Below are 110,191 nucleotides of genomic sequence, written 5' to 3'. Positions count from 1 at the left end.
TAAGTTCAATGGTTAATAATCTGAATTTTCAGACATGTTTTTCCAATTCTAACATAGCTATCATATTATCTGTAAATTCAATCAATGGTATTTTTTAATAAACATGCTAATCTCGGATACAACCACTTCCTATTACATATTACAGAAATCAATCTTATGTTAGACTTGATGACATTTCTTATTCAGAACGTTTTTCAAATTGTAAAAAACGTAGCCTTATCGTATTCTATGATAGTCAGGATAATGAAAGTCGTCTATCATTTTCCATCATACTCGGTCACAATCATGCCTATCATATTCCAAACAAGAAGAATAAGTTTACGTAAGTTCAAATAACTAAGATCTATATAAATTTATATCGAGGACCGTCGCAGTTATCCCGATCCAATTTGGTCATTTTCAATATCAAGAAATCAAAATTGTTTAACAAATTGACTTCAACGTATTTAATACCACCTTTGAAAAAACCTGCGATGATATTCAATCATCTACAACATATTAAAATGAATATTTCTTCGCTTGTTCCGTACGTGTTTCTGTACCTAAGTACATGCGATTGCCATGTAATTTTGGTGAGTTGTTGTGCACACGCCCCCGAAGGTTTCTGAATTAGTACAACCATTTTACAATACATAAAAATGAATATTTATTTATTTGTCCTGTATGCGTTCCTATAAAATTCATCCGGTTGCGATGAAACTTTGGAGTGTTGTTGTGCGTACGCCCGCGAAGGTTCTGAATTAGTACGGCTATTTTACAATTGTCATTTCAAGAAATGAGTGTATTATTTCATATATTTCAGCGGCAATTCATATGTTTTCGGTGCATAAGTGCGCCTTGAATTGAAGCCCACGCGAACGATGTCGCAGGCAACAGATAATATATTGGATAAAAAAAAGAAGGCTATTGAAGTATATGTGTAATGAATGTTTATGTAACGGAGTTCTATGTAACCTTATACAGAGGATCGACCGATGAGTCTCTCAGTAATGTCTATCGACTACCGTAGTAATTTCTAACCGATTTTATCATTTTCAATACGACTGGCTCAATCGCTATGTATAAAAAATCACTGGTTTCTCTTTCTAATTGTTGGTGGAGGGGGGGGGGGGGGGGGGGGGGGGGGCATTGGTAGTCTGAATCCAAAATTTCGACCAGGTTCTACAGTAGCTTTGGCTGCCATCTTGAACTTGTGATTAATGTCGAAAAATGTCAGATGTAGACAAAAAATTATTATAACCAAAGTTGTAGAGATTTGAATTTCCCACAAGTTTGGTTACGACCATCTTCAGTCTAAAGTCAGAAATTAGCGAGTTATTTGACAAAAACCAAGTCTCCCATGAATTGAATATCGCGGCCAAGGCTACTACAGAATCTGCTTAAAATTTCGGATTTTTATTGTCAATTCCCCCATGCCACGTAACGATTAGAAATAAAAAATTGTAGTATCCAAAAATTGCACTTCCAAATGTATGTTTCAACTGGCCTACAAAAATATCAAGTGTCTTCAGCAAATTGACTTAATCATATTCTTATGGCTTTCAAAAAATTTGTGATAATATCTTACCATATTCAATGAAAATATTTGGAGTAAATGAATTAACTATATAAAAAGTATTGTAATTGAAAATCTGAACTCCCTTACACAACTAGAAAATTTTGTTAAATTCGTTTACTAAATTCACAATATCTCAATAAGAACACGATCGTCGATGAAACGTAGAAAAATTCACCCAACCAAACGTTTGAAACAGATCAAACCGAAACCGTTGTATAAATCGAAAAATGTCCGCCTGGTAGACGATATTTCATACGTTCGCCCAACATGTTTTGAATACTTGACGAATAGGCGTAAAATTTTTTAGTTACTTTATCTAAAGCGTTTGAAGTTCGCGGCACTTTCAGTGATACTAGATCGTTTACCTGAAAGGTTATTTTAGAAATAGATTTTTGGCACTTGACTCGTTTTTTGCTGTTTGCTTTTCAATTTTCTAGAGCATTATAGAGCTTAATCTTATCACTTATTGGACCTGCGTTTGAAAAATCTATTAGCTCTTTTATCTGAGAATTTCAATTTTTATTAAAATGAATTTCATAAGGTGTATATCCGGTACTATGATGTGTTGTTAAATTAAAAATTTCTTCTATTTGTTTTACGTATTTTGCCCACTTTGTGTGCCGTTCCGAACAATACGTTCTGAAAAATCTGCCCAATTCTCGCATATATCTTTCTGTCAGATTGGATTGTGGATGTCTTATGGATGAATAAATAATTTTTACACCTTCTTTTTCCAATGTTTCTTTCCAGGCTTTTGCTGTGAATTGTGAACCATTATCCGATAAAATTGCCACTGGTTTACCAAACCTAGGAAAGTAATCTTTGATTAATTTTATTAAACGTATCCTAGTCGTTGCTTTCTTAATTGGATAAAGAGAGATATGTTTCGAAAATATGTTGTTAGCCTCCAGTTGATGTTGAAAGTGGTCCATAAAAATCTAAGGTCATGAATTCTAATGGTTTGCTGGGGATGATTGGCTGATATTCACCTTCCATACAAACATTATTATATTTTACACGTTAACATGTGTCACAGTTGCAAATTACTTTTTTTATGTCCTTGCACATCTCTTTCCAAAAATAGAGCTGGTCAAAATATTTGCTTGTTTTATATATTCCAATATGCGCTAATTGATCATGAACTGTCTTTATTAATTCCTTGCCCAGGTTGATTGGAATAACTAGGCGCCAAAAATGATGATTTTCCATTTTTTGAAAGAAAATGTCATTGAACAGTTTATAATTTGCATAACTTTCTCCTTTTCCTAAATTTACACGAATTTTTTCTATTTCTGAATCTGCTTTTTGTAATATCTTTTTATTTTCTTCAGTTGTGATTTCACAGGTTGTTCAGCAAAAATGTTAAAAACTTTGTTAAATTTTATTCTTTCGGCGTTGGCCTCCTTTAGTATAGTACTAGTAATTGCTAAAATAAGCAGTTCGTTCGAATTTGTATTTTGACTTGAGTTAGCAAAATTGCGACTAAAAAAATTGGCAACTACATTATTTTTTCCTGGACAATGTTTGGTAGTAAATGAATATTGTTGTTATAACAAGTTCCATCTTAATAAACGTCAGTTATAATATGAGCTTGACATAAGAAAAGTTAAAGGCTCATGGTCAGTGTATACGAAAAAATGAGTCCCATAAATGTAGGTCCTGAATTTGATTATAGCATATACTAGCGCTAATAATTCAATTTCCGTTGTTGTATAGTTACTTTCGCATTTACTTAACCCTCGGCTAGCTATGAATATTATCCGTTGGTCATTATCCTTACCATACTGGTACAATATACCGCTGATCCCCAAATTACTGGCATCAGTTTGAATATAAAAAGGTTGGTCTGTCCTATAATGATTTAAAAATACAGATTTTATGAAATTTCGTTTAACATCATCTAGAGCTTTTTGGTGAATAGATGTCCAATTCCAAGAGTTTTTTTTACTGAGTAATTCCCTAAACGGATTTATTAATTGAGCATGATTCCAACTAAATTTTCTGTGATAATTACAAATTCCTAAAAACTTCTGTAAATTTTTCCGATCTGTTGGTTTTTTGAAATTCAATATTGCATTCACCTTTTCAGGATCTGGACGGAGTCCCTCTTTATTAATTATGAGTCCCAGAAATGTTACCTGTTCACGGCAAAACATAGATTTTTCAAACTTTAAGCGAAAATTATAATAAATTAACCTTTTGAACATCAACGACAAATGGTTTAAATGATCATCAAGTGTTTGTGATGTTATCATCAAATCATCCACGTATGAAGTTAAAAAAGAATTCATGTAATCACTTAACGCCATGTTCATAGCACGAATGAAACCGCTACCTGCTGTTTTTAATCCAAAAGGTATGCGACAAAAGTGATAAAGCGATGTTCCGTGTAAAAAAGCAGTATATGGTCTAGATTCTTTGTCCAAAGTTATTTGCCAGTAACCATTTGTCAGGTCAGTAGTGCTTATGTACTTCACCCCATCATACTTTTGCAAAATTTCGTCAATTCGTGGAGGTGATTTGTTATCGAATTTGTTAGAATATATGAAACATATATATGTGTACGCCTTATAATCCACTATTATATATATGTGTATACATAGGCTTGTGTGATGAGCGTTGGTGTGCGTGTGCCTCTGTATATGTATATCGCGATCTCTCCCTTGTCTAGTAGCCTAGAGAGAGAGTTCTCGCTGGAAGTACACTCTGTTTCTCACACAAATATACTGTCTTTACAATAATTAAACATAATTATATACTTACGTATATGGTGTTTTTGTCTCCCAAAAACCAATAGGTTATGGGCCCAGGTTAAAGTTATTTGTTAGTGCGTGTACTGTTTTATAAAAACTCGTATGAGTGTTAAACAAGAAGATTCCGAGTCTGTAAAGAGTTCTGAGTCGGAAGAGAACTCTGAATCCAAAGAACAATTCGTTGACACATTGGAGGAAGTCGTAGAAGATTCAAACATGGCTGAACAAATAAAACTATATCAGTTATATCGATTTAATGGAGAGAATTTTCATCTCTAGTGCCGACAAACGGAAATATTCATGACCGAAAATCGATTGAAGCCATATATTCTTGGATCAATAGTACGACCAGCGAACAATCCTGATGATTGGTAAATGAAAGATGTACAAGCTCAGGCTTTTCTCATGCGTGGTCTCGAGCTCGACCAATTAAAGTATCTCACTGACTGTGCTACTGCAGCTCAAATGTGGTCACGTTTAAAAACGCTGCATTCTGAAAAAAGCGATCAATCGGTCAAATACTCTTGGAAAAGTTTATCAACTGCAAAATGGAAAATCAAGAAAAGGTGGCAGATTATATCGCAAGAGTTGTCTCCCTCACTCAACGGTTAAAAGATATGGATATGGAACAAAAGGTTCAAGTTGTTATTGCCAAAATTCTCGGAAGCCTGCTAGCTAAGTTTGACAACGTGAGAACTGCGTGGTATGCTGTACCAACCATTTCGCAAACAATCGAGAAGCTAACGGATCACCTCGTCAACGAAGAAACGCTGATGAATTCAAGAATGTCAACAAACGAAGAGAAGGAAGCTGAAGCAGTTTTTGTCGCATGTAAATAAGGATCAACGAATAATAGGTATCAAAATAAGTCTGCTACTGAGAGTAATACTGCTGTTAAAACGAATTATTCAAAGCGAAATATTAAATGTAATTATTGTGCTAAATTCGGCCATTACGCTAGAGAATGCCGCAAAAAGAAATATGATCGTCAAAATTCTTCTAAGAATCAATCTTATATGGCGCAATCGTCGAGTAATGATCCTGATAAGCGTGCAAGTAATTACGTAGATGAAGCACAATTGTTTATCATTGATTATCCTGTAAAAGACAAAAATACTGTGTACGATTATTGGTTTCTTGATTCTGGGGCTACTGAGCACATGACGTTTAGACGTGATTGGCTAACAAATTACACCCTTTTTGAAGAAAATTCTTTCTGGGTTGAAGTTGGGAACGATGAACTTATTCCCGCAATAGGCAAAGGTCATGTTCACGTGCAAGTAGATTCACCAGCAGGATCGTGCATTACTCATACAATCAAAGATGTATTACACGTGCCGTTAATTGAAAAGAATCTCATCTCTGTTTCAAAATGTTCTAAAAAAGGTTTTAAAATAATTTTTGAAGAAGGAAATAAATGTGTTCGGGTGTCAAAAAACGAAAAATATGTATAAATTAAATTTCAGAACGATTAAAAATGATGAAAGAGGCATGCGCGCGTCAAATTTAGCAACCGCAGGTTCATTAATGGATGGGCATGAACGGCTTGGTCATCCTAATTTTAAAAACCTTGAAAACCATGCAAAAACTTTCAGCGGTAGAAGATATGCATATTGACAACTCTTCTGAACAAAACTCCTTTTGTTAACCTTGCATTATGGCTAAACAGCACCGAAAAAGTTTTCCTAAAAATACTGCGAAACGGTCGAAGAAACCGGGCGAGATTTTTCATGTAGATCTGTGAGGTAAAATATCTGTCTCTTCTTTCGGCAGAGCTAACTATTTCATGTTATTCAAAGACGATTGTTCAAGATATTGCTTTGTTTATTTATTAAAGGATAAAACTAAAGTACTGTTAAGCCTGAAACAGTTTTATGCAGTGTAACCAATATTATCAATTTGTGAGCGAGGGTTAAAGAATAAGTGAGATGATTGGTTACCCTACGGCGCAGTTACTAACCTGAATAATTAGATATTGAGAGATAATAAAAGAGAAAGATATGATTGTTGGGCGCCAGACGCACATGCGTCAGAAAATGGATAATTAGAGAAAAAGATATAGATGAAGACAAGATCAGGTTCTACGACGGTTTTGCACAGCTTGCTCAGTATAGACAAGATAATGGTAGAGGGGAGGGGTTGAATCCGAAAGATAAAATAAGAAAGAAGTGAAGCAGAAACAGTATCGAATATATTGACCAAGAAGCGATAAGTTTTAATAACAAGCGAATAACTGAAGAGATTTAGGTACAATTAAGATATGTGAGACAATTAGTTTGCAGCGAGAGAAAAGTTAAGCGAGAGATTTAACAAATAACAGAACGTTTTCAGAATAAACCAGAGATATGCGTAGGCTCGCGATACTATGATTCGAGGTAATAATTAATACGGTTTTACAATGAATAAGCAGAACAGAAAAAGATATACGGTACTTAAATTAGGTATTGATCAAGCAAACCATGAAATATGAGAAGCGATTATAAGAAACATGCGAAATAAAAAAATTGTAATAGTTATCACATTACCAGAATTATCAGAGATATGACAGAGGCAGGGAATTATTAATTACGAGGTAAATTCAAGGAAACAGGTCAAGTAGAGAATTATTGTAAAATATAGAAACTAACAGATAATACGTAGTCTCTAGTTTGGGATACGTGCGAGAAGAAAGACAGATAATAGTCGGTACGGTAAAAGATAATTTCGGGATTAAGACAAATAATACTCAAGAGAATTAATACGCAACATACAACAAGCCAAAGAGACTACGGACAACTACAATCAGCGGTATTAGCGAAGAAAATAATGAAAAAGATGTTATTCGATACGGCACAATACTCCAAAGTCAAAAGAACGACGAGCGGGACCGCGCGGCGATGTAAGATCGCTCACGCGGCACACTCACTAAGATAAATTGATCAAAGATAATAGGTAAAGAAACAGTTATGAATTAATCAGAAAAACTACAACGAAATAGTAATGCTCAATAGCTAAGATAAGAATTGATCATTTAACAGAACACGCTGCTATACAGCGATATTATATATTTAGGTATTCTAGAAGAGAAAGATAGTAAAATAAAGTAATAGTCACTAACAATGCGTAAGTAAGAGTCAACCAGTTGCGACGTCACTTGCAATAAGAAATAGAAAGGGACAAGATAAGAAATAGTAGAGAATGAGGTACGAGCCCAGGTGGCTCACGCAGACCAACTGCGAGAGAGAGAGAGAGAAAGAGATAAAGATACGATATATTGCAAGTAATTTCGTGGCTTCACAAAATAGAAAAGGAACCTCACTAACGTGAAAAGAAGATAAACAGGTACTAGAGAATGCGATACGATAGCGATAGAAACTTTTGATAGTGATAGCGAAGACACGTCTGGCTTAGGTGAAAACTGAATGTAGAGTGTCGAGACGAGCGATTATCCTGATTTTCGTCGTGCTGCTGTCACGTGATTCTTCCTCAATTTTGCGTTATTCTAATTGGGCCAGCAGGTCGCGTAGGTCTGGTCTACAGGTAGGCGGCGATAATCCCTCGCCGCTTGTTTTTCTTCTTCCTCGACGACAGGTCAGGGGGAGTTCACTCTTTACCCCCACTCCAAGCAATTTTGGCAGGCTGCAGGAGTAAGGCGCGACAAGTTACAAAAACAAAATTCTACTAGAAGTGAATATTTTAGAGTGGTAGAACTGCTAATAATAATAATGTGCACATGTGCAGCCGGAAAATAATATTCCGCCATTCTTGTATCCTATGTTACTGCGATTACATGTGTAAACATTGGTTATCTTGAATTTTTTTGTGATTTCGAGCATTATTTGTCATTTGTGACTTATTGATCAGCAATTTCTTTATTTTTTTCACTATAAGAATCTTTTTATTCTATTAAATATCCGTGTTTAACTGCATTTTTTTAATTTACTCTTTTTTAGAAATTTTATAACCTCAAACTGTTGTTATTTTCTGCTCTTAACTAAATTTTATTCATTTACTTTTTTTTCTACTAACTTTATATTGGTAATTTTTTCTTTCTTTTTTCATTCTCACTCTTTTCTTCTACGAAAATTAATATATTTTTTTTAAACAGGTTATATTTATCATAAGTTTTTTTTTTTTTTTTAAATAATTACAAAATGATAAATTGTTGTGTAAAGGGCTGTAGGCACAAAAAGCCTCAGCACCAGTGTAAATTGCATCGATTTCCAAAGGATGCGCAAACGTGAGTATCAATTAATTTAATTTAAAAATTCAATACTAGTTCATTAGTTGTAGTTGTTTAAAAATTTGATTAGCATAAATATTTTATATTATTATTATTGTCTTTCAGCTGCAAAGAGTGGGTTCGCCGCGCAGAAGTGGAAGATTACGTGTTCAAAGGATTGAAAGATTTACATAATATATATTTATGTAGCTGTCATTTCACTGACCAAAATTATCGTTCAAACAAATGTTTGAATCTTGGAGCAGTTCCAACACGTTTTAGCGATGATATTATTCCTCTTAGTGACGATAAAATGGAACAGTTTCTGAGTTCTGTTCGTATTGTAACGAATGGTAAGATCCATTTAATATTGAATATTTAATTTTTTCATTGGAATATTATATACATTTTAATACACAAACTCTTTTTTTATAGCCGTCATTAAACCTGTTGCGGATGATTCAAGTTATCAAGCTATAACTTCTCGGCAGCCTAAGACGACGATTGTCGATAGCGTTGCTGAGATTGAGATGAGAACCATTGAAGATGAGAATATAACAACAAAGCAACCGATAATTCACAAAAGAAAGATCTCTGATTCGGTAAGTTAGAAAAAATATTCCATATTTTTGTGGAATGAATAGTATTGTGATGAATAACAACTTTCTCTTGAAGATAAAATTTTGAAAAATTAAAATGTTTCTATTTGTTGCAGGAATCTAGTGAAACTAGTGGGAAATCGACAGATATTGTATTGCCCAAAAAACGTTGCCGTCCATCAGGTAATTTTCATTTTTTTTTACTCAACCTTTTTTGCTTTTTTGGTTTATGCATTTCCTACCAATTGTTTTTTTTTAAGCTGTTCAGAAGTTGTTTAAATACGTATATTTTCATGAGCAGAAATTACTGTAAGCACGTGTTCTTAAACAGTATCTATGAAAATTATGATTTCTTTTTTTTTGCTTCTAAAACATTTTTCTCCAATTGAAGGCTGCACAGTGCTAATCTTACTTTCGCACATATAAGTTTACGAATTAGTCTAAGCGCCGTACAAAGTAACTCGATCGACTTGGCGGTAATAAATGCAATAATTTTGATCACTTTTTTTGTTTATTTAATATAACCTATTACGGGATATTATAATTTTAATGTAATCTTTAAATTTTCTTCTTTCCGACCACGAACATTCGATTTAGCCTTAAATAATTCATTAATTTGTAATTAATCACCCAACATAGTGAAAACCGGGTAATTTTCGTCTCTAAATTGCCGAAAATATTTTTAAAAAATATCCGATCCCCAAAAAATTAATTTCTTAACAATTGTTTGAGCTAATAATGGTTATAGACAATTGATGGTCCGGGATTTTGCAAAAATAACTGCGATATGAGGTTTTAGCGGGTCAAAATACATAAAAATAATCACACTTTGTACACCGACCTCAAAATTTTACGGAATGATAATACGGCGCTCAGGCAAAATTTTTTTTTGGAGAAAACTTAAATGAAAATCAGCTGTCTTCGCTGCTATTCAATCTTTAGGCTTGTCGCTTTGTTTTTGAGTACACAAAAAACAACCTGCAGTAAACGCTACTTAACGGGCAGCTCAATTTACTGCACGTGTAGAAAATCTTCATAAGAGTCCCCGAGTCTTAAATAGGAGATTTTCAACGTGTGGTAAGGTGAAATGTATGTGGGGCATTCCACGCCAAATCGGGTGGTTTGAACAATTTTAATTTTTGATTTCCTCCATTTTTTTATATTCTTGACTTTCCATCAAAAAACACGTTCTCGTAAATTTTGAGATTTTTTTTATCACTGGTTCAAAAGTTATATTTTTTTGGTTTTTTGCTCATAACTTCTACGAAAATTTTCCAATTTCCAACTTTTTTTTTGGAAATTTTTGTTTTTTTGTGTACTCTTGAAAAAAAATTACAAATAGTCTTTTTGAAAAATTTTTCAACGTCATTTTCAAGTTTTAAAGAAAAGAAAAATTTTTTTTTTAATTTGATAAATCGAAAAAAAATAGTAGCCATAGAGGATCCACGACCGGAACCACCTGAAAAGTTGAGGAATAAATAGTAGTATGCAGTATTTTCAGAAAACGACTTTGAAAATTTTAAAACTTGAAAATGACGTTGAAAAAATTTTTCAAAAAAAGTATTTGTATTTTTTTTTCAAGAGTACACAAGAAAACAAGACTTTCAGAAAAAATAAAGATGCAAATTGGACCATTTTCGTAGAATTATGAACAAAAAACCAAAAATTAAAATTATTCAAACCGTCCGATTTGGCGTGGAATGACCCATGTGCAGTAATGTTTTCCGCAGGTAATTTTGCGTGTAGTTAAATGCATTAAATATTTTATGTTTCAGAAATTTATAAGCAAAAGTCAAAGAAATTTGACACATATTTGAATGATGAACCCGATAAAGGGTCTGATTTATCATATGTTAAAGTTGAAAGAATTTTGGATTCCAAATCACAAAATTCTCAACAGATAGTACAAAATGACAAATTTACAGAGGTAATAAATATAAATGTACGCCTGACTCCATTAAATCGGATATGTAAGTTATTAAAACCGATTCAATTAAATGAATTATTATCTAAAATAGATTTATTAGTAAATTATTATAATAAGCTAGAAAATTTTGTTTAAGGAGATTGAAGCAGTTGAAATTGTACATAATAATTGAATTTCTTTTTTTTTTTTTCATCATTTTGTAAATATAAAATTGTACAAATATTTACATACAATTTAACTTCAAGTTGAACGAATATAATAATTACTAGCAGACCCGGCCACGCGTCAGTGTATTATATATCTTTTGTAATTGAAAAATATTGAGGCTATTAAGCGAGATAAAAACTTTGGAATCTTTCAATAACTTAAGTTAGACCAAATTATACATAAATGCCGAATTTCATAAAGATTTGGATGTTCAAATCATTAATTACGCTATAATTAAGTAAGATTTTGACTATGTACTTAACTATTGATTAGTTACGTTGTAGTTTTAGCATGTAAGTAACTTTGTGTTCATAATAAAAAATGGGAATTATTAAAGAAGAAAGTTCTTCATTAGTTTATAAAAAATTCTCGCATTTCAATGAAACGGATAAAAAAAAATCATTCCCAACAAACCTTTTTTTTTAACACACTATATAAGTTATAAATGAGTCCTTCAGGTCGGAATCAGAATTTCTGAACATAAGTGGAGATATGTACTTCAAACAGTGTACAACTCTTCTTAATGTCGAAAATTTTTCTTTTCCTCGAGATTCATACCAGGGCGATTACCCCGTAATGACCCTCAAATGAAGGGGTTGAAATCGCGCATATCAGGATGCGCCTTATTTTTCAACTCCTTCCTTTACCACTAGAACAAAATTTTTTTTTTCGCACCGAGTCGAAAATTCGCGTTTCGTTTCCGGCGCGAAACGGAGCTTTGCATACAGTTGGCAAAAAAGTCGTTTACGCACCTCGTAAAAAAAGTAGGACACCCGCAAAAAAGTGTTGTGAACAATCAACAGTTATTTGTTTTTATTTGTTAAATGTTTTGTACGTTTACATAAATAAAAATCGTAAATAATTTAAAGTTGTTTACTAATTTAGACAAATTATGTTTTAGTTGCGACAAAGTATGCAACAGTAAAGAAAACTATGGAAACGGCAGGGTTAGAGAAAGTACCTGTGACGTCAGAAATTGAAAAATTATGAAGAGCGCTTATTGAAGAGACAACTTACCGGAAAAAACTGCAATTACAGCTGCAACAAAAAATCGACGAGTGTGAAATGTTACGTCAAGAACTTAAAAACGTCGCAAATTCGCGCAATGTTAAGAATAGCCCCGGACTACAATTATTAACTGACGTAAATGGACGAAACCTGAATCGAAAGAAAGGAGGTTGTGACGTTGCACCTAGAGTGCAAGTCACAACAAACCCCAAACCCGCGGGGAAGAGCCGAACGGGTGAGCCCTGTCCCGTCGGGAAAGACCCGAACATCACCGAAGCCCCCCCGACGCTCGGCAGAGCCGAGCGCCAGATTCAGTACGATCACGGCCGTGACAGAATCGAGACCAAAAACAGCCTAGGCTACGAGCGAAAGAGAGAGAGAAAGAAAGAACGAGAGAAACCACCACACTCACACCGACACACCCCGCTACACACACGCCGACGACTCCAGGAACCAACGAGACCCAACCACACTCCACCACACCTCGAGACACCCACACACACACGCCGACGACACCAGGTTAGCCTGCATCCTACAGCCGATCTGCTCCTCCCCTCGCAATACCGACCCTCTCTACCTCACACTCCACGTCACGCTACACCACCCCATCCCCTCGCAATACCAACCCTCCCGACTTCACATTCCCCGGCACCTCACCCACTCTTCCCCCCCCCCCCCCCCCCCCCCCCCCCCCCCCCCCCGCGCGTACCTGTAAGTTAGTATTAAGAAACGCTAAGGGCTGAGGCGTGATCAGCCCCCGTTCGAGTCTACAACCCTTTGTATTTTTCTTAGTTTAAGTCGACCCCTTTTGCTCAAATATACACACCAAGTTTTACCTTTTACATCCGCCCAGTCTCTAATTGTCTCTCTCACCCCCCACATTATTCGTGCGGGCTCAAAACCCGTCACAAGGTGAACGTTACACCCATGAAGAAATGTTGTTTGCCACTGGCATTTATAAACGTTCGCCAAAATGTTATCGCTACTTACTTGACTTTATGGAACTTCCAAGTGAAAGTACGCCGAAGCGAGCATTTTCGAAGATTGCATTAAAACCTGGTATAAATCATATTGTATTAGAATCACTGACAAAAGCTGCGGACCGTTTAGATGAAGAGGACTTGTACTGCACTATTGTCTTGAACGAGACTGCGATCAAGCGTAGAATTACATTTTCAGAAGGAAATGATTCTCTACTTGGATACCATGATGAAGGCAACGGCGTTGTAAAACCTGAGTTGGCTGATCATGCGACCGTTTTCTTGCTGCAGTCTATTAATTTCAAAGGCAGACAACCTCTATCATTTCAGTTCACGAAGGGCCCAATGAGCACTCCAGTATTGTATGCCTCAATTAAAAAAATTATTGCGTTAGTGAATAAAACTGGTTTTAAAGTGACTGCAGCAATCTGTGACCAAGGATCCACCAATAAAGCAGCCTTTAAATTACTATTGCAAGAGGCAGGAGAATGTTGGGATGGCACTTTCTTCAAACTTCCTGAACACCCGTTGAGAATCTTCATATTTTTCGATATTTCTCATTTGGTGAAGACTTCCAGGAATAATTTCAGCGGCACAATTGATGAATGGTCCAAAAAAAATCCATCTAAACATCGGAGTCAATATCCAGGCAATATCATTCAATTTAATGGTACTAGGGGATACTGGAAAGATATTGTTCAAATGTATCACACAGATTCTGACTGTCATTTAAAAGAAGAGCACATTTATTTAACGAATACATCGAAAATGAATGTTGATTTAGCAGGTCAAGTGTTAAGTTCAAGGACAGCTCAAAACCTGAAGGCAATAGGTTCATCGAATCCTGGTAAATACCCGACCGCTTTTAACACGGGTGTAATAATTGAAGAACTCGACCAACTTTTTGATTCACTTAACGGAAGCAAGATCACTGGAATTGATAGGAAGATCCAGACGTCACGAGCTCCAGTTACATTATCTTCTTATCATTGGGATTATTGGAATAAAATTTCGGAGCCATTGGAGAGTTTCCAATATTTCCGACTTAAAGGCGGCGTGGAAAAAAAAATTGATACTCCAACACCAGCTGCTTTGAGAAATAACGTCAAGGCAGCTAGAGGCTTATGTAGCTTTCTCTTAAACAAAGCAGGCTTGAAAAAAGTCAATATGCGATTAATTACGCAAGATGCTTTAGAAAATTTGTTCGGATTAATCAAAAATTTACAGGGGTGCAATCACAGATTAACTGCAGCGCACTTTACCAGTGCATTTAAAACAACATTATTAACAACCTTCGCTAAATTCCGACCCCAAGGAGCCAATTGTGAAAATGAAAACCTTCCAGCAATTATTGAACTTCAGGATCTTTTGTCATCAAAATGTGCTGATGATATCATCAAAAACAGCACAAACGAAGACCTGGAGAACCCAGAAGAGGATGTAGAATATTTTGATGCTCCACGGATTCAACTCGAAGACAATGATGAAAATTTGAAATTATATTTAAATTTGATGGGTCCACAAATCGATGACGACACAAACGACGCTGCAAATAATTTAAAAATATCAGACAAAGTACTCGATGGCATGACCAAATTCTTGAAGAACAATCGTTGTCTTGTCTGCAAATCTTTTATTTTCGAAGAGGACTCATCAGGAATGCATAAAATTAGTCAATCATTGTTAAATAATATTTGCACTGCTATAAGAGTGTTCAACGAATCTTGTACGGTTAGATTACATGAACCAAATATCGTTGGAATCATCAATACGATTTTGGTAAATTTCTTTTCGACTACTTGGAACTAGTGTAGTTTACATCCCGTGGAAATTGTGAATAATAACATTGTAAGAAAGCTTGTGACATTATTAATACGCCGAGAGTGTGATAAGATAAATAGGAAAATTGAACTGGAAGAGATGGAGGCAGCCAACGCAGCAAAAACCACAGAGTTAAGTGGAAGAGCTGAGTGGTACGTAAAAGACAAAAAAACTTTACATTCTGTAATTTCGAGTTATAAAAGACTGACAAAATTATTTATAATTTCAGAACAATATCAAAATGTAAATGACTCGGAAAATGCAAGCAGACAAGGCAGCGACGAGAGCAGAATGTAGTGAAATAACTGATTGGTATGTAAAAATGTAAAAAAAAAAAAAAAAAGTTTGATTCAGAAATTTCAATTTAAAAGAAATCGACTAGTGTAATTTTTTTTTAATTTCAGAATTATGTTCGAGGAATTTTTCATTCATCAGGCGTTCTACATCTTCACGTTATTCCATGACACCCGGCTAACACCGGAATGGAAGCGACTGGAAAAAAAGATAAGTTGAAGATTTACATATCTATAAATGTATATATTTTCAACGATGAAATATTATTCATTTCTTTTTTTTTCATTTTCAGAAAATTAAAAAGCATCTTTATAAGTCAGGAGACCTACTTCAATCACGGAACATTCTCACCGATGGATCAAATTTTTTAGACTATTAGAAAGATATGAAATAAAGTAATTTAAGACTTATTTGTATCGATTCTGGTTAATGACTTTTTTAAAAGTCTTCGACCATAGTGTCATGTTCATATCAATTCATTTTTTTTAGGTATTTTATTAGTTACTGTCTTTTTTGTGAAAGAAAAATTATAATTTTGTATTATTATTTATTTCTTTGCAAGGTATATTATTAGCAATAAATATTATATATGTACGTAAGAAATGTATTGATGATTTTTCAATTGACAATTATTTCTATTTCTAATTTATTTATATTTTGCTTATTTATGATTCAGTTATAAAAATCAATGCCCGCTAGATTACAGTCATAAAAACAAACGATCACGTTGATCCTTTAAGAGCCTAATTATATTTTTTTTATTTTTAAACTTCATTTTCGGTTTTTTTTTAATCTCCAAAAATTAATTTCATTGTACTATTGATTTTATTATGAATAAAAAAAAAAATTGCTCTTCGCCGGTAGCGAACCTAGACCTTGTCGACCGTTAATCTTGAGAGAGACCTTACAGCCATGCGACGACATGTCCATCAATGTCAATGAGGTAAATCTTAAGCCGCGCACATGAGTCGGTTAGTTAGCTACTATTTATTATTTGTCATTTACTATTTATTATTGATTTGTTATTTTTATTTAAAATTATTTATTTTTGGAGCTGACTTTTATTGCTATTTAACTATTTACAACTGCAATTTTTAAAATCATATTCTCTTTCATTTAAACTTCTGCGCTGAAATTTTCTCCAATCACATTACTCGGTAGAGTGCGCTCTTAACATCCTAAGTAATGCTGATATGATACTATACTCTAGCAAGAAATAACTATAGAAATATAGTAACTGCGAATTTTTCAATATTGTGTTGGTACAGTGTACTCCTGCAGCCTGCCAAAATTCGGTCCCATCTAAAAGCATTGAGTGAACTCCCCCTGGCCTATAGTAAAGGAGCCCGAACGCTGTCTGAGGACGTGGGCTATGAAAGCAGTGAAAATTTTTACTGCAATACCCGCTGGCGCTGCTGTACCCAAGGGAGGATGACAGAGACGGAATGAGAAAAGAGAGAGAAGAGAATATCCATATTCGTAGCGCAGTTATACGTAAACGGATGAGAAAAATAGTAAATTGTTTGTTTGTCGATTAATTCTGTCATCATGCATTTGTTAACTAGATAATATTCTTGGGCATAATTTAAAGTCGAGTTGACCTAGACCCTAGAAATATTTGTTAATAAAAATTATTTTTATACAATACGCGTCAAATCCAAACAAATTAAAAAAGAAAAACAAAAAGTGCGAATATTTATTATTTAGTGCACAATAGGAATGTGCTTTTTCATACAGATAGAAAACAAAAATTTTTAAATAACAAAACATTACTATTTTATTAAAACATTATTATTTACTGCACAATAGGAATGTTTTTTTTTCGTACAGATAGAAAACATAAACATTTTCAAACAATAAAACAAACATTTTTTAACAATAAATGATGTTAATAATGGGATAAACTGCGGAATTGTGGAAATAAATTGATTTTTACCTAAATCGAAGTTCATCCGTGAGCATTTTCGTCGCAGACCCTCGACAATTACCGCATTATCATGAATTTTCCAGCTCCGGATGGCCAGACGAACTCAATTGTTCTACTAGCCGACGCGATGAAACTAATGTTTCCTCGGTGAATAATTTATATGAAGCATTCCCTGTATGCCATCCTTACGGTATCCGATAAGGCGGGCGGCTGATTTCTCCTTGAGGAGTGGTGCCCTCGGCTATCGGGAGGACTTTTACCTCCCGGTTCACTGGCAGTCGAGGCGATACGAGAGGTTCGGGTGAATGCTACCCCAGGTGTTCAGAAGTGCACCAAGGTAGCCAGTGTGGTCTTACTGGACCGTCGATAGTCGAAGTCGTCGAAAGTTGGAAACGGTAGATATCGGTAGCTGTTAATCCCTCGGTGGCCGGGATCGTTGTCGTCCAAGTACCTTATCAGCGTGCGCCAGACCGCGAAATACAGAATTTACAAAAAAAGAATTAGAGATGATGAAATTAGTCGAAAAGCCGGTCAGGAGAAGACGTTTAATGATTTATAAAACGTGAGTAAAATAATCGACATTCGAACATAGATCAATATCACACGTGATCAACATAGATTTACGGATCGATTCCCGCTAACCTTCACTTCCGTCCGAAATGCTGAACTATTAGCAACACCTAAGCACGTACTGGTCGTCAATTTTTTTGAGTAATCTGTTTCAAATTTAACTTATCTCCTTCTCATATCTAACTCCACATTCTTATTAAGCACTCTTTCCACCATAATTCATTCTTATTAACGTATTTTTACTCTCTTTAACCTTCCGTCGAAACTCGACGCTTAACCTAAAACTGTCACTCAGACATGTGCGTGTAATTTCTTAATTTTTCACCTATTTTTACAACAACATGTATTAGTATGAACGTATCTCCATGCTTTCAATCCGATTTTGTTTTTGAAGCATTCTTTTTGTTAATCATTATAGAAATTTATCCTGAGGATGGTCGGCAGGGCCCGGCCGAAACGTCGATTATTTTACTCACGTTTTATAAATCATTAAACGTCTTCTCCTGACCGGCTTTTCGACTAATTTCATCATCTTCAATCTACCTCCTGGTCACGAACTTCCTTCATAACAAAAAAAAAAAAGAATTAGTTAAGAATAGGTATTGCGTATTTTGTATCGAGTTCGGTTGGAGTACCCCGCTGAGGACACGTTTCCTAGAGATTTCCTTTGGTTGTGTTCCCTTGTGACGGAATTTTCGAATTAACATTCTTTCAACAATATTCTTCTCGTAAACAATGATATGCACATCCGCATATCATTTATTAGACGGTTTTGCTTGTCTTACGTGGCTTCTCATCAAAATTAAGAATTCAGATGTAAACATTTTCAACTACATAAGTAGTATGGCTATGAGAGTTCTACACGCAGATTCCGGTTACCGACACTTACCGACCGAGCCGCTCCCCAGAGCCCACCAAGCCGCTCCGCGCAGCTCAGACTCAAACCCTTCTCCGCTCCGCGCACCCCAGACGCAAACCCTTTTCCGCGATGACGTCACAGTCTGCCGTACCGAAGGTCAAAACCGTGCAACCTTACCGACAGTTGTATCGATCGAGGGTCAAAATCGTGCTGTTTTACCAACAATCTTACCGATCGAAGGTCTGTAGTGCTCGCCTGCCGACGGTAGAGGGCGCAGCGGGGGGCAAGAACTTTTTTACCGTCCCGCATTCTTCTCCCACGATAGAACTGCTGATGTGTAACATGAACCACTTCGAATTCCTTTTCCACGGTAAGACTGCTGATGTGTAACATCAACCACCTCACATTCCTTTCCCACGTTATCAGCCACGCGACATTCCAAAATTAATAGTTCGAAGAATTGTTTTTTATCCACTCGGATATCGCTGATGTGTAACATCAGCCACCTCACATTCCTTTCCCACTTTATCAACCACGTGACATTCCAAAATTAATGGTTCCGAGAATTGTTTTTCACTTACTCGGATGTCGGTTTAATATCCAAGGTCGACCGATAGTCGCGGTACATTCAGAGCCATGGATCTGCGGTGTTGGGTTACCATCACTGTTGGAATGCTAAAAGGTGCGCGCGCATACACAAACATACGTATTTGATATCAGCCCCGTGACATTCGTTACCCTCCACCAAATTTCAAATTATGTGGTGGGGGAACGTTATATAAACGAAAAGTGAAAACTTCATCGCCAGTCTGAAGCTGTTCTTCTTGCAAATGAGAAGTGCTCTGGAACAACGTGAATTGAAGAAACGACTGGAACTGCTCCTCAAGAATATTGGAGAAGTAAAACATCTGCTGAAAATCAGATCTGACCTCAATCAACTCACAAGAGATTTCGAGCACATACAACTGGACAGTAAGGATCATGGACTTTTCAAAATTGAACGAAGTCGCTCGCCTGAAGACATTTCTGCCCTTGAAAAAGCTTTCGGACCTCGGAGTATACTTCGAATACCGAGTCAGTGGCGTTCGTCGGGTTAAAACGAAATTTGGAGACAAAATCGTTCTGGACTTGGATGACTCTTTCACAATTTTTCTGCCCAACCGACTGACCAAGGCCCTCCACGAAAATGAAGATTTGTTCCAGAAGGTGACGACAGCCAGTAAGGAGATACGGTTGCATCTACGCTATCTTGGCGGACCGTACGGTCAACTTGAATTCGTATACGTATAATCTGAGTATCGCATTCAGTTATCCAATGTTCTGTGTGAGTCTTACGTTCAATAAACAAGAAAAAAGATTGAAATTATGAATATTTTTTCATTTATCCGTCTTGTATACCTTTAATCCTACGTACGTTTTGTACCTTGCAATTGTATCTAGAATTAAGTCTTAAAATCTAACAAAATGCTACTCCGAACACCACTAAGCAACGATGGAGGTTTTCGAGCTGCGTCATGTAATGTGAACTCTACGACGAATTTTGGACGGGTTCAGACAAGACCGGAGTGCAAGGTCGGCCGATAGCTGCGGTACATTCAGAGCCAAGGATCTGCGGTGTTGGGTTACTATCGCTCTAGGAATGCGAAACATAACTCTGTTTGAGTACAGCTCGGTCAAGGATGGAGAGCAAGGTCGAATCTTACATAAGCTTCGTATTGAAAAAAATTCTCTCATAAGAGTTAAGGTGAAGGTATAAAATTATTTCATGAATATTCTTTAAAAAAACAGTTTCATTGAGTACAATTTTTAGAGTACGGTTGACAATTACTTCACAAAAATGGTACAATAATTCTATTTAACAGTATCATGACCACGGTGATATATTCGCCAGGAATGCGGGACCGTTCTTGTAGACGCTTCTGCGCAGTAACACAAATCGTACACCCTCGCCATCCGGACAGTACGATGATTTTGTAGCCAATCTTGAAGTATGCAAACGTTTTGTGCTGCACAGATTGCGTTGGGTATTGTGTGAAGGTCACATCTGAGAGACACAGCTGAAGTTTCTTGCAGTGTTTCAAGCGACGGGCAGTAAAAGTCCAGCATATCGATGATTTGAACTTTCGGAACGATTTTGAGCAACCAATCTCGTTTTTCTTCTCCTTTTACGTACACGGTTTGAGCTTTGCACAGCCTGTCTTGAATGGTCCACTCAACTTCCTCAAAAGGTATGGTTCCACAGCTCCAAGGTAAGCCGTGAAAATCGCGTTCTAACCAAGAATTTCGGCTTTTGTATTTGACGTCTAGTAAATTCCATTTGTAAGGTGGCTTGAAGAGAAACACTGATGGAGATGCTTCCGAGTAGATTGAAATTATAGCCAATTCTTTTAATGTGAAGGTATTGTTGAAAGGTCTACAAAAGCCTTGTATGTCAACGATAAGCTCCATCTCTGAACTGTGCGAGATGGTGGGAACGGGTCAGCTTTTATACCAACTTTTTCATCCCACCACTGAGCGGGTTGTATTCGACAATACGATCGTAAACAATCAAGCACTACGCCGATGTTTCAGCGGGAAAGTTGGCTTTAGCTTCAAATTGAAGACGGATGTCGACAGGTCCGTACTTCAAAGATTCGTTTTGTTTTGAAAAGTCGATAACGAATAAGGGGACGTCTCGAAGGAATTCACTCTTTGTCAGCAACGGCTCGGGGTTCTTGTCGTAGTAGGTAGCTTGGAAGTTTGCGTACATCTCGTACAGGAGCGCGTACGGATTACGACTCATGTTGAGGTTCAGGTTACCGTACGGATAAGATTGAGAGTTTAAAAATAGCTTGACGTCCGTGATATTGCAATGATCGAAATGACTTGCGTTCTTGCCGATCTTGTTCTTTCTACTTGTTTGGAAACTCAAAATGACGTACCGAGGTTTTTCAAGCTGAGTGGAAGTTTTCACAGTCCAAACATGTTTCGATGTTGTGGGAAGTAAGGGATATTCTTACAATTCCCAACTGCGGAAGCTCATCGAAATAGGCGGATCTCTCTGAATGAAATTTAGTAGGTCAACTTTTTTCTGATCCGCGAGTTTCAAATACCGTATTAGCCATTCCACTGCATTGATCGTGATTTTGAATTCCTCCTCTTGAGTCTGCATGATTGCGTTGACGTCAGTTTTTTATCTCGTCAGAATTAACTCATGTTTAGCGTTGACAACGATCTTGCGGTAGTCTTCGGCGAAACCCAATATCATGCTGAGCGGTATCAGTACGTCAAAGTTACCATCGGCATCGGTTCATTTTTTCTTCTCTTCTACACCAAGCCATCCAGCGTTCTCCATCAGCCAAGTCTGACCAGGGTGCAGGAAAGCGTTACCCTTTATGAGACTTGTCAAGCCAACGTTCTTGCTTCTATCAACCTCAACTGCGTTAATTTCGTAGCGAATTTCTTTAAACAGATGACAGATGGCGTTGTTCACGAGCTGTGTGTTCACAGTAGCTGTACCATCAGGTTTGAGGAGTCGTCCGTGAATGTGTACCGAACTTTTGCTGGGTAATATGCATAAATCCTGATGCTAAACGGTGATTCGAATTTCATCGCTGTTGTTGAAAGTTGACGAGGCGTAAGGTTTGTGAGCGTAAATCTCGTAATGCGCAACGGGTTCGTAAAAGACGACTGGTGTTTGAATGCTCAAGATTTCCTCCTCTATGGTACGTAGCAGATGATAAAAAAGCAAAGTCGGATTTTTATTTGTCAGAAATTCCTCTTCCAAAAGGTGTCAGTTTCACACCCAGAGCTATCAGGAACTCTACGATTCGAGGTGTTAGCGGTTCGGGAATCGATCGACGACTGACTTGATCGGGGCATGTCGACTTACTGATATACCTACTCTTTGACAGTCTGTTATATACAATTCCCATCGTTTATTGCGATTTGATGTGTAGTCTTACAGTAATAACTTCTCCACGAAAATTCACCAGGTCTCCGTCTTGATCCCCTAACCGGAGCTGAACGTGATCTATGGTCTTGACGGTGATCGGAAGGTAAATGACGTGCGACGGTACTTCCACGATCTTGTATCCTATTGGGACGGTCGCGAAAAACTTGTGAATAGTGTGTACTTTGAGTCCATTGACGTAGGCGCCCGTTGTAATGCTACACTCGACTCGCAACGCGTTGACCTTGAGTATAGTTACAGGCACGTCCGATTCGTGAGTTTTATCAACCTCCAATACACGTGGTGTAAATCCCAAAAGTTGAGCAATGGAATCATTCGGCTCAAAGTTAATCGTGTGATTGCATGTGATTTCGCTGCGTAATGTATTATTGTTGGGTTTGATGGCGAGCTTGATATCTGTATTTCTTAGCACGTTTTGAAGATACTTCTCTATGTCCTCGATCTCGTAGCTGCCGGTAGGTAGGGTGATCACTTTGTCAGCTACGTAAATTTTATTGTGACCGACATCAACGTTGGGAATTGAATTAAAGGTTAACAATTCTACCAAGCCAAGAGCATAACTTTTATCACGAGCAAGTTCGATCGGTGGGAAATATTGTGCCTCGAGTATCGAAGAGGTTCCCGAAATCGTTAACGTTAACGAATCATCCATGACTGCGAGTGGTAGACTGACTTTGACGAATCACGCACCATGTTTATATAGCTCACCACTTAGAAATTTCAGACACAAGTGTCCGCATTCAAACGTATCATAATCCTGGTACCTCTCATGATTGTATTTGACGCTACCAACGCCGAGGTATTTTATAAGGTCTGAGGGTGGTTGAAGGTTGCCAAAACTGTCAAAGTAATCAATATTATTGTCGCGTTTCTTGTACGCAACCCAGTGTGTTCCCGGACCGTCTTTGTCGTCAAGGTTGATTATGGCTGACTCGTTTTGTCGTTTTCGGGCATTTCGTTTCGCATGAAAACACCGCGGAAATGCGAAACCTTAAAGATTTTTGCATATTTCAACAAGTCCCAATCAGTCAACGCTCGACGTGGTAGCATCGCATCTAGTTTTTTGAAAGATGGAGACCAAGACCTGTTTTGTACGGTTTCATATGAAGCCCTTTGCCCAACGCGATAGCTTCCATAGTTTTGTTGTGTCGTTTGCTTTCTTCCAATTCTCGTTTAGCCGCGCTCGCATCGTTCACAGCTTTTGCTATACCTGCCGCACCACCGGCTAACGCACCCGTAGCGCTGAGACCGGCAAAAATAGGAATCAGAAACGGTAGAAAACCACCGACTTTTGAAGGTACCGGTAGGACGCGAGGTGTTCGCACTTTACATTTACCACCCGCTTTTTTAACGGCGTTCTCAGCTCCCTTTAGCGCAGAATCGATAGCTACTTTTGCATCGTTGCTTGGAACCATAGAACGTTTTGCAGCATTTACAATTTTTCTCAAGGTCACATTTTTTGACTTTCGAATTCTCATTCCGAGTTTTGATTTCACTTTGATTGTATTAGCTATTGCCCAAGCGTCTGCCTTCTCACCCAAATTTGCGTCCTTTGCGAGAACCCGTTGCCAAGCTTTCTCAGCCAACACCCTAACAGCCTTGTTTCTAACCTCAAGGTTCTCACGATTTTTCGAATACGCTATATCGTGTTCCTTACACGCTGCATCGAGAGGATTGATACCGGAATCGCCTCTCGCGAGTCTTTTCGTCAACTTCGTACCAGGACCGCAGTACTGGGAACCGGGAACATGCGACTCGATCGGAAGTTTGTTGATGATTTTATTCATCAGACACTTGCCACGATGTTGCCGCCTGCTGCTGCTTCGTTTATCTCTGTACGCGATCATGTTCGTGCGTTGACTGAAGGAAAATGCTTTAAAACGATGTATTTATAGCAAATCCGATCAGTCATGTCCGAGATGCGGTTTGAGAAACAACCTACCAAGCTTCCCGTGATGAATTTTGACAAACTTTCGAAGCAAAATGTCAAAAGGCACGAACGACACGGTGAATTACTCCCGAATAGCGTACGTGCGATATTCTGTGGACCGTCGAATTGTGGTAAAACTAATGCGTTGCTCACACTTATAACCCATCCCAACGGACTCAGATTTAAAAATGTCTACATCTACTCGAAATCTCTCAACCAACCTAAATACCAATTGTTGAAGCAATTGCTGGACCATGTTGAGAATACGGAGTATTTTGCGTTTACCGAGCGTGAGCAAGTGATTTCACCGGAAGAAGCACGGCCCAACTCAATGATCATATTTGACGATGTAGCGTGCGAGAAGCAGGACAATATTAGAGCCTACTTTTGCATGGGTAGACATCACGACGTTGACTGTTTCTATCTCTGTCAGACGTACGCGCGTATTCCCAAACATCTCGTGCGCGACAACGTAAACTTACTCGTGTTATTCAAACAAGACGATATGAACCTGAGACACGTATACAACGACCATGTGAACACCGATATGTCTCACACAGAGTTTAAAAGTGTGTGCTCTGCATGCTGGAACGGTGAGAAGTACGGGTTTCTGGTGATCGACAAAGACAATGAGCTCAACGAAGGACGATACAGGAGGGGATTCGATTCTTTTGTTAGCCTGGAAAAGGAATAAAATCTGGCGTTTTCGAGCGAGAGACGCAGTAGCGTTGCAGACTCAGTTGCGTCAACATGCAGAGCTCTGAAATTTCGAAGCAAAAAGATGTCCTACATCAGATCGCTGAAGCAAGTGCTGCGATCCGTCTAAAACACAGATTGCCCAAGTCGGGCAGGGAATCTACGACTCAGAGATTGAGTGACGTTTTCAAACCAGTAGTGACTCCTTTGCAAGAACTGGTGAATGTTACAAAAGATACCAAACCTGTCAAACAAAAGGTGGAAGAAATTAAAGAAGAAATAAAGCAGATGAAAAATGAAACGAAAAATGAAACTGTCTTGGAAATGGACGATTCCTTTGCTTCGGCGGGGGATGAAACAATCGTAGAAACACCGGTCGAGAAAATCGAGGACGAGTATTTTGCACTGATGAGAGATGCGAAGACAAAAGGCGAATCGGACAACGTGTACGGTGTACGCAACCTCTCAAACGGACTAATGATTGGTGATTCGTTGATATCTTTTCAGAGTGACTACGTTCGTATTGGCGACACGCGTAACCCGAAAACGAAGGGTTTGCTGAAACTTTTGTTCAAAAAGAAGCCTGACGGTTCTTCTGTGAGCGCCGGAGATCGGGAAAATTTTAAAAACATAATCCTCGCAACGAACGCGCATAAGAAGTATTACTCATCCGATGGGGCTGTTCGAAACGATAACAGTTACAAATTTAGAAATGTCATTGCCGAATTAATGGATTATTTCCCATCACCTCGCCGAAAGGGTAAAGGTCTACTTCCACAAGCTATGATCACTCGACAAGGTGTTGAAACGGAATACGTCTTCTGGGATGATCCAAACGAGTTGGTGGAGCGTCTCCGTTTACTCCTGGCATCTCAGGCAGCGGGAAATCCGAGTCACAATAACGAAATAATCTCCATTATCGAAGAGCTACGCGAAGCAGGAATCATTTATTAAGCAGCTCCCGTCATTTTTGCATTCATTACCGAGATGAGCGTCGACGTGTTTGGACGTCAGCTGAATAAAAACATGACCGCGAGCACTCGCGGTCCTCCGGGTGTCGGGTTTCAAATAACAGCGGACGGGCATTACGATATACGAAAAAAGAGACTGTGCAACGTCGCAGATCCCGCAGAGCCGAACAATGCTGTAACTTTAAAAACCTTGAGACGAAAATTCAACGTGCTGCAAAAACAAATCGACAACCTCGATCAAATGATCAAAGCTTTGGAGATCACCACGAAGAAAGCCTTGGATACCTTCTACGCAGACTTTAAAACAGACAGAGACCTGTCGATTCGAAACGCGGAAATCATTTCCAAATTGGACACCAGACTAATAGCGTTGGAATATGAACGAGAAAAAGCAAGCACTGGTGACGGAACTGCATAAGCCTGCACGCCGGAATTACCCGCGTCGACGTGTAGACGTGCGCGGCATCGACGAGACCTGGCAGGCGGATCTTGTTGATATGACGTCGTACGCTGGACAAAACAAAGGTTACAAGTACATGCTCACAGTCATTGATATCTTCTCAAAGTATGCGTGGGCTATACCGATAAAGAACAAGTCTGGAGATGATGTTATGAAGGCAATGGAATCTGTGCTTGTCCAAGGACGGGTACCGAAAAATTTACACGTTGACAGAGGAACGGAATTTTACAACTCGAAATTTGAATCGCTTATGACACGCTACGGAATCAAACTTTACTCCACGTACAGTAATTTGAAGGCTTCGATCTGTGAACGTTTCAATCGCACGCTGAAAGGTAAAATGTAGACACGGTTCAGCATGCAAGGAAGCTTCAAGTGGCTCGATATCTTATCCGATTTGGTTTTGGCTTACAACAACACCAAACACCGAACCATAAGAATGAAACCGTCGGATGTCACCGTTGCAAACGAGAGGCTGTTATTACGTCAGGCGTACGGATGGCTTCGAGCGATACCTACCGTATCGGCAAAATTCAAATCCGGCGACAAAGTTCGAATCAGCAAATTCAAAAATGTCTTTGAGAAAGGTTACACTCCCAATTGGACGACTGAAATATTCACGATAAGTTGAGTGGAAAATACTCATCCTGTGACGTACAAGCTGAACGACTACCGAGATCAACCCATCGCTGGTGGTTTCTACGAACAAGAGCTCCTCAAGGTTAAACATCCGGATATCCATCTGGTGGAGAAGGTGTTCAAGAAGCGCGGAAAAAAAATATACGTTGAATGGTTAGGTTTTGACAATACACACAACAGTTGGATAAACGAATCGGATATGTAACACTTGAATAAATGAATTTTTTTGTCCAATCCCTCTTTATTTTATATCCGACACACAACAAGTATGCGTCTTTATTTTTTAGACAATCGACAGACATATGCATCGTTGTACAATTTCTTGTATTTTGGAGCGTTCTTATTCACTATCCTACATAATAATATTTTATACATCATGGTACAGTTATAAATTACAAAGCTAAGGTGTAGGCTTGTAGCCCCACGTAAGCGTGTCGGTTGTATTTTGAAACACGATCCGCTTGTCTCCATTCCAGCTCAGTGCTACTTTCTGCTGTTCTACGGTGTATACCTCGTGCTTTCTACTCAATATCAAATGCTGATTTGAGGATAGATTTTCACGGTTCAAAACACATTCCAAATAATCGTTGAAAGTTATTTTTTTCAACGCTCATCCTTTGACACCTTTGGCACGTTTATTGTCTTTCTCATCTCCCAAGACTCGGAATGCGTACAGTTAAGCTCTTAATCCTACAAATTCCAGCATTATTTTTCCACTATTCTCATCTTTCATCAAGCCGAGAACTTTTTTGTTTGCTCGAGGTATTCCGTAAACGTTTGTGACGTTGCACCTAGAGTGCAAGTCATAACAAACCCCAAACCCGCGGGGAAGAGCCGAACGGGTGAGTCCCGTCCCGTCGGGAAAGACGCGAACGTAACCGAAGCCCACCGACGCTCGGCAGAGCCGAGCGCCAGCAGCATTACGACCACGACCTGCGAGGCAGTAACCCCTAACCGAAGAAAAGTCCACGAGAAGCGCAGAGGGAGAGAAAGAGAGAGAGAGAGAGAGAGAGAGAGAGAGAGAGAGAGAGCCAAAGAGAGTGACCCCGACACACACACCATTCTACACACACGCTGACGACGCCAGGTTAGCCTGCATTCTACAGCCGATCTGCTCCTCCCCTCGCAATACCAACCCTTTCTACCTCACACTCCCCGTCACACTACACCACCCTCCCCTCGCAATACCAACCCTTCCGACCTCACCTTCCCCGTCACCTTCCACACTCCTCCCCCCCCCCGCGCGCGTACCTGTAAGTCAGTATTAAGAAACGCTAAGGGCTGAGGCGTGATCAGCCCCCGTTCAAGTCTACAACCCTTTTGTATCTTTCTTAGTTTAAGTCGACCCATTTTTCACAAATACACACACCAAGTTTTACCTATTACATCCGCCCCGTCTCTAATTGTCTCTTCCCCCCCCCCCCCCCCCCCACATTATTCGTGCGGACTCAAAACCTGTCACACGTTGTCAAGCGGATAATCAGACGTATCGAATTTGTGCAAGTCCTCCTTCATGTGTTCGTATATGTCGGGGACGGTAAAATTGTAAATCAAACTGTCGTTATCCGTGTACATTAATTTTGCTCGGTTGCCGAATTTCTGCTTAATGTAATTGCAATGAAAATCGTAGATATAGGTTTTAGCCAGATCCATGATGGAAAAACCTGCATACAATGGTTTATTCAACTTGACTTTCGTCTTACTCGTTTCAACGATAATTATATCTTTGTCGAAAACGGTGCAGCTGTGAAAATTGGGTTTGGCTATGGTAGCTCTAGCACCGTATCTTCCATCCCATTTCGTGATCAGTCTGACATCTCTATACTTCCTAACATTTTCCATTGTTTTGCCAAAGACTGCGTTGTTCATCAGTTTGTAAAAATTTTTCTCGAATTCGTTCTGAGATTTTTTGCGCAAATCGGTATTCAAATCTATGTATTTTTTGAACCACGGGGTTTGTCTGAATTTCAGAACTCTGTGTATTTTGAGTAATTTTGAGCCTATTTGTAAGCATTGTTTCAAAACGCGGTAGTGAACAACGTAGTTTTTCTTGGAAAGTAGCGTGGGCGTCAATTTCGGTTGCTTACTCTTCGAGATCGGAGGTACGTAGTGCTCCGGACACAGTGGTAAATCCTTATGAATTTCATGCAGTTCCTCAGGATATTCCAAATCCACCTCCAGTATGTAACCAAACTCCGCATCGTCCGAGATGGTAAGAACGTCGCATTGTCCGAAGTCTGATAACCATTCGAAGGAACTGTATGGCAGAGCAAAGCTCATAGCAGCACCGTACAAATTATTAACGTCAACGTACATGAGATAAGATTCTTCGACCTCAGGATCGAATTCCTCTCCCATATATCTATTGTTGGCCTTTGCGTATCTATTCGAACACTGTGACACACCACCACGAATACCCTTTTCGATAAACCTAACCATGTCTATGTCGGTGAGAAGCTCGAGTTCGATGCCTGTACATTTTAACATTGCATCAAACGACAGACCGGGCGCTGTGTAGTAATGTAACGGGTCCAGTTTGTACGTCGTCCAACAGCTCTGTCGAAAGTTTTGAAAAACGTCGGCCAGTAAAAACACGTCCGTCTGTAAATACAAGTCCGAATACTCTCTCAAAGTTTGAAGGTTAAAAGTTTGCCAAACTTTACATGCATGTGCATAGTCGTCGTCTGATATATCCCGATCATTTAATTTTGAGTAAAATTGTTGTTTGGATGGCAGCCGTGTGTCCTCGAGCTTCTCCTAACTGTCTATGTATTCGTACGGGAACACTCCTTTTCTGGTCAATAACTGAAATTTATCTGAGCTATGATAAAATTTTTGTGTGATTGATTTCTGATCATCACGGAGATACGTTGCTAATTTCTCAAGACTACTGGGCATGAAACGGTACGAATCTACGAATCTAAACTTTATATCCGTCCCCTTGACATATTTTGTAAAAGAAATGTACTTTTCTTTGTTTACGGGTAGAAGCTCAATTCTGCCCTCGAACGATGTAGCCAGTGCTTTGATCAGAAAATGTGAATCGTAACCCGACAGATTGTGGAATATCACTGGGATAGTGTGCGAATTTTGGTAATTTAGATTGCAACCTCGGTGAGCAGCACCACGGTACTTTCCCGTGAAATGGCAGTGATCACGATGTTTCACGTCTGCGAGTGTAAACGGTTTTTCACAAATGTGACACACTGTCGTTGAATGAAATTCGTTGATTTGATTGAAATTGAGCGGTTCCATCGGTACAACAGTCTTGTAGTATCCCTCTAACGAATGTGCCAATTCCGCTAACTCGTTCACAAACCATTGAACGCAAGTCTCTCCGCGATTAATTTTGAATTTTGAAAGCGAATCGTCAAACGCGCAATGCAGATAGTAAGCTATACTATACGGGAGATGCTTCTGATAAATTATTCTATTTTCCCCAAAACTTTCATGTGTGGGTTGCAGTAAACATTCTAGATCTGCGTAAATGCAGAACGGAACGGTTTCTTTGTGCTTGAAATTTTTAAATTTTAGAATTTTTTCCTCCTCCGTAGGTAGAATAACTTTGGTTTTGTTTAAATTCATGCAATCTACATTGTGCTTTGTTAAACACTCTTCAGAATGAAAGTAAGTCAAACATCTATCGCACAACCAAGTACGACCATTGCGTTTAGAAATTTGAGAACTTGTTAATCGAGACAGATTTCGAATACAAGTAAAATGGAAGATTCAATTTTTTTCATAATTTTCCATATCTACATCATCATCATCGTCATCGTCAGTGATTTCAGTTTCTATCGCCAAAAGATGAATCACAGGTTTATCAGACTCATTCTGACTCAGGTGAATCGGTACTATTTCACTTTCTTTCCGATCACCTTGGTCTATACCGTAAACGTTAATTGAAAGGCCGTTAAGCTTCTCAAATTTTGAAGTGGTGTTTTTGTCTAGAGACATAGGAAACTTTATACCATCATACCGTAGCACTGAGCTGAAATGCGGGTACGAGCTGGTCGCGTTAGGATGGTTGTTGTCGGCTGGGAACAGAGCTGCGGTGACCGACCAAAGAAAGCAGTAAGAGTCGTTGTTTCTGATGTTTACTACAGCCTTCTTATTACTGATATGCTTAGGTAACGGAGTGTATGTGAAGACACCACCTCGTAGTGGCACGTACTTGTTGATATTCACAGTCAAATTGATTATTTCAGTCAGCGACCAGCCCGAATCCTTTTCCTGGAAATCTTCCACCGTTTTCAACAAACGCTCCGTCGCGTTTTCGATGAACCATTCGTTGATATCCGTTGTCTGGAGGATGATTTCATTTCTCGTATTAAAAAATTTGATCTCTTTCACCATGCGATCATCTTTTCTAACTTCAAATTTACAAGCCAGGATAACGTTGGCTTTCAAGCTCCTGTCTTTCTTCAGAGCGTTTTTTAGTCTCGTCACAGCTAGTACCTTTGCGTCTTCTAGAAATCTCTCCACATCTTTATGCTTCAAATTGACGATGGATCCAGTTCGAATTTTCCTCTCGAAAGCTGATTCCAAATCTTTCTACCGTACTCGATCGCTTCTTCGTCGGCTTCGTAATCCGTCACCCACTTTTATAAATTATTCAAATTTGACTGTCAACGATTTCAGAATTCCGATTTTAGTCAAAATTCTTGTCTTCTCCCCGATCGTTGAGGCGTTGTTGCGTAAGATTTCATTCAAAAGCCTGATATTTTGGCTTCCGAATCGAATCCATTTTGCAATTTCTGCCGGCGACGATTTTTCAGATAAAATCTTGAACGCCATTTCCATAACATCGATCAATCTCAAACACTTCGCGGATTCCATCTTGAGCTCTTTCCTCACGTATACTTGACAGGTTGTAACTTAATGATCGTTTGCAGTGATGAGCGTCCTTTTTATAGGGCAGCTGTACGGATGCGCGCGCACCTTTTAGCATTCCCTGAGCGATAGTAACCCAACACCGCAGATCCTTGGCTTTGAATGTACCGCAGCTATCGGCCGACCTTGCACTCCGGTCTTGTCTGAACCCGTCCAAAATTCATCGTTGAGTTCACACGGCAGTTACAAGCCAAAAAATGTCACGTGGTCGATATCAAACCGACATCCGAATAAGTGAAATACGATTCTCGGAACTATTAATTTTGGAATGTCACGTGGTTGATAACGTGGGAAGAAATGTGAAGTGGTTGACGTCACACATCAGCAATCCTACCCCGGGAAAGGAATTCGGAGTGGTTCATGTTACATATCAGCAGTCCTATCGTGGGAGAAGAATGCGGAACGGTAGAAAAGTTCTCGCCCCCCGCTGCGCCCTCTACCGTCGGCAGGCGAGCACTACAGACTTTGACCTTTGGTACTGCAGACTGTGACGTCATCGCGGAAAAGGGTTTGCGTCTGGGGTGCGCGGAGCGGAAAAGGGTTTGAGTCTGAGCTGCGCGGAGCGGCTTGGCGGGCTGCGGGGAGCGGCTCGGTCGGTAAGTGTCGGTAACCGGAATCTGCGTGTAGAACTCTCATAGCCATACTACGTACATACTATATTCTTTAACTGTGCCTGAAGAGATGAAATTCCTAATACGTATTCGAATAAGCTTCATTTCTGTTGTTTCAAGGGTAAAAATATTGAAATAAATCAGTTTTTCATTATTTTAAATATAGCGTACCTTTTCGAATAATTTGTGGAGTTTAGAAGTTATTCTATATCGGAAAAGGTATTTAAAAAAACTAGTTTAAAAATTGGACGAAAACGTCATCATAGAGAAAAAAAAATTATTTCGAGAAAAATCGCCCGTTTCAAATAGTTATTATGCAGATTATGAGTTGTTATTTTTCCCAATTATAGCCTTTATATAGCTCTATAATGTGACAATTTCATTCAAATCGGTCAAGCCGTTTTGGAGAAAATTTGTTGTTCGATATTCAGTTTTTTTCGATTTATTCAAAAACCTCAGTAGATGAAGATTTGAAACTTGCAAGATGAACGTATCTTATTAATACCAACATATCCTCAAATGATCCAGATATCCTTCTGGGGCCGATTCACTATGCTTATCGTCCTCTGGCCTTTAAAAAATAAAACGTAAAATGTCGATTCCACCATATTGCCCATCGTGTTTTGAAAATCGATTTTTTTGTCTGAAAATTCAGGAAATTCACGATTAAATTCTTAGCTGGAAGTAGCTCAGCTTTCGACTTTTTCTCCATAGTTTTAAATCTTGTAAGTTATATCAAAGGAACATCCGTGCATTTGAAAATATTTTTTGACCAACTGTTTCCTCTTTTCAAATATAACAAAATTCGATCAGAATGCATCCTTCGATTCATTTCAAAGAAAACACAAATACTCTACAACAAAGTATGTATTTATCATTCGTTTCATTTCATAGGTACTGGAGGATCGCTAGGTTCGAAACAGCAGAATCAATGTTTGGTCTTTTATTAGTTACATGCGATATGCAGGAAACGTGAACTGTAAATTTTGAACTCATCAGTGATAATACACCTTGGTCTAGTTTTTTTAAATGATCTTTTTTCTCGTCCCGCCCAATTATACTCCATAGCCAAAGTATTCGTCATCAAAAGTACCGTCGAAAGCCTTCGGACATAAAGAAAGAAAATGATTCAAAATTTCAATTATATTTTTTTTTACGTATACTTCTTTAACAAATTTTACATCTCTTTTCGTGAATACACGGACAGATCTTTTTTTGAATAAGATCTACAACAATTGTGCCGGGTATAAGTGTATGGGTTACAGCTCGTGTCATTGGATTTTCAAGTTCTTATACAATAATTGCCGTCGATCTAACTCCACAGGAAGGCTGTCCACTTATTTGCTGCTATTTTCCTCCGAATATACTAATTGTTATTAATACTACCGTCAGCGGGATCAATAGCATTACGCTGGTTGGCACTGATTGAATTATCTTATCCCACGTCCGTTAAACTTGTTTCCGATAGTGAGATATTTGGAGTTAGGTTTTCCTGTTCCGAGACGATCCTTGAGAGCTACTTCCAGTGCAGCTGCTACTGGGTTTGCTATTCGATGTATTACTGGATGAACTGATATGTCTTCGGCGCTTACTTTTTGTATAATAATTTATTCGATAAAGCATAAACTGGACAATCAGTGTTGCCAACTTGGTGACTTTGTCACTAAATCTGGTATTTTCAGTTCACCTTTGGTGATATTCATAGTGATGTAGATTGCGTTGGCAATGTCTACTTGGTCAGCGGTTCGTGATTGGCAATTGGTTAACCTTTTTTTTAACCATTCGCCACGATTGGCTGACGCGCTACGGAGTGCTAAATGAGGTGGACTGCGATCGCAACCTAGCCTTGTTAGTGACTTTTATGTCTGTGCTACGTCAGCCACCTCTGCGTTCGTGACTATTAATGCTGGGGAATACCACAAGAATATAAGGCAGCTAATAGTGAATATCGATTTTAAGGTTAAGTGTATTGGTTCCATGTGTGATGAGGAAAGCCCAAAAAGAAACAAAAATTCAGGAAAGACTGGTTGAGCTTTCTGGACCTCAGAAAGTGGTTGCAACTTGTGGCAAATAATGCGAAAAAAGCTTTTGTAAATATTGTAAAAGCGAATTCAATCCTCGTTCAGCTGATATCAAGAAGCATTCTGTCAGGAATAAGCATAAAACAGCGATTAGTTCATTTTCGAGTGCATAATGAAAAAAAATCGACTTCAAAAAATCATCACGAGGTTCTGATAAGAAAAAAGTTGCTGAAGAAAGTTAGGCTCTCTTCTGCGCAGTTCATGGTAATATAAACAGTAATGATCACCTAGCAGAGTTGTGCACATCTCTTTTTCCTGAAAGTAGTGCCGCACATGTACGAATACATAGAACAAAATGTACTCAAGTAGTAACAAATGTATTTGGATCACACTTTTAGCAAATATTACAGAACGATATTGGGAAAAAAAGAGTCGTCCTTATATTGGATGAACCGACAGATATTGCTGTGACCAAACTATTAGGCGTCGTTATTAGATATCAAAGTGATGAGACCGGAAAGTTTGTATCAATATTTATAGAACTCGTTGAACTTATTTCAGGTACAGCAGACGGCAATGTAGGAGAAATAGAAAAAGTTTTGAATGTCTAAAATCTGGGTTTGGAAAATTTAGTTGGCATTGGAACTGACAATGCCTCGGTCATGAGAGGAGTCAATAACGGCGTTTTTGCGTTCCTGAAAAGAAAATACGAATTGCCAAGATTAGTTCTGTTCAGATGTGTTTGCCGTTCATTACAACCAGCAGTATCTCATGCGACGGAAGTAGTATGGATATGACAGTTCTGGGCCACAAAATAGCGGCATACTGGCAGAGTAGCCCCGATTCCTACCTTACGGACAGTTGATATGTTACCACAGCGATGATAAACCTTACCCCGAATATTGTTACCGGCTGAAGCGTTAACATAGATGGCGTCACCAGTATTTTTGACCGACTTTACCGACAGACAGTTTGACAATGAAATTTTTTGCTTAGTCGGATGAGCAGCCATTTTGATTTTTGCTTAGTCAGATGAGCGGCCATTTTGATTTTTCGCCGTCAGATGAGCAGACATTTCAAATTTTTTATTGTTAAACGGCAGAAATTTTAACCCTGGAATTGTTATCTCTGATCTTACCGACAGTTGGTGTTACCGGGTGTTGCCGCAGGTTTTTCGTGTGTGGCGCCGCCCACCGCATTATCGATCAATCGATATTTCATCGATCTACTCTACGTAATGTTTCCAATGCTCGCCGCAAGATGGCTACTTTTTCACTACTCACTTTGTCAAACACCTATTTCCGCACGAGGGATTTTTCAAATGCGAAAGAAGTTTCAAACTGCTATTCGAATTTGTATAGAAAGAGACACGTCCACTCTCCACCGTGCAAAAACCAACCAGCCAATCGTTTGTGGGATGTACACCATGTGATGTGCGGGCAAAATATAACGCGGCAATAGTATGAGCTGGGAAAATTTTCTCAAGAGCTCGCTACCTGCTTTTTTGTTGACCGATTTTCTTCTCGTCGCATGTCCCACGCTAATGGGGGTTGGAAGTCTACAGGCTCAGACCTGTTCGCCATAAAAAGTCATAAGCCCCAAAAACGGTATGTACACGAACCACCTGGTGAAGAGTAGGCAAGACCAGATTTTTCTTCCGTCAAACGCCGCTCACTACCTGCTATTCGTTGACCGATTTTTCCCATCATAAGCCCCACGCTGATAAGGGTTGGGGTGTGAAGGCTTAGACTAGTTTTTTGTCATAAAATATTTTTATTCTTCAATGATAGGAGGTGGTACAAAGCTTGGACCCCCCACCATCACACCCGAATTCTTACAATTTATCGGCATATATTGGTTCAACGCATCCGATGCAACTCGTCAGCTTCTTACACAATACGTGCAAGTTAAAAGTTTTACAAAGTTCTGCTTATATCAACATTAAAGTCACGATCGCTGAAACATACTCGAATCTCGTCAAAATGATGGGGAATGCACACAGTTTGTTGGGCGAGCTGCATCTCGAGCGGGAGAATGACGATATCTTCGAACATTGGATTGATGTTGGAACGGAAAATCTCCAATTGCTGCGTGATGTTTCCAAGCGTCCGAGAACAAGCATAGGTGCAAAACTGCAAATTCAATATGCAATCACACTCGTACAATCCTGGGTGGCAAAGATTCAGCTACAGTTGCGGCAGCGATAGCAGCAGCGGCAGCAGCAGCACAGTGTGGTGATGGGCGCTAATATCGGTAGTCCTGCAGGCGTACAGTGGGACGATGTCGATAGTGCTTTTGCGAGCCGGATCCGAACGGGGGTTATCGCAAATCTCCGGCATGAGAATTAGGAGGCCTTGCTGGACGACGCGCAGCGGATTATCGTTGAGCGATTGAGGCTGGTACTGCGCGAGGAGGGAAATGTAAAGGTTGACCTCACATTATCGTGCAAATTTGAAAACACAAAGCACGATGGGATTGTGAAAGAAGTTAAAATCTTCAACACCTCCAACAGAGCGATCCTTCCATCGAGCGATATAGACGATTGGTTCACGCACGCAAGGAACGATCTGCTTGTGAAGGTTGAAGATTTTGAACAACGCGATTCTGGGTGGAGCATGATCGAGGTCCTCAATACTACTGTAAATATCAATAGGTACCAGCCTCTCGCTGCAGGGCTTTCGACATTCGTTGAGCTACCCAAGGATATTCAGTGGAAGCGAGCTGTGGAGAATGTGAAAAACAAAAACGAAGATACCTTCTCTGGTCCATCACTGCAGCCCTCCACCCTGTCAACAACAACTCTGAAAGGACTCACCGTTATCGTCGGTATATTTCCGAATTGGACTGTACAGATATTAAATTCCCTGCTACTCTACATGATGTGAAGAAGCTTGAGAGATTGAATAATTTGCGAATCAATGTATACGGAATATAATCTCAAACTTTTTTACGTCATGGAAAATCGGAAAAAAGCGTCATCGTGCCAATTTATTTGAGTAAAAATTTGCATAGCGTAAACATTGATACGATTCATCTTCTAATACTTGAAAGTAATGACTGCCACAAAAATGATATGGCTCGCGAGTTCACATCAAGATTTCATTTCGCTTGGATTCAAGATCTTTTACGATTGGTGAGCAAACAATTGACTGATCATCATGGTCGGCTATTTTTATATGACAGATGCTTGTATCACTTTAGCGTGGAACACGCCTATGACAACCATCGACTAGATTGCATTAGGTTAAAGTTCGTATGGAATTTCCCAAGTCTATATATATAACATTTTCAAATTTTCAAAACAAAGGTACCGTCCCGTTTGTTGTATACGCCGATCTCGAATGTATATTAGAGTCTGTACCGGTTGATGAATTCCAGAATCACGTCTCAAACCGTAAAACACATGAATTTCAAAAGCATATCCCGCACAGTGTAGCATACTATGTACATTGCGCGTACGACGAGACTTTATCGGAGTTCAACAGTAAACGCGGTGCCGATTGCATAGATTGGTTAATGCGGCAGCTGGAAGATTGTTCGATTCAAGTAGAGTCGCGCATCAAAAACATAATTCCGATGGAGTCTCTTACCCAAGTGCAACGCAATCGTCACATACGCGCAAAGAATTGTTATATTTGCGAACAGCCGTTTATCCCTGAGGAGAAAAAGTGTCACGATCATTGTCACTTCTCGGGTAAATATCGTGGTCCTGCTCATAATTGGTGTAATTTGAATTCCAGAGAGACGCATAAAATTCCGATAGATTTTCACAATTTGTCCGGTTAGATTCGCACTTTTTAATAAAACCCCTAGCGTCAACTTTTCCCGGTCAAATTACACTGCTGCCCATAAATAAGGAGAAATATATATCCTTCAGGAAAAAGGGATGGTGGGATCAGGAATGTAGGCGAAAAAAAGCGGAAGTTAGGCAGTGACTAAGGAACTGGAGAAAAGGGCGGGGGAAGGGGACGCGTATAGAAAGGAAAGAAGAAAATATAATAGGCTATGCGAGGAGAGGAAAAAGAAAGAAAATGAGGGATTCATAAAAGAAGCAGCGGAAGCAAGGACAGAAAGCAAGGTATGGGAGATAGTTAATAGGGAAAGAAAGAAGTGGAAGAGGGTGAATGAAGAAATAGGAGATCAGGAGTGGAGGGAGTATTTCATGGGATTATTAGGCGGGGTAGAAAGCAAGGTAACAGAAGGCGGGGAGTCGGTAAATAGGAAGGGGGACGTGGAAGGGGAGCTACAGAGGGAAGAGATTAAAAAGGTGATAGGAAAGCTGAGGGATGGAAAGGCACCAGGGGGGGATGGAATAGTTACCGAGGTATACAGGTATGGGGGGGAAGAAATGGAGCAGTGGATATGGAAAACATGTAACAGAGTTTGGGTGGGGGAGGGCTGGCCGGAGGATTGGAGGGAGTGATTGATAGCGCCGATAGTTAAGAAGGGGGAGGGGAAAAGGGTAGAAGAGTATAGGGGGGGTGACTTTGATGCCAACTCTATATAAGGTGTATGCGATGGCATTAGCGGATAGGTTAGGAAGAGAGGTAGAGGAAAAGGGCTTCATACCGCAAAACCAAACGGTTTTTAGAAAAGGCATGGGTACAATTGACAATATATATGTACTTAATTATTTAATCAATAGGCAGGTGGGAAAGGACAAGGGAAAGATGGTGGCGTTCTTTGTAGACCTGAAAGCGGCTTTCGATTCAGTGAACAGGAAGGTGCTGTGGGAGACTATGGAAAGGAGAGGGGTGAGGGAAGGGCTAAGGGTAAGGATAGAGGAAATTTACAAGGAAACAAAGAGTCGAGTAAGGAGCGGGGGAAAGGTAGGAGAGGCGTTCTGGACAGCGAGGGGGGTAAGGCAGGGATGTCCGCTCAGTCCGCATGTGTTCAACCTGCTGCTGGCGGACTTAGAAGAGGAAATGGGGAGAGGGAGAAGAATTGGGGGGGTGGAGTGAGCCGGCGGTAGGGTATGCACGTTAGCTTATGCGGATGATATAGTGTTACTAGCAGAAAGTGAAGAGAAAATGGAGGTAATGATTAGGAAGTTAGAAAGGTATATGGATAGGAAAAAGCTGACGGTAAATGTAGGGAAATCAAAGATTATGAGATTTAGGAAAGGAGGCGGTAGAAGGAAAAACATAGATTGGAGATGGAAAGGGAAAAGGATAGAGGAGGTGAAAGAGTTCAGCTATCTAGGGTATAGAGTAAAGTGCAATGGGGGACAGGAAGCACAGGTGAAAGAGAGAGTACGGAAGGCAGGGGTAGTAATGAGGCAGGTATGGGGGATAGGAAAAAGAAGGTTTGGGAGGGATTGGGAAAAAAAGGATTTGGTTATTTGACAGGCTAGTATGGACGGTAATAGAGTATGCATCGGAGATATGGGGGTGGAGGGAGTGGAGGGCGGTCGAGGCGGTACAGAATAGATTTTTGAGATGGACATTAGGAGTGGATGGGAGAACACCGGGATATCTAGTAAGGGAGGAACTACAGAGGGAGAAGCTAAGGATTAGGGCAGGGAGAAGGGCATGGAATTTTGAAAGGAAGCTGGAGAGAGGGGAGGGTAGCGAGTTAGCTAGGAGATGCTGGGAAGAGATAAGGGACAAGGCAGAAGCTGGGAGGCAGGGATCGAGGTGGGAAAGAGAAAGGGAAAGTTTCTTTGCGGAAAGGGGAGCAGAGAGTAGAGAGGTAGTCGCGAGAAGGGAGAGGGGCGAGATGGAGTTTAGGGAAATAGAGGAAAGAGAGAGGGAAGAACAGTGAAAAGAGAGGTGGGAGAAAATAAGGGAATCGAGGTACAACAGATGGTACAGGCTAGTGAAAGGAGAAGGGATACCAGTATATCTGGGAAAGGGATAGGGAGAAAGCAGATGGATAAGGGTGGCAAGATTTAGATTAGGAAGCGAGATGAAGGAGGCAAGGTACTGGGAAGAAGAGGAAAAGAGAAGGTGTAGGGTGTGCGGGGGGGGGGGAGGAGGAAACATGGGAGCACGTATGGGAAAGGTGCGTAGGCTGGGATAGAAGGGAGGAAAGCTGGCAGGAGGTGGTGAGGGAGATGTTAGGTGAGGAGGGGGTGGGAGAAGTCTGGATGAGAGAATTGGAAAGGATCAGGGATGTACAAGAGAATGAAAGAGTGAGAGATGAATGGGAAATGGAAGTCGATTAGGGTAAGGACGATTTAGGGAATAGAATAAGGTAAAATAGGATAAGGTTAAGTAAAGATAAGGATAAAAAAAAAAAAAATAAGAAAAGGATAAGAGGGAAAGTAAGGAAATGGCAAGGCAATGGCACAGGGCACAGGCAATTAGAAATTAAGTAAGGATAAGGTAGGAAGTAAGAATAGGGTAAGAATAGGTTAAGAAAACATGTAAAAAATATTGTAAAGGAAGAGGAAAAGGGAAGTCCTTGTAACCCCAAGGGGAACAATAAATATTACATACATACATACATATATCCTTCACGAAACGTGTTGATGGGACAATGATGCACTTGAGATTCATTGATTCGTTTCGATTTATAGCGAGCAGCATTGATAAACTTTCGTCATATTTGGATGATGCCGTCAAACACATAACGCGTCAATTTTATAATAATCCCGCATCGTTTAGTTTGATGACCCGTAAAGGCGTTTTTCCTTATGAATACATGGATTGTTGGAGAAAACTCGATGAAACGCGATTACCTGCAAAGAAGCATTTCTGCTCGCACCTCTGTGATGCAAATATTTCAGACGCCGATCACGAGCCCGCTAAAAATGTTTGGTGGGAATTCCATGAAGAGTCATTGGGCGACTATTTAGATTTATATTTAAAGACTGATGTTCCTTTGCTGGCTGATATTTTTCAAAATTTCCGAGCCAGTTGCTTCAAAACATACGATTTAGATCCGTCGCAATACTACACAGCGCTGGGACTTGCTTTTGACGCGATGCTCAAACATACTAGAATAAATTTACAAGTTTTAGACGACCCTGAAATGGTCTTATTTATTAAAAGGAGCATTCGAGACAGTGTAGCACAATATTCTAATCGACACGCTCGGGCCAATAACAGGTTTATGGGGAAAGATTTTGATCCTAGTAACGTGGAATCGTATCTCATGTATTTTGACGTTGACAATCTATACGATGCGGCTATGGGTACACATATACCAATCGATTCTTTCGAGTGGGAGCATAATCACATCAATATATCAACTCACCCGGACGATTCACGGATCGGTTACATCCTGGAGGTGGATTTAGAATATCCTATAGAGCTTCATAAGGATCATAAAGACTTACCTCTTTGTCCCGAGCATTTCACTCCTCCAGGTGGTAAAAACGCTAAACTCGTTACCACCCTTCACCTCAAAACAAAGTATATATTGCACTATAGAAATTTGAAGCAGTTTGAGTTTAGGATTGAAATTAACAAAAGTGCATAGAGTTTTGAAGTTTGCACAATCTCCATGGCTCGAGCCTTACATCACTCTCAACACCGACATGCGCAAGCAGTCTAGGAACAAATTTGAGAAAAACTTTTATAAGCTCATGAATAACGCGGTGTTTGGCAAGACTATGGAGAATGTGCGAAATCACAAAGATGTTAAATTGGTTACAAAATGGGAGGGAAAACGTGGTGCGAGAACGCTCATTGCCCGAGCAAACTTTACCAGCTGCACCCTATTTCACGCTGATATGATTATCATTGAAATGAATCGTGTCAAAGTTCACTTCGCTAAGTCTATATAGTATATTGGCGCCGCAATTCTAGATTCATCCAAAATTATTCTCTACGATTTTCACTATAATTATATTGAAACCAAGTTTTCGAACAAACAGGTCAAATTGATGTACACCGACACCGACAGCCTTATTTACCAATTCAATGTGCCCAATATCTATGATATTGTAACGTTCTTGGACGTTACGGAAATAAATATGGATTTGTGAGTTTAATTATCAAGCCAAAATCAAAGGCGTTAATAAAATGTTGGAAAAAGCTTGAATTTTCAAGATACGTGTTTCTGGTTTTAATTCTGAAACAAGACTGTTTTTACAATGATGTTGGTTGACGCAACAACCTTATTCTTTTTTAAAGACATAAGAGGTTTATAATCGTCTTTTCTCTATGATGACTACTAGATCAATAAAAAGGGGGAAAAACGGGTGATTTTACCCTTTGTAACAATATCCTTAAACGTGATGTCGACGCAATGTTTGACACTTCTGACTATCCTCCCGACAACGTGTACGGTATTCCGCTGAAAAACAAAAAACGTCTGGGTCTGATGAAGGATGAGAACAACGGAAAAATTATGACCGAGTTCAAAATTATGCCAAGGGTGTCCAACGTTCAACATTGAACACAATTACGTTTGACGATTATAAGCGCTGTCTGTTGGCCTCCAAAGAGTCGGCCCCTCCTCGGGTGTACTTCCGTTTAGAACATACCTCCGATCGATCTGAAATTTGGCATACTTATGTATTTTGATGCGCTGATCAAGAATATCATACTCAAAACACCCGAAAATTCGATTTTCAAGGTCAAATCGACAAAAAATCGATTTTTCAAATGTTTTTCACATTTATTGCAATAAATATAAGGAGAAACCCAAACCCAAACCTAAACAAACCCGCACACACACACACATACACACACAAAAAAAAAAAAAAATTGATTTGACCTTGAAAATCGAATTTGCGGGTGTTTTGAGTATGATATTCTTGATCAGCGCATCAAAATACATGAGTATACCAAATTTCGCATTGATCGGAGGTATGTTCTAAACGAAAGTTTATCCTGGGTAATAAACTACAATATCCACCAATCGCATCTGGCCAAGCTTCTATTGATATTAAGACAAAGATTATTGCCCGATCTACCTAAGTCAGGGAAAAGTTTTCTGAAAACTACATCATCCATATACAATATTGAAAAACTTCAGGATAGCAATGGAGCTTTTACATCTGAATTTGTATATTTTGGTGTTGCTAATGGCCTCAAAGAATGCATAAATAGTGAACTTCATGCCGATGATACGATAAATCTTCAGATAATTATTGATGGGTTGCCTTTATACAGATCTAGTTCAAAACAGTTCTGGCCCATCCTTTGTAATACAGATTTCAATTCAGATATTTATCAACCTTTTCCCATAGCTATATACTCAGGTGAAGAAAAACAAAAAAGCGTAGATGAGTACTTGGAAAAATTTATTGAGGAAATGAATTTATTACAAGAGAATGGCCTTTTGATTGACGGAAGAACATTTCAGGTGAAAATCAAATGTTTTATTACTGATACTCAAACTCGAACTTATATTGAATGTACTGAAGGGCACGGCGGCTACTGTGCATGCGAAAGGTGTACTGTACATGGTCAACAATGTAATGGGCGAGTGATATACAGCTCGACAGAATGTCCTGAGCGATCCAACGCTACATTTCGCGCTGAAGAACAACGTGAATCTCATAACGGAATTTCATCGCTAACCCGTTTGAAACCTGATGTTCATATGATCATACTGTTTTTCCTCGATTTCATGCATCTATGTTGTCTGGACGTCATGAAAAAACTACTCAACTATTGGTTGCAGGGTGATTTAAATATTCGATTGAGCCGATTTTACAAAATTAAACTATCTGATAGAATGAAACACTTAAGATCCCAAGTACCATGTGAATTTGAATGACAACCAAGGTCAATTTTTGAAATTATACACTGGAAGGAAACGGAATTTAGATTTTTTCTATTATACTGTGGTCCTATCGTGCTTAAAAATATTATTAGTTTTCCATTGTACAAGCATTTCTTGCTACTGCACATTTCTTGTGGAGTATTGAGCACTGAAGCGCTGTGTTTGAAACAAAAGTATATGGACATCGTTAAACTTTATCTAAAAAACTTGTTCTTACTAACACGGGAATATTATGGAGCAAAATCTCATATCATGAACTTACACAACCTTATTCATGTAGTCATTGATGTCGAAAATATGAAAGCTCCTATTAGTAGATTTATAGCATTGTCTTTCGAAAATCCTTTGGGGAAATTAAAGAGAATGCTGCGTTCAGGTAACCCACCATTAGCCCAAGTTTGCTGCAGAGTTCATGAATCATTTTTCGTGCAGAAGAAAAAAGTCACCCTACCTCCAGAAGTGTAGACCTTAAAACAGGGTGCTGAAGATGCTGATGGTACTATTCCAATATCAAGACTAAAGTATCTAGGATTTACCCTCACTACCGCTGCGCCTAATAATTATGTACTTACCAATACTCAAGAAATAGTCAAAATTGAACGAATATTCACGAGGGGCGAAATAATTGGAGTCATGAAAAGAAGTGGAGAACGAAAAAGTCGCTGTTCACATACCCTTGTGATTCTAAAATACTCAAACAGTGGGAACTTGAAAAACAACAGTCTTCAACCAGACATTTATATGATTTACAATCCATTGAAAGTTAAATGGTAATTTTGAGGCTTAAAGAAAACAATGAAAAATTTTATGCGATGCCTTTTCTTCATATGTGGAATTTGGACTGATATAGATGGCTACATCTTTGAATCTATTAATCTAATCTGTTATGTCCGAGTCGTTGATTAAGAAGACAAGGTTTTAGTTGGTCAATATACTACTTTATTTAATATAACAATTATGCGTCGAGAGCACGCACTTGTGCCTCGTGTTGCAGCCTAATGGGAACATGTGCAACTATGTGACGTCATTGGCCGATCAGGACAAGTCGAATAGACTCGCGGCGGAACGTGTAGAGAATTATGTACTCGTGATCAGTGATTGTTGGCTTTCGTCGGTCGAAATTTCTCATTATTAGTAGAATCCTACGGTCTTCGCGAAAAAGTGCTCAATTTTCGTCGTGATAACAGGTAAGCAGGTCAATAATTATAATTTTCTCGTGGCATTGTGTCTATAGTTGCATCTCATTTTACCAATAACATATAACTATTTATCGCATTACCAGATTGTATTCCCACAGAACCTATAGAGTGAGGATATTTCAACACATATTATAATACATTCGTATTTTTCTTCAACCACAACGGTATTTCGAATACTTCTTGTATACACGTGTGGATAAACAACGGCATTCCTAACAATAAAGTTATAAAAATTGGGTTTCATTGCATGATCGCGCGGATCGCCACGTGGGAATTTCTCGCGTCTGGCTTTCAAGTTCAATGTAATGGTCCTCGAATTCACAACTGTTCCATGTGGTGCATATAATCAGATTTAAAAAAGTCAGTTTTGCTGTTTTCATGTCTAGAAGCCATTTTTTGAATATTTAATCAAAACAAATTCAATTTTGTAGTAATGTGTCCACTACAAGATTGGGTTGGAAGGAAATATGTGTACATATATATTTGACCAAATTACCGATTAATGTATTTCAGACTATTTCCAACATGTCCAAAGTTGAGAAGTACTTGTATCAGCTAGTGAATTTTAAAAACACTCCATCGAAGCAGTGAAAATTATTAGATATTGACGTACTTCCTTTAACGTGAATCACGTTTGACGTTAACAGTGGCCAATGTGTTGACAAATTTATGCCGCCACCTTACGATGACGAACAAGGAGTAGCTGCAATGCACGACCTTGTGAAAAACTGTGCACCACCACCAAAAACTTGGCCCACACATCCATTGGAGCTAAGAGGCCGAGCGAGTAAGTCAATCTCCATATTAGATTCGATTTACATAATATGTCGATTGTTGACGGGTCTTAAGAAAACAGATGTATTTCGGCGAGGCATCTAAAATGGACATATTTTGTCAGGCAGTCTAGAACAGACGTATCTCTATAGACTCTACAAGATATGTATCAAGCTTTGTTTAACTTGCTGTATCGTCTTTTGAGATTTTGTGTTCTCGTCAGTTTTATATGGCCGCACTCGCCGAAATGCGTCTGTTCCCTCAGGACCCGTCAATATTATGAATCGGAATATTTGACCCAATTGCCACGAGACTTTCATGATATCGTTAACTTTCCAGAGACGTACAATAATGCATTAGAAAGGTTAGAAATATTGAGAAAAGAAAAATATGCCTATACCAGTGATTCAGATAAAAGACCTGAGGAAACTGCAAAGGACGTAGAGCGATCATATCGGCCTAAAAAAAACAAAGTAGATGTAGTAAAGACTCAAGCTTTATTAGATGTGCCTGAGCTCAGTGACGAGGTCATCCCTATTGAAAATATCGACAGCGTACATGGAGTCATGCTCACGTCGCAATAACGTCAACTTCGACGGCGGAAAGCAAGCCCGAAGGCAGCCACCAGACGATTATCATAGAGTATACTGAATTTGGGATAATATATTGCGTCACTTACTACGCCCATTACGCCGCGCTCCGACGACATTTACAACGCAAATACGTACGTCACCATGACTACGCTTACTGTCAGAAGATTCTCGGAATTCCCGACTGTAATCGACTACGTTGTAATAGGGTCTTCTTAAAATATAAATAAATTGAACAGTTGATATAGAATAAAGGACACGAATTACTGTTGGACGGCCTTTATTGATAGCTTGTCATTTTGATCGCCAGTTGTAAATCTTATCAACAATGAAAAAAATGAATAAAATAATAATAAGGAAGAATATTACATGCACAAATGTACTTATATCAAGTGACTCATTATTAGTTCAAATTTAAAATCTATCCGCGATAGTATATATGCATAACACAAAAAACTACATGATCTAGTACTCTCGAAATCGCTGAAAAATATAGACTGCAATATTCATAATATATTTACTTCACGTGTATAAATGTACACGTAATTAGTGTATTTGCATATTTTTAATTTATTTTTTCTTTATTTCAGTACAGTATTTCGCGGCAGTGGGTACAAATAGAACAGACTTCCAGGTTGATTGGTATTTTTAGAACGTAGTGGAAACCAATATATGGGGCTGTTGACGTCAATTCAGCCCGCCTCCAGGCCACAACATTTTTAATTTGTTTTGTAATTTGTTTTTGTTGATGTCCTTGCTCTTACACACTTTGGTGAACTTTTTTTAATTTTTAGGAAAAAACGTCTTTTCACACGTACATATACGCAAGGTTATACGCGGCATTGATGGATACGGTCCTGCATGGCTCGGGGTGCGAGAACTCTATATTATATATGTACCACATAGTCTGGTAAATGGAAGACTAAATCGAGATTCCAGTGTATGTGAACAGAACTCCGGACAAAATTCTATGACAATTACAGTTTTTTCCTACAGAATACCAAATTACATGGCAATTTAATGATTACATAATTTCCATAATGACTGGACACCCTTTTACATCTATAGATCCACAAATATCTATAGTCTTTCATTTTTCTAATAATAGTATAGGCTCGGGACGGCGCAAAGGTATTCTGTATTGTTCTTTTGCATATGAACGCATATTTTAGCGATGTCGCTCGTCAGAATAGCTGTTTCAACATCTTCAACGGCAACAATTTCTTGGAACATATCACATGCGTGGTAAGCATGTTTTGTCTTTACAGCTTGAACGATAGTGTACCCTTTTTGGTTCGCGGAGTCTACTATGAAGTAAAGTATTCTTACGTAAGACTCGTTTATTAATATGGCATACGAGTTATCGGAACGGTTGTTGGCTCGATTCGCGGAAAGGTACAAATAACCATTTTTCACAATTTTAGTATAACAAAAAGACGGTCCTCCGAGATTCAATCTGTGTGACCAAATGTCACCGACTGTTGATACCGAACCGAAATAGCGAGTCTTAATCGAACGAAACGTTTGTTTTGCCATCGAGGTACCAAGCGTTTCGCAATAACGTTTCACACCGAATGCTGCAAACGTAAAGACGTGCTCCTTTAACGTAAGACAGCTATACTTCAATTGAATTCAGCGGCATATCTGGTGGTACACTCCCTTCGCCGCGTGAATAACTTTCAGTAAATCTCCATTCCCGGACTCGAATGCATAAGCATTGTGGGACCACAGTGGTCGCCAATCTGCAACAGTCTTCGCCAAGTGCATGAGTGAATGCACATTGAATGTCATGGCAGGCTTACCGTACAGAATTTCACACTTGCCAACGAATTCGCGTAACAAATTTTCTGCCCTGGACACCTCACGCAGTGTTAATTCACCTTTGGATAATAAGTAAAACCCTTCTACAAACAAACCCAATGCATCAGTAAGTCATCCGGTAATATACCTCTGAGAACCACCATACTGTAAAACATTATCCAGTTTTCCCGTTCCCTGGCTTTCCAGAATTCTCTGTCTGAGAAAGGACGAGCAAGTCTAACGACCTGGTTTGGCGGTTTAACAGACTTCATCCAAAGATCGATTTCTTGCATCGTAGATCGATATAGCAACCCTCTTTTTTTCTTAGTACCGAACCGTATTGTCGCGAATTGTTTGGCAACTCCAGAGCCACAGTGTAAAGAATCTACCACGTTGCCATCTATGATATCGTAGCCTACTAAATTGATTAATTGTGACAGGAATTTAACACCAAAAATAGTTCTGTTACTCCGTATGGCTTTGTTCATGTGTTTAACCGTGCCTTCGATATTCCCATCCTTAGGCACCACGTTCAAAAGCAGATATATAATATTACCCGATCTCGGATTAGTAGGATCATTGCACACCCACTCGTCTGGGTGGAGACACTGACTGCAGCCATAAGATCCATTGAACTGTGTGAAACCGTGAACCGGAGCACGCACAACAGCGTCCAAGCAACAAACTAGTGTAATGATTTTGATGCGTAATTTCTTTGCGTTAAGAGTACACTCAACACCGTTATTTGGAAGGGCGGTCATTTGTTCAATAAACGGTTGAAGAAATACTGTCATATTTGGTTTATCTTTGCTAAACCACAGCCCTACGAGTATCAATTCTGTGGTGCGGACTCTGAATGGAACCTCATTTAGCATAAGAAAAATCGGCCAGATAGAGTAAGTCGAGCTTTCAAATACAGGAGCTCCGTCCGTATTAAACGTTACCGTCGCGTAACTGTATCTGTCTGCATCGCTTAAGCTATCGACAAACCTCTGATACCTCCTACCGTCGTAAATGTCATGTATGAAACCGTCGGCACGAAATCTGTTATGCAAAACTTCATTGTAATAATCACTATTCGATTCAATTAATTTTTGCAATCGGGGACGCGACATCTAGCGTCAGGAAAAAGTCTTTGAATGCGTTATCCTTTACATCAACAACAGTATTGCAAAGTCTACAATTCAAATAACGGTCTTTGCGTTCAAAGCTGCCTAAATTGGAACCACACTTGGAGCATATCGCGTACAATGTTATGTCACTGTTTGGGAAAAACAATTTGTTATCAAATATCGGCTACATGCTAATAACAGCTCAGCGAAAATCGAATTTATCAGTACAAACAAATCCGTTTCTTCTGTCAGAGATAGTTCATGTACAAGAATGTACTTCAGGACCATTGAAACGACCTCGCCAATTGTTTTTCCTATTATCGTGCGCAAAGTCCGATTTTGCGCATGCATTTGCGTTCGCAAAGTACCACTTTCTCACACGCTGACAAGAGTGTGCGGGAATGCAACTGAGCGAACGGGGATGTAGATGAGCGTGCGGGAATGTGGTGAGCGTGAGGAATGTATAAGAGTATACGAGCGATTCCAAGGTATACACGCGCGCGCCACCTCTGCGGCACTCTCTTCTCATTAAAACGTGCGAGCGATACTTTGACGTCCACATCAAAGAATTCGAAGCGCTTGGAACTCAACGAAGATGCGAGTATAGCAGGAAATGAAGAATCACAAATTTTTGATAATACGTTGTATCCAAATCCGTCTGAAAATGCTAATGTATGTACTGATACCCCAAAAGTTACAGTGATTCCTGAAACTTCTGAAGAGTCTGAGACTCCTGAATAGCCGTATGAAAATCGTAGAAACAGACTTGACATTGAAAATAATCAAACAAATCAGGCACCAAAAACCATTAAAAATGTATCTATAACCACATCAAATGCATCAGAGTCATTAAAAAATATACCGTTTCATTTTGTAAATTGTCACATAACGATAAATATAAATAATAATTGTAAATAATAAATAAATCAGATTTTTCTTAATTTAATAAATTTATAATAGTTCTATAATTTATTTTTTTTTCGGCGGGGGGGTTCGCCCCCCCCCCCCCCCCCCGCGTCCCGTCCCGTCGCAACAACGCCACCGTTCGATACGTTTCAATTACCAAAATAATTGTAGTGGTCGAACTTTGCGCAACTCAATAGGAAAAATAGTATACGATACGAGTGAGCAAAGCGGGTCGTTCCCGCACAAGCGAAGCGAGTGCGGGATGACCTACGTGCGCACTCATATCGTAATGTCCTATTGCTGACAGGTATCGTAATAGGCTTATGGAATGTATCGCTTTATATCGCATCGCTAAGTGAAGAGTAACGTTGCCACAATGCGTCTTCTTCCGGTACGCCATCTTGGTTCCATGCATGCTCCTCTTTGTTTATGACTTCCGTTAAAGATTCCTCGTCGTCCAATTCATGCAGACCTTCATGGGACATGTTGGCGGTCGGTATCTGTAATACATATTCGGAATAAAAAATCCGAAACGAAGCGTCGACATCATAGTACATAAGAATACTATAATAACATTAATCCATGGAAAGTACCGTATTTAGTAAGTTACAGCTTTGGTTTTCCATGAAATCTATGTCCTCGGTCAAACTGCACATCAAGTTGGGAACAGCTATATTTTCTGCCAATTGTGGTTCACAAGCTGGATCGATCTATATACAGAGCAATAGCATAAGGGGATTAGTCAATACATCGAGCAATTTGAAGAATTTTTGGTAGTAGTATCTACGTAATATCAACATCGAGGATAACTCGTGCATCACCTTTAACGATTCGTTCACCCAATTATTGTCTTCCACTACAGGAGGATCCGCAGCGGTAGCATGGTTGTTGCCCGCCAAATGCATGTTGCACGGCTGGTTGTAGTTACAGTGATCACTCATACGTACTAATGTATCCCGACGTTGTTTCTAATAACGATACCAGGATGATGCAGGCACATCTTGATTTTGCGAATCTCTGTCTAGGTACCTCTTGTAGCTCTGCCTTGTTCTGCGCCTGCCAGCCATCATAAAATGAAAAGCGTTGTGCCAAGTAATTCACAACTCGTTACTCACGAATGTAGCTGAAATCTTTGACATTTGTTACTGAGCATTTTGACGGAATTAAAAAAAAGCAGACAAGTGAACAGCCGAAGATCGTTTCCATCAATAACTGACCTTCATGTCTCAAGGCATAATACATTTTCATGTGAAATTTTCAATGCGTTTTGATTATGCTTATGCAGCGTATGATGTAATAAATACCGTAGCTGTTAAACTCCAGTTTAACGTAATTGCTACAATTAGTTCACGAAGACCGCACATCAACTTTCAAAAGTAATTGGGATATTTCATGATATTTTGAGCAAGATTTAACGGCGACTTTGCACATCTACTCCTTAATTTTTTATATGAGAGTACTTCTCTAAAAACACAACTCAAATTTCTTCAAATGTAAATGACCTTTCGTTTTTGAGATATCATTTATCCGAATTCAGAAAAGTTTACCATTTTCTAAAATCTGATCAAATTGAGACCAATCTGATAAAATATATTCGAATTTGGAGCACTGTTGGAAGAAAGAGGTTGCATCAATGCCAAAGATGAATTCGAATTTTATTTTAATAATAAACTAATAATGACTAGCCCCTCGACTCAAATTTTCTCTAAAATCAGATTATAATGCAAAATTGCTTGTATAGTCCAAACATAATGATGCATCTATGTACAATATGTACAAAACATGTCGAGATTCAACTTGCCGATCACATACCTCAAGCATTATAGTTCTAGTTCTGTTTATGGTAGTTACGTGGAAGGATTATGGTTGATACTCGTGTCTTTGAAAGGCCGACATTATACGGGTTATTCCAAGTTTCGTTGAATATTCTTCTGGATTAACACGTGATTCATCACGCATTAATATAATTATTTAACCCAGTAGGGTCTACGCATCATTTTTTGCCTATGTTCCGTCCGTAAAGTAATCGTTGTTAGAACATTACAGAACAGAACATCGGAGTACGTCTAAGTTCACCTTCACATCCTTGTACTTAAAAGTGCGCTTTTTTGTATTACGCTATAAAAAATAAAAAACTTGTGGACCACATTATGATCACATAAAGTGTCGTGTGCGTCATGGAGGCAAAGTCTTTCTTACTCCGCGTATTCGCAACTTACGCTCAGCGTGAAAAGACCTACTTCACTTTCTTGGTACACAATCTTGTACTACGTATTACACAAATATTTCTGATTGAACCTTTCATTTCTTCTCAGGTACGCCAACAGTTCCATCGATTACCCAGACCTCCAATCATTCATGGGATCAGCCGCTCTAAACATGAATGGTGAACTCGTTAAGGGTGCCTATGGTCTGAGAGGCGACTTTTACGCAGCCTTATACGCGGATGTAATTGACAAGGAAGCATACAGTGTGGTAGCATCGCTGATACACCCGAAGAGTAGAGGTTACATTAAGCTGAGAGACAATGATATCACACACCAGCCAATCATGGTTCCAAATTATTTAGACCATCCGGATGATCTCGAGGTTCTGGTACGTTGATAATTTTTATATTGAAAACCATCAAAATAACTGGAGCTGGGAAAGATTTCATAAACGATTTTCGGATCCACAGGTAGAAGGAGTCTATTTTGCCTACAACCTCAGCCAAACCTCGGCTATGAAGAAATTGAATGTACGTCCCAACTCCAACGTGATTCCAGAGTGTGCCCACTTGAATTTTCCGTCGCGTGATTATTGGCGTTGCTACGCAAGATTTTTCCCATGGAGTCTCTATCACCACACGTCTACTTGTAAAATGGGTACTGCCAACGACAAAATGGCTGTAGTAGACTCACGCCTGAAGGTCCACGGTGTAAATCGTCTTCGGGTTGTGGACGCTTCTATCATGCCAAACATTCCATCCTGTAATACCAATGCACCAACTATTATGGTCGCTGAAAAGGCCGCGGATATGATTAAGAAAGATTGGAATTCCATCTTTTCCGGCGGTTGCAAAACTTCGAATGTCAGAGCTTCGGAAAACATATCCCCGGAGTTGCGAAGCCTCCATGACGCATAATATTCAGGAAGACCGATAGTTCGAACGATGAATGAATGAACAAGCGAGTCTCAAAAAACGCATCTTCCCGACTCCGCAAGATCGCGAAGATAATTCATAATCATGCAATTGAGACCGACGAATTAGTTGTTGATATATGAATACCTGACCGAGTAAGCTAACCGTATTAATAGCTGACAGGATCTTAAATGAACGTGTCGATAGTCAGTTTTTATCGAGAAAAATAACGCTTCATAAAATAGTAGTTCTAACGAACTTGTGGCAAAAAACTTGGCCTAATGAATACCAAAAATAAAATCACAATGACTTTTATTATCCTTGGAAATTTTGTACGACGGGTGCTTTTCGTCATGTAAGGTATTATGAATAAATTCTTACCAACGTTAGTAAAGATTGAGTTTGTATTATTCACCTGTGATGTATGTCTTTGTATCTACGGTATAAATTCTTCAAGGCCTAACGGAAAATGGTGAGACCATTTGAATTGAACTTCAATTCAGAACCACATTAAATAGCTTAAATTATTTCACTGACAAATAATTGTGAAAGCCTTGGCGTTGGAACTTGCAATATGAATGTAAGTCACTTGTTGATCTTGTCTATAAATTTAGAGATACGGAGAAAGGCCTGTATAAGAGCATTAAAAAAAGGAAGAAAAGTTTCACCATTCATGAGTGTTCACTACATTTAAAAAAATATTATAACCCGTTACCAAGTAAGTAAAAAGTCAAGCAACTTCAACGAGCATTGACAATAAAGACTTTCTTAGTTTCTCAAAGTACGGAAAACAATATGAATTACGAAAACATAGATTCTACAAAACGTGATGATAAACCCGAGTGTTATCATACTACAAGATTATGATTGATAAAGATAGGTCAGTACAACCTATTACATACCAGACTGAAATTTGTTAGAGAAAAGAATGAATAGAAGACTTCAAAAAACCGGTAAACAAGATAAATTAAAACTCCTTACAAAACAAAAAGTCAAGTGTTGAGGCTGCCGCCCACTACACCGCGGCGGACCGCGGCGGACCGCGGCGCAGTTACTGTGAGATGCGCCCACTATAGTCGCGTGACCACCCACCGATACTGTTTCTACGAAAAAGAGATATTAATCAATTATCTGATGACCACCATTTGTCTCAGTCGTCATGGGCACACAATAAATATTCATGCATATTTGCCACTACTTCTTGATTACTCAGTATGGATAGCTCAGATGAAGAAGTGTTTAACACGAAAAAAAATTACTAACAATTGTCCATCATAAATTCGATAAAAAGGAAAAAAGGATTAAAAATCAAATGTGCCCGATCTTCCACTCAACCGATAATGCTCATCTTTCGCCAGAATTTTTGTTTCTACCTAAACTAACTATTTCGGGTGTGGTCCGTTGGAAAATCGAAATTTTTTTTTATTTTGAAACACCCTATTATACATATAATATATGTATAGTAAAAATGAAATAAATTTTAGCTCAAAATATACTCTCTCATTTCTTATGCATAAAAATTAATACGCAAAATAAAAAACAGTCTTCACGAAATCAGCATCATACCCGAACTATAAAAAAAAAAAAAAATTTTTCACACAAAATAATCCGTTGATCATAACTTGTTATTCTAAAACTCAGATTTACTTAAATTTCCTTAAAAATGAAGTAATTACTTACGTAACATTTATTTAATATCCGTAGGATTTATTTAAGATGTAAAAATGAATACATTTATTATTCGCAAGAACAGTGGAGAGAATGAAAAGAATCCTTGTAAACCATAACCATTAACATCAAAGTAACGCAGGTTACCCTATTTTTATACTTGGGATGAATTTCGGCATCGGTCGGGTGTTCACATTAGACGACGGCGATGCGCGGCGATGCGCGGCGCACCGCCGAAATATTCCCAACCTGGAACTCGCGAAAAATTACCGCGGTCGCCGCGGTCTAGTCGGCGTCAGCCTTTAGACGTTGCAATCCAATTAAGCATCACTTTGAATGCGAAATCTCATGATCAGATAAATCGACGGATTCTTCTGAAAACATTATAAAATCTCTTATGAATGAAAAAGTCATTATAACAACTGTTATTAATGAATCAACCGTCAGTTGCCATTAAAGGAAAAGCAGATTCGCAATATTTATCGCTCGACAACGATGAATTCGACAATTTAAATAAAGTTATAGTTTCTGATAAATATTGATAAATGCGATATTCCAGTCAAGTATACAATTACTTTAAGAAGTGGAATTTTCAAGTGTAAAAGTAATTCAATGCAAAACAGAAATTCATAGATCTGTATAATACATAGACAAAATATCCCAAGACAAATGCGAAAATTTACACGATACACTTACGTACCAAACTTGCAGAAAATTGTTTACACAAATAAAACAAAATTCAACGACATTGAGGCGTTTTGTTTTCGAAACTATAACAACTTGGTAGCATACGGACAAATTTTTATCACAATACAAGATTATGAAGCTATAGTAAACTTACAGAAAAACGAAATCATTGTTAGATCTGACAAACGATGTGAATATACGACAGGAAACTGTATTGACGTAGAAGGAGGAAATAGATATTGAAATGTCATTCAAACGGACAAATGTAATTTTGACAAATACTCAGTTTTCTACCAAGGCAGTCAGAAATATGGACATCTTCATGTGCGTTGATTCTAAATTATTGTATGTTGAAAGACAGGTTGAAAATCAAATCATTGCTTCATATAACGATGCCATGTTACAACAATGCGAATTATTAATTAAATTATTATGCGAAAAACCAGGTTTTATTAGTACGTACAGCGGAATGCGTACCGGTAGATGTCGGTACGAGGGAAATAAATGAATGTTTTCAAGAACTTCCAGTTTATAGAGGCAACGAAACAGTATTCATGTTATCGAGAACGCATATTTTAGTGAAATCGGGAAATCAAATCGAATGCAATGTATTTCCATCAACGAAGTTTAATTTTAATAACGCTTGGTACAGAACATGTCGGATTTTAGTACCAGCAATAGCACCAGATGAAATATAAAGTAATACTAAGAAGTCGTGGAGAAGCGTAATACTAGAAAATCTCGCAACAGGTGAAATTTATTCAAATCAAGATTCAGCAAAGTTATCCGGAAAATATAATGTTTCCAGTAGAGAGACCAGCCGTGTTAAATGGTATAGGAAGAGAAGTTACAGCTCAAATCTCAACTAATCATGGATTATCCATGAATTTGCTTAGTGACAAAGACGTGATTAGAAAATCTTTAGAAGAAGCTTGGGGAAAGGTACACAATTTCTTCAAACTCATTGGAACATTAAGCGCAACCTTGTCGAAGGAATAAAATTCTTGATCGATGCTCTAATTCATGGATATGCTTATAGGCTCAATTTGGGATTCAGTTAGAAATTTATTATTACGTAAGAGCGAAGGAGTCAGAACTCCGGAAAACAAAGTTAGCTCAGATTTCATCGCAGAGTTGGGGTGGGCGATAGTGATCCACTATTCCCAGGCCCACGAGGCAGGAATACAGAGGACCAAAATATTTCTTTTACACTTGTGCAATTTCCTAGTTGGCCCAACTTCCTTGAAATTGAGCAGAGCCAATCAGTGAGTCGGTAGATTCTTTAAATCACAAACCAAACGCCAATAGGAACATTGTGCCCAAATAGAATGAGTCTCTTCGAAGAGATCTATCTACCAGAATAGTCCGGAAAAATCTACTTGTGCAACAGTTGATCAACTCTACGAGATACTTTGAATCCTTATTTCGAATCTTCTTACAAGAAAAGTTCTAAATCTTGACCTCTCAGTGAAGCATTTCTTACTTGGAAACTCAAAGTGCGTAAGTGAAATAATTTTACACCGGTAATTACCAACTTTGTCTTTTGTCAATTGATGCATTTCAAAATAACTACCTTTGACTTTTGTTTCTAATCGTATATTCTGAACTAACTTTTGTTACTGTGTTCTGATACATTTATTTTGAATAAACCCTTTGACCTTGTATTTAATTTGAAAATCGAGTCCAATTAATTAACAAGCCCCTGATTATCGTCCATTGTTTTAACGACATTCTATCAGAAAAGACTTTAGCAAGTAGTTCGATTCGCGTCCACATCCCGAATCATCAAGATCAACGAAATTTGAATGCGACACTCTTTTACTACAAAGGCTCAGTTCCTGTCAATACAAGCTTAACCAAGAGAAGGAAAATCCACGTTCATTTCAAGTAAATCGACTGCGATTCGAAGATCGTTCGATCGAAATGATAATTAAGAGATGTTTCCTTTTTGTATGTCTTTTTTCATTGTTAACAAACTTTGTCATCGTGATTGTTCCAATGTTTTTCATTGTACACAATACCAATTCGCGGCTCACTTTTGTAAACTCTCCTAATGAAAATCATGTAATTCACCATGTATCACGTGGTTTGTCTGATGTGCTTCTTTACGGTGTATTTCTAAAAACTAGACTTACATTTGGTAACTACTGAATAAAGAAGAAACTTGCAGCTTAAAAAAAAACGAGTTAGTGAGATATCAAAACAGTTTGCAAATATTAAAAGTAAGCTCCGTGTATCGAGTTCATTGTTACGCGCAACTGTCGCTTCGACAGAATTGTATCTTTGCGCGCTGAGCATCGTGATATGCCCGGGCAAGTAACCATAAATCGACATCCGATAGGTGGATCGTACTCATTTCATTCTAAATCTTCTCCGATGGTGCCCGATTCTTCTGCGCTTATCGCAGTCTCTCTCTCGCGTTTCCAGATATCAGCGTAAATCTTGGTGTACGGATTGCCCAACTCCAGGTAAAACTGAAATGTGTTTTCATGTCAACGTCGCGGCGAAATATCATGCAACGTAAAAACAAAATCATTCTGTAATGCACATATTACTGTTTTATATGTACATGTTAGGATGTTTCACATTTCAAAAATTTCCAATTTTACTACAGCCGCATAGAAATGATGCTTGCTTTTGATCGGAAAAGAAGCTTTAAATGAGTACAGTAGCACAAGGTTGGATTAAGGTGTGTGAAAATGATTTTTCAGAGTAAGTGAAAAGCAGATATTAGCAAACCTTTAACACGTATTACCTTTTTCTATTGCATAAAAAAAGTATATTATAGCCCGAAAATATTATCTGAAGCGCATAACTGAGAAATGGTGATATACTAGGGTCGCAAAAAATGCGGTAAGACATTTCTTCCTAAAATTCGAAATGTATAATACGTGTCAAAGATTTGGGAATTTATATTTTTCATTTTTTGAAAATAATTGTATTTGGACACCCTAAAACGGGAACCACGGTGCTCAGCCGCTTTGCGACTTCTTTTTAGACCAGCAGCAAGCATTTTTTGCATACGTCCGTGGGTAAATCAAATATTATTTGAACGCGAAACATCCTAATATATACATATATATGTATATCCATCTCTACAATGTATGTAGGTGATGGATGATATACTTGCAAATTTCACGAGCGACTGAAGTTGAATCAGTGATTTCATGGACCGCGTCTAAGTCACGTTTGAATACGTGAGAATGATCAATCTTTTGCAAAATATTGAGCATACCATTTTCACGTCCTCTTCAATCAGCTCGGCTATGTTGATCGTCAGCTTTTCGAACGACGGTCGTTTCGACGGCTCCGCTCTCCAGCAACGAAGCATCATTTGGTAACTTAAATGGAGGTGTAAAAAAGTGGTATAAAACATCCGTATGAGTTGAAGAATTCATTCGTTGGTGATTCGAGTGAAATCAACGCTTGCCACTCACATGCTTCTCGGTGCGTACGGCGGTTTCTCCATACGATAACCTTCGGCTAGTTTACGGCACATATCCTCAGGTCTTATCAGGGGATAAGGAGTTCTCGCCAAAGAAAACAGTTCCCACAAAACGACACCGAAAGACCAGACGTCCGATTTGGTAGAAAACACTCGATCCCTGAGCGACTCGATGGCCATCCACTTGACGGGGAGAGGACCATTCTCCGTGCTCTTCTGATTCTCTTCTTCCCGAAGAGACTTTGACAAACCAAAGTCACAGATCTTTACCACGTTGTCATCGGCGAGAAGTATATTTCTCGTTGCCAAGTCACCGTGTATGATCTGAAACACGATTCAGTTTTAACTCCATTCTATACGCCGACTAACATCACTGATTTTGTGTCCGAAGAAGACTAGCGAAAAAGACCACGAGTAAGCTGTGTCAGTATTGGGAACTACTGACGCAAGATGATTACTTGTGAATGTCGTCCAACCTTTTTCGCGCCGAGATACTGCATGCCACACGAAACCTGCCAAGCCCAACACACCAAGTCGTGCGTGCACGTCGGCCTTGAGTTGAAATCCGTCCGATCACCTGGATACTTCAACGGCGCGTTGAGTTCCGTTAAACTGACACTAGCGGAACAGTCGTCCACTCTAGCATCCGTAGACTTAGAAGTAACGTTATTGGAGCAGTTGACTATTGTCGAATCGCCGTCGAAACGTTTGTCCGTGTTTGTACTGCAAGCATAACACAATAAAAATAACGGACAGTCTAGATCGAGAATTAATACACTTGTTTTCGCAAACTCTATTCACATGAGCGTAGTAGTTCCGATGGTGATGGCTAATACCAGGAGATTAACGGCGAATCGGTTGCAGCGGGATAACTTGATAACCTTGTAACAAGTTACGATATTTTTCGTGGCATCAATCGATCACAAGTGATTTGAACTCTAGTTTTGACTATCATCCGACGAGTCATTTCAATACCAGCATAATATCATGGGATAAATAAGTACACAAAGATGCGATAAAGATGGGTCGAAGGTAACCAAAATTCATGTCAGTATTGGAGGCCAGGGCAACTTACCCAACGTCATCGACCTTGATCGCGTCTTCACGGGCAGCCGAAACGCAAATTTTTTCTCCGGAATCGTTCAATTGATCGATGAAGTTGACTCTTCGTCGTACCAAGTAGTCGTGTAAATTCCCGTACCGGCAGTATTCGACGATGACCAAGAGTTCGCCTATCGACATCCAACGGAATACGTGAGTGTCAGTATCCATGACGCCGTATGGTGTGAGAACGAACTTAATTTAAATTACGCGAATCGACTCACCCAAATCAATGTTTTTTGTGCACGCGCCGAGAAGGTTGACAATGTTCAGATGTTGATCCAAGTAAACGAGAATCCTGAGTTCGCGAAGAAGGGCCTTCATGCAGTTCGGGTTGGCCGTCGGTCGGACCGTCTTGACCGCAACTGTCGTGACTGTTTCGCGTGGGCAGATCGTCTTTGCCTGTGCCTTCCACACTACGCCGAATGCACCGCTTCCTAATACTTCGTCTGAAAGGTTAACAGCATGCATGCGATCCACCGATTAGGTATTCTTGGAAAAACTTCAAGGGAGCATGTTGCGTTTTGCAAAAAGAGTCTGAATCGCATAAGCATGGCGAAATGACATGAAACTTTTTTGCAAAAACATCAACTCGATGAATTGAAGTCAGGAAAAAAGTGTCCCCTGACTTAATACTGATATTTTTCTGTCTATTGTGTTAGCCGTAAAGATCTCTCGGAGATCTCCTCAGATCACATGGATAGAATTTTACGAATTATAGTGATTTCCAGATTTGATGAAAACAGATTTTTGTAACAACGATGTAACAGCTGATGTTCATCTACAATTACATTTGCACGCTTTAATTATATTATAATACTGAACATTTTTTTATTGTTTAAAAAACTTACGGGGATCTAGTCAGGTAGCAATATTAGCATATGAACGTGTGAATCGGATCAAAGACAGACTTTATTAGTATGGAACACTGCAATCAAAAAATCTCTTCTGAAATTTCCTATATTCCAGTATCGGATGTTCGAATTTGCTCAGATTTGTTTCTGTTATATATTGAAAAGGTTGTGTTCACTATCGCTGGCGCAAATAACATTGCCGGAGGTTTTCCAATAAGTAATTTTCTAGAATTTCCCCAACTTTTGAATGAAATAGTAGAGCCTATTCATACTGAATTCTCGGAGGTCATACTCGATTTTTCGAGACATCAAACTTCCCACGCCTGGGTTCGTGGCACCCCACCCAAGTTTTGATTTTCTCTCTAAGTCAGTCAATGGTCGGATTTTGATTAGTTTTATTCCATTTCGTTGGCAAACTGATCGATACATCTATCAACGCATCGACAATGTCATAATAGTTGAAGACTTCTGGAATACAGTCGCTGAGGAAATGTGAGGTAATAGATGGTTGAAGGACGTAACCGGACGTAATATAACCTTGATTTTTCAAATAAGTCGCGTTGTTGTGTAAGTCAAAAAAATAATCCCGCATTTTATTTACTGCAATAAATGGGCAGTCTTCGAGTTGACCAATAGTGTCCGCTGTGGACGACTATAGAACAATTTTTGTGATTGATTGCGAATTTGAAGCTTGGATATTGTTAGGTTGATACCAAAACCATTCTATGGAAGTCCACACCCCATTTTGTTTACATTGTTCAACTCAATTAGTGATGCAGTGAATCTGAAGATGAAAATACAGACGGCTACGCGCCATATTCTGACATGGCAAGGATCGTGCACTTGTATGTTTTATCAATAAATGTTGGGCGCCAATTGCTTCGAGCAATATCAATGATTCATAGTAACACGGAATGCGAAGAGCAATGAAAATTCTTCACCAGGACGCTGAAAGTAATCCATAGGTTTTGTAAATATCGCAAGCAATTACGTGCGATAATTGGTAAATATTACTTCATTCACTCAGGAATTTGACAAGCTTATAAACCGATTCTCACCCATGATGACGAAACTTATTGTGTTTGGTGTCGAGGATCGAGCCCAATTTCAAGTGTTCTCGGATATTGTACACAAGGAAATAAGCGTTGATCAAGCGTGGCGATTCCGCTATTGGAAGCTTGTACGCAAAAAATGAGAACGGATAAATTATATTAACTCCGCTTTTACATTTTTCCCGTGATTTGACACAAGAAACTAATGACGTTCATTGGTCTGTAATATTGGCATATACCTAAATAACATTTTTACCATGCAGCAATGAGCTACCGTCACTCGCAATGAAATCAAGATGAACCTGCGACGGTGGTCCGTTCTTTAGAAACGTTCCCGTGAGGTGGCAAAATACAAAAAGTTGATACATGAATCTGAATCGGAAGATCCGCTAATCGTAAGAGTGAATCAAACTCTATCAATTTACAGAGAGGACTGAAGATGATTCAGGTGCCCGAATGCCGATTGAACACGTGATGTGAGAGGATCCAACAGGCGGAAAGTTCGAGGTGCGATTACTGATTCTCAACACTTATTCTTTGACTCATTCAACTCGTCAAATCCTAGATATTCACGACAAGATGCTAATTTGCTTATGATATAATTCGCAACATCGACCGTCTTGACCCGGCGCAGTTTACAGAGTAGACATTTTACTCGCGGCCGCAATCGGTTCGCCAATCTTCTGGCAAAAAGTGTAATTCGCTGAATAAAACGATTTCTGGGAGATAGAATATAATTGGCCGTGTCATGTGGATTGAATACCAAAAATACTTTTCGACATGCTCATTCGGCTCATCTCATTATCGGAAGCTGAATGGTGCCCATCTCGATAGGATTCGTCGAAACGGATTATTACTATTCACTACCGGAGAAGAAATAAAGTAGCGCGTTACCAAGTTTCAAGAGATCCCGCGGGAATTCCCATTTCCTGTTGTACGGCAGTAACTCGGCCTGATCGCTCACAGCCAATTCTGGATCCAGAGGAATCGGGGCCCCGAAATCAAAGTACTCTAGTCTTGCTATGATCAACTTTCGTTTCAATGCCTGTGCAACAACGTTTCCCATGTCGATTAATCGGTCCGTTCACCGTGGCGCGAAGGCCAAGACTGAATTCATCAGGGTATAAGTACCTTTCTGCGAAAGTTCCAAGCCGCTATCGTTACAACGACGATGACAAGTAGAGTAGCAATTGCTCCCGTAATCAGCCATGTTTCATCTTGTATCCCACTTCTGGAATCTGGAAATGCGATAACGTTATTAAATCTATGATACGTGTATCACATCGTACGAATACGTTTTCTCGTACACCCCGACTTTGGGCGGAGGATTTGCTGAAAAATGCAATTATCGTTCCGCACAGATGTAAACGAGTTGCGATTGGAACTTGGCAGCTTAGGATGAGCGAAAGATAGAAAAAATGTTATTCATTTTGCAGGTTTAGTTACACAAACACCACGGTGATTGGCAAATATCAAAAGAAGCGAGTGAGGTCGAATTTTATTCATATTTCCATATAAATTCTATCAGTTCTCCACATTACCCATACTTGTGATGTACGTAAAAGCTTCTTTTTCCTCGCTCCAATTACCGCATTGCGTTTTGTAATCGCTGCAGGCTGCTACTTTGAATCGATGAGTTTTGTTCACCAGAAGATCTTCGAATGTGTGGGAATTCTCGGTTTTGTTCACGTACAGTGATTTGTTGGTCAAGTTTTCAGTGCTCAACGCTAATTTATAGTAATAAACGCGGTCTTGCAAGTCCGTCGGCGGTGCATTCCACGCAATCGTTATTGAAGCGACACCCGTTTCGATTACCGCAACATTCGGGATGAATTTCGGGTCTGGAAATTCCAAGTTTCATCATCTCTTCTCTCACAAATGCATATCCGTTAATGTAGTATCAATACCTCTGTCTTTCGGCACGACGTCTTCCAACCAGGAAGAGGGGTAAAGTTGTGGATCACAGTCATAATCGAAGCATAGATCTAATCGAAATTTGTAAGAGACCGAAGTCGTCAGATCCTTGAATTTCAAATAATTGGTTCGAGTCGATGATGTCATCTTCCATTGTTTTACATCACTGATGCCTGTCTCGTATACCTCCGCTTGATAAAAGTTGAAGATACTTTCAATCTCCCTCGGTGGCTTCGACCATTCAATCGTTATTGAATCGACAGACGTTTCCTTAACCCAAACGAGTGGTACGTATACAGGATCTGCAGAAAAACTCATTCTAAGCGAATCACCTCAAATAAATACAAAATCGGTTTCGCACATATTTAAACAAATAAAGTGACAAGAAATAAATATTTCATTTATTTGTATACATATTTAACGGACATCTTCTATATTCTTCTATATCTTCCCGTAGAAAGAATATGCCAGATTCACTAAATTCATCTCTTCGGAGAAATCAACTACTCGAGGTGCGTATTTCTTAGCTGTTTGAAATATGCGGCGTTTCATACAACAATGCAATTTTTTCAACTGATCACTGTTATTTTCCGAATCAAGTGCTACTTTTTCATTCAAAAAAATCACTGGTCTCACAATATTCTTTTCCCATGCCTATCAATTACTTTTACTCGCTGTAGTCGTTGCTCTTTTTTTTACGGAACAATAAGAAATCTTTGAAACGATTTCGTATGCAAAAAATAAGCACAGTTTCTGAGAGCAGCTTACCCCAGAGTATAGGTTTACAATAACACAGAATCTGCTATACTTATACCTTTCTCAGTAGTCTTTGTCCACCTCGAAAAAAAATATTTCTCAATGCTTATTTCGGTCATCAGAGTAAATTTAAACCAGTAGGCTGTGTCTGGATTACACGCTGTTGCAATAAAGACACCACTGGAGGTGCGATTCGTCGTTTCATACTCTCGATGCCATTCAAGTGAACCGTTTTTCTGGATTTGTATGCCAAGCGCCGGATTTACAGCGATTATATCTTCTTGTAAATTTGACCATTTGACACAAATCCTACTTGCATCCAAAGCGGCGATAGTAACCTGCCTATTTGATGTCCCGGAATCGACAACAAGTTTACGCCTACTGCGTTTAGTCAAGTTTTTGTGACCTTTTGCCCAGCATTCGTAAGATCCGTCGTCTTCTTCCAAGACGTTTGTGAAATACAGACCCATTCTTGAATACGTCTCATTGAAGCGCCACGTTTTGGTGAGTTTCCTCAAGTTCTCTTCGCTTGTCGCCGACCCGTTGATTTTTCGCCACCCAAAGTTAGCGAAAGATCCCGACAGGTCGCATGTTAGAGCTGCTGGCTCCCCTGGACTCGCCCAAACATCTCCGACGCCCCGAATTATTCGACCTGGCCGAAAAATATGGAAAAATTACAATGGCTTCGTAAGGTTGCGCATACGTACTCACATCTTGGTGGCTGACCCTTGGAAATTTTTACTTTTCGGATTTTTCTTTGAGCCGTTGTCTTTAGTTGATGAGACTAATATTGATATCCATATTACATTCATCTGATTATATTCGCGATATGAATTTCACTTGTCACTTATCTCAAATTAGTTGAGTACAATGATATTATTCTCGTCATATTTCTTCTCAAAAATAACTCGGATATTCGGCATTTTATTCAGCTTTGGCAAACCGCTCAAGACCGGCGTGTGTCAAAGCTCACTGCGTTTCAGAACTTCGAATGCGACACTGCATCAAAAACATAATTTTCATGCTCGGAAAAATATTCGATCGCATTCAACAATTGTGGCATCGTCCGCGTTGCGAAGAAATTAATTGACGTAATAAATTCACCGATAAGATCTTGAAATATTTCGAAATCTCTTGTCTTACTCCTATTTTCCGAAGGTGAAGTTCGGTGTTTGAAAGGCGGAAAAACGTGGTTTATTTTTCACAAATGTCAAAAGAATCACTAACGAAAGTTTATTCCAAGAGTTTTTCTGATCAAGCGTCAATAATTATACAGAGTGCTATTTTCATAGAATATAGAAAAAATGTTATTCGTCCTTCAGGTTTAGTTACAGAAATACCTCGATGATTGGCAAATTTCAAAGGAAGTGAGTGAGGTCGAATTTTATTCATATTTCCATTTAAATTCTTTGAGTTCTCCATATTACCTATACTTCTCATGTATGTAAAAGCTTCTTTTTCCTCGCTCCAATCACCGCATTGCGTTTTGTAATCGCTGCAGGCTGCTACTTTGAATCGATGAGTTTTGTTCACCAGAAGATCTTCGAATGTGTGGGAATTCTCGGTTTTGTTCACGTACAGTGATTTGTTGATCAAGTTTTCAGTGCTCAACGCTAATTTATAGTAATAAACGCGGTCTTGCAAGTCCGTCGGCGGTGCATTCCACGCAATCGTTATTGAAGCGACACCCGTTTCGATTACCGAAACATTCGGGATGAATTTCGGGTCTGGAAATTCCAAGATTCATCATGTCTTGCCTCACAAATGCATATCCGTTAATGTAGTATCAATACCTCTGTCTTTCGGCACGACGTTTTCCGACCAGGTAGAGGGGTAAAGTTTTGGATTACAGACAATATCGAAGCATAGATCTAATTGAAATTGGTAAGAGACCGAAGTTGTCAGATTCTTGAATTTCTTATAATTGTCTCCAGTCCATAATATCGCCGTGATGTGTTTTACACCACTGATGCCTGTCTCGTACGTTGTCACTTGATAATAGTTAAAAATACTTTCAATCTCCCTCGGTGGCTTCGACCATTCAATCGTTATTGAATCGACAGACGTTTCCTTAACCCAAACGAGTGGTACAAATACAGGATCTGCAGAAAATCTCATTCTAAGCGAATCACCTCAAATAAATACAAAATCGGTTTCGCACATATTTAAACAAATAAAGTGACTAGAAATAGATATTTCATTTATTTGTATACATATTGAACGGACATCTTCTATATTATTTCCGTAGAAAGAATATGCCAGATTCACTAAATTCATCTCTTCGGAGAAATCAACTACTTGAGGTGCGTATTTCTTAGCTGTTTGAAATATGCGGCGTTTCATACAACAATGCAATTTTTTCAACTCATCACTGTTATTTCCCGAATCAAGTGCTACTTTTTCATTCAAAAAAATCACTGCTCTCACCATATTCTTTTCCCATGCCTAACAATTACTTTTACTCGCTGTAGTCGTTCCTTTTTTCTTTACGGAACAATAGGAAATCTTTGAAACGACTTCGTATGCAAAAAATAAGCACAGTTTCTGAGAGCAGTTTACCCCAGAGTATAGGTTTACAATAACACAGAATCTGCTATACTTATACCTTTCTCATAAGTCTTTGTCCACCTCGAAAAAAAATGTATCTCACTGCCTATTTTAGACATCAGAATGAATTTAAACCAGTAGGCTGTGTCTGGATTACACGCTGTCGCAATAAAGGCACCACTGGAGGTGCTAGTCGTCGTTTCATACTCTCGATGCCATTCCAGTGAACCGTTTTTCTGGATTTGTATGACAAGCGCCGGATGTACAGCGATTATATCTTCTTGTAAATTTGACCATTTGACACCAATCCTACTTGCATCCAAAGCAGCGACAGAAATCTTCTTTAATGATACCACGCGATGGACAACAAATCTACGCTCACTGCGTTTAGTCAAGTTTTTGTGATCTTTTGCCCAGCATTCGTAAAGTCCGTCGTCGTGTTCCGAGGCGTTTGGAAAATATAGACCTATTCTTGAATACGTCTCGTTGAAGCGCCAAGTTTTGGTGAGTTTCCTCAAGTTCTCTTCGCTAGTCGGCGGCCCGTCGATTTTTCGCCACCCAAAGTTAGCGAAAGATCCCGACAGGTCGCATGTTAGAGCTGCTGGCTCCCCTGGACTCGCCCAAACATTTATGACGCCCGGAATTATTCGACCTGGCCGAAAAATATGGAAAAATTACAATGGCTCCGTAAGGTTGCGCATACTTACTCACATCTTGGTGGCTGACCCTTGGAAATTTTTACTTTTCGGATTTTTCTTTAAACCTTTGTTTTTAGTTGGTAAGACCTAATTATCAAATTTTTGATGTTCATCTCACATTCACGTGACTATGTTCTCGATATGAATTTCCAAACGTAAAATTAGATATCACGCTTGTTCATTTTCAATAGGTCACGACTCTGGATTGAAAAAGACATCATCGCAAACGAGCACGCCTTCTTTGCGTTATGAATCGTTTTCCACAAGAAAAAAAACGCGGCGTAGAAAACTATAGGATGAGAACTTGACCATTTTTCTACACACTGAATTTAAATCAATGATATTTCACAGATTCTCAATTACAAATTCACCACCGAAGAATTCAGTGTACATAGACTGGAAATCAGTAAAAAATTAGTGAGAAGTCACCGAGTGGTGTACTCGTATATGCATTGGTCTTTGACAGCGGTATACTCATAATCGGGAATCAGTAAATGTTATGATATACTCAAAAGCGATCACTACTGTAAAGCAATGTAAGCGTACATGTCAAACTAATATTGGTAATAAGCTGGCGAGGGAGAAATTAATACATCAACAGTCAGTTCAACCTTGGCACTGGACCCGTACAAACCCCCTGAACGTTCATGGTTACCTCTAGAATAAATAGATGAAACTTACTGAACAATTACGTCCGGTGTACATTTTATTTCTCAACCCGTCCTTATTCCGGCCCTACCAGAAAATACACAACAGTAAGTATTCACTGATTCAAACTCACAGAGTTATAAGTCAAGACAAAGGCGACTTACTCCCTTTGCTTTTGTGTTAACTATCGAACTTAATCCGATAAATCTTGTGTCAATCGTTGTTTAGTTCTCAATCGCTTCCACTCGACGCAACCTGGGTCAGTTCCCGTCGAGGCTCAGAATAAATTATTGCAGAGGGCGCCAGTTAATTATCGAAATTAACAAAACCAAATAATGATTAAGCTCAATCGGCTCATAAATAATAATAAACGAATAACAATTAGACCATAATCACAGGGAGGTACGTTTGGGGACCCAGAGAAGGGAGAATCTGAATTTCCAGGGGTATAGAAAGAAGAATTGGACGCAATATACAAGTTTATTGTACCTGCGAATTGTTGTCAAGATCCGACTGTTATATATTTGTCTGGCGTGTAACGACGCTAGTCGTTGACGATTATTCACAGTGACACTTAACAAAGATAGAGCAGCAAGAGAATCATTTGTGATTTGAAAGTGGCCGATGTACAAGATTCACGTAATGAAAAATTCACGATAAACGTGTGTAACACGTACAAACGTTGACCCAAAAGTGGATGTACGATATACGATATACCTTTACAAAATACACGAAGATTGACTCAAGAGTCTACAATTTAACAGTAAATAATCTCATGACTAACAATAAGGATTTTAACTCCGACGTTGAGTTAAATAAATAGGATTCTATTTTCCTGTTATAAAGTACAAGGAACAATTTCTGTCTAATCCGTTGATTTATTTGCTCTCCGATTCGTCCGAAGTAATGAAAATGTCTCTCAAAGAATGAAAAAATGATGTTCGACATTCGGAAGATGCTCGTTAAAAATACGAAGTTCTCAAGATCATTCGGATCACTTGCCCTCGACTCGTGCCGCAAACACCACTTGTTCATGCATCGCCTACTTTCCGCCCTTATCGCACATCAAACTGTATTATATTGTTGTCGATATGAATACTTATTTCAAGCGAAATATCCCTGTTACTCTTTCGCTGCCAATTGCGCTCTGTGGCTCCACTGTACATTATTTCACTCGAGAGAAATATCCTGCGCATCTGGCGCCAGGGCAATACAAGCGTGATCGTTACTACCGTTCGTTCTGTTACGTGCTAATCTCTGGCTGATATCTGACCCGTAGCGCCTGAAAGACGGCTAAAAGTCGTTTTCGTACTCAACATCAGTCAAAGATGATTATCTGCTGGTCAGGATCCTTGTGGATTCTCACAGTATCGCTAATCTTAAATTAGTGGGGCAGGATGATATTCACCTCGTCATTTGTCTCAGGGATTCGTCCTAAGGGATCAAGAACACGTGATTAATTAAACGATCAAACGAACTTACCTGTTGTGAAGTTCGATCGTAATTATATGTGGAGTCTCGTTTGAGATGATTACATCGTAGTACCGTCTACTTCACGTTAGTGTCACGAATATTCAGAGCTCATAAAAAAAAAGAGAGCGCCTGGCCCCCTGGCGCTGCGGTTGTTCCTTCTCCAAGTCATATTGTTTAAAGTACTCCATAAGGATTGAAAATAATAAAACGAACACATTTCAATAAATAAAGGGGGAGGGAATGATAGAAACGAACGGAAATAAAACGTTCAATGGGTGGGATGTAATCATCTCAAACGAGACTCTACATATAATTACGATCGAACTTCACAACAGGTAAGTTCGTTTGATCGTTTAATTATATTACGAGTCTCGTTTTCGAGATTACATCGTAGATGTTCAGAGAAAAAATTATTTTATTATTTTCTAAACAGCCTCAGGCAACAAAAAACGTAACTTTTATCGAGACCAGTGGTCTCTCGAGAACAAGAATCAGCGGTTTTTTATTCGCTTACTTCGATTCTAACAAAATGTAATTAATGATATCTTATGCAATAACTGATAAATATTATGAGAACACGGTTGCTGCAAAGTCTTTTCTGCCCGATTTAATCGGCCGATTATAATACTTTGCAAATACCTGCGAGTCCTTTGACCAGCCCGCGGTATTTCTTATCGCGCTAATATCCAACCCCTTTGCCAAGGCAGCCGACGTAGACGCGTGCCTTGTACTGTGCGCCGTGAACTCAGGTCCTATGCCGCTCTTTGCCAACACTAACCGGATCCAACGACTTATTGTCTGGGTACTCGCCGATTTGAAGGGTTTTCTCGAAGTGATCAGTACGTTACTGCAATCGCCTCTGAGTGGTTTTGTTATTTCCAAATATCTCTTCAACGTGCTCGCTATGCACAGTCTAGGCTGTTCGCGAAAGTACGGCAATAACAAAAGTGGCTGGAAAGCCCCTGGTCTCGACGTTTTAATGATGTCCGAGATCCTTATCTCGAAGCCCTGTGCCGAGTGAGAAATATTGTCAAGTCTCATGAGCGAGAAAGTTTGCACTCGATGAGCCGTACCTAAAGCTAACAGCGTAACTAATCTCTCTGACAATTGTTGATTGTTTAATGATTCGAGAGGATATAAGTTCGCAATGTACGTAAGTACGATGCCGACGTCCCATGTTTCGTCGTATCGAGGTTTCGTTGGTCTAAGCCGAAAAATCCCTTTAAAAAATCTACTGATAATCCGATCGTTAGTCATGTCGTTCGTCGATATTAACGAGATCGCCGATCGCGTCGCGTTTAATGTGCCATAGGAGGCTCCTGAACCGTATCTCATTTGCAGAAATTCGAGAATGCGGTTCGCGCTCGCTTTGTAAATGTCTGTTTCCGTCTCTCGACAGAAATTCGCCCATAGCTTAATAGGTCCTGAGTACTGCTTCCATGTACTCTCGGCGAGAGAAGCCAACAACGTCTCGATCACTGAGTCCGAGAATTTCTTGCGGCGGTAAGATTCGCCGACAATTTCCCGGCAATCAAAGCCAGTGATTTCTGTAATGGATGCTGGAGAGACCTACAAGGAGACAATAAAAGCCATTTAGCGGGAGCGAAGATCATCGGTTTCTCTACGAGAAGGTCCATAAATATAGGGAACCATGGTTGCGAAGGCCAATTCGGCACTATCGCAATCCCACAGGCGCGATCTGCGATAACTTTTCGAAGGAACCTGAGTACCAATGCGAACGGTGGAAATGCATAAAAATACTCCGATTTCCAGTTGATCGTGAACGCGTCAATAGCTAAGGCATCAGGATCTCTGTGCCACGAACAATAAGCTTGACATTTCGCGTTAATCCTGGATGCAAACAGGTCCAATTTTGGTTTGCCAAATTCCGAAATTACTTTCTCGTATGCCCAACTCGACAGTTCCCATTCCGTGTCTATATTCTTTATCCTCGACTCCCTATCGGCCTCGACGTTTTCCTCGGACGCTATGTAAGATGCGAAAATCCAAATTTTCCTACACTCGCACCATTGCCAAATCTCTTTTGCTATCCCGTGAAGTGCGGCATATTGAACTCCTCCCATTCGATTCACATATGCAATAGCTGTCGTATTATCGATTCTTAGTAAAATTTCGCAATCGTACAATTCGCTTGCAAAACATTTAAGGGCCATAAAGACGGCAATTAGTTCGAGTTGGTTAATGTGCAGCCCCCTTTCGGTGTCACTCCAAAAACCGTGTGCGCCTTCATTACAACAATACGCGCCCCAGCCCGTTTTTGACGCGTCCGAGTAAATCTCCTTAATAAATCGAAAACTTCTTATCGGACCAAATGACGTTGTAATATTTTGTTTCCACCAATCGAATTCGATCTGCAAACCTGCGGATAATTCGAGCTGTGCATCGTAATCCCCCCCGCTGACTAACAGGGCGAAGAACTTTTCTCGTTCGAATCTCTTGGTGTATAACCATCCATACTCAATTGCGCGACAACAGTCGACTAACTTCCCGATGAGGTGAGCGAATTCCCGAATTGTACAAAACTTGCGATGGCTAAAGTCGTCGATCACGGCTACCATTTTCTTTCTCTTGACTTCCGGTAGCTCCAATCTCATTTTTCGAGAGTTAATAACGAATCCTAAAAAAGTGCAATCTTTCTTGGGAATCAAGCTACTTTTTTGATAATTCACTATAAACCCTAGTGACTGCAGTTCTTTAATAGTGACTTCTACGTTTGTGCGACACGCGTTAAGATTCGAGCCGATGCAGAGGATATCGTCTAAGTAAATTGTCGAGATGAATCCTTTCCCTCGTAAATAATTCACTACCGGTTTTAGGATTTTTGTAAAAATATACGGCGCTGTGCATAGACCGAACGGGAGGCATACAAATTCGTACATTATATCCCCGAAAATGAATCTCAAATATTTCCGGCTTTCCACGTGCATAGATACCAAAAAATACGCATCTTGTAAATCTATGTTACACATAAAATCACCTCGCGAGATTAGTTTCGTCGCAGTTCTAATGTCCTCTAACTTGAAATGCTGCGTGACTATAAAGTTATTGAGCTTTTTCAAGTTTAACACGAATCTCATTTTTCCGTTTGATTTTGGTACTAAGAAATACGACGAAATAAATTGTCCCGGGCATGGCAAGCAGGGTCTGACTGCGCCCAGATCTAACAATTTGGCGATCGCCAGTTTCATATGTTCAAGATCAATCCCAGAATTGAATTTTTGCTGAGGAGGCGGAAGAGATTGGTGTACTGACTGGTCAAATTCAATTTTGTACCCTCTTACACAGTTTAAAATGAATCGATCCCGCGTGATCTTTTCCCATTGGGGGAGAAACTTTTGCAGCCGCCCCGCTGCTTTATTCACCTCTAAGGCCTGTCCCGCGAGCGTTGGTACGAGCTCTGCTTGCGACTCTGGCTCCAAGCTCGTTGTTGATCTCGCTGTTGATACGACTGATTCGACTTCGGGACAAATTTGACAGTCTTCCTCGATCCTCTCTGGTTCGCGCCCGCCCGAGATCCCTCTCGATACGAGTTGGACGACGGGCCTTTCCAGTTTCCCGAATTCGAGTTACGAAGAGGCGCCTTGGGCACCGATGGTTGAGCCTTCAACTCCAAGCCCACCTTTTCGATCGACTTTGCCGTTTTTATTTTTCCGGGCAAATCCTCGCCGAATAAAAAAGCGTCGGGCTTAGTTTCGTCCAGAATTCCCTTGATCTTCTTGTCGAGAGACGGCGTAATGCACGATCTTCGTGTAATCGAGTCCAGACGAGAAGCGTGTGCCAGCAGTCGACCCGCGTCGGCAAGATACTCCAACAATTGATACTCGTCAATGCCGTCTTCCTTGGGGGTCAACAGCAACGAAATTCCAGCACCCAATGCGGCCATAGCTGAACCGCGAATATTTTGCGCATTTCTTAAGTATTTGTCTCGTTTCGTGGCCGACTCGAAGAGCGATGACGCTACTTCTGCGTTTGACACTGGCGCTTCCAAGCGACAATTGCCTGTTCGCGCATACTTTGACAACAACTCCTCTAGGTCGTCTTTCTTGAGTCCTTCGGCTATCCATTTTTCCCAATTTTGTGCCAAAGTTGAGTTTAGCTGTAATTCTGGCGCACCAGATTTTTCAAGGGCACCCAGGATACGCAGGGTCTCTTCGTCGAAAGCCTGTGCTGCGTCCTCTGTAGCCTGACTCTCAGCATCCGCTGGAGTTTGTCCTTCGGTATCTCGCGATGGATCAACCGATGCGACGGGGAGAATATTTCCCCCATTGTTGTCGTTCGTTGGTGACAAGCCTGCAATGGATTAACCTGCGATAAAGACAGCCTCTCGTATTTGTTACGCAAACGAGTCTCATTTCGCAACAGCCTCGTGATTGACAAAATTACTCTATCTTTGTTCGGCTAATGCCGTCGAGTTACGCGACCGTAACCTTGGGCCATCTGCCGATTCCTCCATACAGGGGAATCGTACAGTTCGACTCTAAGAAAATACTCTGAGAGATTTCCTTCGTACGGCCTGGGCCGCCGAGTCATGTGGCCATGATAAATGCGGAATATGCAATAATCATTCATTTTTGCGAATTACATTCACAATCGACTCAAGGCAGAACTCTGAGAGTCTGCCTTCGTACGGACAAAACCGCCGAGTCTGTGGCCCGCTATTTCCGCGAGCGACACCCGCTCAAACCTTTTTAGGTTTTGTTCGACCCGAGACAATTTCTGTGAACTTGTCTCCGTACGGCAAAGCCGCCCTGTCTACGGAAATAACGAAAGAAAAACAGAAGAAAATACCTTGACGACTTGTCGATGCCTCCTGATTGCCAGCAATTGTTTTCTTTGCAGCTCTACCCGAGGTGGGCACGCTCGTGTGCATAACCTCGCGTCTCGGGCTACTCAAGGTCGTATCTGAAGAGCTATCAGGCATCGCATCAACTATCTTCTTCAACTTTTTAAAGAACTTCTCGCTCTTATTCTCCTTATTCTTCTTCCTCTTGTGTGATTTTCCCATGATTTTTCTTGATTAATAAACTGGAACAATGCTCTAAACGTGCTACACTTTTACGCACGAAAAACGTTATGACTTGGAGAAGGAACAACCGCAGCGCCAGGGGGCCAGGCGCTCTCTTTTTTTTTATAAGCTCTGAATATTCGTGACACTAACGTGAAGTAGACGGTACTACGATGTAATCTCGAAAACGAGATTCGTAATATAATTTGGATGTTCGGTCGACCATTTAATTGTAAGAGTCGTACGATTTAATCCAGGAACATTTCTCAGACCTCGATGTCTGTTTCGCCTATTCTCAAATATTAATTTCCGTAACTTCTCATATTTTCAAAACAAAGTAGCGCACTATTAGCATTATCTGAGGGTTCAGGACTCGCGTGTGCCAACGTTTACCGCGTTTCGGAACTTTCAGAATGGTAATGTTTTCCGGAATTCTGGTGAAACGTTGTAAATCTTTTCTCTCGGTGAATTATTTGAAGGTGAAGTTTGATGCGCAACGGTTGAAATTTGTAATTTGTATTTCATAATTATGTACTTAATATTGATTATGTATGTCTGATGAATTCTTGTAGAAAATCTCGAACCATTGATCATTCTAACACAAGTGTTTTTCTGGTTGCCTGAGGAAATATTCAGTTCCGATCCTATCAATAGTTGTGAAAAGTGTTATTTTCGAAAAATTTTCTGCTTTGTGCAAAAATTCGGATTACTTCTTATCTTCTTATAAACATATTCAACAAGTTTGTAGCGTGGTTGTTAGAATGTTTCAGAAAATCGCTCGATGGGAATTTTTCATCCTTGTTGGGATGTTCGAATAAAGCATGAAACCAACGCCCATAATGCGAGAATCGCGACGTAAAAATTCGAATAAAAGCATCATTTGCTTACTTAGATTTATCGTATCACTTTTCCTCCGAGTGCCGGTTTATTGTCACTCACCTCCGATTTCAAAACCATCGTCAGCCAAAACGAGACAACCAGATAGTAATGTTACCATCATCAGCAGGGCTCGACGATCCCCCGACATGACGTCTGCAGAACTTCGCTTCACGAACTACATTAAAAACCTACTACTTATGGCAAAGGGCAAAACCGGTTATATAACTAGCACAATCATACTTGAATTCCGATAACAATCCCAACACACGGATCGTGTTTTATCGCAAAACTCCCAATCTTTTTTCAAATTCGGTACACACAGTGAATTAGTTGCACAGTGCGAGTTTTGTGGTTGCACGTTCCGTCGTTTCCTCAACCTTACCACGCAATGCTTGTTATCAGCGGTTCCGTTATTATAATCAAATTTTAGCCGAGTCATGTACGGTTTGTTAATCGTTCACACCTTTAATCGGTCCTTACTTGGTTCGACTACAATTCGATAATAATAAATGAATACATCTTTCGCCATATGAAAATACAAGTTTGGTAACGGTAGATAAACTTTTTTTCCGAGTAATAGGGTGAGAGCCCGATCCTGTCACGAAGGTCGAAGTTTAGCGAAATTATTTCGTCAATTCTCAATAAAATTTCGTTGTTTTTTATTTTCCGATTTTCTTTGGGCTCGTAAAAACTTGTGAAGAAAGCCAGAAACGTCACAAGTAAACGGTTATCTAACCTTTGGCAAGTAAATTATCCATTAGGATGAAATACATTTTCAATGCATATTGGAATCGTAAAACAGGATTCCTACTGGAAATTCATCGGATTAGTGAGAAATAAAACAAGGAAAATAATGTGGTTGTGGTTAGACGCCAATTTAGATGAAATCAAAGAATCAAAATTTGCCCTGACGTCTGACCGAGGCTTTCTCGGAAGCGCAACGCATTCTAGAATGTTCTTATACCGAGATACTCTGCGCCTTTATTTTAGTTTATAAATTTGCAAATATGAATGGAATTTTGCATGGAATTGCAACGTTTCAGAGTCAAACGCCACAGTCAGCAAAATCTACTGCGCTGAGAGAAATTTTTAGTTCCAGTTACTGCTTAGTCCTTGACTATTTTCATTTTTCACCACAATCGAAAAATATAGTTCTAGGTAGAAAATGAAAATTAGTTTTCTAGCTGTTACCGGAAAGTCTAGTATCCGTTACTATTCTGCCTCATTACGATCAGTGTTGCTATATTTTCTTGCAACTGTTACGAAAATTTAATGCTCGTGCAACGATAAATTGACGTTTCAGCCTTGTTTAATTAAAAAAGTAGAGTAAACCTCACAGACTGATTTTGCGTTGCAATTATCAAAAAAAGATCGACGATAGCGCAAAATGGTTACGCGTGCCTCGTTTTTCCCAATTCCAACAATATTCAAACAGTTTTTTCAACGATACCTCTTTGACTCAATTTTTCTAGTTACTGTAACAAGTCAAATTATTCTCAGTGTGCTGCAGTGAAGTTGCGTAGAAATTTAAGATTCTTTGGTGTAAGAATTTAATTATAGGACGTACGCGTCCTGTTCTCCGGGAAAACTTGGAAATCTTGATTTTCATCGTTAGCTGATGTATGCGCAAACGTATGATCGTTATATTCCGCACCGAGTGCAGCGATTCTTCTTTGTATAAATGTATTGCCGGTACTTTATAACCATGCAATTACATACGATTGAAACGAGCACACATCAGCCTTGGCATAACTCCGAGAATAACTTTATCAGTTATTCTCTCAAACTAACGGATACCGATCGATCACCCGGTTCTGTACACGCTGTACAATTTAACGTATAACGTTATCCATAACCGCGCTGCAAATGCAACAACACAAGCGCATAGAATGCGAATCGTTGCATTCTCACTTTAATTTCACGTTACTTACACTCAGATAGTGCAATGTAATTATCACATCGGTTTCAGGGCTTCTATCGACAATCTGCACGGCATTTAGATCTCAAGATCTACCAGGTCCAACGTGCAGTCATCAAGCGATTTTTCAAATACGGAGAGGCAACAATCTGCGCCGTGATCGGCATGCACTGAGAAAAATTTCATTTGTTACTTTCTTGCTAATTGCGACGCAAAATCAGTTTGTGAGGTTTACTCTACTTTTTTAGTTAAAAAAGGCTTTAACGTCAATTTATCCTAGCACGAGCGTTAAATTTTCGCAAAAGTTGCAAGAAAATCTAGTAACAGTGATCGTAATGAGAAAGAATAGTAACGGATACCAGACTTTCCGGCAACAGCTAGAAAACTAATTTTCATTTTCTACCTAGAACTATATTTTTCGATTGTGGTAAAAAATGAAAATAGTCAAGGACTGTGCGGTAACCGAAACTAAAAATTTCTCTCAGTGTGAATATTACATTTCGCGGCAAACACGGCGTCGATTGCTTAATTATCGCAAAATTGTACGCTACCGATTTAACCGACGTGTGAAATTCATTACCGTCGTATTTATTTTTGTTTTCCCGTTCCGTATACAGCTCGGTTAACCGCAATTACCGTTTCCTCGCAATTATCCTGCATGGCTTATGTGTATAACGCTTGTTATACGCCGGCATATCGATACTTTGTCGGCGCATTTGAGATACGCCTGATCAATAGTCGTGATCTGTAATTGACGCAGCGTCGATCAGCGCGGTTCGCTGTATATTTTGCATTACCCGCGCGTAACAATCATCTTTGCGAAAGGCTTTCCAATACTACCGAGATTTTTTATTTTTACACCTTGTCTTGCAACTCCTGCGTTTTTGCTAGAGCTACATCACGTGACCGGCCGAAAACACTCGTAAACAAGTCAGAAATGATGCAAGAAAAGTCGACCGTTTCGTTTATTTTGCAAAAAACCGCAGTCGACAATCTACCGAAGTTTTTCTAATTAATTTGCGTAAACAAGATTGTGGTAATTAATTAACGCAACATTTATCAAAGTTTTGAAATCAACGTCACGTGCGATTTTCTAGAATCCTGTTTAGAATTTGCGGAAAATTCGTCAAATTTGTAATGTTCAAGACGTTAATTTACTTTCCAAAGTAGATAAAGCACAAGAATACAAATTGAACTTGAGCCATAGAATAATTTAAATAGGTAATAATTAATTCTCATAGTTTCTTTCAGTCGAAAATGAGGTGGATACAGTAAAAATATAAGTAATAGGTCGAAAAGATCTTAGCTAACAATAAGCATGGTTTCGTACACTTAAAACTGCGCCATCTATTCGCGCATCATTGTAGCTAGTAACTGAAAGGTTCAAATCGCTTGGTACAAAAAACTGTACGAATGCATTCGAAGCGTCTTTTCTTACGCCGGGTCGAGCTTGTGATTCTCGGCATTATGTTCGCAACAAGCTTCGAGCATGGATTCTGTTTTACCGACCGTGCAGCGTAGTTTGGCTCTCGATCACGATCGATACATTTAGTCGGAAGACCACGTCTCTTATCAAATCACGGTTTATTTTTGCTCTGATCTGTAATTGTGCCTTTAATCATTTTGTATAAGACTCTGGCGTCTGATAAAAAACTAGAGCGTGCATATTTAATAAATACTAAATTTATTTATCTAAAATGAAAATTGAAAATTACACCTGATAACTGATTAGAAAGTGCTAACATCCGTTCGCGAGGTAACGTCCAACCCATGAAAACCTTACAAACGTCAAGTTTTATCCAAAATTTTGAATATAATACACGAATTTAAGGCTCTTTGTATTTCTGAAAAATTGTACCGATATTCACAATAATTGAATCCTTAATGCAATTTTTTTTTCTTTTTACTTGTATACTTGCTGCCCTAATAGAATTGTATGAAAAAATTCGAACGTAACTACCGCTTGAGAGTAAAATCTTTGTGGGAAAGCTTTTCAAATTTATTTCTTCTTTCAGTGTGTTAATTTTCTTGCAATTAAACGCGATTAATCATCGCGATACAGCTGAAATGGAATTGGCTGTGAGGACTGCCTGCTCAATTTGCATTGACCAATCGTTGACGGTGAATAAACGACTGTAAATCGTTGATTGGTATAAATATTTATGAGGCGGTGTCTTCAAACGTTCTTATTTATCGCTGCATTTTTTTGAATAATCATCGTACAAAATCAGCTAGAATGTATTGCGTATGTATATAACTTGGACAGTGACGTGAATCCCATCCTGAATCTCGATTCTCTTGCATATAAGGTGCCAGATTTTTACATAATATTATAGCGACCTGTTTATGCTGCAGATCCGAAATTGGAATCTCAAATTTATCAAAATTTACTTATTTGCGGGACGAGCAATCAATCGTCAATAATCAGAAAAGAGTGGAATATTAATTCTGTTTGATGCGGCTTTCAACTATCAAAAACATTGTCTTATTTTTTTAGTAAAGAATGTATGAAAGTCGAATCCAACTTTTTATTCCAAGTCAAGGTTTCAAGTTCAAAATAGAATTTGATCGATAAAAAATAATAATTACACAGCAATCATTTGTTTGACTGTAAAACATATAAAGAGCTTTTGTAAAATTTTAGCAACAGCTAGTTTCTCTCAACGATAAACGAAAAACGAGCTAAATGGAAAACAACAGAAAAGAGACCGGTTCAATTTCCTTCGAAGGTGTATAAAAAATTAGGAGTTGGTATTGACAATTTCAGAAATACACCGCACTTCAAAAATATAACTTGATTTCATAAAATCCCAAGTTTGAAAACTAATCAAAAGGAGACGAAAAGAAAAAAAAAAAAGAAAAAAAATACGCGTCCAATTGTTTTCAATTTTTGTAACAATTTAACAAATCGGCAATAGTACTGAGTGTTCGGAATATAACTTGCGAGTGTGAAAAATAAGGGTATAAAAATTCTCAGAGTCGCATCTTGTGACAAAATCCACACCGCAAGACCCGATAAAATAAAAAGAGAAACGATGTCGCAATAATACATCCGCCGAGCTGTTGTCCTAAAAAATTTCACTTGGCATTAAATTAAATCCTGTTGGTTAGTTTCTGGCATTCGTACCGCGAGTTCAGATCCACACACGTAATGTAATATAATGTATGCGGTCGATTGTACGGATTATAAGATTGACGTGTGTACTTACCCAGCTGTCATTGAACATCGGATTTTAGAGGCGGTTCGAAGGCTCGTAAATCCTGCCGCTGCTGCAGCTGCAACGACGGGAATTATATTGCGTCCATCTACACGTTGATTTTTAAACGTAAGATTTTTACCGCGCTCACAAAACGCCGCGTGTTTACCCTTATCGATACAACTCGCTTGTGCGATGTGCCTGCATTTGCATTACACGTCCATGTTATATTTTTACGCTATATGCGCGTGTGTACAGCCATAGGCACCCATGATTTCCATATGTTGTTGTCCGTCGATCGGTGAGAAGACATTCTCCGTCATGATAGAAGTTGGCTTGTCATTCGCTTGAATATGTGTGCCCATTTACTTGTCAAACCGTTTCTACTATGCTGTGACAGAGGTATAAAGGTATCATCGACATTTTTGTTCCAGGTATTGTACGATAATCGCTGGAGATATTTCAATATTTCTTATGCAAATTTGCTCGCAATAATCGCGATCTGAAGAGACAGAATAAAAAAATACAAAATCGAAATGGAATTATTCCATGGGAAAACTTTAAGGACGTGGAAATTTAATTTTTTAAGATGTGGTTCGAATAGTTTGAACAGTCTTTAATTGACTGAGTGTAAGATTATTGATCCAAGTCCCCGAATTTTTATAATGAACTGAACCAGTAGTAAGTGTAAGTTTTCTAATCTTTCCAATACAAGATACGAACACCAAGAAGAAAAAGAATGATATATAAAGTATTTTCACGAGTAAATACTGCAGTATGTTGGGTTGCATACGGCTGAGGAAAATATCGGTAATACAGACCTACCGAGTTATCAACAGGTAGCTGAAACTGCCCGTGTTGCCAAGTTGTGTAGACTCGACCAAGCAGTTGTTTCGTTTTTTATAACCCATGCTTAGAAGCGTTCAGTGATTGGGTTACATTAAAGTGATTATATTACTTGACTTGACTCAAGTGATAATGACTCGGTAGGTCTGTTTTACCGATATTTGTTCCCCTTAGTGGTATGCAAACCAACTTCCTACAGCCTTTACTTGGAAATACTCTGTATATAGGGGAAAGCGCGGGTATTTGAGTGCTGCAAGCGAGATGCACGAAATCATGAATAGCGTCCGAAAGTCAGCTGTCAAAAACGTGTCAATTTACGTTCAAACATCGCCTGACAAGAGCGACCCGCGATGAATTACACGCATTCGATTTGCATGTTGAATGGCAATCCGCATGCATGAGTGTGTAAAAATTGTTCAGGCACAAAGAGAGGAGGACGAGGTGAGAGGTTAAACGGGGCAGTATAATACACATTATACTGTATACATCATGTATAAACGTTTGCATAAGGCGTTGCGCAAAGATCATGATATCTACGGGTGCAGTCCGATTCGAGGCCAAGAACTGGCCCGATATGGACTCAGTTGAAGAATCTTGTGCACGTTGCAATGTTCAGCACGGTGCACACCTGTGTCCAATCATACAGAGTCAATTCCTAGCTACTGCACATTTCGTTGTCTGCTGATTTTAATGCGCACGCGCGACAATTTGAAAACGGTGTTCTGCCAGGGTGACCAACCGTCATAAGTGTCGTGATAAAAAAAGACAAGGTGTGTTCTTGCCCAGCCATCTCTAAGAACCAATCGCATCCAGTAACCAATAAAAGCCATCTTGGATTTTAAACTAATAATCACATTTGAGATTGCTTAGCGCACATTTTGAAATGTGGAAATCTTCACGTGGTGTATGTATTTTTCAAGATACCGAAAAAGTACACCCTGTCTTCTCTCATCACGACAAATCTAACTTCAAAAATCTTGGCAGTTATCGATGGAAGTTGAGCTCAACTGATAATTGTCAAAATTTTTGAGGTTACATCCATCGCGTTGTCTGTTTGTTGGCTGGTTGCTCTGGCAAATTGTCGCTGTTGAATTACAGCGCGTGCGCGTTAAGTTTGAGCAGACGATGGAACGTGCAGTCATTAGGAAATCACTCTGATTATGCCTAATGTATTTGTAATCTAAGGAGAGGAAAGGAGAGAGCCTTGAAAGCCTGCAACTCAATTATACTGCACGACAGATATTTAGTCAGCAATTTTAAATACATGCGGAAAAATCTTTTTACACATCCTTGTTCTACCAGTTTCTAATTTGTATCTTACAGGTCTTCACCTCAAATCATCGAAATTATTTTCAATCCACTGGAGTAAGATGAGATTGTTTACGAAACAAAAAATTTTAGTGTGTTTCTTTCTGTTCTTTTTTTAGATAAAATCCGATGACGGTTTTTCATTACTTCTTTGTAAAGTCTTCACTGCAAAGAATTGTTGAATTTACGGATTCGAAAATTTTTATTCCACATACGGCCAAAAATTTTTGTGAACTCAGTCAACTTCTTACAGAATGTTTTCGTCGACATTTTAAATTCCACAAAGCGTGATGTTCATAACTAAGAGAATTGTTTCGCAATTGTTGCAGATTTGTAAAATCAACTGTTTCAAAGAGATATTCTTGAAAAATACGATGTAACTCCAATAGCATGAATTGCATAATTGAACAAACAAGTAAAAATCTAAACAAATTCCAAACATCACCAATTCAATTTTCATAAAAACTTGACCAAATTGAAAACATCTACAATTATTCAAAATTTAGCGAACGAAACAAACGCTCAATCTACAAAATTTTCAATTTCCCGAGTATGGTTTAAAAACACACAATGTCGTAAAATATTTTTCTTTTAACACACGAATTCGTATGCAGTTTCAGAATTATTCAAAGAATCGAACTATCTCTTCGATTACGGATTTCTTTCATTCTTTCACTTACAATATCCGCTTTTGGTGTCATCTTTTTGAAACCTTTGAAACGGTTGATTCTGAAATCCCCAAAAAATCGCGGAAGTATTTCCTCTGGATGTACGAATATAATTAGCAGAAATATGAAGTGTTTACTTAAACGTTTTACTCTATGATCCTTAGGGTGGTCCTTGTTTAGGGTGTCGACGAATTTTTACCGCCTCATCACTGAAATCAATTTAAAATCATTTAAAAAGAGTCGCCAAATTTTTTCAGATTCTTACAGCAAGTCTGAGACAGCCCGCATTGTGATCGAAGTTTCTTATGGAAGTGACACCAGAAAAACTTTTCTTCGCACTATATATTTTATCGTGAAAGTAATAATGTTCCAAAAAATCTGTAACTGCGGGGTTTTAGTCGGCATTAGTGATGCTATATGAAAAAAAAATACGCATCATCGTACGAGGCAATCTAGACGAATTGCACTTCCTCTAGATAAATAAAAAAAAGTCAGGTTTCGAGATTGTGCAATTCGTCTAGATTGCCTGGTACGATGATGTGTATTTTTTCCCAGATAGTAGCACTAATTCTCACCAAAACTCCGCGGTTACAGATTATTTGGAACATTATTACTCTTGCAATAAAATATATACTGAGAAAAAAAGTTTTTCTCATGTCACTTCCATAAGAAACTTCGATCGCAATGCGGAGACTATCTTAGATTCGATGTAAAAATCTGAAAAAATTGGGCGATTGTTTTCGAATTATTTGAAGTTGATTTGGGGGATGGTCTGGCAAAAATTCATCGACACCCTGAATAAGGACCACCCTAATGATCCTATATATACCCCGTTTCATTTTAGCAACTCTGCACTTACGTTCCTTGCGAAATTCTTTTCTTGGAGTTTTTCGCGATCCAGAGGATAATTTGGCGTGCAGGAAGAGGGGAGGTAACGTAGAATCCAGGGTGCGATTGGGGTTTGATCTGCGATGCTTCCTTGAAACGTGCAGACGTGCGGCTTGACTAACAAGTGATTTCGAGAAATCGATTACAGATCAAACACGGAAAACGATAACCCTTGACACGGTTGTATCGCATCGCCTGTTATGCCCAACGAGACGTTTACTTGGCACTCAAATGCCCGTTAACGTTGTGTGTTATACGTCAAGTAGGTTTCGGTTGCATTTCGACACTTCATGTCACGTTGCGCCGCGCCGATCCGTCCAAAATCATAAACCGTAGGGCAGACACTATTTCCCAATTCCCTTCTCCGCCCACGATCGGACTTCGTTGGTGCTCGATCTAGGGCCTGAAGTCGACCCCAACTTTCTCGTTTCACTCGGGAACTGTTATGGGAACAAGCCGGTAAAAGATTTGTCGCGTTTACCAAATAAGCGAAAGAAACGTATTTTTCATTCGATGAATTATCATTTTATTAGACAAGGAAGTAACCGGAACTGTTGTGATTTGGGTTATTGAATGAAACCGCATTTGTTTGACTTCACAAAACCTTCCTTCCACTATATTTTTTTTTTTTTCCCTTCTAGTGTATAGAATATTCTTTTATACTCTATAACTACTTTGACTCCTAAAACGATTCACAAATTATATATATTCGGGATTTTTTGACGATGAAGTTTACTGTCATGAAAATTCGGACCACAAAACCTCAATTAGGCACCAATTTAATTTCAGCGCATTTGTCACTTTGTGATTGAACTTTGCAATAAACATGGCAAGAGTTACACTGAAAAACGGGATAAATTATTCGTGTATAAACTTCTCAAATTATTATTTTGTAACCATTAAATTTTATCATTCGTGAATTTAAAAAAAAAAACAGCTGAGATACAGATGAAAGAGATATTTAATTCTATTAATTGCAGGTAATATTTTTAATCCGACAAAAAATTTACATTCCGGTTACAATGCGTGTATTCGTTCTTATTCGTCAGTCGTGTTTCTAACAGTAAGTATTATTTTATCCAACGTGAATAAAAATTTATCGATCACAAATAAATCAATCAATAGGTTCAGACTTGCGGTAACTAATTTTTCTTGCTGACTAAAAAAGGAGAAGAATATACTCTTCTCGATGTTCTATTACTTTATGATACTAAAAACTAAGGAATTCAGATTGATTCGGAGTAATTTTTTTGCTTCTCTTCAAAGAGGTTCGTTGGCCAAAACTCGATACTTCTTTATTCATTTTATTAAAAGATAAAAATGCATTGAATGATTGAAAAATTTCTCTATCTTGAGCTTCGAAGATCTCTTCAATTAATGAAATTTCAGATATTCATGTTTGATTTCAAGTTGGTGTGAAAATTATTAAAAATGTAGTAGATTAGTTCGATTCCATCCAGCATCGGTTTGTTTCAATACAGAAGAATATTTTCTACAAATTCACTGGAATATTTTTATCTATTTTTTTATCATTCTGACATCTGTGAATTTTGAACGTTTTAACTTTGCATCGATATCGGTTACAACCGACTGGTAGCAATATTGAATTGTCGACTGAAAAAAAGCACAATTGGTTGCAGCGAGCTTGTAACTTCCGAATAAAATGAGCCATCGTGGAGTGATAACTTTTATTTCAAAAGCTCATCTCCTCTCAATACCAGCTCAACCAAAAGAGAAAAAATTCGGGATCATCTCAGGTAAGTCGTGTTCAAGAACTTTGGCTTATTGTAAGTAGTAGCGTTAAATTATTGTGGCGAGTTGGCAATTTCGTAAATAAGTAATAGTCAGAGTCAATCCAATCCAAGACACCTGTATCAACTCGGCTGTGTTATTATACCTTCCAATCCATATCACAATATTGCCTTCATCCGGCAGATAGATACCCATATCCGCACTAATTACATGTAACAGGTATTTTAAATCGCACGATCTTGCTAAAGGCGATCGAACAATCAAGTCACTCTCGTGTATATAAGTCGGTAACCTTATTCAACTTATATCGGTTATCTATCCAAAAACCTCGTCAATACTGGTCGACACTCGCCGATACTCGTCGACGTTTTTGAATAGATCAGCAAAATAAGTAAATTATGGTTAATACCTAAGTAAGAAGCGAGTTTACTCTAGAATTACTAGCCCCTCGATCTGACTCTCACCGCAGTAACTTCTGATAAGCACAAGATTAGAAACAAATCGTGCTACTCCTGTCTTCACCGCACGTGATAAATGTTAGTATAAATTATTAAATTTTCAGTAGTTATATGCAGAAAAATAAAAGGCCCTGCTTGTGTTTAAGTCCTGCAGATGTGTCGAAGAAAATCACATCGTTCAACAATTTCTGTGCGAATCCATTGCCGTAAAAACTTCCCAATTTCACATACTTAGTATGCAACATCTTGGATGTGCAAAAAACTGTTTCAGGTCCATTATTTTAAGTACATTGGACAGTTCGATTGAATTACCACGCATTTCTACAGTAGAACAAAAGATGTCTCGAGGTTTAGAAAAGCTATCTGCAAAGATGCGACAGTCACGTACACGGAATACTAACTTGGCTATTTTGTAGTTATGTTCATGAAAGATTTTTCGCAGGGCTCAAGATCCATGCTGTCAGGTGAGAAAAAAGGCTGATGATTTCGAATTCATAGGTGCATGTGATGACGTTATTTTGTTTCTATTTTTTTTTTCAATACGCAGAGATAATGCGTTACACGTCAGTGAGTTGTGGATTACTCTTGTTAGAGTTAACAAATTGCCTCGTAATGCTTATAAGAATATTCACCTGGTGTTGATAAAACCCAATACTTCGCAGACGCCTATACCGTATAGGTGACCCTCTCTTCTTACCAGAAAGTCCGTTACGTCCGCTAGAGTTGTCGTAGATGCATTGTACGGTGGATCGATCAAAAAAGTGAGTCCACCGATCGTAATATGATCCTGAAGATTTTGCCCGACTCCTGTCGTGAATAACCTTAATTCCAACCTCTTCCACGTGATCTTTGGGTCCTATTCCTGAGAGCATTAGCAGTTGAGGCGATTGAATCGCGCCCGCTGAGAGTATTACCTCTTTTTTGCACGAACAATGTGCCTCATGTTTTCTCGGAGAAATTCAACTCCGTAAGCTGTTTTTGTCGTTTTATCGATGAGAATCTTATGGACCAGAGAATTCGTACTAATGTGCAGGTTTCTCCTATCAGCTGCGGATCGCAGATAGGCTCTCTCCGTGCTGCATCGGAGGCCATTTTTTGTGGTGGTTTGCGGTCGATCAAATCCAATCTGCGTTTTGCCGTTCACATCCACCTGACGGTAGCCCATTTCAGATGTAGCATTCAGAAAGTATCATTTTATCGGGTGTTTATAACTTGGATTTTCAACTGTAAGAGGGCCGGAGGTACCGTGATAAGGCGATTCGCGGAGACCGGGAATCGTCATATTTTCTGCCTTTTCAAAATACGGTAAAACGTCATCGTATCCCCATCCAGGATTTCCCGCATCCCTCCAGTTGTCGTAATCTCTTCGATTTCCACGTACGTACAGTAAGGTATTGATGCTACTGGTTCCTCCAAGTACTTTCCCGGTGTACATGGGGCATTGATTGTTGACCATGCCTTTACAGTATGTTGACGAAGGTTCACTTTTGAATTGCCAGTCCAAACCAGTGTTCAATAGACCATAAGATAATGCAGGTACAGCAGAGATGATTGGTTCATCACCTCCGGCCTCCAGTAGCAAGATAGTCCAGTTCGTATTTTCTGTTAATCTGTTATCAAGTACAGCTTCTGCGGATCCTCCGCCAATTATTACAAAGTCGTACTGGCAAGGCAGTTCTTCCGTTGGAACGATGCGCACTCTGTTAACCTTGTCGACAATGTCAGGTCGCAAAAGCAATATCAGGAGTTCAAACAATGCAATAAACCCAACCGTTGCTCCGGTTGATAAAGTTAAGCCAATCCCGGTATATACCCACTGAACAATCAGTTGGGGTACAGGCGTATTTCTGTCGGGTACAATATTCATTCTAACTCTGTGACTTGATGTCGGTGTTGAAGATTTTTTGCTGTTTCAAGAACTGAACACGACACACTGATCAGGCCTCCGTCGAAATACTTGGTTTTTATATTCGTGAAAATATTTTTGCGCGTGTGCATATTTTATGTTGAACGTATGCGTATGTTTGCGAACATAACGGTACAAATCACATAATCATCATCGGTATTTCAGTATTTATACCTCTGATAATAATTTTACATGCATAATAAGGATTTTTCCAATTTATATGCGATTCAAACACGTACTCAGGTTCGAATGTTTGTTTTCGTGTCCCTGTTTGTAAGTGCACAGATGAAAAAAACATTTTCGGTCCCTAATTGTGAACTCGCATACCTTTTAAGGTGCTTCACGGAGCCTTCAAAGTCGATACGAGGTACCCAAGATTGCAAATGGAAACGAGATGGCTAATATATTCATTTGACAAGGTATGTAGAATACTAAGCTATGTGAATTTTATTCATAGTAAAAATGCAGAATATACATGATTCTCACAAGCTGTGGCATAAAATGTTTCCGAAGTTTCCATTACGTGATATCATCTCTACTGAGTAAATGTAGCAGTAATTGGAGATGGATTCCAACGGTGTGCTTGAAGTTACTGGAGGAAACAAGAATAACTTCATCGTTGATCTCGTGTCAGAATGTAATGGTGCGATTCCAACGTATATTTTTCAAACTTCTGTTTCATTGAAAATAGTCGCGCCTTTATTTCTCGCTCAAAGCGTGCATTTTACGTTTCGTTTCCACTTGAATGAATGAGGCTTCTTCTGAAAATCACGATCAATTGATTTTTCATGCCAGGGATATTCGATATTCATGACAAATAGAATCCAGCGGCAAGTAGTCGAACACTACGCAGAAACTAATCAATTAGCCTGTCTGGAATTGTTGAATTTTCCATTTACAACAACAATTTTAAATTCAACGTCGCAACTCTTGCGTTCCCATTAATATTTGAGCAGTGAAAACTCGAATCAGTTCGATCTTCTGACACCTGATGTCAAATTGCAGAAATTTCAAACTGCATGATTGTACTTCCAAAGACAATGTGTCTGTGAAATACAAAACAGGAAGTCTGGCACGTTTTTTATTTTTTATTTTATTCAACATGTACGTAAAATAGTCTCTTTTTCTCGCATATGACGTGGATGGAAAATTGCTCATTTCGAGCATAGACTTCATTAGTATTGTATTGCCTAACATTTATCGAAATTAATTTGTATTACTATTTTCATTTATCTGCCCTGAAAATTATGAATATTTTTCTTCCTGATTTTTATTCTCTCGTTTAGACCAATAGCTAACAGCATGTCAAATATGCACTCAACCCTCCATTCAGTCATTCACTCATTGTATACAAAATCAATTATAGGACCACATTTTGAGTATTGTGCTACGATATTAGCAAGTGGCAATATTAGCAAACTCACTCTGCGTTATTGCCAGTGTGTGTGAATCTCGAAATTTTGATGCTAGAACCCGACACCGTATACCATTTAAAACATCCACATCTCGCTCTTGGTGTAAGTCATGGCATATAAAAGGGACCTTTGTACCATTCAAATAAGCCCGCCTAACCCAAATACGATTTAACCAATTCAGTAAACGTAAAGCTCTTCGAGAAATAAAGTATTGTACCGACAAACAAGGTCAAAGCTATGAAAACGTGTAAACTAATTTGTCAAAATTGCGAAAGGTGATATGTGGAAAGCGAATGATGAAACGAGGCGAAACTTTTTTATATCCATACATTTCATTTATACACATAATATATACGTTTATACACATAATAATTTGAATGATTTGATAAAATTATTATACCTTTTCTTCTGTCATATTAAAATGGTGATGAAGAAAATTTCATCGACGAAATTATTTAATGTTTAATTTAAATTATTGTAATAGAAAACTCGCATTCTTTTACACCGCGTTGTCACACGACAATGATCCTGAAGCAAGCTTTGCCCCCATAGCTTTATTTCGTGCGCTTGAAAAAAGACGAAAAATGGAATCCAAGAAGTGTCTGAAATGGATCAAAATCATGGAAACGGTATTTAAACTTTTGACGAAGAGATCATCACTCGTGCAAATTCAAAAGTAGATTTGTTGCAAAAACCAAAATATCAGGCTTTTGAATAAATTATCACGAAACGACGTATCAACGATCGAACAGAAAATAAGAATTTTTACTACAATCGGAATTTTTAAGTCGGTGATGGACAATTTTCAACAGTTTCGAAACGCGGAGGATGGATTTCAGAAACAACGGAGAAGTGATCAAATGCGATGAGAAGAATCGGGTATAGCTTTCAAGAGTTAAATTAGAACCGGAGCCGTTATAAATTTGTGCAAAAAAAAAAAAAAAAACTCGAGCAGTTTGATGCAAGACACCTGGTTGTAACAAGACTGAAGAGAACGCTATAAAACGTGGAAAATTTAAAAACAAACTCTGCCTTGACTTGTAGATTCAGTGTAACGAAATTGTGGCGGAAACGAAATTTTTGAAAATACCAGAAATGAAGTCATGCTCCAATCGACGGACGTACCAGAGTGATTCCAAGAAAACGTGAAAGAAACAGTCTTTTCCGAAGTGGAATATTTCCAAGAGAAAGACTCTGGCTGGTCGTTGATCGAAATGATCAATCTGGCTGTAACTTCAACGACAAGTACATTCCACTATAAGGAGATGTGTTGCTGTACACAAAACTACTGAAGGATGTTCAAGATCAGAAGGCTATTGTCAACATCCGAAACAGCGACTCGTATTGCTTCCTCTGGTCGATTTCAAGCTGACGATAATCCGGTTCGTACCCATATTTTAGCTCACTGCTACGGAATGATGGTTTAAATTTTCTATTCACGTTCACGACATAAATAGCGACGAAAAACAAAAGCACAGTGAAGTTGTACCTGTTTATTTAGGCAAAATAAGTGTGACGTACCCGTTTCGTCTTTCAGTTTGAGAAACTAAAATTATTGTGGAAAATAATGATGATGATAAGAAAAATGACGAACATAATGTGAAAACTCTGTGAAGATCCAAACATTACTCTTCCTGTAACTGACAACGAACGTTCATTTGGAGATTGCCCCCGATGTCGCTCTAATTTTGCTACGTTGTGGGGCATTGAAAAATAGTTGTCAAATTTGTTATTACCCATTAATCAATCGTTACAGGAATATGATTGGCTGTAGATCTGCTTACTTAGGGACTCACTTCGTGTAAAATGTAACTTCGGTTGCTTATCTAGCGGCGGAATATCGTTTGCGTTGAGACCATTCGCCAAAAACTCCCGGCATCAAACCTAAGATCATTCAATATTTACCTATATTAATGAATATTTAGCTCTCACAAACAACAGCGCTCCACTTTTTACGGGAAAATATTTTCATCAGCTATCTTTATTTACGTATCAATGCTTTTGATGATCATTTGCTCGACTAGAGACCATTCCAATCTTCCTTAATAAGATCTGCTGCCTTTTCAGCGATCATAATAACTGGAGCATTGGTATTACCGGACACTATGTTTGGCATTATGGAAGCGTCCACAGCACGGAGACCATTTATACCGTGAACCTTGAGGCGTTGGTTCACCACAGCCATTTCGTCATTTTCAGAGCCCATTTTACAAGTGGAAGTAGCGTGATAAATCGTCAATGTATAGAATCGTGCGTAGCAGCGCCAATAGTCACGAGATGAAAATTCCAAGTGAGCACAATCCGGGATCAAGTTGGAGCTAACACTGGCATTCAATTCCTGCATAGTCGACGTGAGGCTGAAATTGTAAATGAAATCGGCTGCCTCCGCCTGTAAAAAACGAGATCCCGTGTGAAAGTTACACTTCGATAGAAATATCGGTATTATTTGACACCAAATTTATTAGCTTACCAGAATCTCCAAATCTTGAGGGTTATCAAAGTAATTCGGAACTATGAGTGGATGGTGTACGATATTATTATCTCTCAGCTTGATGTAGCCTCTGCTCTTCGGGTGTAATATAAATGGGATTATACTGTAGGCATCCTTGTTGATGATATTGGAATATAAGGTTTCGTAAAGATCATCTTTGAGACCAAACGCATTCTTGGTAAGTTCGCTGTTTCCATTGAAGCCGATGACCAGAGAAAATACTGGAGGTCAGGAAAATCGAGGGTACTGTTAGCATACCTGAAAGCATGTGAGATGTCACCATGACGTTTACTTGGAAGCAAATTTTCCTCGATAAATTGCGAATTTGAATAGACAAATCTTTTTCATTCAATTCCAAACCGAAGCATATCTTGATACAATCCATTTCTATTTCTACTCCTTTCAGGCCCACCTCCAAGCCAAAGAGACAGCATGATAGACAGCATTTTGAATCTTGAATTCTTGAAAAAGAATATGACTTTGCTATAAAAAAAATTAAATAATTTCCTTCACTCATGCTTTGATAAATCAAATTAAACCTTTTGTATTCGGTGACAAGTTTTAATTATAAAAAAACTATCGTCGACTGTTATTCCGAAGGTAAACAATTTTCATCCAATGTTCTCTATCATATAGTAGAATAAAAGATGTGACTAGTAAGAAATACGTGATTTAGAGTAAACGCATGTCGGATTTATTAATTGCTCTACTGTCGTGATTTCAACCATCCACCCCGTAACAACGGCAAAAAGTTTCAGTTGACTTATCAAGTCACGAGTAAAAGAAATATTCTTTTCTCTGTAGAAGAAGTTGCATTGGTTGATTTTTTTTCAAGTCGTTCGTATGTTTTGTCAAAAATTATTTGATTATACTTACAAATGACCAGGGTGCCGAAATGCAGTATTAAAATGAATGTTCAATATGACTTTTAAGGTGTTACTCCACGGTTGATCTAATAGGTAGAAACTGCGAATCTTGTACACCTACTAATTAATTACGGCAATTACATTACTAGAGACGAAATCTTTAGTTTGAACGACCTGAGTGTAAAAAGAGAATTCGCAGAAAAAGAAGCCATGACAATTAGTGTGTGCACAGAATCTAACGAAACTATTGTGTTCAGTGAAGCGATAACGAATATAAGAATTATTATAGAAGCACGGTTTAGAAGCTGTGACTACGTTGCATAGCCATGTGCGGAGTAACTTTTTATGGAGGATTACGTATTATACATACATAATTATACACTGTTAAAAATTTCTGTATAGAACTTCTTTCACTGTGCTAGAAGTTTTATCCGGATACGGAACAGTGAATTCACCATACATTTACTGTGTATTCAATTTACAAACACAATAAATTTACTATAAAACTTAGTGAAATCAGATTACTTTTGTGTGTTTTTCCTATAAATTTTAGTAAAATCAAAAATTTTCATTGTAAGTTTCAAACAAATGCATAGTAATTTACCTTGCTGCACTGAATTTGTAAATTTACACCTCTTTTGTACAATAAACGTGTAGTAAATTGACAATCATTTTCAACAGTGTAGGGGCAGAAGCACTAGTAATGAAAAGCATACTCGAATGTACATAATTGGATTACGGATAAGAGCAACAGCTAGTGGGAATCTACCTCTATCTACCGCGATGGACAATGAAACTATCAAACTGAAAATCATTGAGTAAAATTATTGATATTTACTGTACAGAGAAATATCAATAAACATTTTTATTATATCACTGATACCTGGAATTGGTGAAACCTATAACTTCGCCGAAGGATATGTCATATAACGAGCCGTTTCGCTCAGCCAGGAATTGTTCTACTTCCGAAAGAGTCGATGTTGATGAATCATGCGGCGGATCAATCAGATAGGTAAGTCCTCCAATCCCCACATGATCCTGAAGATTTTTCCCAACTCCTGGACTATCCAGAATAACCCGAATGCCGACCTCTTCTAAGTGTTCCTTAGGACCGATTCCTGAGAGCATTAGAAGTTGAGGCGATTGAATAGTGCCCGCTGAGAGTATCACCTCTTTTTTTGCACGAACGGTGTACTTCATGTTTTCTCGGACAAATTCAACACCGTAAGCTGTTTTTGTGGTTTCATTCACGAGAATCTTAGTGACCAAAGCACCCGTGCGTACATGGAGGTTTTCTCTTCCAGCTGTGGAACGCAGATAGGCTTTTGCCGAGCTGCATCTACGGCCATTTCTCACAGTGGCTTGCGGGTACATAAATCCCGTCTGCGTCTCTCCGTTTACATCCACCTCAGAGTAACCCATTTCAAAACTGGCATTGAGAAAATAGCTTGCAATCGGATGCTTGTATCTTGCTCGTTCAACAGTCAAATAGCCAGTGGTCCCATGATAAGGAGATGCGCGGAGATCAGGGATGGAGACGTTTTCCGCTTTTTTGAAGTGTGGTAAAACATCGTCGTATCCCCATCCGGAATTTCCCAACTCCTCCCATTGGTCGTAATCTTTTCGATTGCCACGAACGTATATCAGATAATTAATGACGCTGCTCCCTCCGAGTGCTTTACCTCTGGGCCAGTTACATTGATTGTTGACCATGCCTTTACAATAGGTCGACGAATTTTCAATTTTGAATCCCCAGTCGACTTCGGTGTGCTGAAGATATGAAGCCAGTGAAGGTACGTCAGAGATAACTCCTTCATCGTTCCCAGCCTCCAATAGCAGGATAGTCCAATTTGAATTTTCCGATAATCTGTTAGCGAGTACGGCTCCTGCAGATCCTCCTCCGATTATTACAAAGTCATAACTGCCAAGCATCTCTTCCACCGAAACGATACGTACTCTGTTGTCTTTGTCGACAATGTCAGGTCGCCGAAGGACTATCAAAAGTTCCAAAAATGTTAAAAATCCAATCATGGTCCCGTTGGACAAAGCAAAACGGATACCAGTGTATGCCCACTGAACAATCAGTTGGGATACAGATGTGTTTCTTTCGGGAACAATTTCCATGACAATTCCTTGATTCGGTGTTGGCTGTCAAAACATTGTACAATTTCATCATTAGTAGGATGCAGATGTGTTCACTGGTATAAAATATTCGAGTGGGTATTCAATTGTTGAAATCGTAAACTAGTTGAGAAAGCAGTGACTTTAAAATTGCGTAGAATTATGAAAACCATTGCAGCCGCTTGTCACCCGATCTATAAGTGAATACCCCCTTGAAAATAGTATAAGCGTGATTTTCTTCGATTTTTTATCACTCACACAAAAAAAATTTTTATCCAGGGGTAAGTATCACCTCATCCGGATGACTGGTGACTATGGCCAATACCAGCTCATCTGATCTAGCAACACGTCACTTAACGATCAATTTAAGAAAAAAAAAAATGCTAATTTCGCACTTCCCGTTCTTGGTACACAATATACTATTAGATTGCTACATAAGAGATTCATTAAATGTCGACTTACGTACTGATGATTTACTGTAAAATCCACGTTAATACGTTTAACGTTTGTATGTTTTTCTCGTGTGCATTATTGACATTCTTTTGATCCCGTCATCTTCTGCTTGTACAGACCATGTGAATTTGTTTCATTTCTGCGTTTCTTGCATTTATACCCACGCCATTTATTCCAGTCTTTAGCAATATTTTCTCTTCATTCGCTTCATTCGACAGATTCTTAAATTCACGATAAACGGATCCCAGTATATGCCCATTGGACAGTCTGCAGTTAGGGTGCACAAGCGTATATCTATCGAGTACGATATCTATCAACACACTGTGATTTGGTGTTCACTGTGAAAAGTGTGTGCGATTCCTGTATCAAGAACTCAACACGGCACAAGAACTCAACACATTGATCGAGTCTCCGTCGAAATACTTGGTTGTTACAGTCCCAATAATATCTGTGCGTGTACGCGAATGACTTCAGGTCAAACGGATGCGTACGTTTGCGAACGTAGCGGTACAAATTACATAATTCTCATCGTACCAGTATTTGGACCTCAGCCAATCGTATCACAAGCACAGTAATAGTTTAGCTAATGTATATAACATTGAAATAAGCACTCCATGACCAGGCACTCGAGCTTGCAAGCAGGAACTCAATATCAAATATTTGTAGCTCGGCGTTTATTATACAAGGCATACAGAATATTAAACAATACGAGTTTCGGTCAGGGTTAGAATGCAGAACATGAATGATTCTCGAGAGCTCTAGTATGAGATTCCCGCGGAGTTTCCATTACGTGATATCAACTCTATTAGCAAATGTGTTATTCATCGAGATTGGATTCCAACGCTGTGTTTCAAGTGCCTGAAGGAAAAGAGAAATACTTTCATCGTTGACCTCCCATCATAATTTAATGGTACGGTCCTAGGCAGTGTTTCGTTCGATCCGATCGTTCCATCTCAGCTTCACGAAGAACACGATAATCGATTTGTAACCGGAACACCACCGCGATGCGTGCTACACAGTATATTGTAATTCAGCAACTAGCTCAATACCGACCCTATGACCATCCAATTTTGAGAATACATGACCTTGGTTGAAAAATTTTCAGCTTTTCAATGAAATTACGAGCTGCTACGTCTAGTTTTCAAGTCTACGCGCCTGTCCAACTTTCCCACATTCTTGCCGATACTCTACACCCTACATTGTCCTCTCACTTTCAAGTAGTCTTCCTGAAAATGATTGTGTGTTGAATTATAAAATTTATCTTGTGAATTCGATGAAACACATAAAAAATCACGTAATAAATTGCCAAAGCACGAATCACCACGTATACCGGATCAAACATCATATAGTGAACTACACATAATTTTTGTACGATTTTCGATATAATGTTATTCAGTATACAAATTATCTACGTACCAAAACCGCCAGATCATTCATGCCGTCGAAATAGTTTGGAACTATGATCGGCTGCTCTGTGATATTATTGTCTCTCAGTTTGACGTAATTTCTACTCTTCGGGTTCATCAGCGATGGTATCACGTCGTTCGCTGGCTTATCGATTATGTTCGAAAATATGGCTGCGTAAAAATCGTCTCTAAGGCCAAAGATACTTTTAACGACTTAAGTATTCGTATTTAGCGTCGTTGAACCAACAAATAATTGGAGGTGCGGGAAATCGACAGAACTGTTGGCATACCTAGAAAGAAACGAAATGTTTGACCAGAGATATTTGTAATCAGATTTATGTGTGATGAATCATCCGTTAATCCAAACAAAATGCGAACGTTTCAAGATTTTTGTAGGGCTCTTCAAAGTCAAGAGAATTTTCCTCAATCATTTCCACACTATTATATTCTGTCATGCCTTGTAATAAAATGTTTTCGAAGTTCGATACTATTTCACGTTCATCATTTGTTAACGGGGACTCGGGTATATTCATTCCTTCAAATGCTGCCCACAGAAGTTTAATAACGTTTATTGGATTCACTTTCATTGTAAACGTGAGAAGAAATTCAATAACTCCTCGAAGTTCTGTTATTAACGGATTAACAAGCACTGAACGGTCTCACGACTTTTCATATTGAAAATATCCGAAAGATACGCGTAATCGTTGAAAAAAATATCTGTGCCATAGAATTGATTCAAGTAGAGATATGACTTGTTCACATATGACACACATCGAATTTTCGAGTAGTTGATAGTCTGCTTGAAATGAAAAATATTTACGTTTCTTGAAAAAAAATGGTAAAACAGTAAAATGATAAGAGAGCGATGCCAGAATGAATGCGAGCCTCAAACAATGTTATTCAATGATTCATGGCTAAATACTAGACATAATCCGCAATATTGGGAAAAAAATCGATAAGAATTCAGTTTTTGGGGAAGAATCGGAAGCACGTATTCTGTATTCTTGCATGCTCTTCACAGTGCTGTTGGATTCATTGAGCTCTGATGAACATCTTGTTTCTAATGTAAAAAATGAACTTTGTATACACAAGTTAACCCCTAAAATAAAGAGTTCTTGAGAATATTCGAAGTGTGTTTTTCATCACTTTTGACAAGGTATTTATTACTATCATTATTAGTAATCAAAATCCCCTCCTTGTATGCAAAACAGAAAAATCATCTTGGGAGGTGGTCAACTTTGGAGGGGTTTTTCACCCCTTTAAAATGGGTTTGGGCCGATGGAAAAAAAATACGTATGTCATCGATTTTGACCCTCTATAACATACCAGAGTTTCATCGAAATCGGAGCGGGACACCTGAAAACGTTTCCTTGTAAGTGTTCTTTGATTGTTCGATCGCCTTTAGCAAGATCGTGCGATTTAAAATACCTGTTACATGTAATTAGTGCGGATATGGGTATCTATCTGCCGGATGAAGGCAATATTGTGATATGGATTGGAAGGTATAATAACACAGCCGAGTTGATACAGGTGTCTTGGATTGGATTGACTCTGACTATTACTTATTTACGAAATTGCCAACTCGCCACAATAATTTAACGCTACTACTTACAATAAGCCAAAGTTCTTGAACACGACTTACCTGAGATGATCCCGAATTTTTTCTCTTTTGGTTGAGCTGGTATTGAGAGGAGATGAGCTTTTGAAATAAAAGTTATCACTCCACGATGGCTCATTTTATTCGGAAGTTACAAGCTCGCTGCAACCAATTGTGCTTTTTTTCAGTCGACAATTCAATATTGCTACCAGTCGGTTGTAACCGATATCGATGCAAAGTTAAAACGTTCAAAATTCACAGATGTCAGAATGATAAAAAAATAGATAAAAATATTCCAGTGAATTTGTAGAAAATATTCTTCTGTATTGAAACAAACCGATGCTGGATGGAATCGAACTAATCTACTACATTTTTAATAATTTTCACACCAACTTGAAATCAAACATGAATATCTGAAATTTCATTAATTGAAGAGATCTTCGAAGCTCAAGATAGAGAAATTTTTCAATCATTCAATGCATTTTTATCTTTTAATAAAATGAATAAAGAAGTATCGAGTTTTGGCCAACGAACCTCTTTGAAGAGAAGCAAAAAAATTACTCCGAATCAATCTGAATTCCTTAGTTTTTAGTATCATAAAGTAATAGAACATCGAGAAGAGTATATTCTTCTCCTTTTTTAGTCAGCAAGAAAAATTAGTTACCGCAAGTCTGAACCTATTGATTGATTTATTTGTGATCGATAAATTTTTATTCACGTTGGATAAAATAATACTTACTGTTAGAAACACGACTGACGAATAAGAACGAATACACGCATTGTAACCGGAATGTAAATTTTTTGTCGGATTAAAAATATTACCTGCAATTAATAGAATTAAATATCTCTTTCATCTGTATCTCAGCTGTTTTTTTTTTTAAATTCACGAATGATAAAATTTAATGGTTACAAAATAATAATTTGAGAAGTTTATACACGAATAATTTATCCCGTTTTTCAGTGTAACTCTTGCCATGTTTATTGCAAAGTTCAATCACAAAGTGACAAATGCGCTGAAATTAAATTGGTGCCTAATTGAGGTTTTGTGGTCCGAATTTTCATGACAGTAAACTTCATCGTCAAAAAATCCCGAATATATATAATTTGTGAATCGTTTTAGGAGTCAAAGTAGTTATAGAGTATAAAAGAATATTCTATACACTAGAAGGGAAAAAAAAAAAAATATAGTGGAAGGAAGGTTTTGTGAAGTCAAACAAATGCGGTTTCATTCAATAACCCAAATCACAACAGTTCCGGTTACTTCCTTGTCTAATAAAATGATAATTCATCGAATGAAAAATACGTTTCTTTCGCTTATTTGGTAAACGCGACAAATCTTTTACCGGCTTGTTCCCATAACAGTTCCCGAGTGAAACGAGAAAGTTGGGGTCGACTTCAGGCCCTAGATCGAGCACCAACGAAGTCCGATCGTGGGCGGAGAAGGGAATTGGGAAATAGTGTCTGCCCTACGGTTTATGATTTTGGACGGATCGGCGCGGCGCAACGTGACATGAAGTGTCGAAATGCAACCGAAACCTACTTGACGTATAACACACAACGTTAACGGGCATTTGAGTGCCAAGTAAACGTCTCGTTGGGCATAACAGGCGATGCGATACAACCGTGTCAAGGGTTATCGTTTTCCGTGTTTGATCTGTAATCGATTTCTCGAAATCACTTGTTAGTCAAGCCGCACGTCTGCACGTTTCAAGGAAGCATCGCAGATCAAACCCCAATCGCACCCTGGATTCTACGTTACCTCCCCTCTTCCTGCACGCCAAATTATCCTCTGGATCGCGAAAAACTCCAAGAAAAGAATTTCGCAAGGAACGTAAGTGCAGAGTTGCTAAAATGAAACGGGGTATATATAGGATCATTAGGGTGGTCCTTATTCAGGGTGTCGATGAATTTTTGCCAGACCATCCCCCAAATCAACTTCAAATAATTCGAAAACAATCGCCCAATTTTTTCAGATTTTTACATCGAATCTAAGATAGTCTCCGCATTGCGATCGAAGTTTCTTATGGAAGTGACATGAGAAAAACTTTTTTTCTCAGTATATATTTTATTGCAAGAGTAATAATGTTCCAAATAATCTGTAACCGCGGAGTTTTGGTGAGAATTAGTGCTACTATCTGGGAAAAAATACACATCATCGTACCAGGCAATCTAGACGAATTGCACAATCTCGAAACCTGACTTTTTTTTATTTATCTAGAGGAAGTGCAATTCGTCTAGATTGCCTCGTACGATGATGCGTATTTTTTTTTCATATAGCATCACTAATGCCGACTAAAACCCCGCAGTTACAGATTTTTTGGAACATTATTACTTTCACGATAAAATATATAGTGCGAAGAAAAGTTTTTCTGGTGTCACTTCCATAAGAAACTTCGATCACAATGCGGGCTGTCTCAGACTTGCTGTAAGAATCTGAAAAAATTTGGCGACTCTTTTTAAATGATTTTAAATTGATTTCAGTGATGAGGCGGTAAAAATTCGTCGACACCCTAAACAAGGACCACCCTAAGGATCATAGAGTAAAACGTTTAAGTAAACACTTCATATTTCTGCTAATTATATTCGTACATCCAGAGGAAATACTTCCGCGATTTTTTGGGGATTTCAGAATCAACCGTTTCAAAGGTTTCAAAAAGATGACACCAAAAGCGGATATTGTAAGTGAAAGAATGAAAGAAATCCGTAATCGAAGAGATAGTTCGATTCTTTGAATAATTCTGAAACTGCATACGAATTCGTGTGTTAAAAGAAAAATATTTTACGACATTGTGTGTTTTTAAACCATACTCGGGAAATTGAAAATTTTGTAGATTGAGCGTTTGTTTCGTTCGCTAAATTTTGAATAATTGTAGATGTTTTCAATTTGGTCAAGTTTTTATGAAAATTGAATTGGTGATGTTTGGAATTTGTTTAGATTTTTACTTGTTTGTTCAATTATGCAATTCATGCTATTGGAGTTACATCGTATTTTTCAAGAATATCTCTTTGAAACAGTTGATTTTACAAATCTGCAACAATTGCGAAACAATTCTCTTAGTTATGAACATCACGCTTTGTGGAATTTAAAATGTCGACGAAAACATTCTGTAAGAAGTTGACTGAGTTCACAAAAATTTTTGGCCGTATGTGGAATAAAAATTTTCGAATCCGTAAATTCAACAATTCTTTGCAGTGAAGACTTTACAAAGAAGTAATGAAAAACCGTCATCGGATTTTATCTAAAAAAAGAACAGAAAGAAACACACTAAAATTTTTTGTTTCGTAAACAATCTCATCTTACTCCAGTGGATTGAAAATAATTTCGATGATTTGAGGTGAAGACCTGTAAGATACAAATTAGAAACTGGTAGAACAAGGATGTGTAAAAAGATTTTTCCGCATGTATTTAAAATTGCTGACTAAATATCTGTCGTGCAGTATAATTGAGTTGCAGGCTTTCAAGGCTCTCTCCTTTCCTCTCCTTAGATTACAAATACATTAGGCATAATCAGAGTGATTTCCTAATGACTGCACGTTCCATCGTCTGCTCAAACTTAACGCGCACGCGCTGTAATTCAACAGCGACAATTTGCCAGAGCAACCAGCCAACAAACAGACAACGCGATGGATGTAACCTCAAAAATTTTGACAATTATCAGTTGAGCTCAACTTCCATCGATAACTGCCAAGATTTTTGAAGTTAGATTTGTCGTGATGAGAGAAGACAGGGTGTACTTTTTCGGTATCTTGAAAAATACATACACCACGTGAAGATTTCCACATTTCAAAATGTGCGCTAAGCAATCTCAAATGTGATTATTAGTTTAAAATCCAAGATGGCTTTTATTGGTTACTGGATGCGATTGGTTCTTAGAGATGGCTGGGCAAGAACACACCTTGTCTTTTTTTATCACGACACTTATGACGGTTGGTCACCCTGGCAGAACACCGTTTTCAAATTGTCGCGCGTGCGCATTAAAATCAGCAGACAACGAAATGTGCAGTAGCTAGGAATTGACTCTGTATGATTGGACACAGGTGTGCACCGTGCTGAACATTGCAACGTGCACAAGATTCTTCAACTGAGTCCATATCGGGCCAGTTCTTGGCCTCGAATCGGACTGCACCCGTAGATATCATGATCTTTGCGCAACGCCTTATGCAAACGTTTATACATGATGTATACAGTATAATGTGTATTATACTGCCCCGTTTAACCTCTCACCTCGTCCTCCTCTCTTTGTGCCTGAACAATTTTTACACACTCATGCATGCGGATTGCCATTCAACATGCAAATCGAATGCGTGTAATTCATCGCGGGTCGCTCTTGTCAGGCGATGTTTGAACGTAAATTGACACGTTTTTGACAGCTGACTTTCGGACGCTATTCATGATTTCGTGCATCTCGCTTGCAGCACTCAAATACCCGCGCTTTCCCCTATATACAGAGTATTTCCAAGTAAAGGCTGTAGGAAGTTGGTTTGCATACCACTAAGGGGAACAAATATCGGTAAAACAGACCTACCGAGTCATTATCACTTGAGTCAAGTCAAGTAATATAATCACTTTAATGTAACCCAATCACTGAACGCTTCTAAGCATGGGTTATAAAAAACGAAACAACTGCTTGGTCGAGTCTACACAACTTGGCAACACGGGCAGTTTCAGCTACCTGTTGATAACTCGGTAGGTCTGTATTACCGATATTTTCCTCAGCCGTATGCAACCCAACATACTGCAGTATTTACTCGTGAAAATACTTTATATATCATTCTTTTTCTTCTTGGTGTTCGTATCTTGTATTGGAAAGATTAGAAAACTTACACTTACTACTGGTTCAGTTCATTATAAAAATTCGGGGACTTGGATCAATAATCTTACACTCAGTCAATTAAAGACTGTTCAAACTATTCGAACCACATCTTAAAAAATTAAATTTCCACGTCCTTAAAGTTTTCCCATGGAATAATTCCATTTCGATTTTGTATTTTTTTATTCTGTCTCTTCAGATCGCGATTATTGCGAGCAAATTTGCATAAGAAATATTGAAATATCTCCAGCGATTATCGTACAATACCTGGAACAAAAATGTCGATGATACCTTTATACCTCTGTCACAGCATAGTAGAAACGGTTTGACAAGTAAATGGGCACACATATTCAAGCGAATGACAAGCCAACTTCTATCATGACGGAGAATGTCTTCTCACCGATCGACGGACAACAACATATGGAAATCATGGGTGCCTATGGCTGTACACACGCGCATATAGCGTAAAAATATAACATGGACGTGTAATGCAAATGCAGGCACATCGCACAAGCGAGTTGTATCGATAAGGGTAAACACGCGGCGTTTTGTGAGCGCGGTAAAAATCTTACGTTTAAAAATCAACGTGTAGATGGACGCAATATAATTCCCGTCGTTGCAGCTGCAGCAGCGGCAGGATTTACGAGCCTTCGAACCGCCTCTAAAATCCGATGTTCAATGACAGCTGGGTAAGTACACACGTCAATCTTATAATCCGTACAATCGACCGCATACATTATATTACATTACGTGTGTGGATCTGAACTCGCGGTACGAATGCCAGAAACTAACCAACAGGATTTAATTTAATGCCAAGTGAAATTTTTTAGGACAACAGCTCGGCGGATGTATTATTGCGACATCGTTTCTCTTTTTATTTTATCGGGTCTTGCGGTGTGGATTTTGTCACAAGATGCGACTCTGAGAATTTTTATACCCTTATTTTTCACACTCGCAAGTTATATTCCGAACACTCAGTACTATTGCCGATTTGTTAAATTGTTACAAAAATTGAAAACAATTGGACGCGTATTTTTTTTCTTTTTTTTTTTTCTTTTCGTCTCCTTTTGATTAGTTTTCAAACTTGGGATTTTATGAAATCAAGTTATATTTTTGAAGTGCGGTGTATTTCTGAAATTGTCAATACCAACTCCTAATTTTTTATACACCTTCGAAGGAAATTGAACCGGTCTCTTTTCTGTTGTTTTCCATTTAGCTCGTTTTTCGTTTATCGTTGAGAGAAACTAGCTGTTGCTAAAATTTTACAAAAGCTCTTTATATGTTTTACAGTCAAACAAATGATTGCTGTGTAATTATTATTTTTTATCGATCAAATTCTATTTTGAACTTGAAACCTTGACTTGGAATAAAAAGTTGGATTCGACTTTCATACATTCTTTACTAAAAAAATAAGACAATGTTTTTGATAGTTGAAAGCCGCATCAAACAGAATTAATATTCCACTCTTTTCTGATTATTGACGATTGATTGCTCGTCCCGCAAATAAGTAAATTTTGATAAATTTGAGATTCCAATTTCGGATCTGCAGCATAAACAGGTCGCTATAATATTATGTAAAAATCTGGCACCTTATATGCAAGAGAATCGAGATTCAGGATGGGATTCACGTCACTGTCCAAGTTATATACATACGCAATACATTCTAGCTGATTTTGTACGATGATTATTCAAAAAAATGCAGCGATAAATAAGAACGTTTGAAGACACCGCCTCATAAATATTTATACCAATCAACGATTTACAGTCGTTTATTCACCGTCAACGATTGGTCAATGCAAATTGAGCAGGCAGTCCTCACAGCCAATTCCATTTCAGCTGTATCGCGATGATTAATCGCGTTTAATTGCAAGAAAATTAACACACTGAAAGAAGAAATAAATTTGAAAAGCTTTCCCACAAAGATTTTACTCTCAAGCGGTAGTTACGTTCGAATTTTTTCATACAATTCTATTAGGGCAGCAAGTATACAAGTAAAAAGAAAAAAAAATTGCATTAAGGATTCAATTATTGTGAATATCGGTACAATTTTTCAGAAATACAAAGAGCCTTAAATTCGTGTATTATATTCAAAATTTTGGATAAAACTTGACGTTTGTAAGGTTTTCATGGGTTGGACGTTACCTCGCGAACGGATGTTAGCACTTTCTAATCAGTTATCAGGTGTAATTTTCAATTTTCATTTTAGATAAATAAATTTAGTATTTATTAAATATGCACGCTCTAGTTTTTTATCAGACGCCAGAGTCTTATACAAAATGATTAAAGGCACAATTACAGATCAGAGCAAAAATAAACCGTGATTTGATAAGAGACGTGGTCTTCCGACTAAATGTATCGATCGTGATCGAGAGCCAAACTACGCTGCACGGTCGGTAAAACAGAATCCATGCTCGAAGCTTGTTGCGAACATAATGCCGAGAATCACAAGCTCGACCCGGCGTAAGAAAAGACGCTTCGAATGCATTCGTACAGTTTTTTGTACCAAGCGATTTGAACCTTTCAGTTACTAGCTACAATGATGCGCGAATAGATGGCGCAGTTTTAAGTGTACGAAACCATGCTTATTGTTAGCTAAGATCTTTTCGACCTATTACTTATATTTTTACTGTATCCACCTCATTTTCGACTGAAAGAAACTATGAGAATTAATTATTACCTATTTAAATTATTCTATGGCTCAAGTTCAATTTGTATTCTTGTGCTTTATCTACTTTGGAAAGTAAATTAACGTCTTGAACATTACAAATTTGACGAATTTTCCGCAAATTCTAAACAGGATTCTAGAAAATCGCACGTGACGTTGATTTCAAAACTTTGATAAATGTTGCGTTAATTAATTACCACAATCTTGTTTACGCAAATTAATTAGAAAAACTTCGGTAGATTGTCGACTGCGGTTTTTTGCAAAATAAACGAAACGGTCGACTTTTCTTGCATCATTTCTGACTTGTTTACGAGTGTTTTCGGCCGGTCACGTGATGTAGCTCTAGCAAAAACGCAGGAGTTGCAAGACAAGGTGTAAAAATAAAAAATCTCGGTAGTATTGGAAAGCCTTTCGCAAAGATGATTGTTACGCGCGGGTAATGCAAAATATACAGCGAACCGCGCTGATCGACGCTGCGTCAATTACAGATCACGACTATTGATCAGGCGTATCTCAAATGCGCCGACAAAGTATCGATATGCCGGCGTATAACAAGCGTTATACACATAAGCCATGCAGGATAATTGCGAGGAAACGGTAATTGCGGTTAACCGAGCTGTATACGGAACGGGAAAACAAAAATAAATACGACGGTAATGAATTTCACACGTCGGTTAAATCGGTAGCGTACAATTTTGCGATAATTAAGCAATCGACGCCGTGTTTGCCGCGAAATGTAATATTCACACTGAGAGAAATTTTTAGTTTCGGTTACCGCACAGTCCTTGACTATTTTCATTTTTTACCACAATCGAAAAATATAGTTCTAGGTAGAAAATGAAAATTAGTTTTCTAGCTGTTGCCGGAAAGTCTGGTATCCGTTACTATTCTTTCTCATTACGATCACTGTTACTAGATTTTCTTGCAACTTTTGCGAAAATTTAACGCTCGTGCTAGGATAAATTGACGTTAAAGCCTTTTTTAACTAAAAAAGTAGAGTAAACCTCACAAACTGATTTTGCGTCGCAATTAGCAAGAAAGTAACAAATGAAATTTTTCTCAGTGCATGCCGATCACGGCGCAGATTGTTGCCTCTCCGTATTTGAAAAATCGCTTGATGACTGCACGTTGGACCTGGTAGATCTTGAGATCTAAATGCCGTGCAGATTGTCGATAGAAGCCCTGAAACCGATGTGATAATTACATTGCACTATCTGAGTGTAAGTAACGTGAAATTAAAGTGAGAATGCAACGATTCGCATTCTATGCGCTTGTGTTGTTGCATTTGCAGCGCGGTTATGGATAACGTTATACGTTAAATTGTACAGCGTGTACAGAACCGGGTGATCGATCGGTATCCGTTAGTTTGAGAGAATAACTGATAAAGTTATTCTCGGAGTTATGCCAAGGCTGATGTGTGCTCGTTTCAATCGTATGTAATTGCATGGTTATAAAGTACCGGCAATACATTTATACAAAGAAGAATCGCTGCACTCGGTGCGGAATATAACGATCATACGTTTGCGCATACATCAGCTAACGATGAAAATCAAGATTTCCAAGTTTTCCCGGAGAACAGGACGCGTACGTCCTATAATTAAATTCTTACACCAAAGAATCTTAAATTTCTACGCAACTTCACTGCAGCACACTGAGAATAATTTGACTTGTTACAGTAACTAGAAAAATTGAGTCAAAGAGGTATCGTTGAAAAAACTGTTTGAATATTGTTGGAATTGGGAAAAACGAGGCACGCGTAACCATTTTGCGCTATCGTCGATCTTTTTTTGATAATTGCAACGCAAAATCAGTCTGTGAGGTTTACTCTACTTTTTTAATTAAACAAGGCTGAAACGTCAATTTATCGTTGCACGAGCATTAAATTTTCGTAACAGTTGCAAGAAAATATAGCAACACTGATCGTAATGAGGCAGAATAGTAACGGATACTAGACTTTCCGGTAACAGCTAGAAAACTAATTTTCATTTTCTACCTAGAACTATATTTTTCGATTGTGGTGAAAAATGAAAATAGTCAAGGACTAAGCAGTAACTGGAACTAAAAATTTCTCTCAGCGCAGTAGATTTTGCTGACTGTGGCGTTTGACTCTGAAACGTTGCAATTCCATGCAAAATTCCATTCATATTTGCAAATTTATAAACTAAAATAAAGGCGCAGAGTATCTCGGTATAAGAACATTCTAGAATGCGTTGCGCTTCCGAGAAAGCCTCGGTCAGACGTCAGGGCAAATTTTGATTCTTTGATTTCATCTAAATTGGCGTCTAACCACAACCACATTATTTTCCTTGTTTTATTTCTCACTAATCCGATGAATTTCCAGTAGGAATCCTGTTTTACGATTCCAATATGCATTGAAAATGTATTTCATCCTAATGGATAATTTACTTGCCAAAGGTTAGATAACCGTTTACTTGTGACGTTTCTGGCTTTCTTCACAAGTTTTTACGAGCCCAAAGAAAATCGGAAAATAAAAAACAACGAAATTTTATTGAGAATTGACGAAATAATTTCGCTAAACTTCGACCTTCGTGACAGGATCGGGCTCTCACCCTATTACTCGGAAAAAAAGTTTATCTACCGTTACCAAACTTGTATT

At 38.8% G+C, this 110,191-nt stretch overlaps 5 protein-coding genes across 5 annotated transcripts; 1 reads left to right on the top strand and 4 right to left on the bottom strand.

Moving 5' to 3' along the window:
- The first annotated feature begins 53,257 nt into the window (after positions 1-53,257).
- LOC124294515 (glucose dehydrogenase [FAD, quinone]-like) lies at positions 53,258-54,251 on the top strand. Its single transcript, XM_046739937.1, has 2 exons — positions 53,258-53,534; positions 53,617-54,251. The coding sequence occupies exons 1-2, from the start codon at positions 53,298-53,300 to the stop codon at positions 54,061-54,063; spliced, it is 684 nt and encodes a 227-aa protein (XP_046595893.1). The 5' UTR covers positions 53,258-53,297; the 3' UTR covers positions 54,064-54,251.
- Positions 54,252-56,080: 1,829 nt separating this feature from the next.
- On the bottom strand, positions 56,081-67,335 carry LOC124294597 (macrophage colony-stimulating factor 1 receptor 2-like). Its single transcript, XM_046740518.1, has 13 exons — positions 66,965-67,335; positions 65,596-66,189; positions 64,775-65,083; positions 64,409-64,708; positions 63,999-64,105; positions 63,762-63,912; positions 61,186-61,410; positions 60,936-61,092; positions 60,337-60,583; positions 59,853-60,184; positions 59,651-59,756; positions 58,768-58,889; positions 56,081-56,102 (listed from the first exon to the last, which is right to left on the bottom strand). Exons 1-12 carry the CDS (start codon positions 66,975-66,977, stop codon positions 58,773-58,775), a joined length of 2,658 nt encoding a protein of 885 aa, XP_046596474.1. The 5' UTR covers positions 66,978-67,335; the 3' UTR covers positions 56,081-56,102; positions 58,768-58,772.
- On the bottom strand, positions 67,296-76,956 carry LOC107221951 (tyrosine-protein phosphatase 69D-like). Its single transcript, XM_046741987.1, has 3 exons — positions 76,869-76,956; positions 68,188-68,736; positions 67,296-67,639 (listed from the first exon to the last, which is right to left on the bottom strand). Exons 1-3 carry the CDS (start codon positions 76,954-76,956, stop codon positions 67,296-67,298), a joined length of 981 nt encoding a protein of 326 aa, XP_046597943.1.
- An 11,849-nt stretch (positions 76,957-88,805) lies between these two features.
- Positions 88,806-89,762, bottom strand: LOC124294619 (glucose dehydrogenase [FAD, quinone]-like). The gene has a single exon (XM_046740642.1). It carries the CDS (start codon positions 89,708-89,710, stop codon positions 89,033-89,035), a length of 678 nt encoding a protein of 225 aa, XP_046596598.1. The 5' UTR covers positions 89,711-89,762; the 3' UTR covers positions 88,806-89,032.
- A 3,422-nt stretch (positions 89,763-93,184) lies between these two features.
- Positions 93,185-96,642, bottom strand: LOC124294798 (glucose dehydrogenase [FAD, quinone]-like). Its single transcript, XM_046741978.1, has 4 exons — positions 95,405-96,642; positions 95,291-95,325; positions 93,635-93,876; positions 93,185-93,553 (listed from the first exon to the last, which is right to left on the bottom strand). Exons 1-4 carry the CDS (start codon positions 96,550-96,552, stop codon positions 93,185-93,187), a joined length of 1,794 nt encoding a protein of 597 aa, XP_046597934.1. The 5' UTR covers positions 96,553-96,642.
- Positions 96,643-110,191: the final 13,549 nt, after the last annotated feature.

Source organism: Neodiprion lecontei, chromosome 5 (assembly GCF_021901455.1).
Source record: "Neodiprion lecontei isolate iyNeoLeco1 chromosome 5, iyNeoLeco1.1, whole genome shotgun sequence".
Lineage (NCBI taxonomy): Eukaryota > Metazoa > Arthropoda > Insecta > Hymenoptera > Diprionidae > Neodiprion > Neodiprion lecontei.
Note: the sequence above shows the minus strand (reverse complement) of the source record. Positions and strands in the feature narration are given on the sequence as shown.

Excerpts from the sequence above, each read along its gene's own strand:
- LOC124294619 (XM_046740642.1), bottom strand. The coding sequence starts at position 89,710 with ATGAATATTGTACCCGACAGAAATACGCCTGTACCCCAACTGATTGTT.
- LOC124294597 (XM_046740518.1), bottom strand. Across the intron at positions 65,084-65,595 it reads GACAAAGACTACTGAGAAAG|ATCCTGTATACGTACCACTC; the intron begins GTATAAGTATAG and ends GTTTTTCTGCAG. Across the intron at positions 59,757-59,852 it reads CCGTACGCACCGAGAAGCAT|TTACCAAATGATGCTTCGTT; the intron begins GTGAGTGGCAAG and ends CCTCCATTTAAG.
- LOC124294798 (XM_046741978.1), bottom strand. The coding sequence starts at position 96,552 with ATGATTGGATTTTTAACATTTTTGGAACTTTTGATAGTCCTTCGGCGA. Across the intron at positions 95,326-95,404 it reads ATAGGTTTCACCAATTCCAG|TTTGATAGTTTCATTGTCCA; the intron begins GTATCAGTGATA and ends AATGATTTTCAG. Across the intron at positions 93,554-93,634 it reads CTCAAGATTTGGAGATTCTG|GCGGAGGCAGCCGATTTCAT; the intron begins GTAAGCTAATAA and ends CGTTTTTTACAG.
- LOC107221951 (XM_046741987.1), bottom strand. The coding sequence starts at position 76,956 with ATGTCGGGGGATCGTCGAGCCCTGCTGATGATGGTAACATTACTATCT. Across the intron at positions 68,737-76,868 it reads CGATGGTTTTGAAATCGGAG|GTCGAATAATTCCGGGCGTC; the intron begins GTGAGTGACAAT and ends TTTTTCGGCCAG. Across the intron at positions 67,640-68,187 it reads TCTGATGTCTAAAATAGGCA|ATCCTGTATTTGTACCACTC; the intron begins GTGAGATACATT and ends GATTTTCTGCAG.
- LOC124294515 (XM_046739937.1), top strand. The coding sequence starts at position 53,298 with ATGGGATCAGCCGCTCTAAACATGAATGGTGAACTCGTTAAGGGTGCC. Across the intron at positions 53,535-53,616 it reads CGGATGATCTCGAGGTTCTG|GTAGAAGGAGTCTATTTTGC; the intron begins GTACGTTGATAA and ends TCGGATCCACAG.